Raw genomic sequence first — 135,460 nt, forward strand, 5'->3', positions numbered from 1 at the left:
TATAAAGCGTGCATACGCACAGATTTGATCTCAGAGTGTGTGTACGCTTAAATCCATGGCAACGCTCATATTTATAAAAACGGTCTTTGACGTGGAAAAGTCAGGGTCTGAGCAGACGTACACACTTTTCCTGGTCAGATTACTGAAGGTATTTTGGAAATCTAAGCTATTCTTGCTGCTCGCTAAGGATTTGGACGATGACTGGTGATCTTTTTATATGTAAATGACATTAATTAGGTGTCGTTTACAATGCAAAGAACGGAAATTATTCAGCTGTGCGCAAGTTCAAGATCATTTGCGATTTATAGATTTCACATCAAGAGAGGCGTACGCTTGTTTTCTGTGCGTACGTTCATTCTATGAATCACATGTACGCACATCTGAGAAATGATCGTAAGATCAAACTTAGGACGGTTTCTGCGCAACATTTTATAAATGAGGCCCCTGGTGTTTAAGAATAATAGTATCTTTCCTAATAATGTGACTGGGCGGGCCAAGTTTCCAGACATCAAAGTTGACGTGGAATTGTGGACAATTGTATGTTAATGTCTTTTAATGGGTTTCTGACATCAGAAATAAATGAATTGAGTTGATTGTGCAGTTTACACTATAACTGGTATTTTTAGACTTAAAGGCCATGTACACCAAGTAGGATAAATCTGGAAGTTCACACCACAGCTATAACTATAACGGCACAGAGAAACGATCTCATTGGAGTCACTTTCAGATCGATTGTTTTCCAGCTAATGCATTAAAGGTGCAATGTGTAAAATTTGGGAGGATCTATTGACAGAAATACAATGTAATATACATAACTATGTTTTCAGTGATACATAAAGACCTTACATAATGAACCGTTAAATGTTTTTATTACCTTACAATGAGCCATTTCTATCTCATACACCGCGGGTCCCCCCTCCATGTCAAGTCGTCATTATGCGCCGGCATGTTTCTACAGTAACCCTAAATGGACAAACTCCTCTACAGAGTGCGTTTAATCACTATGTTGTTCTTCTACTGTAAATCGTTTGTGTTTTTAGAGGCAGCTTGCATCGTCACTACGTTGAATACGCACAAAGTAGTAGTAGTAGTAGTAGTCGTCTGGTTTATTAGAAGTAGAGACCGTTCTTTGTTAGAAGAAGAAACCTCATTGCTTCACACAGGCTACTCTCTGCTCTCTGACGACAACATCTTTGTCTTGTGTCGGCCAGACGACCACCGTAGCTTCTCCAAAATGGAGGGGTGCGAGGGGTATGCGCCGTTAGTTGCAGTTTGCAACCTCACTGCTAGATGCCGCTAAAATTTGCACCTTTAAAACACTGACAGCTAATCAGAAGCCACCTGACTTTAAAGAGCTCAAGCGTTTAAAGTGGCAGGAGACATAATTGCAGCGCTTATAATAAACAATGTTATCGTCTGTTGGTTTGGATGCAAATATAGTTATCTTTATAGTTATTGTTTTTGGTGTGAATTGGCCTTTACGATGAAGCTTTGAGTTAATAAAATTGCTGTATGCATGCTTTTTTTTACCGTAAGTGTGGATCGACGGATTTGGCACATGCACAGTGAGCCTTTCTTTTCAAGTGCTTAAATACTTACAAAAAATGAAAATTGAGCTGTACACTGATAGTTTGCACTGACATTGGTGGACTATGCTGATGATAAAAAAGGACTTCATGTGTACTGTTCGCGAGCTGACGAGGAATGCGGCAAGTATACTTTAGGCTTAACTTAAATAAAGAAAACAGGTAGTTGGACAAGCCCACTGTTTCTAATTTAATATTTTTTACACAGCCTGCTGAGAAGGCATGCCTTGTAAGAAAAATGGAAACAGATTGCAACTTGGCGACGACAACAACAGCAGCAGCAGGCATCAATGTAGCCTGGGGCCTCATCTGTCCAACTAAATACTTTTGCTTTTTATTCATCCTTCTGCTGTCTCCCGTTTCTTCTCCTCTGCCACCTCACCTTTCAGCCCTTCGTGTCACAGAACTCCCCCTGACTGACGTCTCTCCTCAGGACGACTGACACCAAACAGGAGCTAGATTCTCTTCCTGAGGCAGTCAAGAGGAGCTTGGCTCATCCTGCTGTGGCACATCTCTAGTTATATTACAGCTGGAGTTTAGAGAAAGGCTTTGTGAAAGAGTTCACACACTAAGAATACCGAGCAAACAACCATTTACACAATTTCTTCACTACAGAATGCAGCCATTAGCAACCATAGCTATCTGGGGAGGAAAAAAGAAAAAGATGAAACTTGAAAATGGTAAAGTTTGATGTTTATTTATTCTTTTTTCACAAATAAAAAGAAAGTACTCATGCTGAATCATCACAGGAAAGAAAATAAAGGCTCAGTCCATATACCAGTACCAATCTTGCTCTTCTCAGAACATTAGATGAATAATAGCACTCTATGAATTTTGGAATGCAGTAAAAAAGTCTAAGCTTTAGTCATGTCCTCCTCCACATACATGTTTTGTAGATGTGTGTGATTTGTGTGGGCATATCAGTGTGTGTATATTTGTGTATGAGCAAATGTGTTTTTAAGGTCTGCATGACCTAGTCCTCAGCGGTTTTGATGACCTGGAACAATGTGACGTTGTAGAGGACTTGATGTCCGTTGTTCCAAGTGTAGAGCACTCGTTCTCGGGGGTTGTAGTCCATCATGGAGATGTGGGAGTATTGGTTATGGAAGGGGATGTCTGTGTACTCATAGGTTGAGGTGTTGGTGTAATATGCGAAGTAGATCTTAGCACCAGCCAGATGGGAATTGGTGACGTAGAGTGTGCCACAGATCATGAACGACTCGCCGGCGCTCCGTTTGGGGAAGCCTGTGTCCCACGTCTGAAGCACTTCCAGGCTTTGTGGCTCCAGACGGCTAATGACGATGTTTCCAGCGTTGGGAATGGTGGTGTAGACGGCCCACAGCCCGTTCTCATCGGCCATGAGGTCTATGTCGGATGATCCGCCCCAGGAGTAGGGGAAGGTGTTGTTATAGCCTGCGCCGCTAAGACTGCGCTGCACCAGGACGCTTCGGGATCGGAAGTGGTACTTGATGAGGATGTTACTCTGGTATTTGTTGTAGTAGAGGGAGCCGTTGTAGACCACGTGGCCCGTACCAGCCCAAGGGTGGGGCAGGAGATGCTGGACAAAATTCTGGCCCTTCATGAAGTCATTCATTGTGCGGTACTCCAGCACACGACGTCCCTTAAAGTAACCGTCCATTGACCACACCTGAGACAGAATAAGATACAGAAATGTAAAATGCATGATGGTTAAAATGTATATACCGCAGTGTTAAAACAAATTAAGTTATTTTTGTTAACTGAAATAAAAATTAAAACTAAACTAAAATACATTTTAATGACTCCAAAACTACTGTAAAATAAAATAAAAATGGCCACAATTTTTTTGATACATGGTATACAGTCAAACCAAAAATTATTCAGATATTTTTTATACATTTTTACTAGTGGGTGCAGGACACTATAGTTAATTTATGTAAGTGAGGATAGCAAAATAAAGTAAACTGTGACATATTATATCCAAAAATTCTTCATACAGTGGACTACCAGTAAAATTGATAAAAATTTGGATCCAAAAATTATTCAGACACTTTGACCTGACCATGTTTTGTTTAAGTGTTATCTGACATAATTAAGATTAATTTTTTCTGACACAGTTTAACTCTGAGATCTTGTCATATTTTATTACCATTTTTTTAAACTATAGTGAATAAACTGTATTAATGAATGAAATGTTCAAGGTGTCCGAATAAATTTTGGTTTGACTGTATTATAAAACTTGAAACATTTTAAACCCGCTTGAATTAAACATGAAAGTGCCACTAAATTACACACTAGACTGTGCTAAGAAATGTAATACCCTAAAATACTAAAACAGAAATTAAAAGCAGAAACTGAAAAAAGCTAAATCTAAAATAAAACTAACAAGTTTTATAAAACTACATAAAAATGAACAAATCTTTACCCAAACTCTTAATTTGTAAGACATTTCTTAGTCACTAATCCATACTCCATGACCAAATGAACTCCTTTGTACAAAAGCACTGATGTTCTTGTTTTCATTTAAGCACAAGATGCTCTTTGGATTATTTTGCAAATTATGCTGAAGGATCATCAGGTTTTACATAAACTTGTGGCGTTCATGCAGCTTGAGTGCTGGTGATATTAAAGCTAAATGGGGATATATACGAGATATTAAGACAATTGAATTACAAATAAACATTGAAATTGAAAAAGAATGCAAAACGGAAGCATTTTCAGTAGTGGTCCCAGACTTTTGGTCCCCTCTGTATATATAAGAATGAACCAGGTTAGAAATGAAAGCTGAGATTTGTGTGCCGAGAATGGAGTAGAGAAAGCGTATACCTGGATGAAAGTACAGTACATCAAAAGAGACGCCATCTCCTGCCTTACTTTTGAGAGAGTGACAGCAGAGCCTTTCTTCCTGTGTAACCAGCAGTGACTCTCACTGTGCACAGTCAGTGTGTTTTTGTGTGTGTGTGTGTGTTGTCAAATCTATTGATCTGCTCGCTGTGTGGGAGTGGAGGTGCTGTATGTGCTCTGCGCTCAGCTGCAGCAGTTGTTCCCTGCCCTTTTCCACTCCACATTCACAGGAAATCAATCCTGTTAGCAGTTCTCCATCTCTCTCTGCCGTTCTTCTCCTTACTCGCCATCACTGTATGAGACTGAAGTATCTATCAGGCACACAATAGACATGCTGTGCCCCCATCTTTACTAAGCCATGCACTGTGCACTCTTTATTAACACATCGTAATGAAACTTCAGACAGTCAGCTTATTTAGGATGGTTATTATGTTCTTTCTCCTGCATAATGAAGCCCCTCTGAGGATTTAACGCTCCCCTGCTATCTTTTGCCTCCTCCTTCCTCCCTCCCTCCCTCCTGTATTCTCCCTCCCTGCCTCTTCCCCCATTTCTCATTCCACAGAGAGATGCGGTGCGTTTTTATTTTTAGGCTACTGTGGGGCTGCCTGATGACTGGAGAGGAGGAGAGCAGGTGACTTATGGACAGGCAGGATAATTGGAACATTAAGTATAGCATTTCCTTTGTGGGCTAAACGAGTCCCTGTAGATCGGCAAGTGGAGCTGTGGTCACACTGTGGTCGGCCCATCTCAGACTCTGTATTCTCTTCGGAAAAGAATAGCATATGTTGTGCTTTGCATGCTGGTGTCTGCATCTTGGTGAATCTATGGATGGCGAATGCTAAGATGATGCCTGACTGATTGATATGACTATTAGTTCCATTGTGGTGATGTATTTGTCCCTTTACATGATTGTTGATTGATATTGGCAAGTAATGTGATCATTAAAGTCAACGACAAAGGACTGTATCATTGGAGATAACCTTTCAGCTTACAGTATCAATTTAGATGGCCACATGGAACAGAATAAATGATGATCATTGCCTGTTGTCCTTTTCATGTCAGTCATTTTATAGTGGAAATGTAAAAAGACTGAAGGCTAAATGGACAGAGAGAATGACAGATAGAACGAATGATAGAAAGAAATAAAGAAAAAAAAGTACACTTTATTTCCCAGAATTTACTTCTGTTGAATTTTTTATATTCCTCTGCCTGTCATTCTAGTTCACAATTCCAATTCAACTTCATGGGTGGATGGGTAAAGACAAAAAGTTGTTTAATTTGTCAACCACCAACATTGTCAGGGTCGTCACCAAAACTAACATAGCCAGTGGAAAATATAGGTTTATATGGGCTGGCCCTAGTAGTCAAGATCACCTAAATTGAGACCAAGTCGAGACCGAGACCAAGACAAGACCAAGTTTTGGGGGGTTGAGACCAAGAAGAGACCAAGAAAAGACCAAGGCAAGTCGGGACCCGGTCAAGACCAAGACCAGACTAGCACTCCAGAAATTCATCTGAAAGATCCACATTTATTGCCTGAGAAATGTCTTATTTTTAATCAATAATTACAATTAGAATAATAAGACACTATATAGAGCTGTTACCAATCAATTGAAAAACTGTAATCAGTTGAAAAACTCAAAATTAATGATGTTAACAAAGAAATCAGACAATGCAACGACAATTTAGCGATATCCCCACAGTTGTGGTCTTGACCGGTCTTGAAATAAAATCCCAAGTCCTTTTAGTCTGAGACCAAGACAAGACAGAGACCAAATGTGGCCGAAACCAAGACAAGACCTTCAAAAAATGGCCTTAAGACTGGTCTCGAGACCAAGACCGGTCTGGAGTACTACAACACTAGTTGGCCCCCTCGCAACTGGACCCAATGAGGAGAGCACACCTTAAAGCTCTTCAACCCTGCTTTTGGGGACCCTGGAGAGTTTAGCTCCAACCCTAATCAAACACTCCTGAACCAGCTAATCAAGCTCTTTAGGATCGCTTGAAAATCACATTGGTGTGAAATTCAGATGTGCTGAAGCAGGTTGGATATAAACTTTCCTGGACAGTGAGTCTCCAGGAGGAGGCTCCTGCTCACTTCTGCCAAAAATATGTTAGATTTTACCCTGCTCCCACCCGAAACTTTCACGTTTTGTCCCGTTCCCTCTCGCAAAAACCCCAGGTCTAAGCTGAGATTCTGTCTCATTCTGGTGTCTGTAGGCTATTTTTTCCAATTTTCTGCACACACAACGTTTGAGATCTCCAGTTGCAAACTTATGAGTGCTGTTATTATATTTTGCGGGAGCCCATGAGTCATTTCTTTCTCCCGCTTCCTGTGCACATAGTATCTTCTCTTCCGCATCCGCACTCAGCAATTCAAAACTTGCCCCTCACCACACCCAGTTGCGTTGGGTCCTGCGGATCCCAACCTCTAGGTTGAAGACCTCTGGCTTAAAGACTTGTTTCCCAACCCTGTTCCTGCAGGCACACCGACAGTACACATTTTTGATATCTCCTTTATCTGACCCATACATTTATGGTATTGAAGTGTCCACTAACGAGTTGATCAATTGAATCACGTGTGATTGATTAGGAAGAGTTCGTAAATCATAGTGTTGGTGTGCCTCTAGGAACAGGGTTGGGAAACACTGCCTTAGAAGACCTTGTTGACGACTCTGGCTGCTAGTAATTCCTTGCAGTGATTGGCGTTTGCCTAAACAAGTTGTTAATATCCAACCCCCTGATGGAGTAATTAATATGGGGACTGTGGTTTTGACAGGAGACGTGAGGATAGAGAGAAGAATGGAGTGAGAGTATCAGCATAATAGAGAAGGAAAGAGAGGGAGGGAGGGAGAAAAATGGTGGAAGATCCATTCATCAGTGACTCAGCTCTCACTGCTGAGGAGCAGCTTCACTGTACCAAAACACTGACTCAGTCACAGTGTGTGTGTGATTGTGTGTCTACGGGGAGAGGCGGCTCATCATAGCAGTGGCAGTGATGGAGTGATATAGTGTTGCGGCACGGTCTTTCTTACCCTATTATCAGAGCTAGGGATCATTGTGTCAGTCATCCAGGAGCCGAACCTTGACCCCGAGGCGCGAACGGTGATGGGGTTACTGACGCCAGTTAGCTTCCCGCAACCTGGTGATAGAACACAGGTGGAACCATAAATGATGGCTTCAACTGAACTCAGATGAACCAGTCTGCATCAAATTGCCAAAAGCGACATTTATGGAGCAGAACGAATATCTGTTAGATCATCCTTTTTAGATTTTCTTATGAAGTCATCAGTTTCACCCTGAATAGAACATGAGCTTGTCTCATCATGCATCTGAAAGCCAATTACTCTTTCAGCCAAATGAACTTTGGACATTTCGGTACAAAGCTTGCTAGCTGGCTGTTTTTAACGTTCTAACGTTAAATTGCTTATCTAATTGGACAGCAAGCACATTTTGACTTAATTGGGTCTAATGTGGTCTCCCCAACCATCAGACATGTCTAGTTTACTTTTGCTTTTTCAATTTAAAAGTAAATTACTGCAGCTGCTCTAAAATAACCCTGCAAATAATCATGCCAAACGAGTCCTGCACTGAGAATCCAATAAGTCAAAATTCTATTTTTCTTGTTGTATCAGGTCACATACTGCTAGATAGCTCCTATTCCTGATAATTAAAATCAGCTCAAACCCACTTCTACTAGACGTCTTACCGAGTTTCTGCATGCAGGAGTGCAGGCGAGTCTCCAGTAATAGCACTCGCTGCCTGAGCTCCTCGTAGTCGTAGGCTCCCATCTCCTCTTGAATGGCCATGAGTACCAGGGACAGATTCCTCACCTCCTCCCTCAGCTGCAGGATCATTCTCGCATCCGCTTTGTACTGCTCCACCACTGGCAGCAGGGGAAGCAGCTGAGTAACCTTGTCCTTTAACTCCTGAGGGAGAAGGAAGGAGTGCAATGGTGGTTAGGAGAGAAAACAGTTAATCTCCCTCTCAAAGAGGTTTGGGAATCTACATGGGCTCTCATTAACTATTCAGCATGTTCATCTCCAACCTTTCATCTCGCATGACCGGTCTCCTGCCCCTGGGTCCGAATGCATCCTCACATGAGAACCGAGTATTGATTCTACGCATCTGCAATCTCTGACAATCTTCCACCCATCCGACACAGGCCCACTCATTCCCAGTTCTTCCAGGAAGACTCTAATGTCACGTCATTCATTCATGACTATTAGGTCTGGCCAATCACTGCTTGACACTTGGAGTATATAAGTACCGAACCCTCTGTTTTACATTCGCAGTTGATGGTGCTCATGTTCCTCTCTATCCTCCCCACCACCACCACTAGGTTGGTCCCCATCTATCTGTTGAGGGTAGGCTTCGCCCCTGCCTTCATCTTCATGCAGGATCAGCAAAATCTGCATCCCCCAGGATTTGAACTAAGGATCTTAAAGAACTTTTCCTATACAACTAGACATGAATCATTGTAGCTCACTACCATCTGTTAATACGTTATGAAATAAATACCATGTAAATGTTCACCTGCCCTCTGAGTCTTTCTGGTAGAACCTCGTTGCGACCAAGCGGCTATGAAAGAGCTAAAACTTGTGGGCTGATCTCAGCTCAGCTCAGCAATCATTTACCGCACCCAGGCGAACTGGCCGGCCTGTCATAGGCTGAGGTATATCAATAAAGGGGGTCTGAACAGCAGGTGTATCAATAAAGCATGCTCACCACAGGAGGGGCTGTTTCCTCCTTGTTAAAGTTTATCGTAAATCTAGTGATGGAGCTGCTCTCAGCCCTGCGGCGCCACATCATAAATCTCATTTTCCTGTTCCGAGACACAAAAATTTAGTCTCGTTAATCTCCCGCCCTGCCATAGGCGACTTTGAGCTCTCCACATTCATCAGCAGCCTCGCTGAAATAAAGCCTGGCTTTGAGACTCCCACTCTTTGAAATAGTGCTTTTAACACTGGCACATCTTGCAAATTTTTCACAGCTCCAGCAGAGAAGAAGGAAGGAAAAAAGGATTATGGTGCTTTGAACATGTATTGATAGATGAGGAATGATTTCTGGAAAATTTCGGAATCATATTCTATGCAGCGTTTGGTGAGATGAGTCAGACCGCAGCAGAGCGGGGTGGATGGGTAAGTGGTGGTAGTGCATTTTGAATGATAGTGATACCCCTGGGAAGAGTGTCTGTGGCTTCCATCCCACTCTTTTCAGCAGACGGCTACATGTTACTCATCTTAAAGCGTGCTCTTCCATTTAGTCCTCTGTATATCGGTACAGAGTCCTTCAACTATTCTGAGATCGTACAGAGCTACAAGCACACTATCCGATTCAAAAGATAAGAATAAAGCGGTCTGAATCTTAGCGTTTAGGAAAGCACCTGCTAGCTAAAAAGAACAGAAAAACATAACCTTTTAAGAACATTCTGGGAAAATTCCTTTTTACAACCAAAAGGCCATTTTGGGAACCAAAAATTGTTAGCTGGGATTTGCTTAGTGTTATAGACATTTCACACAGTTTTGACATTGAGAACCAGTATGAAGCCAGTTTTACATTTCAGACACTTTTTAATATTTATTAATTAATATATTCAGTGTGTGTCTGTACAGTTCAAGTATCAAGTTTGAATAGAATTATTCCAAATATCATCTACACAATTAAAACTGTCTTGACCTTTTCCGATTGACCTTTTCTCTACATAAATCTAAGCTTACTCTCCAGAAGTTTTTCTTTTTCGACTCAATTTGCAACATATTTTAATATCACTGACGAGGATCTGAACTAAACATGGGGGGTGTGAGTGTAGACACTGTGAGAAGAAAGGCACCTGAAAACTCTTGGGGTTGAGGCTGCGTGGATTTTCAGAGGCGGTCTTCAGTTTGCCGTCCACTGTTTTCATGAGATTCTCTGTGTCTCTCACATACTGCAGGTCTCTGAACGTCCTCAGATCTAGCACCTCCATGGATTGAGTTATATTCTGAACCTGTTACATACCACAAAACACAAAGTCAAAACAGTGTGATGCATCAGGGAATGTTTTTTGAGGGCACAACAGCGTGACGCCTTCAATTTGTTGTAGTTCAAATCAGCCTTCCTACATATTCAGACCTCCCACTGAGCGTCTTGCCCACATCAACACACGGATGACGGGAGCCTGTCTGTTGATCAGCACACACACCTAACTAGCTCCTATAAACTCCTACATACTCCCAGATGCCACATACATACACAGAAAGATTCACACACCCTGCTCTTGGCTGCACTTAAGAGAATCAAACAGGACATAGATTGTATGCTGGTATTCTCCTCATGTCCACACTGATGTGCATGAGGGCCCTTGTCTAATGAGCTGATCTGCATAGCTGTCAGACCCAATGGTCACACTTAGCGCTGAGGATTGTAGATGTTTGGACTTGGGCAAGGGTTAGGTGGGATCACATATTCACTGTGCATTCAGTTATTGTTTGTCATGCATGTCGCTGAATGCTTAGGAGGACTGAGCATACACACTCTCTCACACACACACACACACACACAAGAGGCTGGGTGGTGGTAGTTTAATTCTGAACACATCTCTTTCAGAGAGGGACTGACCCAGGTGTCCTCATTAGTCTGCGTTTTATTAAGCAGGAGCATTAGTACCTCGCAGCTGCTGGCATAGCCACACACACATTTTATTGTCTGACTGGTTGAGTTATGTTGGAGTATGGCTGTAGATAAGGTGTTTAGACCCTGACAGCGGGGCAAGGCAGGATTTAAGGTAGAGTTTGTGGCAGAATTTATAGAGATATAGTTCACCCAAAAATTACTGCCTCTTATGTCGTTGCAACTTTTTTATGACTTCCTTTCTTCTGCAGAGCACAAAAGAAGATATTTTGAAGATATTTTTGCCCATACAGTATTATAAAAAGTCAATGAAGGGATTGTGATTACTTTGGTGAACAGAGTGATCCTTAATTCACTCTCGAATCAAATCAAAACTACAAGAGACTACATTGAATATGATGACACAAACCTCAAATATCATGATGGTTGGTCACATGGCATTGAGAACCAACGAGGCTTGATGTTAAATGACTTTGAGATTCATTTTTGATGTATTTTGTGTATGTTTGTGTTAATCAATGATTTGATTTGATAGTGAATAAAGGCTATTCATCTGTTCATCATACAAAGAGATTGTATCACTTTAGGAGACTTACAATATACCAGCCAAGCCGTATGGATTAATTTCATGCTACCTTTATGTCCTTTTTGTAGCTTAAAGGTAGGGTAGGCAATTTTTTTATAAACACTTTTTGTTTTACTGGCTGAAACTTTCTTCACATCCTGACAGCAATCAATAATATAAGTGGTCTAAATGTTAAAAAAAATTACATATATCTTCTGTGGAAGTCTTAGGACCAAAAAATGTTCATCCAATTACGATGTCCTACCTGCCTGTCAACATATGCATTTCCATACCTGCGCACACCTGCTCACGCAGACATCACTCATCATCATCACTCCTCCAGAACCAAAACAACGAGCGTATGCCGCGTTCACGCCATGTTGTAACCGTAATTACGAGATGGCAACCCGTGACATTCTACCTGGAGCTGTTCACGTCCTCAGACATGGTTTTTTGCATTACTGTGTCAACACTATCAACACCGAAATTAATCTGCAGCAGTCAGGTGGTACAAGTAAGAGCTCTGTAAGTTGTTTATGTTTTTGTAATGTTATGTGCTTTGAGACATGAGGTAATTTAACGCCGTCTCTCGTGACGCTTTGCAGACTCTGCTGTGCATGTTTCATGTGGTTCGGAGGAGGCATAGGGAGGGTGGGATTTTATGCTTTCAAAGCTAGCTTGCTATTGCTAGCCTCTCTGAAATTGCCTACCCTACCTTTAAAAGATTTGGACCCCAGCGAGTCTCAAAATATAGAAACGTTCGCTGAAATATTCGTCAAACTATCTTTTTTTTCCAGGAAAACACAATCTTAAAGAGACTGGAATGACATGACAGGGTGAATAAATGATGACAGATTTTTACTTTTTAGGTAATCTATTCCTTTAAGGTAGAGTTTGTGGTAGAATTTGAGGCAGAGTTATATTGAGATAGATTGGCATGGGTGTGTGTCATGTGCCACACTGACTCACTCTGTCTGGAGTCCCAAATTTGCCTCCTCAGGAATCCCTTTCCAAACTGTTTCAATTTGGACCTCTATTCCTCTCTATCTGCTTCTCTCTTCATCTCTGCCTCCATCAGCTGTGCTCATTAACTAGTCAAACAGCTGCTTCCTATTGTAGTGTGATTCCAAAGCTCTCTCTGATTCAGTGAGCATGATGTTGATGGGGACGTGTGGTTCTTAATGGGCTGCTGTTCGCAGATGAGGCTGGAAACCACTGAGGGGTTGGTGAGGAAGAGGAAATGAGAGCCGGTCAACTGGCTGAGAATCCAACACTCTATTTATGCCTACACTCTGCATTTAACTGCCAATCGATTGAACCGTGCATATCAGCAGACTTAATATCCAACCTTTTCTCTGTAGCAAAACATCTCTCTCTCTCTCTCTCTCTCTTTGATTTCTTTTTTTTATATTTTAATTTCTCTACCTCACAGCACGCCCTGATTTTGCTGAGTTAGACATGCTCCTGGGTCAACATATTTTGTTGATCCAGAAACAACATTCCTGTTCACAAATTTAGTCCTAACCCCATCATTACCCCCAAACCTAACACTACCTATAACTTATCCCTAAAATCAGAGGGAAAGGGTAGGTGAATAACACTGATGTAGAAGCACCAAACCCTGATTGTAAGCCTAAACTTGACAAAAAATCTGAACTTGTCCCTCAAATCTGATTGGTTGATTGGAATGTTGATCCAGGTACATGTTGTACTTGGTAAAAACTGGTTGACCAGCCTCACCAGCTAAGTTTTGCTATTTAACAGTCTGGCTATTGGGTTCCACCAAATAGACCAGCCCAAAAAAAAAAAACACTAGCCAAGGTAAACCAGTCTGAACCAGCATGGAAATTCATGCTGATCCTAGATGGTCTTTTTTGGAGGGCTTTCCGTTTTCCCATCTCTTTCCTTATACTGTATTTATCTTTTACTGCACACCAGGTCAGTCAAGCATAGTTAGATGGTATTTTTCTCTCAACTCCATATTGCTACAATGTTAAAGGGATGGTTCCATTAAAAAAGGTGAAATTCTTTCATCATTTACTCACCCTCATGTCCTTTCAAACCTTTAAGACTTTATTTCTTATGTAAAACAGAAAATTAGATGTTTAGTAGAATGTTTGAGCTGTTTTGGATGGGGACCAAAGGATGTCAAGCACCAAAAAGAAGTAAAATGCCTCATAAGTGAAATCTATATGACTCATGCGTTCTGAGTCTGATATAGCTATATGACGGCTTTATGTTGTATCTTATGAATAGTTCAAGGGATAGTTCACCCAAAAATGAAAATTCTGTCATCATTTACTCACCCTAAATATGTTCCAAACCTGTATAAATTTCTTTGTTCTTTTGAACACAAAGGAAGATATTTTGAAGAACGTTTGCAACCAGGCTGCTTTGGGGCACCACTGACTTCCATAGGAGAAAAATAAAGAAATAAATAAATAAATACTATGGAAGTCAATGGTGCCCCAGAACTGTTCAGTTTCCCACATTCTTCAAAATATCTTCCTTTGTGTTCAACAGAACAAAGAAAATTATACAGGTTTGGAACAACCTGAGGGTGAATAAATGATGACAGAATTTTCATTTTTGGGTGAACTATCCCTTTAAGATGACCCTAACATTACCATGAACCACAGGGGTGTCCAATCCTGCTCCTGAAGGGCCACTGTCCTGCACAGTTTAGCTGCAACCCCAATTAAACAGACCCAAGCCAGCTAAAATCAAGGTCAAGGCATACTAGAAAATTCCAGTCAGTTGTGTTGAGACAAGCTGGAGCTAAACTCTCCAGGACTGACTTTGGACAACCCTGATGTACAATATAACCCCACTTGATATCTAGAACACATGTAAAATTTAGATGGGCTTAGATGGGATTTAGATGGGTCTTTTGTGTTCAATAGATGAAAGAAATATATGATATATTCAAAATACATTCTTTCATCATTTACTCGCCGATGATGAGAGGATTTTTCTGCTTCTTTAAACAGGGTCTCTGTGTGTGAATCTCAGGCTTTTAGTAAAGCCCTGTGCATTGAGTGCTCCATTTCCTGATTTAGGAGGTACTTTATACTTTTTTTCCCAGCCGTTCTTTGCCTGGTCTTAGTCTAATGAGTATGATTAGGAAAAAAATAAAAACATCCTAACGGCTCAGCAGAATGAATCCAATTTCACAGCAGTATTTAGGACACGTCCTCTTTTAGGCGGTTATTTGCAATATGTATTTTCACAAACTTTCTCTAATGGAGAACAGTATTATGTAATATTTGGGATCCATGTTTAATGACTGCACAATATGTACAAAACATTACTCTGCTAGGATTTGCTCTTGTCATTTAGGTTATTGTGCATTAACAGGCGAATGTCACCTTCTCCATAAGTTGACGGAGCTGTCTGCTGCGCGGGTCTCGATTACACATGTTCTGTGCCGGAGCCACAACGGTGCAGATACATTTCCCATCTGCGTCCTGTGCCGAGCTGTAGATCTGCCAGCCCTCCTCTGGGCTTGGATACAGGGCCTGCATAGAGAAAGAGATGGAGAGATGAAAAAAAAGATAGAGAAGGATGCATGGAGAGACAGAGTAAAATGCATGAGCAAAATAGAATGTGGCATCTGTGAGAGGAGGAGGTTTTGATCAGCTTAGACACTCTGAGGAAATAGAGTGGCTTTGGATCGATAAAGCTGCTTTTTCATAGGGGGCAGAGTCAGGAGATGGATGTCTTGAAACAATGTACATGCTCAAACGTGCTCACACACATGTTGGGTTTTCATGTTTTATGGGGACATATAGACTTAAGATTTTTATACTGTACAAACAGTACATTCTATCCCCTAACCCATCACAAAAAAATAAATAAAAACATAGCTTAATATGATTTATAAGCTGTTTTCCTCATGGGGACCAAAAAATGTTCCCACAAGGGCAAGGAGTTCAGAAATTGCCATTAGGGAGGCACCGGTCATCATTTTTCATGGCAGATTCCAGTTTTTTGTTTTTTGTTTTTACAAGCAAATTGGCCAATTCCTTTATGGTTGCAGACTGTTTTTCTTTAAGTAAATTTATTTGTAGTCTATTTGCTCTATTAGAGGCCAAAAAATATCTGCAGCCATTTGAAATTAGAGGCAACCACTGCATTTTAATCACACTCCAATCAAGGATGCTATATGTAGCATGAACAGTTGTTTTCAATATTCAGTATTTACATTTTTCTTACTGTATTCCGCACATCGTAAACAGTGAGCTTGCTGTGCCTGGTACAGTTTTTGCTCTGCTTTGCTATCTTATTTGCATCCGTCTTTCAGCGTTTCCCATCTCTGGCTTGTGTTAATGTCCTGTTTACAGACTTCTTAATAATTACACACAAATTACAATTTGGGAAATGACTGCAATGCAGTTTGTGTGCAAGTCCGGAAAAGAGATTGGCTGAAATAAAACTAAAATCCGGCCGGTTGCTGATTGTGTGTTTGGAGAAAATATCGTCCGTTCTGATTTATGGCTGGTTGACCGATTGCTATCTTTTTAGGGACATTTTGTTCCCATAACATAGGGAATACCTGAACCACACACATACACAGACACAGATATTTGCTTTTTATTATAGTGAAGACATTTCATTGACTCATATTGTTTTTATACAGAGTTATTTTGATATTTGATATGTTCTACCCCTACTGCTAAATCAAAAGTCACACAGACCTTTCTATGGTATGCAATATGATATCAGTGAGGAAAAATTATTTGTGTTGTTTTTCCTGCTTAAAATTGGACACTTTAACAAAATCAATAAACATTTTCATTAATTTTTAATTTATTTATTTTTCATAAGTTTGTTGCCTCGAGACAACATTGTACCATAATGGAAAAATTGAGACATTTGATATTTTCATGTAGAAAAAAAGAAATATATTTATTGAAAACATCAATTTCTTTAACTAGACACAAACAAATTTATCCAGTTTTTAATGTATTAAAAGTTTCATATTTAATAAAAAGTAACATTTTGTTGCCCTCAGGCAACATTGTACCATAGTGGAACACACGTATTACCAAACCATCATATTATTATGTCATTATATCAAGTTATCATATCCATCTTTATCCTCATCTCCATCTTCTCTCTCACCCTCACTCTCTCCCTGACGGACTGTCACTATGATTTCATATTCCTCATCACCAGTGTTGGGTAAGTTACTTCAAAAAAGTAATTAATTACTAATTACATCATCAATATTGTATTTAAAATACTTGTCTAATTACTCTGTCTGAAAAGTAATTTAATTACTCAGTAAGTAACTTACTAATTACTTCTTAAAATCCCTATAAACCTTGACCGGATAGACAATAGAAAGGAAACTCTTTTAATAATTTAGTCAAACATGGAATAGTTTAGCCTTTTATAGCTTTTTAAAACATTTTAACTTTATTAAAACATATACTATAATACTTTTATTTACTTTATAATACTTAAATTTTTTTAGTAACAAATAGGGATGTCACTATACCAAAAATCTAGTAGTCGGTACCGATACCACCAAAAGTGCACAATACTCTATACCACGGTAAAAATATATAAAAATACAAATAAAACAATGCTATATTTTTTTCCCGGTAGGTCTAGTAGTAGTAAGTAAAAATACCACAGAAATTGAATAATCAAATATAAAATAACTCTGCATAGTCATAACTGTATAAATTAAATATAGATTAATCCTTATTAAAGCTTTTCTTTTGTTGTTTAATTATCATTTATAATACAGACAGCCAATAGTTGACAGTAGCATGTTTTAAAGACTGCTGTCACTAAGACCTAATGGACGGAGACAATATGCTGTTACACACGCTGTTCACATCCACATAACCAACGCGAATATACACCAAAACGGGCATTTTGGCATAACTGTGTGTGTATTTGAACGTTTATGTGTAATAAACCGCGAAAATTGACACTGGCAAGAAGCGGCTATGTGTGTGCGCTTTGGCTGACTGAAGACCGTCTCTCAGAGAGTGCGCACAGTTTTTTCTCCCTAGGACATTTTACCGTAATGTTCTTGCCTACCTGTGTCAAAAAAGTGAAGAAACTGGAATATTTCCATTCTGCAAAACAGTACTCGCTTCTGCCGACATCTTCAGACAGCGACTACACAGCCAACTGGTGCGAAGTTGCGAACTCACGCTCAACTGCACTACAGCTAACGATTTTAAAGAGGCAGCGTTCACTTTTACCTTTAGACGACAAATTTATATTTTAAAATTCAATATTGATTTATACAGAACTATTGAACTAATTTACAGTATGTAACGCAAGTACATTATAAGTAACTGTAATTAAATTACCTAAAAATGAACAGTAATCCCTTACTTTACTTTTTCAGTGGATAAGTAATTTAATTACTAAGTAACGCGTTACACCCAACACTGCTCATCACAGTATGACCCCTCATCCTCACCCTCATCAACTGCCAGTGCTACGTGTGTTTTATACCTTTTTGAAGTGCTATAGAAAATGTGCAGATCATAATATAGGCCTATGCAGATATAGTATGTGAATTGCTATTCTTATAAGTGCATTACAAAATCATGTGAAAATGCAAATAAAAACTCTTTTCCTTACAAATGTAATACATTTGTATTTAAACCTATTATGCCTGTATGGCCTTATGCGATTCCATTATGGTACAATGTTGCCTTGAGGCAACACACAGTTTTTTGTTATTTTCTCTAAAACATTTGATGATATATAATGTAAAGTTCTTAAAATACTTCTTTACTTGCCAGTGAAGGTGACTCATGTTTTTGTGGGTGATTAAATGGATACAAACAAGTGAAAAAAGCACTTTTCATTGGAGAAAATATGGAGCCATGTGACATGTGCTGAAACAGGACACAAAATGGACCCCTGTTGGTCAGGTTTTTTTTTTTTTTTGCACTTTCATTGATTAGTATTTGAGTTATTCTGTCCTGAGATATGTTTGATCAATCAATTGGTGCCTTATTTTATTAAAAACAAATTTAAATAGACCATGTTGCCTGGAGGCAACACCGTACCATAGAGGGTTAAAGAAATTGTTAATGAAATTAGCTAATGAATTTTAAAAAGGCACTTACATTAGTTCTTCTGTTAAAAATTGTGTATTATTTGAGCTGTAAAGTGGCTTTAATACTTATGGTTTATGGTGTTGTGTTAACTTGTCAACAAAATTGTAAAATTAAATACACACAATTAGCAAGCAATTTTTTAAACTAAAATCATGTTAACAGACATTGTTCTCTTGTGGCTATAGTATTGAAATATTTTATTCTTAACTGGTTGGTCCTATTTACTTCCATATTAAATGCCTCACTGTAGCTCAGATTTTTAAGTAGAGTACAAGTGGAAATTAATTGTTGTGGTAATCAACATTATACTTAACTTGACTGAACCAGGAATATTCTTTTAAGACACCATTTGGTATGCTGGTGATTTCAGGTTTTATTATCCTTAAAGACTAAAAGAAGAATAAAGCCAGATTGGAAAAGAACAATTGATGTCATTAAAGACAGATAGCATTTACAAGAAAAAGGAGTGGCAATAAAATGTCTCCTTCTGCTCTAACCTTCCTGTTTTCATTCTTTCGTACCCTCTACGGTGTTCTTCACTCTCACGCTTCGCTCTCTCTCTCTACCCACACTTCCCCGATCAGATTAAATGACCGAGTGGACAGAGAGACTATGTGATTGGAGAGTAAAGCAGCAGCCGCCCCATGAGCTCACTGTCACATCCTGTCACTCCTGCCAATCCCTGCCACTCTCTGCTCTCTTTCTGTCTCCTTCATTTTTTCACTCCTTTTCTTCCACACTCTGTCCTCTCCTCACCTTCCCATTGTTCTCATCTGTCCCTTTTTCCTGCGTCTTCGGCTCTATTCATCCCTGAGCAATTTCTCCCTCTCGCTCACTCAATTTAATTCAAATTACGGCAATTCAACTCAATAATGCTTTATTAGACTGCCAGGCAAATGTAATTTCACAAAATCAAAAGGAATTGATTTGTAAATTTAGGTGTGGAGGCAATAAAAAAATACAGGTTCCACAAATGCAAATAATCACAATAAGTGTTATTCATTCAAGTCAAAATTATCTGTATATCTCCTTTCCCAATACATACTGTTTTAAAGCAACTTTACAGATGGTCATACTGCTTTGTCTTAATAATGCCTTAGTGCTTTTCCATAGAGAAATTAGGGCTAGGCATTTTAGGGCTATGCGATATGATGATATTTGAGGTGTGACGAGATCTTGTGCCACGAAATCTCGCAAGATTAAAATGTGACGAGATTTCTTGTCAAGGGGAAAAGCTGTCTTGCGATATTGCCATGACAGAGTGTGAGGGTGAAATTAGGATAGAATATGCCACCGCTAAGTTTACATTACGCATCCTTTGTCGTTTCGCTTTTTATAGAAATAAAATCCATTTAATTCAGTTGGATAACAGTCGCTTCAATCCCATCCAGCTCATCCAACACAAGCTGCAGAATCGTACGTAGTGCAGCAGGAATCAGAGTTCACTGATCAAATGACGAGAGCAAGTGACGAGATGACTGACAAGACCATGGCGGAGAATTCGTTCCACAACAGAGCCTTGTGTCTGACAAAATGTCTTATCTTGTAGAATACGCGCTCAGCACCATCGCTCCCTATTTACAGAGTATGCACAATCACGAAATAGAAAGTGAAAGTAAAACGCGAGCGAGAATTCAAGCGCGATTTAAATACCCTGCATTTTGAAAGCAGCTCCCTGATGCATGCAAATATCTCCCAATATGAAAGCTATCTTACGCCGGTCTGTGTAGTTGTAACCATCTCTCAGCTCCGTATCAAGCTTGAAGAAAAATTTGGTCTCTATTTGCACTTTGAATATTAAGAGAGTACTTTGATTATGGTTGCACTTATTATTTGCACTTAATAAGACTAAGAGAAAACTGTTATTGATTTTTATTTATGCTGTTTTTATTTATTTGATCAATTTGTGGAAAAGAGTTCAGTTAGGAGGTCAAAACTTCTCATATGAAATCATACAGAAGAGAAGCCAGTCAGTTTGTGGCAAAACCTTTTATAGTGCTTGAGTACTGTTGTCTTTTACAGCATATGATAATTCATACTCAGAAAGTAGAACTGAAATGACATTCATTACAAGATAATTAGTTAACACATTTCAAAAGCACCTGCAGACCATTTTTCTGGCTTTGTATTTTTATTGTCATTGAGGATTTCTTAAAAATACTGTGTAAAAATCTTGTCTCGCTCTCGTGAATTCAATCTAGTCTCTCGTCTCGTCTCATGAGTTAACTGTCTCGTCACACCCCTAGATGATATAAATCGATAATACGAGTGATCCTTCAGATTTAGAGCTTATGTTGTATAACATTTATTTATAGTGTTGTCTAATATATCAGTGCCTTGGCACACGTATGAGCGTTTAAAGGCAATTAAGAGATTTAAATACTGGTCGTTATTGTTCTATAAAGAAATTTAAATGTTGGTCAGCTTTGTTCTAAGTAAGAGTAAGCCATTCTCAAAAAGCTTTAATGAAAATACGGTTATCGCAGGTGAAAGTCTGAAAAAGTCCTGAAGTAAAAAAGTAGGCACTCCATGCGCTCAGCTCCCTTGACAAACAACTCTGATTATATCAAGCCTTCTCCATTTCTGTGTTTTGACTGTCAGTTTTGTTTCATTTGACAATTTCTTTGACTTCTTTACTAGTCAAGTAACGTGCAAATTTTTGATCCCTTTGAAGGTCTTTGTTCATTCATTGTGGAGTTGCAATTCATTTGAACTGTCTAATGATGCTTGTCTTTTCAATTTTATCAGTTTGTTGAGTCTGGAGATGCAGGCAAAAAATTGATTGTTGTTTTGATTAATTCTGGCTTGAGAACATTTCTCTCGGTGTATCTGTTTCCCTGATTTATTCTCCATCTCTGTCTCTCCCCTTGAGCATATTTTCGTTTAGGTAGCATGGGCTCCCTATTTTCAGTAACAACCTCTCTTTCTTTCTCTCTCTCAAAAGAAAAAAAATGCATACAAAAAAAAAAAAAAAAAAAAAAGAAATATACAAAACACACAAACACGATGACATGACATTAAATATTAAAGGTCTAAAAATACACCAAACTGCTTTTTTTGACTTAGTAGATTAGGACACGCATAAAATCTCCCATCTCATTCTGGTAAAGGTGCTTGCAAAGCCTGAAGGCATGAGAGACAGACACACATGCGAGTGCCTGACACACACACTGTTCCTAATGGTTCAGACTCACACTCAGATTTGATAAGGTTGGTCTCGGTTCAGTCATTAGCCTCGTTCCTTCTGTTCATCTAACCTCTTGCTTGTACAGTACATATAGATTTGCATAAGAATGCCACATACTGTTATAAATGCTGTCTAAGGGAACAGTGCTATTTTCCCGTCCAGTCTGGCTTTCAGCAGCTGTCAAATCTAGCAAGGTCTTCACTTCCATTAGCAGTGATTTTCTGTGCCTCGTGTCACTGTCATAAAACACTTGCTGAAACTGCTCTGCCATCCTGGATGGAATTTTCCCAGGTGAGCTGATGCAGAAATCCAACCTTCTCTGCGAGATCAGCACGGACGGGTCTGCCGCTTCGGCTCCATGCGTTGGCGGTCCGCTCTGCTAAACACTCATAGCCGATATGAGACCAGCCCAAGCGTATCTCGCCCTGGCCTGAAAGAATGCGCTATTGCTTGGGTCTTCGATTCCCAGCCGAGTGTATTACCACCCTAACATTTCATCATCAGTCTCATTCCCATCCCGATGGACCTATGGCTTAGTGTCTGAGCACGCCAGATACGGTTAGCGTCGAGCTTCGGCTCAATCTATACGCCAATCTGCCACCCGCAGCCCCTCAAGAGCATAAAACTGTCGCATCAATCATCAGTGCGGTACATGCACCTCACATGTTAAACATCAGCGTGGCACGTGTGCCCATCCGACGGCTGGGGGGCCAATGGGGAGCAGCGCTTTCTCATAACTATGCTTTCTGTTCATTAATGTTGCATAAATGTTGAGTTTTAATTTAAGAACTGATTAGAATCACCCCTGGACTCATTACCACCCACCAATTCATTCTGCTGTAATTTCCTCTCATCTACTGCTAATGGCAGAATAGAGAACGGGGGGTACACACACACCATATCACTCACAAATGTGTGAAGCATCTCGCCCTTATTCTGATCTTCCCTTCCCATCTATATTGTATGTGGGTGCATGTTATGGAATAGGCCAGTTATTTATGAACAAACAGGTCAGATTAAATGAGCCACGGTTTAATTAGTAATGGTTGAGCTGTCATCCGTAAACGTCAGGGTGAGTGTATCCGCATCCATCTGTTATTTTACCTCCCATTTGCATTTAACACTCTGCAAACGATCAAATTACTCTGTCAGTAGTGCGCAGTCTATTTGCCGGCATTTAAGCTGACGAGCGAGTGAATTAATTATCAGTGAAGTTGCTGATTATACGTTTCTAATACTGTATCTTAACCAGTTGCGACATGATAAAGCAGAAAGCAATGAATGGTACGTCTTCTATGTTCGTTTTAGTTGTTGTCCTAAATTGCTGTGATCATGGTAGGTGATGAATAAGACATTTTGTCAGATGCTTGGTTTCTATTTCTGCTGCATTGAGCAGGGTAAACCTGTCTGCAGTGAATTCACATCTACACATAATTAGCCATTTTCACACTTCCGGAATGGCCCACGCCGGGTAAAAGTTTTTCCGGTAACAGTGATAGATAGCTGAGCCTAAGAACCAAGTCTTTTTACGAATTAAATGTCATGAAAATGTTTGAACAGTCTTGGTGATTTATTGGTGAGACAGAGCTCTCATTAAGAGCTAAATTTAAGAACTAATTCGAAGTGATGGCGGTTAAATTGGTTATATTCTCCATGTCTGTTTGGCGTGGCTGTGCATTATCGCACTCCGTGTGCTGTAAAGACAGTGCCCCCGTCTCATTGTGCATACTATACATCCTAAATAGTATGTGACGTTAGTAATATTCAATACTTTTTATGGCGGATAAGGTGGATAGTATGCACATTGGGATGCAGGGAGTGTTTTTCGCAAAGTGCTGGGGAAATGATCGGCTGGCAGCTCCCTTATCACGCAGACCTGATCCTCTGATTCATAATGAGAAGCTCGCACCCTGGATGTTTCTGGATATAAACACTTCTGTAGTCCCTCAATGATATTTCATCTCATTCCATCATATTTTCCTGTCGTCATCATCTTAAAGTCTGTAATATGCACAGTATTACAAACACATTACACTGTAAGTGCAATCAACTTGGATGTTTAAGTCATATTAACTTAAATTACATTAAACTGACTTAAATTAGTTGAATCTTGTATAACTTATAAAAATAAGTTGAAAATTGCTTAACTTATTTTGATGAGTTGAAGCAATGTAAAAACATATGTTGTCATAACTATCATTTTTTACAGTGTAGTAGTATTGTTGCTGTTGCAAAATTAATGTAAAGACTGATAGCTGTGTACAGTGTGGTGTTAGAAATTAATTATGTCTTAGTTTAATCATTTTAATCGGTCAGGATTAGTTATAACATATGCTTGAATGCGGGATGAGATTAATACATGCTATATATTTTTAAAATGTATGAAACTCATGACAATATTATGTATCTCTCACGACTTTATACCCCGCATTGAAGCACATATTGGGAGTTTAGTTTTTTACATGAATAAATTGTATAAATAAATGTTCGTCATATGGCGATACGAGCAGGGGAATTGCTGAATGAGTAGCTGCATAGCCTATACTGTATGACTGCTGGTGAAATAAAACCGCCCGCCGGTAAATTCGAGCAACAGTCTGAGTGGACGTATAAGCTACAAACAAGTAGAAAATAATTTCTTTGTAGATTATACAATAGCAACTTGAAAAACAGACAAAACAGAAAAGAAGCAATTTTTAAGAAAAGAGCATATTATATATTATCTAATAGAGCATATTATATATTATCTAATAGCCGCAGACCCATAGCGGAACTAACTTTACCCTGCGTCACGTAATCTCCGATTCTTGTAAAAAGGGCTAATTGTATATAAAAGATGCACTCAGTCATTTGTTTTCCAGGTTTCAAACACAGATTATAAATAGCTGTTTTGAAAAATGTACAATTTTATGAGATGAAGATGCCTGTTATATTTGCAGCCTAATAAAAGCCATTTTATTCTACGTTGAGTGGGTCGCCTCAAGGAGGCAGCCATGTTGAATCACATGACTCACTGGCTGCATCTCAATCAGCTCCCTAGCTTCCTAGGTAGTGAATATGTATATTGTGTACAAGAATTTGGGCACTGGTAACATTAATGACCCTGGCTCACTACACATTGGGACACTGATGACTGTAATTCTGGCAACATGACAATGTCCTCATTGTACAACATCACTACTTACATATCCCTTTGACATATCAGCTGTAAATTAATTATAAATGTTAGCTAGATTATGTTCACTACCTGTCTATCACTGTATGTTTATGCTGAAATTAGGGCTGTTGACTTAATTTGATTAAAATTATTAATGCATTTAATGCACCTGTCCCGCCCCAGACCTACAGGTCATCTTACATTTCATGAAGTTGATTGGTGACAAACTTGAAGCAGGGCAACAACTCACTGCATGATGAAGCCTATATATAGAATGCCGTTAGAATGCCCCTAAAATTCAAGATGTATGAGTTTTCCCTGTATGAGTTTTCTTCTCATATATTTCTTCTCAATAACACAAGTAACAAGCACAATATCACGACTGCTGATATTACAAGCACAATATCACGACTTTTTGTCCCTGATAGCACAAGTGCTATGATTTTATCCAACAGTTCAATAATTAAGAAGTCAGTATTGTTTTATTTTAGACACAAACTTGTCTGCTTTTGTCAATTTTGCCAATGAAAATATTACCTATAAATCCAGAAGCAAACTGTTGTGCGTCTCCGAGCAACACATCAGTGTTTCTAAATGAATTTGAGAGAATCAGTCGGGTGAACCAATGATTCAATGGCCTATTCATAAAGAGAGCCATTTACTTCATTCCTGAATGAATCAGCCATTTGAACAAATCAAATGAATGAATGACTCAATGACTTACTAATTTAGACATTTACCACCACCTACTGGCAGTTTAATTTCTTATTTAGAGTATCATTTCATAAAAAATAAAAAAAATCATATAAATCATATAAATTAATCGCATATCCTCAATAATATCAAAATCATTTCCAGTGACTCCTGAAATATGTGCTTTGGGGTTAATTCCTGTAAGTTTATCATACTAAAAATGACTGACATTTGTCTAGTTCTTGCAAGACGATTAGTAGCATTTTATTGTGGTTAGAATATATATATATATATATATATATATATATATATATATATATATATATATAAAAGAGTTTGGTTCTAAAACGCTATAAATCCATTTTGATTAATTTGAGTAAAAATGTATTTTCTTTACCAAGAAAGCGGCAAGATGAAAACCACTATTTTCAGTTTCAAACTTTCACATGGCATCTTTTGGTTATAAAAACATTAAAAATTCAAATCAAGATTTTGATTTTCAAAGGTTTATTATAAAAACAGATTATTTTTTTCCCCAAAATGCAATAAATCCGTCAATATAAATGTTATTTTTCATATTGATAATACACAACAAAGTAAGTTGATTCACATATATGACAGCCTCTGAACTTTGTCAATACTAATCTTATATACAGGCATTTGACTAAAAATACATTCAGTCGTCGCTCCCAAAATGAATTCAACGAGTCATCTTGTTAATGTTATAAATGAATTATGTCTCCGTTTGTCATTACCGATTAAAGAGTATCTGGCGCCACCGCACGATTACAATAAACACATTTGCCAAGTACACTGGTATTAAAAACGGCTTTTAAAAACTGTTCATGATTCAGTTTTGGGGACCGTGACAGAAGTTTGATGCTGTCGTGGAACAAGCAACAGCGGGCATTTTTCCTCCTCCCGACTCGAGTGCCTCATCTTCTTAATCTCCTCACGTAAATTATTACATTTCGATGACTTACGTTTCTTCCCCACCGCAGAAACCACCACAGGTTCATCAATGCCGTCAAAATTATTCATTTTTCATTTTGTTGATCACAAAGTACAAAGCAGACAAGGAAAACTAGGATGCCGGGTGTATTCAGAGCGCCGCCATTACTGTTTACAGCGCGTGGAATGGTGCGCTGTGATTGGTTGAGCGGATATATTGCATTCTGCAGATAAGGGAGACTGGCGTTTGTCAAGTTTTGGAAAGAAAGGGAGAAAACATGACAGAATAACACGACGGAAATCGCATTTTGTGCAAAATTAATAAATGACTTTTCAATACCAACCAGATACAATACTGATTTTGGCGGAAACAAAAAAAAAAAAAAAGAAAAAAAAAAAAAAAAGGCGTTTATCGCGTTTTGGCACTCTTCATATATTTTTAAAAAGTATTTTCTTGGGATGTTTTCTTGTCATCTTACATGTTTAATGTTCAATAAAAATGTTTAAAAAAATGTAATCGCTTGACAGCCCTAGCTGAAGTATAATTAAATAACTGTTTTGTTTTTTTAAATATCTGTCGTGTCATGATATGTTGGCTCTTGTGATTTATGTTCCACACTTTAGAGGAACATAGTGAGCATTGATGCTCCCTGGATTTGACAATGCATTGTGGGACTTTTTAGGGAGCAAACGTTTCATTGCACTGGAAAAATTTTGAATCTGAGACAGCCCTTAAAACGGCTGATTCCCTGATCAGTGCCCTGACTAATGAACTAGGGAGCCGATTGAGACACACCCACTTACACCCCTATTATTGGATGCTTTCCAAATAATCATGGCTGACAGCAACAATTTGCCCATCAAGTGGAGTCTGAAATTTCATAATTACAATTTTTGTTCACATGAATGACTGAGCGAAGTCATATTTATAAGTGGAGAAACACGAGTTGCGATGTTGGAAGGGGCGTATCGATTTGAAACATAGAGGAAACACTGATCTATAATATTCATAATTCATATATATAAATATCATATTATCTATAAACAGATCAGTGAGTGGAAAGCTTTAATGAATTACAATGAATGATTCTGCAGGGTTTTTTTTTTATATATATTACAAGCTGTATTTCAATTATTTTAATGATGTGATGAATGGAGCAACTGATGTAGAGTTAATCACTTGACTTTCACAGGCTGTTTTGTCATACAAACGTTTAGTTTTGATGTATAAATAAGTGATAGAAATTAGTATTTTCATATTTTTTTAATACAGGTAGTTGGGTTTAATGTTCATAATATAATCTTTTATAATGTAATGTTTTTATTAGGCTACTTTTATGTTTTTTTTCCGACTTGAATGCATAATGTCATAATAATGAAGTTTCTCAGGCGCCCTTGAAGGTAGCATTGCTACAATGGCATCAGTAATGAAAACATTTTCTTTCGCATAATAAATCAGCACAACATAAAGCACAACATAAAAATGATCATCAGATATGTTCTGAGTTTTGGTTACTTTCTCACCTCAACATTTGTACTATTAATGTGGACTGAAAGATTACTGGAAAGCTGTTGTATTGCACCTGGTCACGACAGTATGCGAGAGCCTAAATCAGAAATCAGTGTGGCACATTTCACTCAATAGAGTTGACATCATGGCTGAATAGTGTATTAAGCAGGAAAATTTTGAGAGCCTAAATTGTTGAGAGCCAAGTTGAGAGCCTAAATTGATGTCCCACAGGCCCAGGCTTGCTTAACACACACACACATTTGACAGCAAATTTTGCAGTAGATTTAGCAAATCTACAGTACATTTAGCCGACTAAAATCTAATGGGTTTAGTTAAATTGTAATGCATCAATAAAGCATTTCTCTAAAATTTCTAAACTCATTATGTGCTCCTGGAGAAAACATCTATTAACCTGTTAATATGAATGATATTAAGGTTTGAACATGCAATTACAGAGAACAGATTTAACTGCTGTGACATATAACATATCTTTATTCATCTTAAAATTAAGTAAAACCACTTCTCATGAAGAAACAAGAACATGGACTTCTTTTCAATTAATGATATACTGTATGCATTTTTTATAACAACCTTAGTACAACATTCTTCATTCTTTCAAGCAGATATATGTATTTGTATAAATTAAATATGGATTACTCCTTACTAAAGCTATTAAAGTTATTCCGTTTATCAGTGAGTGATTTTCTCTTATTCTTTTGTTGTTTGATTAACATTAATGATGGACAGCAGCAGATTTATTAGACTGCTGTCACTTTAAGGCCGAATGCAATGATCCAAGTGATTAATTTCACTTAAAGGGTTAGTTCACCCAAAAATGAAAATTCTGTCATTAATTATTCACCCTCATGTAGTTTCACACCCGTAAGACCTTCGTTCATCTTCAGAACACAAATTGAGATATTTTTGATAAAATCCGATGGCTCAGTGAGGCCTCCATTGCCAGCAAGATAATTAACACTTTCAGATGCCCAGAAAGCTACTAAAGACATATTTAAAACAGTTCATGTGACTACAGTGGTTCAACCCTAATGTTATAAAGTGACGAGAATACTTTTTGTGCACCAAGAAAAAAACAAAATAACGACTTTATTCAACAATATCTAGTGATGGGCGATTTCAAAACACTGCTTCATGAAGCTTCAAAGCTTTACGAATCTTTTGTTTCAAATCAGTGGTTCAGAGTATGTATCAAACTGCCAAAGTCACGCCCCCCAGTGGTGAACCATTGAAATTTCGAAACACTTATCACGTAACGAAGCCACATTTACTGAAATCACCTGACTTTGGCAGTTTGATACACGCTCCGAACCACTAGGTGCGTTTACATGGAGCATTGTAATCGGTTTAAAAGTGCAATCCAAATGAAAATACTCCATATAAACACCCCAGTCGGAATAAAAATGCCCAAACCAAATGAAATTGTAATCGGTTTGAGAGGGGGTGGGATAAACCTTTCTATAAACTGAACAAAATAAAAATTCTGCCACGTAAACACGTTAAAACAATTACTTTGCGTCTACGTCATCATGTCAAGAATGGTCGTCAGAATTCACAATTGTGGCGGCAAAATTAAACTGGAGTAAAACTGAAACAACACATTTATTAAATACATGAAGGAACTCATTGTATCATTACTACGGACCTTCATCCACATGCTTCTGCTTTTCATCGGAGGGAGGGGTAGTACTGAGATGCTCCGAGATGCACAGCCACCAAAAAGGTCAGCTTCCTGCGCCCGTCTTTTCCTCATACCTTCCTGCAGTAATATGCTACAAATTCACACTGTTGCTTGATTAAGAGCAACACTTTACATAAAAATAGCGCACATAAGAAATAAATCTATGTTGACAGGAATAAAAGGCGGCAAGGACAGGACATAAGTCATTCCGATTGAAAGCGCCACATGTAAACATCATATCGGATTAGATAACGTCTCATGTAAACAGTCCACTGAATCTTTTAATCGGAATGATTTTAATTGGAATGACAAAAAAGTTTACATGTAAACGTGGCTACTGATTCGAAAAAAAGATTCGTAAAACTTCGAAGCCTCACGAAGCAGTGTTTTGAAATCGCCCATCACTAGATATTGTTGAATAAAGTCGTTATTTTGTTTTTTGGCGCACAAAAAGTATTCGCGTCCCTTCGTAACATTAAGGTAGAACCACTGTAGTCACATGAACTGTTTTAAATATATCTTTAGTAGCTTTCTGGGCATCTGAAAGTGTTAATTATCTTGCTGGCAATGGAGGCCTCACTTAACCATCGGATTTTATCAAAAATATCTTAATTTGTGTTCTGAAGATGAACGAAGGTCTCACGGGTGTGGAACGACATGAGGGTGAGTAATTAATGACTGAATTTTCATTTTTGCGTGAACTAACCCTTTAAGACATTACTGACTGTGTTGACATGAAAACTCTTCAAAATTGATATTTTGACATAATTTTGCGTGTATTTGTCCATTCAAGCACGGAAAGACATGAAAGAGAGCTCTGAGCTCTCATGCGCTGACATCTGAGAGGCGGTTTTCTGTGCGTACACAGAAAACCGGACCGAATTGAGGTCTCTTTCACATCGTCACACTTTTTCAGTTCTATCCTGCTCCGCTCTTTCTCCCAGATGTTTTCATTTTTGAATGTTTTATGAGACATGGAGCAAGTTTATGCCAACTTATGTTCCGCCGGGTTGATAAGCATGTTACAATTCAAATGTGCACATCTACCAAACAGGACATCAGTTCTGACTGAACCTCTTCCCAAATCATCCCTTCCTAACATTTTCATCTCAATTTTATTAATTGATGAAAACATCAAAAGATTTTCATCATAGTTTTTGTCATTCAAAACTGATTTTTATTTAGTTATCGTCTTGTTTTCATCAGTGAACAAATGTAGTTGATGAAAATTACAATGAAAATTATTTGTCAACGAAATTAATGTTAGGTTTCGGTATCTTTGTGGGGACTCTCCATAAACATAATAATTTTATATAGTACAAACTGTATATTCTATCCCCCTACACTAACCCTATCCCTAAACCTACCCATCACAGAAGACTTTCTGCATTTTTAGCATCATTTGTCTATTATATGTTTATTAATCCATTTCCTTCGTCCCCACAATGTAGGTTATCTCAGGTTTTACTATCCTTGTGAGGACATTTTGTCCTCACAGTGTAGGTTAAACAAGTACACACACACACACACACACCACCTTTATCCTCCAACACACAGAAATGTCAAGTGAAAGGCATGGAAAAGAGCAAACTGATAGCTTCACCCAGAGATCCTGAACAACAGACCAAAGGAGGATAGAACCTGATGTGAGGGCAATAGATAACGAGATACTGCAGCTACTGTTTGTGTGAGCGGAAGGGAAAGTAACACAGAAAAAAACAGAGAATGAGAGAGAAAGAACGACAGCAGCGAGCGAAAGCAGAGAGCAGCTGAGGGGGAAGATGCCGAGGTCTAATTTCAGACTGAGAGTGGCACTTTCTTTATTCAGCTGAACCGCTGCCAAAGCCTGACACCAGCTCCATTACATGCCCAGCCCACACCTTGAGCCCCACAAGCTTTCACGCACCGCTCGACCTTTACAAGCCTCGATCCCGCAGTATGATCTTTAGCCCCGGCTTGGTTGGAAACCGTCACACACACCCCACACATTCCCTACTGAGGAGAAGTTACCCAGGTATCGACGTCCAATTGAGAAAACGGAAGGTGATCAATAGGCACTGAGAGCGGGATGTTAGGGTCAACTCCCCTCTGCGGGTTTCCTCTCACTCCGCCGCCACTTCTGCTTGTGCACTCCAGCTGGCCTTTACTTTGAGGCCGCTATTAACACACTACGGAAAGGATTAACCAATTACAGTGGCACGCTTGGTCCCCGTGGTGTCTGTGGGATTGAACCTAGGGCGGTTTTCATTAGACTGATCTCTGAGCCCGGCACTGTAAAGTCTGGACATAAATGAGATCGTAAATCTGTAGGCTCTATTTCATTGAAAGTGACAGGAAGTCCATTACAACTTTCATAAGAAGTGTGTGGGAGATGACCACGAGTTGTTTTCAACAGAAAGACCTTTATTGGTGCTCTGTGAACCCAAGTTTCCACAGTAACAAGGAGAGAGAAAATTGCCTTATTTTTCTCTTTAGATGTCCTTTGGTGTGTTTTTGTTTTCCTGACCCTTCTTTTTTCATCTTTCTCTCTCTTTTTCATCAACATAAGGCTTTGCATTCAGCTTTGTGATTACATATTGCCCTGAAGCCCAAAATTGGCATCTGTCTCCACTCTAAACATGGGTGTGAGCTTCTGCCATGGCTCCGAGTGCTGCTTCTATCATAACATACTGCCATAACACTCATGAACAACTTTAAAGGGTTAGTTCACCCAAAAATGAAATTTCTGTCATTAATTACTCACCCTCATGTCGTTCCACACCCGTAAGACCTTCGTTCATCTTCAGAACACAAATTAAGATATTTTTGATGAAATCCGATGGCTCAGTGAGGCCTCCATTACCAGCAAGATAATTAACACTTTCAGATGCCCAGAAAGCTACTAAAGACATGTTTAAAACAGTTCATGTGACTACAGTGGTTCAACCTTAATGTTATGAAGCGACAAGAATACTTTTTGTGCGGCAAAAAACAAAAACAAAGTAATGACTTTATTCAACAATTTCTAGTGATGGGCTTCATGAAGCTTCGAAGCTTTACAAATCTTTTGTTTCAGATCAGTGGTTCAGAGCGTGTATCGAATCAGTGGTTTGGGCGATGGGCGAATAGTGATGGGCAGAGCAAGGCTTCGTGAACTCTGAAACAGTTGAAGCAAATGAGTCGAATTGTGTCAAGGCTTCGAAACAATCCGATACCTGTCTCCATGTTGACACTTATTGGTCACTTGCACGTGTTGAGCTGAAATAACCTTGACAACGATTCAGACAAGCGTTGACGAATTATAACATACATGTTGTTTGTGCCAAACAAGAAAGTGTGTGGGGGAGTGGATAGTGTTCTCGACTGGGTTTGAATCCGGGTCAGAACAGTGTTTTGCTATAAAAAAACTCATGCAAATAAACACCTTTTGCAAACCCATTGCCGATGTTTTATTGAAAGTAAAATCTATAAATCATATAATAAGATTGAATATCAAGTGTATGTAGCCTATAAAATGCCTTCTTTTATCAATTTTCAGAGCTTGTTTTGTTTGCTCCATGGATGGCTCAGCTAAACAGGCCAATAAGAGACTATTAACTACTATTATTCTTTTTAATGTCTAATTAAAACATCTACAAATGTATAAAACTGATCAGAGATCAGGTAAAACCTAAAGACTTGATTCATGGGTTCAGAGATCATCGTCCCCCAGTGGTGAACCATTGAAATTTCAAAACACTTACTGTATGACGTAATGAAGCCTTGTTTACTGAAATCACGTGACTTTGGCAGTTTGATATATGCTCCGAACCCCTGATTCGATACAAAAGATTCGTAAAGCTTCGAAGCTTCATGAAGCAGTGTTTTGAAATCGCCCATCGCTAGATATTGTTGAATAAAGTCGTTATTTTGTTATTTTTGGCGCACAAAAAGTATTCTCGTCGCTTCATAACATTAAGGTTGAACCACTGTAGTCACATGAACTGTTTTAAATATGTCTTTAGTAGCTTTCTGGGCACCTGAAAGTGTTCATTATCTTGCTGGCAATAGAGGCCTCACTGAGCCATCGGATTTCAACAAAAATATCTTAATTTGTGTTTCGAAGATGAACGAAGGTCTTACGGGTGTGGAACAACATGAGGATGAGTAATTAATGACTGAATTTTCATTTTGGGTGAACTAACCCTTTAAAGATCCAGCATCCTTGTAAAGCACAGATGCTGATGCACATGAACATGAATGTCCTGCATGCACACAGTTGCCAATGTTCCCTCACTAAGACACAAAAATAGAGCAATATAAAACTAGTGAACAAGATATTATTCTGTTTGTCCTCTGAGAGCATTTAGATGCTCAATTTCCTACAGGCACTCTTAGAGAGTGCCCTGCTTTTGACTCCGAAAATAAAGGATTCAGCTAGCAATTTTGAGCATGGTATTGATAATCTGACAGAGAAGTTTGAAGTGCTTCCACTCCTACTTCTTCAGATCTGCAAAGGTGCCAGTCAAGGGACTGACAGGATCTTGCTTTACTATGATTACAGTTTCTTAACTACAGGAATATTAATATTCATGTGAAGGTTGCTCACAGTCTTCCAGCTTGTCGAGAGTCATCAAGAATGTTCTCCTGTTAAACATCACCTTTCTGGGGTGGAACTATGACGTTTATATTACATGGAGAGAGCTACACTGCAAAAAAAGTCTTGTTTCCAGTCAAAATATCTAAAAATTCTTAAATCAAGATGCATTTTCTAGACTATTTCTAAATTATTGTCCTGTTTTCAGAAGTCAAAATTATGTGGGTTTTTGCTTAAAAGAAGCAAAATAATCTTGTTTTTGGTTTGAAATAAGATTATTTTGCTTACCCCATTGGCAGATTATTTTGCTTGTTTTAAGCAAAAAGCTTTTTTTTTTTTTTTTTTTTTTTTTTTTTTAGCAATTCCCATTAATCTAAATGGTAGTTGCTGGGCTGCCATCTTAGCTTATGGGATCACAGATCTTTTTAAGAAACTTCTTAAACTGAGCTGTATACCACGTAAATGATCACTCTGGGGCTGCAGCAAAATTATGTCATGACTGCACTGATTGACTAATGCACCACAACAACACACACAGCCCCAAAACATTCACTAGCAGCTATCCTGAGCTGTGACTAAAAGGCAGCAGACTGAAAAAAAATAAATTAGAAAACAAAAACCTGTTTAAGGTCTGTTTTATGCTTTTAAGAGCACTCAAAATCCAAAACTATATTAAAATGAAACATTAGCAAAAAATGCTTGTAAAAAATATTAAAAACATAATTTTAAAAAATGTAGAAAAATATATGGCTAATTTTGAATGACTGTGGATGGAGAAACATGCTTTTTTCACAGTCAAATAGAATCTACCAGCGGGAGTGAAAGAGGGTAATCAGCAACATGTTGATCCTTTGTAAAAGCCCAGAAAGAGTAAACAAAGCTGAAGACTAATGCTGCGTCGCCTACTTATACTACGCCCTAAAAAGTATATACTCTTTTTGTGAAGAGAAAGTACATTTTATTTCATTTAATTTCCTTCCGTATCAGAGAGAAATGCAGTAGCACGTTGATCTGCGGTTTGGCTCTTTCATACGGAGACTCATATTAATGCATAATGATGCATTTCAAAGTTAATGAGCAAATGGATCTTTATAAAAGTCCACATTGTTATTGCAAATGAAATATAACACTGATAACAATAAATAAATATTTTTATCAGGTAAAACTTTGATTATTAGTCACTTAAACCTTTATCTAAACCTCTCACCGTCGGTTGCGTATATCCGCCATGTTTTGTAGTTTTTTAACACTTTTTGCTCGTGTTTGTAGCTCTGAACCGAGTCCTCCTCCAAAGCGCAATAGTTTGTGGGCAATAATAGCCATTTATAGTGTGCACCACAGATCCACACTTCGAAAATCTACCGGAAATAGTAGACCATCCGGAGACTTTTTTGCATAGTATGCTTTGGGACACACTTATTGTGATCTCACATACTATTTAGGATGGATAGTATGGACATAGGAACGTACGTTTACACAATGATGAAAAAAAAAACAGAAAAGTTTTTTCTATGCATAGATGACAATGCTGTCAAAATGATCCCCGTTCACACGGATCTGAGAAAACGACTAAAAACACTGTAATATGCATGCCAGGTCAGTAGTCACCGACGTCACCATTTTCACAGATCCGTGTTTTTGTAGTTTACACAGAGATGATAAACGATATTGTTTTCAAAAAAATTGCACTTTGAAACCCCCAATAACAGGCCCCCAAAATGCTGTTGTCATGTAAATGAACGGCCAAAATGCATTAAATTTTTTTCGTTTTTAGTTGAAAAAGGTGTCGTTTAAACAGCCCCCAAGGTGAGTCTAATTGGACGTCTCTTCTAAGGCTGTAAATCTCAACATTGTCATCTGTGGGTGTGTGTGTGTGTGTGTTTTGGTGATAGCAGCCAAAGTGACTCAACCTCACTTTCTCATTTAGAGATCCCTGGTGGGCAGCAGCAGCTGGCCAGAGCTGTGTTTTGGTGCTTTCATAACAGACAGACCTGAGCCGCTCCACAAAATAATTCCAATGCTCCATGTTTCCAATTTCCACAGTCAGTAGAGTTTGGTAGAACGTTGTTTCTGTTGCTCATTTACGCATATCGGTTTCCATGACGTTCCTTTGATATTTTGGTCCCATGAAAACAAGAAACGGCGGCTGATATCAGCCACATGGGCATGTAGCTTTGTTAAGTGTTTGTGTTCATTACACGTTTGTTGCAGATTGTCCTACGGCTTTTCACTTGCCTCTCATTTATTTATCATAATCGAGGAGACAGTGTCAGACTCACCCCTGAACCAGCGGTATTTACCACACACATTCGCCCACATACGCACATGCAACCACATTTTTATCCATCATTCATTGCTGTACTGAGACATTCCTGTATACTTGCTCCTATGCAGCTTTGCACTTTGCTGTGTATGTGTAATGGTTGTTTCCTTACTTACAGTACATGACATTAAACTTCCTGACTATCTATTGTCACTATCAGAAATACTTTTTCTCCTTAAAGGTGAAGTGTAACTTTTTTTTTTCAATGTTAAAATACTTCTTCTTAGGTAAACTGTGTCACACTTTAGATTAGGGTCCAATTCTCACTATTAACTAATTATTAACTACGACTTTTACCTCAATAAACTCCTAATTACTGCCTATTAAATAGATGTTAAGTTTAGGTATTGCGTAGGTGTAGGTATAGGTATTACTTTTTTAGGTATAGGCATTACTCACCCTCATGTCGTTCCACACCCGTAAGACCTTCATTCATCTTCAGAACACAAATTAAGATATTGTTGATGAAATCCGATGGCTTCGAAGCTTTACGAATCTTTTGTTTCGAATCAGTGGTTCGGAGCGTGAATCAAACTGCCAAAGTCACGTGAACTATTGAAATTTCGAAACAGTTATGATGTAACAAAGCCTCGTTTACTAAAATCACGTAATTTTGGCAGTTTGATACACGCTCCGAACCACTAATTCGAAACAAAAGATTTGTAAAGCTTCAAAGCTTCATGAAGCAGTGTTTTGAAATCACCCATCACCAGATATTGTTGAATAAAGTGGTTATTTTGTTTTTTTGGCGCACAAAAAGTATTCTGGTCACTTCATAACATTAAGGTTGAACCACTGTAGTCACATGAACTGTTTTAAATATGTTTTTAGTAGCTTTCTGGGAACTGAAAGTGATAATTATCTTGCTGGCAATAGAGGTAGAACAAAAATATCTTAATTTGTGTTCTGAAGAGGAACGAAGGTCTTAGGGGTGTGGAACGACATGAGGGTGAGTAATTCATGACAGAAATTTCATTTTTGGGTGAATTAACCCTTTAATATGTGCTTTACTGAAAAGTACTGATAAACAGCCAATATCTTAGTAATATGCATGCTAATAAGCAACTAGTTAATAGTAAGAATTGGACCCTAAACTAAACTGTTACCATAAACTGCAAGTCATTTGTAGAACTTTCTAAAAATTGTGCTTTCAACATTTTTGGCTGTCTTTACATATAAGCTGCATATTTAACCAATGGAGTGAGCTTGGGGTGAGTTTACCTGTTTGAATAATGGGACAGAATCAGAGTAGGGCAGAAGAGGGAGTACAGGAAAAGTATTTGGAAGTATCTTTGTTTGGTATTACTATAAGCGCAGAAATTACACACTCCACCTTTAAGTGTAGTGTTGATCTTTACACAAGACGAGTTTACTTTAATTAGCAGTTGAGCTGAGAAGGGCAAAAAGAGCAAGTGAAGCGCAGTGTGATTGTTGCTCAGAGCCGATGGAATACGGCACACTTAACATGTGTAACAGTGACATGACGGTGGACTGGACAGCCATGCGGTCAGATGATCATGGCAGAAGGCAAGACAAGTTGCTTTGAAGAGAAGAAAGGACATCCCTACGGCCTGATACGAGTACATCAGTCACTCTGCTTCACGGGCCACACCTCCCTTCTGCAGCTCATTTCACACGATCATCACCTCATCTCAAGAACAGAGGGATGCATCTTTCTTTCTGACTGAGAGCAAGCTGCTTTTGAGATTAAATTTGGAGTCTTTGCAAAGCCAGACCGCTTTGGATGGGATCACACTTATCACCGAGAATAAATTAGTCCCCGGCATGAGAGTAACATCTGTCTAATGCCTCAAATCTAAAAACGAAGGCCTTTGCTCCCGGGGGGGATTGGGGAAGATTGTTTTTACGTATGCTAATTTCCCCTTGGTTTTTCCTTGAGGTGAAGTGAGGCAATGTTTTAGAGTGATTGCTTGAAATGAGATACGTGGGAGTTCACGAATGCTGATGTGTTTTGGGTAATGATGACTACCGATAGCGGAACTTCAATGGGTGCCACTTTAGCTAAATAAATAAATTTCCTGAATAATTCTGGCTCATTTCCCAACAGTTTCCAATTTGCAGCTATTATATAGGCGCTGAAGATATAGGCGTTATCAAATTTCTGGAGCTTGCGCCCAACCTCAGCTTCAGATTTTCAGTATTGAATTGAGAATGTTGAGAATACAAGAAAGTATAAATTAAAATAAATTGAAATTCCAAGAAGTTCATATGATTGTAACTTTTAGCTTGGTAAAAAGTTTACTTTATCTTGACAAAGTTTGTCAAGATAAACTTTGAATGCTGGCTTGATAGAGCTGGGTTGAAAAAAATTTGAAAAAAGTTGACCTTTGAAGGTAGAACAATAGATAGATAAATAGTGGAAGAACACTTCATTTACCGGAATTGCAGTTCAGTAAATTCCTCTTCCTGTCATTCTAGTTCAATTAAAGGGTCATTTACACAACGTGGTTTTCAACCAAAAACTGAAAACTTTCTGTGCGTTTTGGCCGCTTATTTACATGACAATGACATTTTAGGGACCTGAAAACTAGAGATGCACCGATGTATCGGCTAACAATTGCTATCAGCCAATAAAAGCTATTATTAGCTATCTCTATCGGCCAGCGGCCGATTGTTTAAAAACTGCCGATGGTCAGGGCTGATTATATTCTGTCAATCAAAAGGGTGCGGAAAGACGTGTTCAGACTGCAACTCATACTGTGTGTGAAGAAAATCACTCTTGTGTTGAATTTTAACGCATTAACAGTTTAAAAATAGTGACGTTAAAGCAGGCTCTTTTTGACCCTATGAATCACCCGTAGTTCAAGCCAGGGTTGCCAGGTCTGCGGTTTTTTTTTCCTACATCCAAATATTATTTGTAGCGCCTTCCATCCAATAATCGCAAAAAGATTTGTGCTTTATTACTTCTGATAAGAATTAAAGTTTCAGTTTTCAAATTCTGCCCATTTTATCATGAAATCCAAACAATAAATGGCGTTTTGACGCTCTTAAATGTGACGCGTCAGATCGCTGTAATGATCAGTTCAGGCAGCAGCTCGGAGCGCGAGACTTTTCTTCCTCTTCAATACAAGTTATATCTCGAAAAACATGAATGAACATCAAAGGTATATTGAAATATATTGTACAACTTACCGGAATGTATCATGTCTCATGTAATCACTTTATTTGTGTTTCAACCGCGGAAAGACGTCAATAAAACAGCTTGTGAACAATGTCACATCATGTCACTTTTACCTTAGGAATGTTTTCCAATGTTCACAGTTCCTTAGCTATCTAAACACTAGAGATGAGCTTATTTACTGTTAATTATATTTTTGTGCAAATTTGCCATGAAGACAAGTGCTTATGAAAACTACCATATGTGATACTAAGTTTTATACATTTCAGTTTGTAATTATGATACTAAGTTTTATATATTTGAGTGTAATTATTATATCTGAAAATAAACAGCAGCTGAATATAATACCTCTGTTGTTAATTGTAACCTCTAATATTGTAGTGTATCAAATGAGAGGGTTCCCTGTATAGTTTGCAACATTATTTGGGAGAGATTTTTTTTTTCCTTAAGAAAAACCAAACTATCGGTATCGGCCGATATCATTCTGAATAATTGTATATTGGTATCGGCAGAGAAATTTAGTATTGGTGCATCTCTACTGAAAACGCAAACTTTTGAAAACGAGTTTTAAAGTGTTAAGTTTTTGAAAACGATACCGCTATTGTCTCTCGTGAAAACTACAAAAACACGAATTTGTGAAAACGGCGACATTATGCGAATGCGTATTGCGTGTTCAGTCTATGGGCGCATAGAGGACATTGCCAACTGCCTTTGTTTTCATGGATCCATACGAACAGGTATCATTTTGACAATGCGAAAAACGTGAAGGAAAAACTTTTGCATTTTTAGTACACCGTTGTCAAGTACAGTAGCCTTAAATTTATGCTCATGAATTGAAAGGGAGCCAGTTCTTTAATTCTGAATTTCACTTAACCCTGATAGGCTTCCTCTCATTTACCCACATACCTAAACCCTGGTGACTATGTCTATGACCTGTCTTATGGTGTGACCATTGGGCAGACATAAGCACATGACTAGATGAATAATCAGACTTGATATAAAGCAGAGTTGGCGCGTTAGAGCTCTGTACTTGGTAAACATCTCTGCAGAAAAGCAGCTTCCATCCCCACAGCTTTTAGCTTGTGATGAGTAGTAACAGTCTTCCAAAGCGAGTGTGAATGTGTTAGACAAAGCTGTGATAGACAGTTTCTGCAGACTCCTCTTCTAGACAGATGGAAATCAGCGTAGGCACCCTGACCGACCCAAACGACCCCTACAGCGCCTCCTCTCTCATCCAGATGGAGTGTCATCCCTGGACATAAGCTATGCCGAGTAGAGCTTTTATTGAGGGGCAGATGCTCAGATATTACACAGCAAATACCCCAGGCAGTCTCTCAACATTAATGATCCAGAAAACATTACAGGGATCACATCGCACTCACCATCCACCTACTCACACCTGGTCCCATTTTTCAAAACCCAACATTTGGAAAACACATAAGCATACACACTCACACACGCAAGATAATTACTCGCACCCTGACGGAATTGTGAAAGTTTAAATTTCAGCCAGCGCTCACTTAACAACCTTAGGATATAACAAGGTGCTTAGCTCTAGAGTCTTACTTAGATTTTGATCTTCTCTTTCTGTGTTCATACTTTAAATGTGGCAGCCTTGATGCTGCCAAAGGCCCGGACTCTTTCCCACAAGGCACTTAATTCATTTATGGATATAGACAAAGTGCACACAAAGAAGTACAGTGGATTTGATTAAAAAACAGTGAGCGAGGGGGTGGGAAAAAGAGAACTGTTCCTCTTCAGAAGAAAAGAGTTGGCTCAGAAGCTATAAAAGTCTAACCTCATGTCTCAATACCATTCAGCTCCAAAAGACAAGCTACTGCCTCACAGAAACAATCCTGCCTCCCTTTCTCAATTTGATCTGAACATCAGTCATGAGGCACTTAACTCTTCTCTCACTGCCAAGTGAGGATATCCTCGCAGGAGTCATGAATCTCGCCGGGTATAACTTCCTCGTCTATAATCTCCCACTGAGAATCACTCACCCACAGCAGCCATCAATTCCTCTGTAACCAACCCCCAAAGCCAGACACGCATTCAATTTACCTGCCTCTCACCCTGAAAATCCCTCTAAAAGCCTGTCTGGCAAATCTCTGAGGACTGTAACCACAGAGGAGTGTATCTGCTCTTTAACACCAAGGTCCTGACTTATTGGCTTATTCGGATGAGCAAACAGACACACCGAGAGATAAACAGACAGTAGAGTAGAAAAGTGGAGGGTTACGCACACTGACGATCCTTTCCGAGGTGCCTGCGCGGGAGATGGTGGTTCCGTTAAGCCCCACCAGCGAGGGTAGTGTCTGGGACATCCAATTGGTGACCATGGCCATGGTGCTGAGCACCGCGCCAATCTTCAGGAGCGGAACGCTCATGTCGTCCCCCCGGCCGGCCGCCTGGCCCTAGTGCCCCCCCACGCTCCCTGGAGCCGGGGTCCAGATGCAGCGCGAGAACGGACACGAACCTGATGCGTCCTCCTCCTCCTCCCTCTTCCTCCAGCCAAGGGACGGGTAGCCGCACGTGTACACGAGGGTCTCAGACAAAACCAACTCACACGCACCAGCTGCTCAGATCCGACAGCATCACAGCGATGCACGACACACGTTATTCTTCAGCTGGAGAGCGACTGCCAGTGCCTGATTCGCACTCCTCTGCTCGCTCCCTCCCTGCCGCCTTCTCTCTCTCTCCTCTCGCTCTTTCAAGATGCCGCGCTGCGCATTGGCTGCATCTATCTCTCTCTTTCTCTCCCTTCCTCTTCCCTCCCCTCCCCTGCCGCTCTCCAGCCTTGTTCCACATCCATCCCTCTGTCTTCCTCCTCTCCTTTTGGCTCCTCTGCGCCTCTTGATCCCTCTTTTTTGTGAGCACAAAAAATCAGAGAGGCAGGGGAGATGCACACCCCCAGATCTTTGTGCAACAATCAGCCATTTGAAGCCGTCGCCCGTTTGAAGGGTTCGTCTTCCCTCACAACTGCACAGAGGCGGCTCACAGCTCGAGCTAAATTAGGATCTCTCTCCATGAGTGCATTGTTTATATGTGCGTGAAGAAGAGGAGCTACACTCCCGGAGTGTTTAATGAGGAAGAGGATGAGGCGTTCCAGTCGGCGGCTTTCCCCTGACAGCTCATCAATCACATGTGCGGTCTGACACTCCCTTAATCAAAGAGTAATGGGAAATCTGAATGTGGTGCTGGTGCTTAGCACTAACCAGAGCTGACTGCAGTCCATCAGCAGCCCAGCCATGCAGGCCAGCCTCACTCTCTATCTCCCATCATCCCCAGCCTTGAGCCTGAAGCCACATAAGTCACATAATTAAACAGATGAGCCACGTGGAGGCTGTTTAACCTTGAGCGATGGACTGTTGGAGCACTGTGTCATTTAAGCCTTAAGTAGCAGCCCTACTAAGTTTGCACAGTGCCTCACTCGTTTCTGACAAAACAAACAAACAAACTGTTCTATAATACCTAAATGGCTTGTTTTATCTTCATTAGTTATGTACCTCAGGTGTTTTCTCTCAGACATGTTGAGAGTGACTTCTGAATTGCAGCAGTGTAACAACAATGAAAAGTGACAGCTGCCTGAGACTCCGTGTGGTCTTAACTCACCTGATGCATCGGTACATTTTCCTGAGTTGAAACAGCTCAACACTGCCATCATGTGTTTGTATATGAGTACTGCAACTACAGCCCATTACCGTGCGATTTTCAGTGTTAAAATACCTTTTTTTTTGAGCACCTCTGTGCCATGTGTTTGGAGTGGGAGTACCCACTTGGCAAACTTGGCAAACCTGGCTGAAAACAGTTACAAGTTTTGCAATTCTGTTTGGCACAGTAATTACACACAGCTTTAAGGTTTGCCTGAGCGGGTTTAATGCAACATAACTTAGATACACATGTATCTTACGCCCTCTGTGGAATATACAATTATAACTAGTCACAGCCTGTTGGCTGCTAGGCTTCCAGAGCTATCTGTTTTGTTTGTTTTTGTGTCACATCAATAGAAATCCAAAGGTTATACACTGAATAGCATGACCTGGTTTCTCAGTAAAACAAACCACACTAAAAGAAGATTCAGTTTAAATTCAGTTACAGTTATGTTTTGCAATAGCAACAAGCCACTTGATACATAATATTACAAATAATTGTGTACCCCAAATGACTGTCTATCTTCTGAGGAGGGACATGAGTAAGGTTAGGGACCGGTTTGGTTAGGTTTAAGAGGTAAAGGAAAGGTACATAGTAGTTAAAGACACTTAAAGGGTTAGTTCACCCAAAAATGAAAATTTCTGCCATTATTTACTCGCCCTCATGCCGTCCCAAGACAGCATTCCGTTTATCTTCGGAACACAAGATATTTTTGATGAAATATGAGTGCTTTCTGAACTCTGATAGACTGCAACACAATTACCACTCTCAAGGCCCAGAAAGGTACTAAAGACATCGTTAAAATAGTCCATGTGAGTACAGTAGTTCAACCTTAATGTTATGAAGCGACAAGAATACTTTTTGTGCGCAAAAACAAAACAAAAATAATGACTTTATTCAACAATTTCTTCTTTACTTTTTTGCGCACAAAAAGTATTCTTGTCGCTTCATAACATTAAGGTTGAACCATTGTAGTCACATGGACTATTTTAACGATGTCTTTAGTACCTTTCTGAGCCTTGAAAGTGGTAATTGTGTTGCAGTCTATCAGAGGTCAGAAAGCACTCAGATTTCATCAAAAATATCTTAGTTTGTGTTCAGAAGATGAACAAAGGTTGTATGGGTTTGAAAAGACATGAGGGTGAGTAATTAATGACAGCATTTTCATTTTTGAGCAAACTAACCCTTTAACATAAAATGGGACCTACTCTATATAAATCGGGAACTAGTAGAGCATGGTGCTATAGCAATGCCAAGGTCATGGGTTTTATTGTCGCAGGAAACACATACTGATAAAATATACAGCCTGAAAGCACAGAACATTTCTTTGGACAAAAGCATCTGCCAAATGCATTAATGTAAAAATCAGTAAAATTGATCTGCAACTGTTATGACACAAATCCAACACCTCACCCACAGCTTTCACAAGCTTTACAATCACGCAAAGAGAGAGCAAGCAACACTTTCATTTAAATGACCCCAAAAACAATGTTTCTCTGTGTAGGTTTTTTAAGTAGGACGAATCATTTTCACCCACCTAAATACGCTAACCTCACAAACTGGAGGTTTTCACCAAGGCTACATTAGCCTTCTGTACGAGTGAAAACACACTTTGAAAAAGACAGTGACGCTGACAGCTCATCTGAGGCTATTTAGATATGGAAATAAATTGAGTAACCAAATACTGTCAGATGTACTTAGCACTTGCTTTATTCTCCATTGCCACAGTATATTACTCTGGGCCTGAATTTGATAGCCTCATAAAAGTGTATCAGAGTGAGAACTGAAAGAGGGGACAAACAACCTTCTGATTCTTCGAATCATTAAAGTAAACACAAAATTGTCAGTAGCAAATACATTTTAATGAGTCCATTTGTGTTAATGAGTTTATCACGTTATAAAGTAGCTTGTTCTGTGCTAATGTCCACTAGAGGATGCTGTTGTTCAACAGATGGCCACTTCAACAGGTAAAGCCCCATGTCTCTTGTAAATGTAGAAGACTAAATGCTTTTGTTCAGACCAATCAGGATCACGACTTTGCCTAAATGAGATCAAAGTGACACTCAACAAGGGCTACGCTCACAAAATGGCTTTCAGTCCCGTTTAGAGTGCTAAATATGATAAATGAGACAAATATACGTTGTTTAACTGTGTTGCAGTTGCAACCCAAATTTGAGAGAGAGTTTGGTATGTGCTGAGTGAATAGAACTAATGTTGACAACTAGTCATAACTGGTTTATGTGGAAAAGCCAAGGGAATAAAACAAACAATAAAAGAAACAAACAAACCCTGAACTGGACAAAAATGAAATCAGAATGTTTTTGACAGATCTGAGAGGATAAAAGCATTGGGAGTGTCTCAAAATGGCCAGTCATTTAGAATAAGTAATAAAACATTAAATGCACAATACAAAGTCTTAATAATCCTCAAAAACAAAATCAGTCAATATATATCAACCATATTATAATGAATTTCTAGCTATATATATATATTTTGTGTCATAATACTTGTCTACTTTCTAAATAGCCGTCCGTTGAGAAATGTTTTTACATACTAGGTGTTTTAATTGGAAATGTATCCAGCAAGGCTAAACACAGAACAATTGTTTTACATACAAATATTATTCAATCTGCTCCTGTTTGCTGTTGTATGTACAGAACAATTTGAGAGTCACACCTGTATACTGTAGTAATGAATCAACCTGTACTGTCAATCCCAAGATATGACTGTGAACCGCACAGGTCGTGTATTCTGTGCTGCAGTCATGAGCTGCTGTTGAGTTATTTCCCTTCTTGCCCTGCAGGCCTCTCAGTCTGCTATTTCTGTCCACAGCGCTCACATCCTCATTAATGATCTTACTCATATTCTCACACACCAACACGGTCTCTCACACACACGTCTTAAGAACGCATTTGCACAACAACACAAGCAGACACACACATATCTGTTCAAACGTAGGCTGTCGTGTTTATCGAGCACTCAATGCTAAACATCCATTTAAAATCTGATTGTGCTGCTTGCCTTCAGGGCTTCTGGTTTAAAGGGCATTTTTAATCAGTTCACACAATTTAAATTAACTTCAGCTGCAGAGTGCAGTGCTTCTGGCGGCCTGCAGGTGGCAGTAAAGAACTAGAGTTTTTCAAATGGCCTCAGAACCTCTCCAAGGACACTGATTTACTATTCAAGAACCTGTACTATAATAAATGTGTCTGCTCGGCGTGTCCAAGACCATAGTCACTGTCTTGTAAGCGTTTTCCTACACCTGCACATGCACACTGAATTCAGCAAACAACATCAAATATTCACCACTCTCAGATTGCAGGCAACAAACTACTCAAGGCATTGTTTTCTACATCAACAAGCCAGCCCTGAACTCTTTTTAAAGGGATAGTGAACCCCAAAATGAATATTCTGCCATCATTTACTCACCCTCATGTCATTAAAACCTGTATAACATTCTTCCTTCTAGGTTATTTTATGTTTTCAGAAGACAATGATTGTTTCATGGTGCTTGCTTGACAACTACAGTCCTCATTCACTTCCATTATATAGAAAAGTATATTCTTTAAAAATGTATCCTTTCAGGTTTGAAACTACATGAGGGTGACAAAATTTTTACTGTCCCTAATAATCACAGTAGATTTCACTTCACACAATCACAATGCATCTAAATGCAGCTCAGGTTTGTACTGCAGCTGTCGCATACAGATCAGTACGGATAGTAAATGCTTTGTGCGTGTGGGATTTTACAGCAGAGATCCCTGTACAGCGGCCGCTCGAGAGACCACCACACACGCAACATGCAACATGCAACGTCCATCTCACTTTCCCTCTGCCAGCACTAAACTCCTGCCCAAAGCCCGCTAAATAATGCAGCCCGCCACCGCCAGCACTGGCTCCTGCAGCGTCACAGCACCCTGAACACATCAAGTCCCATTATGTGTTCTGAGAAATATTAGTGCTGTGATGTAGGCCTCTTACGCATTTATCCATGTGCTACAAACAGACAGTGACAGTGCTGAATGAGGGATGACTGAGGCCACTGGCTGGTTAAACTTGTCTCCCTGTTTTATGCCAACGTTACCTTTCCCATGATAAATATGTCTAAAATGGCAGCATTATTGAGCTGGTGCTCAGCAGGGAACAGGATGTTCTTTGAGATGAAGCACTTTGGTTACAGAAGAGGTTTTGAGAGCTAAGGCTGTAGGGATGCAAGTGTGTAATTTCCTTTCATGAGTGATGGGTGAGAGTATAAGCTTAAAGCTGAAGTGTATAATTTATTTGAAGTTAAAATAGTTTATCCTATTGCAGGTTAATGTACAGAGTCAACTATAAGTATTTCAGTTTCAGCTTGTTTTTTTTTTTAAAGTCCCCCTGTAGTCAATTATTTTATCCCCTAAAACTCACTAAAATGACATATTTAAATGTTTTTTTCCTGTGAAAAAAATTTCTTCATGCCTTAAAATAGCTTGAATGTAACCCTTACCTCATTTAATATACGTGGATCAACAAATATGCAAATTAGCCCCGCCTCCACTCGCTCAAGTGCACTTGGGGTGTGTACGAATCCACTTTTGCTAGTTTAACGACGGGAAAAATTGTCTGCGTGCCCGGTGCATGGTCTAAAAGGGTCGTCCCTGTTCTCTTAATGAGTAATGAGTGTGTTTTGGGCGTAACGTGCAATAAACCAATTAGAGTCTCGTCTCCCATTCCCTTCAAAAGCCAGTTGTGCTCATGCCATAGCGGATTCGCTATTTACAGGGTGGAATTTGCAAGCGGAAAAACTGAAAGATTCTCTAGCGTGGAAATGTATCTGCTCGTGTGCGAGGTTAAAGCGTGCGAGCAGAACATCTAGGGGAAAAGCCAGATTCCACCAAAGCATTTTTATCTTCATGCACACAATAATAATCTTTTACATTGTAATCCTTTCATTTTTAATATTTGGCATGTACATGTGCTTCTGCGCGTCCCTGTGTGTGTAATAAGCAGAGTGTACGCGCGGTGTGCACCCGCCTATGGGCGCATATTACTAACACGCTCTTTAAATAACAAAAAAAAAAAGAAAAGAAATTTGCGCAATTGACTTTAGACCAGGTTTTTGTTGGTCTATTTCAGTTGACGTGCGATGCCACACTGATTGACATGTGCATGAATCACGGTCACAGGCACACATTCAGAGCAATATTGTAAGTTATTGCAAAATACATTTTTAACAAGCAGAATAAACGATACACACAGTCTCACTTTTAGCTAGTTTTATAGTATTATAGCATTTCGAAGGACAAAAACATGAACTTTAACTATTGGCTTTACTTCATCAGGTCAGCTGTCACTTTACTTTGGCGCGAGGCCCTATGCGGTCGCACACTTGGTACAGGCCTTGCGACGGTTTTGTCGGACACATAACGGTAATTAATATGATTAGCCTTCTGCCTGACTATGTTATCAAACAGCTAATAATGTGTTGTTAATGTTACACAAACCATGTTCCCGTTCTTCATCTCAGAGTCAGACAGCTGCCTTCTAACAATCAGTATCCTTACAAACGCTTTGAACAACTCAGAACGTCAGTGGAGAAAGGCATATAGTTCATCATAACATCGTAATATACATCATATACCCGCCATATTGCTACATCTACACGATTTTTCATATCCATAGAAAAATATACCGGGATAACCTGGCTTCTCTCGAGACTCCCCTGCTAGTTCGCTGTTAATGATATGCTAAAGCCCGCTGGCACGTTGACGTGATTGGTTACAAGGTAGTTTGTGACGTCACAGACACCTGCGATTTCAAACCGCGGGTCTTTTTTTCACTGCAGTTTTAAGGAGAAAATACTCAGCAATGGTGTTGACATATGAATTTGCACATAGACATATAAACAACATTAAAAACTTGATTTTCACCACAGGGGGACTTAAATACTGTAATTGTATTTGTTATATTTTGATATATATGCATGAAGTAGGGTATGGTTGTAACACTTTTTGCTTCAGCATCTGTAACTCTTCCATACAAACAACAGAAAAAAGTTTTCATTGTCTGAGGTCTCAGAAACATTACCACTGGCTTTCAACATTTTCTTCCCAACTGATCTGACTGTCCTGTCCTTCTTTAAAACCTTGTCAGTTTCTTTTCTTTCTTTTTTTTTTAACATTGGCAGACTTATCTATCTATCTATCTATCTATCTATCTATCTATCTATCTATCTTTTCATTATCTAGGCATTCTGTAAAATTATTAAAAAGAAACTGTTCTTACTTGTATGTAAGGGGGTTGTTTTAACACTTTTTAAACCCGTATTAGCATAATGGTTTGAAATTAGCAGGTTAAAAATGCATCACATTTTGCTTGAGAAACTACAATTTAATCTAATATAAGTTAAATTATTCTATCTACAAAGTTTAAGTACTAAAAATAAAATTTTGGTCAAATCACTTTCTTAGCTCAAAATCAGTTTTTTTCTTTTCTTTTCTTTATAAAATCTGCATGTGCCTGTCTCCAACCTTGACAACTATTCGTACGGAGGAAGTGGGTAAACACTGAAATGATCATAGGTCTCTTAGGACCGAAATGGAATGTTTTTAACTTTATTGTGTTATCCTTAACAAAAGGATATTGACGTATTGACAGCACTAAAACGTAAATTTACATTTTGACAGCACTAATGTATCAATCAAATTATTTATTTCTAATTTATTAAATATTAAGTAAAATATGTAAAAATGTTTAGTTTAAATGTTGTCAGTACGTCCATATTGTTACATATTAATACCTACGTATTGACAACGAGACCAGACTGTTATTAACATACAGTATGAAAAGAGATATTCATTAAATATTCCATTTAACAGTGTTTCTTTAAAAAGCTGAGTGAGCTTTAGATGACAGCAAGGGAAATTAAACAGTTAAATATCAAATATCTGCTGATTGTTACGGAACACAGACTCACAACAACATAGAAATGAATATGAGGCTTTATTGATCGTAGCAGGGATTGTAAACAAGCAGGTGAGTAATATAGTATAAGCAGGATGGTAATATTGAATGAGAATACTGACAATTATTTGTTTTGTAGATGGTTGGAGGAGATCATGGACCTGAGCAGTATATTGGAGTGGGATGGGAATACGCTAAACAAAATTAATAATCTGCAATATAAAAAAACCTGAAATATTACGCATCCATAGCTAATTTGCATTTTTAGTATGATTATATTATCTAATTAGAAAAAAATGTCTTTAAAGTTAAAAAAAAAAAGGTCACATCTCAAATGAATTCTGGTTCATTTGTCTACTGGAAACGCATGGTCAAGTTGAATGCATTGCATTGTAGGACACAGCTTTCCCCGCAGTGTGCTCTGTGGGAGACTGCAAATGCAGTAGGTCATCTAAGTATACTATGCATACAGAAAATTTGCATAGTTTGCACAATATACATACTGTATACACGGCAAAATAACATGATAGCATGGTAGCATGCTGTTCCGAATATAGCCTATCATTATTTTTGCAATTTCCCTTGGTGCCACGAATGGCAGAGAAATTATTTTACCTTTAAAGAGTATAAAAACAGCACTGTTATTCATCTAAGATGCTTTTTTTCCAACCTTACATACATGCACGCACCAGCTCACACATGCACACAGCGGCAGAACATGACCGTAAATAGAGTCGAGCAGTCTCCTCTCCTCACATCCTTTGCCAATATGGCTCAACACTGCTGTTGTGAGGGGACACAAAGCCACAGCAATAGTATCCTGGCCTGTTCTATTCATGACCGGTCCTTCTGTATGCCATGATGAGTCACTAGACACAGAGAGAAAGAGATTTTTAAACCGGAGCAGTGGCATGCTAGCCGAATGCTTCGCTTTCTCTCTAGGTAAGAATAAGACTGCTTTGCCTCCCTATTGAGTTAATGATGCCATGCACATTCATCTCACAACCGATTACAATGATCACCGTTCGCATTTTCCGCGCCTCGATGACCCAATTACACCCACAGCCACGGAGATTAATTCTGTGAATAACATTCCCCGTGAACACTGACTCGACATGTTGACCCTTCCCGCTGATCAGAACTAATCAAACATTCGTTCTGTGGTGGGAAATGAAAAAAATCCCCTCCGCTCTTGTAATTTGACTAATTACTGACAGAAAATTGGGTGTCTTAAGCCTGAGTGAGAGGAAGCTGAGGCCACGAGAAGGCCTGTTAATTGAGGTTACCCCACACAGTTATGCGTGTCGTCTAAATGCCTGTCTGCCTGCTTCTGGGTTTGGCCTTGACGCTGTCTTTGAGAATAATTGGCTTTTCAATTTGAAGCTGAATGAAAGCTACTCCCCATTTGAGCTGGTCTTATTCTCTTTATATGGAGCTATATTTTAAAATGGAAGTAAACCCTTAACCTGTAAATGGTTGAGAATATCACAGTGCTGAGGCTTTCCAAGCTACAGTATCTCACAGAAGTGAGTACACCCCTCACATTTTTGTAAATATTTTATTATATCTTTTCATGTAACAACACTGAAGAAATGACACTTTGCTACAATGTAAAGTAGTGAGTGTACAGCTTGTATAACAGTGTAAATTTGCTGTCCCCTCAAAATAACTCAACACACAGCCATTAATGTCTAAACCGCTGGCCATAAAAGTGAGTACACCCCTAAGTGAAAATGTCCAGATTGGGCCCAAAGTGTCAATATTTTGTGTGGCCACCATTATTTTCCTGCACTGCCTTAACCCTCTTGGGCATGGAGTTCACCAGAGCTTCACAGGTTGCCACTGGAGTCCTCTTCCACTCCTCCATGACGACATCACGGAGCTGGTGGATGTTAGAGACCTTGCGCTCCTCCACCTTCTGTTTGAGGATGCCCCACAGATGCTCAATAGGGTTTAAGTCTGGAGACATTCTTTAGCAAGGCAGTGGTCGTCTTGGAGGTGTGTTTGGGGTCGTTATCATGTTGGAATATTGCCCTGCAGCCCAGTCTCCGAAGGGAGGGGATCATGCTCTGCTCATTCATGGTTCCCTCAATGAACTGTAGCTCCCCAGTGCCGGCAGCACTCATGCAGCCCCAGACCATGACACTCCCACCACCATGCTTGACTGTAGGCAAGACACACTTGTCTTTGTACTCCTCACCTGGTTGCCGCCACACACGCTTGACACCATCTGAACCAAATAAGTTTATCTTGGTCTCATCAGACCACAGGACATGGTTCCAGTAATCCATGTCCTTAGTCTGCTTTTCTTCAGCAAACTGTTTGTAGGCTTTCTTGTGCATCATCTTTCTAAGAGGCTTCCTTCTGGGACGACAGCCATGCAGACCAATTTGATGCGGTGTGCGGCGTATGGTCTGAGCACTGACAGGCTGACCCCCCACCCCTTCAACCTCTGCAGCAATGCTGGCAGCACTCATACGTCTATTTCCCAAACACAACCTCTGGATATGACGCTGAGCACGTGCACTCAACTTCTTCGGTCGACCATGGCGAGGCCTGTTCTGAGTGAAACCTGTCCTGTTAAACCGCTGTATGGTCTTGGCCACCGTGCTGCAGCTCAGTTTCAGGGTCTTGGCAATCTTCTTATAGCCTACGCCATCTTTATGTAGAGCAACAATTCTTTTTTTCAGATCCTTAGAGAGGTCTTTGCCATGAGGTGCCATGTTAAACTTCCAGTGAACAGTATGAGAGAGTGAGAGCGGTAACACCAAATTTAACACACCTGCTTCCCATTCACACCTGAGACCTTGTAACACACGAGTCACATGACACTGGGGAGAGAAAATGGCTAATTGGGCCCAATTTGGACATTTTTACCTAGGGGTGTACTCACTTTTGTGGCCAGCGGTTTAGACATTAATGGCTGTGTGTTGAGTTATTTTGAGGTGACAGCAAATTTACACTGTTATACAAGCTGTACACTCACTACTTTACATTGAAGCAAAGTGTCATTTCTTCAGTGTTGTCACATGAAAAGATATAATAAAATATTTACAAAAATGTGAGGGGTGTACTCACTTCTGTGAGATACTGTAGGTATACTGTAGCTCACTGAAACATAAGGGGATTGTATTGTACTAACAGCAGATTGGTACTTTTAATGGTCTAACTCAAAACCAGGGGGAAAACACAGAGGGTGAGTGTCTTTGTAAATAAGAAATGCAAGCTTCTTTGGGGTTAATTTGTGCCTAAATATGCCAGATCTAACACATATCAAGTGGATCCCCTTATATACCTGTGAAAGAAATGCATGACCTATATAAGTTTCATCAAAAATCAAAGTCAAGTATAATTATCTAAATAATAATGGTGTCAATAACCCAAAACATCCCTGTAGAAACTATACAACAATAGGTAGCAATGCCGTTTTCTGTTAACAACCGTTTTTGTATCTTATGATGGCATATATTTTCACATTAGCACAAACTGTTTGCTGAGTCCTTCTCACCAGGGATTTATAAATTTAGGGATGACAGAATGTTCCAAGCTAGCAAACTAACCTTTACACATTCATGTCTCATAATTTACAAACACCTTTGTGATAAGGGAACTGAGATCTTCCTGAATGCTTATCACAAACTAAACACCATATGTCGTAATTCCTCTGTATTCAAACTGTGTGACTATGAACCATTAGACCAAGGATAAAGCTCTGGCAAGCTATTACAAATATGTAATATGTGGCACCTGTACTAATAAGATTCTGGATATACAGTATATTATGACTCAGTGGGGTTTTTAGTCAATGCCTATGCTCATATTTTTTCAGGTAATCGCTCAAACTAAGCACATGTGCAGCATTAGCCAAGGATTTATCGCTAATGGGGCTTAAAAGGTTCTTTTTTAGTAGCTGCGTTTACATGGACGCTTACAATAAGATTATTAGTCCAGTCTGAATTTAAAAAACAAAACAAAAACTCTCATATAACCATGTCAATTGGAATAAACTGGGCAAATATGTCAATGTCAGCTTCCAGAAAGATAAATTGCTTGAGGGGATTGCTTCCAGCAATACAGAGGAAAATGTTTCTAGTAAGTTGTCATGCGAGTTATCATCCTTAAAGCCAACATCTACCACATGACCTGCAAAGTTTGCCAGTGGCTGTCCTCCCATTGTTTCATCCATAATTCAGATTACTTAAGTGTTCATTTAAACAGTACATCCATAATCAATCGAAATGATACATTAGTTAACATGAACTAACCATTGAACAATACTTTTTACAGCATTTATTAATCTTAGTTAATGTTAAATACATAGTTCTGTCATGAAACTCTAGATGGCACAGGCTGATATGTCCTTTACTCAATCTGCTTGCAAATCACATCATTCTCTTTAGGACACAGCTGATTGGTTCCTGCTGTATCAGTAGTTAAAGGGCTCGCTGCTCAACTGGGTCAGCATTTGCTGTAGCAGTTGCAGTGTGCTTTCAGAAACCCTCCACCTCCCCCAGCTCCACCTGTATAGAACTGCTACGGTTAAATCATGTATGCTGTATTGTACAGCAACAGCATATCTTACTTGCTCACAGCAGCGTGTCGTGTATGTATTGGCAGTAGCAAGTCCCGTACTTGCTCTGCAGCAGCAGCGTAGCAGATTTATTCCACCAAGACCAAATATATCAACGTTGTCATACCTATTACCATGCCAAACACTCAGAGAGTTGTCATAACAAAATAAAAAATTAATAATACATTTTCAAAATCAAAAGTTGTATTTGTTAACATTAGTTCAGTCAGGACAACTCTCAGAGGGTTTGGCATAGTGATGGATATGATACTGTTGATATATTTGGTCTTGGCGGAATAGAGCTGCTACTCTGCTGCTGCTGCAGAGCAAGTACAGAGACTTGCTACTGCCAATACATCCACAGACATGCTGCTGTGAACATGAAAGACATGCTGCAGCTGCTGCACATATAACATACATTAAATTACCTGTAGCAGATCTATACAGGTGGAGGGTTTCTTATACCGTAATGCAAGACTGCTTACAGCAAACAAAGACAACCAAACCATTTAAAAGTAAAGCAGCAAGCTCACTGGCTGCAGAATCAGCAGAGTCCAGTCAGCTCGGGCCATGTTAAATGAAGTCATTGTTTACAGATTTCATTAAGAAGCATTAATCAGCCAGCGCCATCTAGAGTTTTGTGACTGAACTATATATTTAATGCGTTGTGAACTAAGTGAACAACTGTATTTTTATTAAATAACATTAACAAAGATTAATAAATGCTGTAAAATATATACTGCTCATAGTAAGTTCATGTTTTACTAATGCATTATCTAATGTTAACAAATGAGACCTTATTCTAAAGTATTACTAGGTGTCAATGTAAAAGCAGGTAGTTATAACAGAACTGACACCAATATGTGATTATGTACTGTTAAAAACGTGCTCATTTATTAAAACATAACTTCATCATGTAGCAGATCTACCAAAATAAGCACACTTAGTGACAAGACATTACTGTAAACACAGGGTTAAACTTGTGTAATAAAAGCATGTTGTCCTTGATTCAGTAGATCTTAACACAGAACTGTATTATTCTGTTCACTATCTGTATTATTCAGTACTATTCTGTTTACACACCAAGAGTAAAGCAATTTTTTTTTCACTTGAAATACATCTTTCTGATATTTCTGAGTGAAATGTAATTATGTTGCCCCAAAAATAAAACCTGGGTTATTGTTCACGCATGACTAAAAAGGAGATAAAAACAGAAACTTAAATATTTAAAGGTGAATAAAATGGATGCCATGATTTTGCATTGAAGCAAAAGATGGCATGTAACACTCAAGAGACTGAAGATGATTTCTTTCTGACCAGTGAACTCAATTCTCTACACCTGCTATGGTGGCCATGACCCACCTTCTGACACGGAAACATTCAGACTCTTACGCCCAACCGCACTACTTGATTGACCCACTCAACATCCTTTTTTGGACATGGAACAACATTACTAGCAACCAATCATTGTCCTAACCCTTTTCATAACCCTAACTGACACATGCAGGGTTCCTGTGGGGTATTAAAAAGTCTGAAATTAAAATCTCCTGATTTAAGCCCATTAAAACATCTTAAATATTGGTATTTTTTTCTGCTAGGCATTACATTGTAAGACAAGATCTTAAATCTGATTGAAAATATATGCTTTTAGGCTTTAGGTCTTGAAAAGGTCTTAAAAAGGTCTTATATTTGATTTTTTAAAATGTGCAGCAACCCTGAACTGAAATAATAATAATTATTGGCTGATAAGAATGAATATTCAAGCTCCTAACTGCAGTTCTAAGCATAACCATAAAATGAATGGTTTTTATAGGAATGTTGATCCAAAAACAGCAAACATGTTGACACATCTTACCTTGTTAATCACATTAAACTGGCACCCCCCAGTAAATGCAGTTTGCATTTATATTTTAGCAGATGCTTTCTTACTGAAGCGGCATACAGTTAAACGAACCAGTAACGTTAATGGCAATTAGCATGAAAGGTAACTAAAATTACACAAAGCTTGTAAGCTCTGTTCAAACCTTCAGATGTGTTATCCACAAAGCAGCTGGAATCCACAAAGCCTCAGGATCAGATGGTGTATGCAGCAGAAATCCTTGTGCTGAACTTACTTACTCTTGCTGTGCCAGTCCTCACTGGACCAAAAGGCCCCACTGCTGTAGAAAACCTCCTGTATCACTCTCAAACAAGAACAAGCCTCACAATCCCACTGACTACCTACAGCTCTAACCTTTCTAATCAGGTTCTGGAAAAGGTAAAGGCTTATATTCTATCAACCATTCATTTAATATCCAAAGATCGTCCTCACAACTTGCCATAGACGCAGCATTGTTTGTTTCCCTTTGAATCTCGTTCCTATCCATTTCTGCCAAGAACTGCATCCAAACAATTCCATAGCCAAGAAATACGCCAGAATCCCTGATGTGCCCTTCCAAAACCACCTCACATACAGTATATTGAGCAAGAAGCAGATACAAAGACTTACAGCATTATTGGTTACACTGTTGTGAAGAGTTAGTTCCCTGCATAGTGCTGTCTCCATCAAAAAAAAAAAAAAAAAATTCCTTGATTTCCCTGTCATAGAAAGTCAGTCCATTTGCCAGCTATACATGTATTTGCAACGCCTCCAGGTAAATATTTCGACAAGACCAACTCTATCTGAATGGGGAAGCACTGAAATCTCAAACACTGCTGGCCACACTCACATTTAATTATCATATTTCAAATCAACAATAAATCTGACATGAAATGTCCGAAAGCATATATTTGAGGTTGGTCCCGGCAATGTTCAGGTGCAGTCATAAGTGCGAATCTAGGGTTACTATGGGAACTGGAGCTTTTAACGGCAGTGGCGTGATGACTTGACCAATTGGCGATTGTCTCTTTTATTTAGAAGTTGGGACTTGCATTACTAGAGCTGCCCTGGAGCGACCATATTGTGCGTTGCGGTTTCACCCATTCATAGTGATACCAGTGCACCATCTTGGTATATACAGTTTTTTCTAATACCTATTAAAGGGGTCATATAATGCCACTTTTACAAGTAAAATAAGTCTCTGGTGTCCCCAGAGTGTGTATGTGAAGTTTTAGCTGAAAATACCCCACAGAACATTTTTTATAGCATGTTAAATTTGTCACTTTTTGAGGGTGAGCAAAAACGCTCGTTTTTGTGTGTGTCCCTGTCCTACGAAGAGGGTGGAGTTTCAAGAGCTGGTGTTAGCAGCGCTGATTACCTCATGCAGACTCACTGAAAATGTCAGAAACTGTTCAGCCTTTTATGTTCAAACCAGAACAATGATGGAGAGACTCAAGAAAAAATGACAACATGTAGAATGCAACAGGACGTTTCTGAATGGTTAGTTGATGAATTTATGTAGCTGATTCTGAGTTAACTATCTTAAAGTCATTGATTAGCATATTCTGTCATGATAATCTATAAATCGCTCGTGTGGGAACTGTCGTAAGATGCCTACAGAGCCTGAGAATATATGCTGCATGAAGATAGAACAGGTATAGTTTAGCTTAATTACGGTTATAACTTGTCATGTTGCACTTGTGTTAAGTACTGTATTGCAATAACATGGCCTCACCCCCTTTGTTGCATGTTCCCGGGGGCAGGGTTTATGTAAATTTCAGGGTTTGTGATATCACTAACCCGGGAAGAAGCTCGTTGTAGTCCCTACCAGCTGTTTGTTGTAGTCCTCAAACAGAGAATTCTTTAAAAGAAAATATCTTGCTTTGCTTTGAACTTTGAGCGTCGTAACTTTGCATATGTTGTTTATGCTCAGACAGCAGCATTACACACTAACTAAAGTTAAAAAAGTAAATTCGCAATGAATCACCCCTTTAAATGTACTTTAACATCATTACATGATGAAAACAGAGTATAGACAAAGCTAGCAGGCTAATTGGCTAACAGTATGCTAAGCTAACTACACAAAGAACGAAAAGTGTTTAATTTCACACAATTTTCATCTACAACTTTGGTTAAAGGGTTAGTTCACCCAAAAATGAAAATTCTGTCATTAATTACACACCCTCATGCCGTTCCACACCCGTAATACCTTCGTTCATCTTCGGAACACAAATTAAGATATTTTGGATGAAATCCGATGGCTCAGTGAGGCCTGCATTGAGAGCAAAGCCATTGAAACTCTCAAGATCCATAAAGCTACTAAAAACATATTTAAAACAGTTCATGTGAGTTCAGTGGTTCTATCTTAATATTATAAAGCGACAAGAATACTTTTTGTGCACCAAAAAAACAAAATAACGACAATATAGTGATGGGCCGATTTCAAAACAATGCTTCAGAGCTTTATGAATCGAATCAGTGGATTAGAGCGCCAAAGTCACGTGATTTCAGCAGTTTATCCATTTAATAGGAGATCCAAATCACTAATTCGAAACAAAAGATTCATAAAGCTCAGAAGCTTCATGAAGCAGTGTTGTGAAATCGGCCCATCACTAGATATTGTTGAAAAGTTGTTATTTTGGCCCAAAAAAAAGGTATCCTTGTCGCTTCATAATATTAAGGTAGAACCACTGTAGTCACATGAACTGTTTTAAATATGTTTTTAGTACCTTTATGGATCTTGAGAGTTTGAATGGCTTTGCTCTCAATGCAGGCCTCACTGAGCCATCGGATTTCATCAACAATATCTTAATTTGTGTTCTGAAGATGAATGAAGGACTTACGGGTGTGGAACGACATAAGGGTGAGTAATTCATGACAGAATTTTCATTTTTGGGTGAACTAACCCTTTAATATTAATAATATACTATTATGTAACAGTTTAAAAGACATTATTGGTCATACTAAATTTCAGGCCATGAATAAAGTAACAAATTTAGTAATATACAAATAAAGTAATAAAGTTGTATGCATCATGAAGTATTATACAGGCTCATCTACAAGTCGATGTATCAGAATGGTAATGTGTTTTATGTATTGCTCTCTACATCAGACACCTAACGGTAATTGATATGATTAGCCTTTGGCTTGACTACGTTAACAAACAGCTAATAATGTGTTGATGATGTTACACAAACCATGTTCCTGTTGGCCATCTCAGAGTCAGACAGCTGATTTCTAAAAATCAGCATCCTTAGAAATACTTTGAACTACTCAGAAAGTCAGTGGCGAAAGACATACTGTATAGTTCACCACAGTTAATGATATGCTAAAGTCCGCCCCACATGTTGACGGGATTTGTTACAACATGTTTGTAATGTAGAGAACAGGGGTGATTTCAAACCATGTTTTTGAGACCGTCTTTGGTAAGCTGGGGTTTTAAGGAGAAAATACTCAGCAATGGCATTGACTGATGAATTTGCACATGGTTTTCCTTAAAAACACCATACAGACATATAAACAACACACCACAGGGGGTCTTAAATAGTTATAGTAAATAGATAATACATTTTGTTCACAGGTAAACAGTTTTTAAGCCTTTATAGCAGAGTGGGAAAAAAATGCATCTATATGTTCTATTTTTCTAAAAACATGTCTGGATAAGTGTGAGTGGTTTAGAAAAATGGGTCAGTGGCCTTTAGCATTCTATAGATGGAATAAATGTTCACTCCAGGACATCAAACATGAGGACATCAATGGGCCATAAAGATTGTGTGCCAATCCCTGTCTCTCGGGAACCATTTTTTCCTCAGACCGTGGGGCGGGCTACAGTACATGTATTCACTCTCAAGTGCTCAGAGTGTGAAAGACTAGTGACATTTCAGGAATCAGCCATAAACTGCCACCATTTTCTGTGGTAAATGATAATAAAAGTGCTCGTATTACAATAATTAGTAATTAGATTACCATTGTTTTAGAACTAAAAGGAGGCGAGAGGCTGGCACAGAAAGACCGTACTGGACCCCAGCAGACAAAAGCAAATTCTTTGAGTGCTCATTAAAGCAAAGCAAAAGAAATAGATAAATCCCACTAATTAAACCGTCGTTGTTTATATGATGCTACTGTGAGAGTGCAAATGGCTATTAAGAGACCGAAAGGTGTTAGGAAGCGAGGGTCAATGCAGATTCAGAGATGCCTCTGGTGTGAAACACATGAGCAAACTTTCTTCCAGAGATTGCTTCTCTGCAGGTTATGAATGTGAATGTAGACTGTATAATTTAATGAGGAGGCTGCTGTAATTACTTGAACAGCTACGGACATATAAATCACAACACATCCCCAGACCAGCGCCTTAATGGGAAATGTTCTTGAAGGGGGGAAAAAAGCATACCAAATTTAATGCAGTGTAGAGTAAACTTCTATAATTTCAAAATGAATAATGTGTTCAGAGGCTGCGGTTTCAACACAGATTTGTGTGTTTAGTTTGGCATTTAGAGACGTGTTTATTGCTACACAAGGCTTCCTTTCCGAGAAATAATTCCCGTTACCTTTAGACTAGCATGTTTTGCCGGACAGAAAATTATGGTGACTAATGAGAACATGAGTGAAATACATTAGCATGCCAGTTTTTCAGTTGTGGGCGGGAAAAAAAAAGGTGATAAAGTGATCATTTAGATAAGATGAATTTTTACAGGCAGACAGGGAGGTTACTGTCTCCATTCACTCCAGTTGTCCTACTAATTCCCATGGGTACTGTAGGACTCTTTCGGTCCATGTCCCACCGGTGGCATTCAGTAATTGCGTATACAGCCCATTGATCCGTTTTGTGATTGCACAAACAAAAGGAAGAAGGGGAAAGTACAGAAAAAAACTATGCAGGCAAACAAGAGGGTTGATTTTTAATGTAACGAAGATAGTTTGCATAGTCATCAAAATGTGACATGCAGGAACTTTGTTTGTCCTTTCTTGCTCAGTGACTTTGTGCATGTTCATATACATTATTTGCTTGTGGGCCAATGACGTGGGACAAAGAGTAAAGGAAAAATCTTTTAAAATACATGTAGTTATAAATGTACTCTTTCATGTTGTTTCATGTTCATGTAGGTTGACTGAAAAACATTTATACCATTTTTAAGAAAACATGCTATATTATAGTCATTATTTTAAAAATAATAAAGTTTTTAAATATATTTAAGGTATTTAAGTAAAGATAATTGACGACAGGCAGTTGAATTATTAGAAAATAATGCACACCCAAGGTGGTAATGCAGCAATAGCGCATTATTTTCTAATAATTCAATGGAGCAAAGTCACACCTGTTTTTGCACACCTCAAGACATTGTTCAGATGTTGTATTTCAAGAAAATTGTCAGGTTTTTGTCCTTAAAACGCTCTTGTGTGTAGGACTTGCAATATGGCTCAGGGCAGCAGTGTCTACTAATAGAGAAACTATAAGTTTTCCATACATTATAAAGTGTAATTTTGTGGCAAAAAACATGGAAATAATTTGTTGTTTTTATCCTATTGTTTACTATATTTATTTGCTTGCTCAGTGTCTTTGTGGGTTTTGGTTCTTTTGCTGTTGTAGGCTGTAAGGACTTTTTGAAATAACTGAAATCATTTGGCGAAGTGGAACTGTAATGCAGTCAAGACCTGCCTGAAACTACTTTAAAGGGTTAGTTCACCCAAAAATGTAAATAATGTCATTTATTACTCACCCTCATGCCGTTCCAAGATTCGACACACTGATTCATAACGCTCTGAATCTTCCTGAAGCAGTGTTTTGAAATCGGCCATCACTATATGTCGTTATTTTGTATTTTTGGCGCACCAAAAATATTCTCGTTGCTTTATAATATTAATATTGAACCACTGTACTCACATGAACTAACTTAACCTGCAAAAGTCCCTCATAAAAACAATTCAACAGTAAAGTTTTATACTACTGTGTGCTGTTCACCAGCATAAACCAGTCTGATCCGGCATGGGAACTCAAGCTAGTCTAAGCTGGTCTTTTCTGCAGGGTTTTAAGCAGCAATTTCAGATTTCTCAAATGCCAGGCAAACACTCCTGTAGCTTTTCATTCTATTCAGTGTATTAGCAGTGCACTTAGGTGAAGAGCCATGGCCCATAACAATGAGATCCTGGATTTGCTACCATAGCATGCTATCACATTGCTAATCCATTCAGAATAACGCTGGGAATGTGAAATGAGTCCTCTCTAAAGACAAATTTCTCATTATTAATATGTTACACTTCATTCCATTTTTCCTTATTAAGAGATGCCTGTTTGCAAAACCTCTCAGAGTCGGATGGTAATTTGAAGCGTCAAGTAAACTGGAAGCACTGGCATGGTACATTCGTTAACTATGTTAGTCTAATGACAAACCTGAGTCAAAACTGCATGGGGTTTGCTTCTGGGAATCTGTGAGAGGATTATGAAGTGCAATATCTGTTCAGTTTATTCCAAAAACAGCTTTTATTGGGGCAGTCGTGGCCAAATGGTTAAAGAGTCAGACTGGTAACCTGAAGGTTGTGGATTCGATTCTCAGTCATTTTCTGCCGGTATTGAGGTGCCCTTGAGTAAGGCACCTAACCCCCAATCGCTCCCTGGGCGCCACAGCAAAATGGCTGCCCACTGCTCCGGGTGTGTGTGTGTTCACTACTCACTACTCCTAATGTGTGTGCACTAACTTGATGGGTTAAATGCAGAGAACAAATTCTGAGTATGGGTTGCCATTTTTGGCCTTCACATGTCACTTTTATTGAAACCAACTTGTTTCAGATTTTGTCACATTATTAGGTCATAGTGTGACGAAAGACCACCTTTGCAGAAAATCAATGCCTACTTTTACATCATTGCCTCTTTAGCCCCGCCCACCGATTCACACACGTCATGTAGGCTAGAAGTAAAATACGAGACAGACGCAAACACACGATTACTCAACAGCAACAAAACGATAGAGATGCCTCTGAGGTTTAAAAGACGTTTTGAAGTGCTAAGTTGTGGAAAAACAGTCTTTGCATTGCAATACTTGTGATCCTAACATTAGGAAAGCACTGAAGAACTATTTTTAACAAAGTTCCAGTCAGGGCAAGTCAGTAAGACTGTTCGTTTGTTCGCTTCATTTTACTGAAGATTCATTTTTAAACAAGACACAGTTCGACACAGGCTTTTCAGATAATAAAAATAAAAATAAAAGATGATGCAATGCCGACTATATTGGATCCAACAGTAATGTCGCTTGAAACGCCTACATGCTACTTGACCTCAGCTCTACCTTCGATACCGTCTCCCATGAATTACTTCTTTCTCGTCTCTCAGATTTGGGTATTTCTGGTACTGCTCTTTCTTGGTTTTCTTCCTATCTCTCTGACAGACAATTCTACATCTCAGTTAAGGATTTTCGATCACCTACTGTCCCCCTGAAGCGAGGTGTTCCCCAGGGATCCGTTCTCGGGCCTTTATTATTCATAATTTACATAACACCACTTGGTCAGATTTTACAACGTCATGGTCTTAACTATCATTTTTACGCAGATGACATTCAATTATACTCTATCTGCACACCTGCTCTACCTGCCCAAACTGACAAAATCTCTGCCTGTGTGAAAGACATAAAAGATTGGCTTAATTCAAATTTTCTGAAACTCAACATGGACAAAACTGAGATTATTTTCATTGGAACTCCCTCACTTACCAGCAATATTTCTACCAATTTCACCTGTGAGATTGCTGGTTCCCACATCAAAACATCTAATACTGTTAAAAATTTAGGTGTAATCTTCGACTCCACCCTCACATTTCAGGCTCATATTACCTCTATCACCAAATCTGAATTCTTTCATCTACTTCGCATTGCCCAACTCCGTCCCTTCATCAGTACCAAAGACGCTGAAACTGTCATCCATGCATTTGTATCATCACGCCTTGATTACTGTAATGCCCTTTTCATTGGTCTACCTGCCAGCTCCATCTCCAGATTACAATACATCCAAAACTCTGCTGCTAGAATACTCACCCATACCAAACGCTCTGCTCATATCACCCCAATTTTGTATGATCTCCACTGGCTTCCAGTTGCCTACCGTATTAAATTCAAAATTCTCCTGCTCGCTTTTAAATCTTTGAATGGCTTGGCTCCCCCTTATCTTTGTAACATGCTCTTCCCCTACACCCCGACTCGCTCACTACGTTCCTCTGACTCTGGTCTTCTTGTTGTCCCTCGGCATCGCCTCTCTTCAATGGGGGGCAGATCATTCAGTGTTATCGCGCCCAAACTCTGGAATTCTCTCCCCCGCTCACTCTGTTGTGTTAATAATATCTCTGAATTTAAATCATTACTCAAAACTCACTTGTTTTCTGAATGTTATACCTCTGATTTGATGGATTGATTGCTCTGCTTAGTTAACTAATAGTTCTCTGAATGTTATGGTATGTCCTGTTTTGTATTTTATTGTGCTTGACTCTATTCTTCTGTATGCTTCCCTGTCCATATAATGTTCTTTTACTGTATCTTCAAACTATTGTTTTTCATCATTGTCTACTCGTATTATCTCTTACTTGTTAAATGTACATTGTAAAGCGTCCTTGAGCCCTGGAAAGGCGCTATATAAATAAAACTTATTATTATTATTATTATTATTATTCTGTCGCCAATGATCACTGTCAATCGTGTTGGCAGAAGTCGTCAGCCCTCCATTGAAAATGAAAGGGATCATGTTGCTTTGTCGCTGTGTGTCACTGGGGGTATGAACGGGGCTTGAGGAGGGGAAGATTTTTAGTAAATACCAACATATTCTCCAACACAAAGCTATTGTATGGCCTTAGAAGACTGAAAGGACCACTTCTATGATATTTTTATGGTAATTTTTGTCATTTCGCCAGCCCCAGTGTCCATTCATTTGTTTTGTATGGAAAAGAGCACTTGGACATTCTGCAAGCCCTGTGTATAAAGAGAGAGAAAGTCTTACAGGTTTTGCACGATATGAGTCTGAGTAAATGACATTTTTTTAGGTACAAGGTTCCTTTAGCTATAACTAAAATCCAGACATTTATAGTCCCCGCACGTGAAACTAGCATTTCAAGAGGACAACGGCAATATAAACTTGTACATCCGACTACGTCTTCCTAATGCCGTGGATGGAAGACAAGCTAAAGAAATAAAGACAGGCAGAGGATCTGTTCTGTCACTCATTTTTAATAAAGCTTTCTAGAGAGCTCGAGCACCAGCTAAGGTATCAGCCCAACTGCAACCATCGATTCCAGGCGATCCTAACGAGAAAAATGTCAGGCTGCTCAGGGAGCTCTCTGTCTCTGTTCCTGTCAAACTCTACTTCTCCTTTCTCCTCTACCATGGCTGCACAAGGCAGATTGCAGGAGAGAGATGGAGAAGCGAGAGAAGAATTCTGAGGGCGTCTGAGTGGCCAGGGGGGCCTCCTCCTGCGGCAGACATATTCGCCTCCCCCCCCCAGTCTGGCAGAGTGCTGACATATCTGTCCTTGCTCGCTACAAGCTCAGAATTAAGATGGCAGCAGTATGTGAGGCAGAGAGCGCTATCCCAGATCAGGCATGCTGCATGTGCTAGCGGTTTCCAGCGTCTTGTGCTGTTTTGCAAGAATTAATCTGTGTTTTTCTCGTCCGTCATACAGTGTAATGGCTCAGATGCTGTCATTCTTTAAATCTAATCTCTCCCTTTGTCTCTCTGTGTCAGTATTTTCTCTCCTCCACTGCTCTTCTTGCACCTCTGGATCGTAGTGAAGCCATATCGCTCAGAGAACAAGGCAATCAGCTGGAGACAAAGCTCAGAAGCTCGATCTCAGAGAAATGTCACATGCATCACAGTCACCTCATTCATCAAATCAGAGGATTCCTATCATACTCGATTTCACTCTCTATCCCTCCTCCATGGGCGGTTTCTTTAAGAGGCAAGAGTCTCCTCAGAAAAAAAAAGTGTATGGGAAAAATAACTGATCGAATTAATATAAAAATATCCAACATTGACACTAATATGGGTGAACGGGAATACAGGATAAAGCCCACCTATAAGGTTAACAGTTGGCCCAGAAATTAGCTTGAATAGATAAAACTGGTGGAAATGCATGGACTAATTACTAAGTAAACAACTCACCCAGACATCAGCACTTTCACTCTTCTTCAAACAGGAATGAACTTGAAATGTCTTAAAATAATGATCTGTGAGGTGGGTGTTAGTGGCACTTAGCTCACTTAAATTAAAGATGCATGGGACCTCTATGACACCTGCATGTTTACAGAGGATTTGTTGACTAATTAACCGAAATGAAGGTGACTATAAAGCAGGGCTGTAACCACCATAGACATTGAGGAGGACAAGTCCCCCCAATAATTAGAAATGGCCAAATTGACCCCTTCTACTGAATAGTGCTCATCAATGTCAAAATGATTGAGATGGCCAATCAAATCAAAGAAGGCAAGCTTACACAGAAGACGAGTGCGAAAGTGTGTGGTAAGATGTAAGTAGCTAAACATTTAACATTTGACAACTGTTTTACGGTACAAATGTTCAGCGACCGACAGTAGTATCCACCATTGATGCAAACTGCTCAACTTTTTTATGTAATTTTACCGATTTGAATTGAAATGCTATTATTTACATGATTCATGTAATTCATAATTGAATGTGAAGAGACAAAAAATGGTTAGCATTTTTTTTTAGACATACAAATAAGAGTGAATGTATGTCCCACACACACACACTTTCGTCCCCCCCAATGTTTAAGACATGGTTATAAAATAAATAAAAATTAGCTAATCAACAGTTAAGATAAAAAAATACCTGAAATATTGTTGTTACTGTATCATTGTAGTTATTATTTTTGAAGCAATGTAAAAATAAATAATAAAAATTAATTAATTAAAAAAAAAAAAATCATCATAATTAAGACTTTGATGTTGCTTGGTTTAAATAGGTTTTATATCAATATAATAAAATAACAAGTTTTTAAAAATTAAAAGTATCCTATAGCTATTGTAGAATTGGTTAATTGTTGATAGTTTAAGATAGAGATGTGCCCGAATACCTTAAGCCTCGTACACACCAGGACAATTACCACGCACGCTTATCATCTAGCGGTTTTTTGTGTTCATACCCAAGCGATTTTCACTGGCGATGTGCCGAGTGAACGTGCAAATTCACTCCCTGACAGTATATGGCACTTATGAATGAATATTTGCACATGTGATCTGAAATTCAAATCTGATGTCTCCTTTAATTGTGCACCAGGGTTGCCAGGTCTGCGTAACAAAACCAGCCCTAAGGCCAATCAAAAACAGCTCAAAACAAGCCAAATGACCCTATCCAAATATCAAAACTCAACATATGCCACTCCCATAGCTACAATACATATTTTACAGTCACTGTTATGCTATACACAATGTCAACTTGAAAATCACTAGTAATAATCATAAACAGTCTGTTTTCATAAAGGCCCCTCCCTCACAAAACTCATCATCTAGCACAGTTTTATCGCTGGTAATGTAAAATATTTCAATACAATCATTTCCGTCAAATACAGTTTATACAATGTGCCAAACCTTTTGTTCCCTGAGGCCAAGTAACCCAAGTCCAAAGGAAAACTGCAAACTTGGCAACCATGTCATGCATGTCTCAGAAATCAGAACATGTCAAGAATAATATTGAACTTAGATATTTTTCCCCCACTTTTTGATATGGCTATGTTTGTTTTTAAAGCTTCCGAGTGTCTCAAGCAGACTCAAGACACATTCTCTTGCTATTGTTAAGCCATTGTGGTGCATGTATTGATTTAATGATATAATTCTAATTAAACTCAATCTGTAAGGAGTGCCAGTGCTTTTCAGCAGGAGAAAATCAAAGTGACAGAGTGATAGGGGTCTAATTATTGCTCTGTTCTTTATAAGGATGTTTAAGATAATAACCCCAGAGGCACTTTCTTTCCAACTTCCTCCATTATTTTTCTCTCTCTCTCTTTCTTTTCACTCACATATTCCTTCAGCAGGATTATGGATTCAGCACGTCTACACACTCCTCCACTGCTCAACACTGAAATGAACTGATTTGTCTTGCATTCCAACATTGTGTGTAAAACAGAACAAAATAATACTGTATGTGCAGGAGAGAAGCAGGAGAAATTAGAGCTTGTGTTGTAATTTAAGGACGTATTGCTATAAATTGAACAGACTTCTAAAATATGTCAATTTAAGGCACTTGAACTTTATTAATTTTAACTGGATTAATTACATTATGGCAAAAAAATCGACAGGATATCAAGAGCTAAAGTTAGCCATTAGCTATCCCATCCTAATCTGCTCTGATTGGTCAGATGGCCCAATCTTTTGTGATTGGTCGACCTTTTACAGTGCGTGTCAGAAAGGAAACGCCTATTACCATATCTGAAGTCAGCTCCGGAGGCCAGTGTTGCCAAGAATTGGGCTACTTTAACAGTGTTGCAGCGGGTTGAAGCGACCCCAATAACATGATATTTAGCCCCTGGAATGCTAATTTTACCGGGGGAACCCTGCCAAAAAACGCGGATTTTACACCACGGGACATAATTTTTACCGTGGGACCTCCCCCTGAAATGTGATTGGACTAGTTTTGAGTAGCAATTGGGCTGGTTTTGTTGTGAAAACCTGGCAACCCTGCTGGAGGCTTCCTCAGCACTTGATACACAGAGAGCTCATCCTTTGGAAGTGCAGCAAAGTGGATTCGCAGTGCAGAAAACAGGTTCTTCTCGACATGTCGACAACACAAATCAAACAGTCTCAGCTACAACTACTTTGTTTGAGGGTCAAAATAGATGTTTGTGGGCAGCTGATGAAGACCAAAGGCGGACATTATGCAACTTTGTTACATTGTTATGTAGGTTTGTAACAGGAAGTGAGACTGGAATTGCTAAAGACTTGTTTTGGCAGTTCAGAATCGATTCTTTCTTTTAGGAGGCAATAACTTTTTGTTGTTGTGCACTTTGATCTTTAAAACTTTCCAGACCTTTTACATTCACAAACAGCTTTATTACACTCTGCATGAAAGGTAATATCTGAAAAGCATAATAGGGGCACTTTAAAATTCACCCAATATTCACTCACTGTGATACTATAATAAAAGTAACTAATATGATTTCTGTTACAGATTTCTATATCTACAAATTATATAGCCATTAGACACGGCTGGTCAGAAGTCTGACTGCCTGAAGGAAGAAACTGTCCTTGAGTCTGGCGTTCTGCTCTAAATACTTCTTAATATTGTGTTGCTATTTTGGGCCACTATCTATTAGTTGCTATCTCTAAGTTTAGCATTGACTTGATGTGGAATGTATGCATTTCAAATTATTATTGTGAGTTTAATGTACTATTTTTGTTTGTTTTCCTTGGGTTGTTTACTCTCATCTCAATATGGATACAATATGTGCAAGTTTTGTAAAATGCTTTGGCATGAAAGTGTCTGTTAAGAACACACAGTATCTCACAGAAGTGAGTACACCCCTCACATTTTTGTAAATATTTTTATATCTTTTAATGTGACAACACTGAAGAAATGACACTTTGCTACAATGTAAAGTAGTGAGTGTACAGGTTGTATAACAGTGTAAATTTACTGTCCCTTCAAAATAACTCAACACACAGCCATTAATGTCTAAACCGCTGGCCACAAAAGTGAGTACACCCCTAAGTGAAAATGTCCAAATTGGGCCCAATTAGCCATTTTCTCTACCCTAGTGTCATGTGACTCGTTAGTGTTACAAGGTCTCAGGTGTGAATGGGGAGCAGGTGTGTTAAATTTGGTGTTACCGCTCTCACTCTCTCATACTGTTCACTGGAAGTTCAACATGGCACCTCATGGCAAAGAACTCTCTGAGGATCTGAAAAAAAGAATTGTTGCTCTACATAAAGATGGCGTAGGCTATAAGAAGATTGCCAAGACCCTGAAACTGAGCTGCAGCACGGTGGCCAAGACCATACAGCGGTTTAACAGGACAGGTTCCACTCAGAACAGGCCTCGCCATGGTCGACCGAAGAAGTTGAGTGCACGTGCTCAGCGTCATATCCAGAGGTTGTGTTTGGGAAATAGACGTATGAGTGCTGCCAGCATTGCTGCAGAGATTGAAAGGGTGCTCAGACCATACGCCGCACACTGCATCAAATTGGTCTGCATGGCTGTCGTCCCAGAAGGAAGCTTCTTCTAAAGATGATGCACAAGAAAGCCTGCAAACAGTTTGCTGAAGACAAGCAGACTAAGGACATGGATTACTGGAACCATGTCCTGTGGTCTGATGAGACCAAGATAAACTTATTTGGTTCAGATGGTGTCAAGCGTGTGTGGCGGCAACCAGGTGAGGAGTTCAAAGACAAGTGTGTCTTGCCTACAGTCAAGCATGGTGGTGGGAGTGTCATGGTCTGGGGCTGCATGAGTGCTGTTGGCACTGGGGAGCTACAGTTCATTGAGGGAACCATGAATGAGCAGAGCATGATCCCCTCCCTTCGGAGACTGGGCCACAGGGCAATATTCCAACATGATAATGACCCCAAACACATCTCCAAGATGACCACTGCCTTGCTAAAGAAGCTGAGGGTAAAGGTGATGGACTGGCCAAGCATGTCTCCAGACCTAAACCCTATTGAGCATCTGTGGGGCATCCTCAAGCGGAAGGTGGAGGAGCACAAGGTCTCTAACATCAGCCATGATGTTAGAGTCCTCCACAAGACGACTCCAGTGGCAACCTGTGAAGCTCTGGTGAACTCCATGCCCAAGAGGGTTAAGGCAGTGCTGGAAAATAATGGTGGCCACACAAAATATTGACAATTTAGGCCCAATTTGGACATTTTTCGGTTTAGACATTAATGGCTGTGTGTTGAGTTATTTTGAGGGGACAGCAAATTTACACTGTTATACAAGCTGTACACTCACTACTTTACATTGTAGCAAAGTGTCATTTCTTCAGTGTTGTCACATGAAAAGATATAATAAAATATTTACAAAAATGTGAGGGGTGTACTCACTTCTGTGAGATACTGTACATAAGGTAATACATTCTTCCCATGCAGAGTGACGTATAAAACTGACTTCACCCCTTTAATTCAGTGATCACCCTATGGCAACAGTTCACTTAAAGCTCACCAATTCATCACAGGTACTACAGACTCAACTATTACAGACTTTCAGTCCAAGAACTGGTTTGCAGTGCACCGTTTTCTTCCCTGTGTTGATGTATTTCCTCTATAAATGTCATTGTGTTTATTATTTACATATTTACAAAAATGGTGAACCACCAATTATCTCTACCTCAATCTTTATTTGAGAAAATATATGTATTTTTCAATAGATTAAGATCTAGGGATCACACTTATAATTGATTAATTTGTTATTGTCCAAACTTATATTACAACCCTAAATTCAGAGTGTCCACTATAATGGACAAATGTAATAATAATCAAATAAATAAATAAATACAAATAAAAAATGTTTAAAAAGTTTTAATGTTAAAAGAAATGTATTGTGCCTTTGTGATTTAATAATTCATTCATCAGATGATTCAATAAGCAGCACATTAGCATTTAGATGGCCTCTCCAATTTTGATATCATATGATGATTTCATTTTGATTTAAAGTTACTTATGATAGTGTCATTCTATTAAAAATGTATATCTGACAGCAGTGCAGGAAGATGTTTAGGGTTTGAGGTTCTGAAATATTCGGATGTGGACGGGTGGGTGTCTTTCCTTAATTTATTCTCCTAAAGAGCATAAAGAGAAGGATGTGCAACTGAAAAGAAATTATGCAACCGCAGCTTTCTAAAAACGGACCAGTTAATTTGATGAAAGAATTATCTCTTACATAAATGAAAGACATCATCTCTGACATTAAATTAATATATATTCCTTCCAGACTGAAGGACAAACATTTCTTGAAAATATTACAAAAAAATCAAACAGACCACAGAGCCATCGAGAATATTTTTACTTTGAACCAAATCACCATATCTTAAAGATGATAAACAATCAAAAGACAGAACAGAAAAAAGACCTTAATCTCAGTTCCTCTCATGCCACTAACAGATTTTTTTATTTTATTAAATCAAAAGACATGAATCTATTTTGACAGAATGTTATCGTGGAACAGCTAGCAATCATGGATCAAATAATTTGGATCAAATATAAAAAAAAAAAGAATAATTTCAAAAATTTTACTTTTGAGATAAAATTAATAGTGTTCTGCCTGTGTTTTGATCAGGAGATTCTGCACTCTTTCAGAAGATGCGTAATAGCGTCCCCTGCTGTATAACAGTGAAAACATGGATTGCCAGAAATTTCCGTCAAAGGCGGGGAAGCGTTGGGTCATAAATAAGGGAAATTTCCGTCAGTGGCAGGGAAAGAAAAAAGAGGTCTGCGCGAGTGCACATTCAGAGAACATTCAACATTTGTGATCTGATTTTGAAGGAGAGACGTTCTGAAACGGTCGTCAGTCAGCGTCATTCTGTTCTTGCGTGGATGTTAAAAAATATTTCATTTTGCAGTTTAGCTAGTAAGCCAACAGTTTTCGTTTATGTAATTTTGGCATAGCCTATAGTTTTGAGGGACATGTTGTAGGCTATTTAATTTAGCCTATTTTTCGCTGTGATATTTAGCCTATTATTCTTTGTGACATTTTTTCTCTGACATTTTTTAGGGTGTTGACAGCATCATAGACAAATAACAAATACAAATCTTGTATATGCAACATTTTATATTTGTTATCCCCAATCACTCTCTTTCTTTAGGGGAAGTTTAAACGCGAGATTCTGGAAACGATCTTTAGCAGGACCCGTCGGGTAGGGAAGAAAATCACTATATGCGGATAGCGGGTGAACACAGAGTGAATTTCAGGCGGGAGCAGGTGCGTGCGGAATAGAACCATTGCGGGAGCGGGACGAAAAAACACCGTCCCGCGCAGACCTCTACCAGAAATTTCCGTCAAAGGCAGGGAAGCGTTGGGTCATAAATAAAGGAAATTTCCGTCAATGGCAGGGAAAGAGTTAAAGTTAAAGAATAAAATAAAGACTTCTCCAAGCTGATATTTGATGGGAAAATGAATGAGTTCAGAAAAAGGCAGATTTGAGCTTGGGTCCCCCTGTAGTCAATAATTTTATCCTTTAGAACTCATCTTTGATCACCAAAATTACATATTTAAACGTTTTTTCCTGTGAAAAAAAAAAAAAAAACCTTAATGCCTTAAAATAGCTTGAATGTAACCCTACACCCTTGCCTCATTTAATATACACGGATCTATGAATATGCTAATTAGCCCCACCTCCACTTGCTCACTCCAGCTCAGAGATCCACTCGGTCAACTTACTGAGGTAAACGCTGCACAATGGTATCGCTTTTTACAACGTCGGACACATAACGGTAATTAATATGATTAGCCTTTTGCTTGACTACGTTATCAAACAGCTAATAATGTGTTGCTAATGTTTCACAAACCATGTTCACATTCATGAGTCAGATAGCTGTCTTCTAACAATCAGTATCCTTAGAAACGCTTTGAACAACTCAGAACGTCAGTGGAGAAAGACATATAGTTCAAATATATTCATCATATACCCGCCATATTGCTAAATCTGCATGATTTTTCATATCAACAGAAAAATATACCGGGATAACCTTCTTTTGAGACTCCATTGCGCGGTCAGTTAATGATATGCTAAAGCCCACCGGCACGTTGACCTGATTGGTTACAAGGTAGTTTGTGACATTAGAAACACCAACGAATTCAAACCGCGGGATTGAGACTGTCTTTGGTTTACTGCAGTTTTAAAGAGAAAATACATAGCAATGGTGTTGACATGAATTTGCACATGGTTTGTCTTAAAGCATGTTAAAAACACATATGAACAACAATAAAAACTTGATTTTCACCACAGGGGGTCTTTAAGCTCCACAGCATTTTTTTATATAGGGGTGGCCGGGCAGTGGCCAGCAAATCTTCATTATTTACTTCATTATTTATAGTTTGACTATAATGTACTGGACTGTTTTAGTGCCTACAACACAGATGAATACAGTTAATTTGTACTTAAACTGTAATTGAGATAGTAGTGAATTAGATCAGGGAAAACTGAGTGAATTTGACCTTTTTTTTTTTTTTTTTTTATTCCTCACCTCCAGGCATATAAAGGGGCTCACACTATGGCCGAATTTCAACTTGCTCAGCTTTCAACCAGCTTGTTTCTGGTTCTCCAAAGTCCTAAGAGCTTGTTCTCCATTGTTGCATCTTCATGGATGAGACATGCAGATAATTACATACTATAGTTCAAAGATTATTCAACCTTCATTAAATTTTATATAATCAATTAACTCTTCAACAATTCTGAGTCTGTCTGTTTCAAAAACTTGCAAACGAAAAAGTAAACACTGAATATTTAACTTAGTTGTCAAAATAAATAATTGCAACAGTTCTAGCATACCTAAATTAAACTCAGTACAAAGGGAAAAAATGTGTTCTCTTTTGAATCCCCGTGTGCAAGAATGTGAATAAGGGCGGAAGTCAACAGCACATAAATGCCAGAATGTAAAATTAGTTATTTTATGCATTTAAATATGTTCCATTTTTGTTTGTACTTTACAAATGAATGCAAAATTAGCACCTATTTTCTAGTACAAATGCATAGCGCTCACATTTATTTGTGCAATAAAAAATTACATATCAGCTTGTGCCTTATATTGTGATCTCACATAGCAGAATATTTTAGTCCAGAGACATCTAACAGTATCTAACAAATATATACATGCATGCACAGTTTTAACGCAGCTATTTCATGACTTAATTTACGACGTTGTATGCTCTGCTCATAGTATCTTTTGCGCTTTATTTGAAATGATATACAGCGCACAGATATTAAAAAGTGCGCGCCGCGAGAACAATACAACATCTGACACGACAGGAAAGTTCATTTTTCTGAGTTTTAATGATATATAGGTCTGACAACATCTCATCTGACTGCAAATAGCCTACTGAATAAAGACAATGCGTTTTTCTCAGTATCTGATAGAAGTGCCACCAGCTTTCACACACGTATTTCAAAATAAAAGTGTCATCAGAAAAACAGAGAATTACTTTTGATGTTGTTTTTTTCTTTGATTGCACACAATGCGACTCACTTGCCACCCACAAGTTGAGAAACACTGACGTAGGCTACGTATACTGTTCGCCATTCACTGTTCTGCTGAAGTTCATTCGGCACCTGTACCCTTTCCGCGCTCGTTTGACTTGCGCCTGGTGCTAAGGTGAAATTGGAGTACGTGCCTGAAAAGTCTCCCATTTTTTGTGGTCTTAAAGAGACAGTTCTGCGTTTAAATAAATGCAATTCTTGCCACCCCCTAGTTCCACCCCTGCAACACTGATCCTGTTATCAGCAGGATTTCTTTTGTAATTTCTTCTGGCTCAATCAGATAATAAGGGGGCGGAGCTAGTGTAAATAGCCTCTGCCAAAAGGCGGGCTTTTTGCACATAGTGTAAATAGACACTCAGTTTAAAAAATGAGTTGAAATGACTTGTACAGCCAGTTTGATCATACTTAAAAATTTAAGGCAGCAACTTAAATTTTTAAGCTAAATTAAGTGTAAATTTTTTACAGTGTGGTCAAACTTTTTTCCTGCTGCTGCTCACGTGTGCTGGCATCAGAGACTTGATTCTCAAACATATAACGTCTGTGCACGTCATGTGGTCTACGTCAGTCCCAAGGGTAAGTATCAGAGCGAGCAGGTTGAGCTGCTGTGTGGAAACAGGAGAGGCTTGTTATCTTTGAGAATATCAAATGAGGACTGACAGTGCTTCTCTTTCTTGTTTTTTGAAAAAACATTCCCCCAGTACAGGGCCTGGCTTAGATATAGTCACAGTTGTGTATCTTTTTCCACTTCTGTGTCCGCTTTCAAGCACCGCCACAGAGAGTCGGGGAAAGGGAGGAACATTTCCTCATCAATGCCCCGTCTAAGAGTTTGCCACAGCTCCGGCACCCGGAGTGGCCAGCGTATCTCTTTGGCTGTCTGTCTTACAGACGAACAAACATGTGGATAAAAAAGAGTCTTCTCTCTCTACCTCTGCCTCTTTGGCATTTGCATCTCTTGCTTTCAAATCTCTCTCTACTGTATCTCGCTCTCTCTCTCTCTTTGACAGGTTATCTTTCTGCAGGAGATGCTGCACTGTCACACCTGAGGGTGTCGAGAGGGAAAATATGCTCTGAAAAATAACAAACAGGGACAGGGGGAGACTAAAAAGAGAGAAATCAAAAAAGAAAAGACAGAGAATGGGTTGAAAATGACAAATAAAATAAAAACAAATAAAATCAAAAGCCGTATTTTGTGAAGCATAAGCAAAATGAATTTCTGTGTAAAACACTTATAAATCCATTCTCACATAAATTTTCCCATTGAACTGACACTTTTACGTATGAATGGTTTTGCATATGATTTACATAAAATTATTCTGCTTTGTGAATAATCCCATTGAGATTAAATGGAGAGCATTTTTTTTTCTATACAAAAAGGCACAGGTAATGCCAAGTAAGATATGTTCCTATTTTGTTGATCCTGGAACAACATTCCTGTCTGAAAATATAGCACTAACTCATCCCTACCCCTAAACCTAACCCATCCCTACCCCTAAACCTAACCCTACCCATAAGTTATCCCTAAAAAGCAGAGAGAAATGGTGAACATGAATGGTTTAGAAACCCCTAACCCTTTTTGTAAGCCTAAACTGTAAACTTATCCTTTAAATCTGATTTTGGGACAAAATGTGTTTCAGAAGATCTCAACAACGTCTCCAAACTGTGCTCAGGTTTCTTGTGAAATTCTTCCTACACCAAATTATCTGAACTATGATATCCAAAATAAAGCAATAGTTCATCCAGAAATTTAAATTCTGACATCATTTACTCTCATTCTTTCTTCCTTTTGAGTAATGGACTGTTTTCTTTTCTGTTGTAATTATGATGAATGACAACTGGAGCCTTCAAGCTTCAAACAGGTCACAAAATTACCATAAAAGTATCATAAAAGTGATCCATACAACCGTACACTGCCTTCAGAAGCCTTATTATCTGCATTCATTTTATAGCTTTCTACTCTTAATGCAAGTCAATAACTGCCTCTGTTTCTGTTTTCATTTCTCCACTAGAATTTTAGAAGAAACATCCAAGACATAGTTGATATTGCATGAAACATAAGTGAGCAATAACATTTTCTTCTGAGAACAAATTTAGGCTGCATTTTCCCTGCAAGAACTAATGCACATATGTGATATTTTGATACATAGCCTATCCAGTATTTTGTCCTGTCTGTTTACATTAACGCAACATATAACAGTAGCTCAAAGAGTAGAGCATAGCATTTACAATGCAAAGGTCATGGGTTTGATTCTCAGGGAATGAATAAACGGTTAAAGTGTATACCTTCAATGCAATGTACGTTGGATAAAGGTGTCAGCCAAAAGCATAAATGTAAATATAACCAACTGTGTTTACATTAAAGGGGACCTATTATGCCCCTTTTACAAGATGTAATATAAGTCTCTGGTGTCCCCAGAATGTGCCTGTGAAGTTTCAGCTCAAAATACCCCACAGATCATTTATTATAGCTTGTCAAATTTGCCACTATTTGGGTGTGAGCAAAAACACACCCTTTGGGTGTGTCCCTTTAAATGCAAAAGAGCTTCTTCTCCCGGCCACTTTCCAGAAGAGGGCTGAGCTTTAACAGCTTGCACTTCAGTTGCTCAACAACAACAAAGCTGGAGAATCTCACACAGCCAAAATGAGGATTGTCAGTAACGGTGTTCAGCCTTACATTGTTCAAACCGGAGTCGGACACTGATGGAGAGACTCAGGAAGAAGTTACAACTTTTAGAATGAGACTGGACGTTTCTGAACGGTTAGTGTTAGAGTTGATTCAACTCATTGACTGCATGTGCCGTCATGTTAATCTTTTGTGTAAATCCAGCGTTGAATTGACCCTCGTTTGTGAAGCAGTCCGGTGTAAAATAACGGCATGTCAACAACACTCTACTACAACAACTCTTCCTCTTCTCTAAAGCAGCCCAACATGACCTCGTCCCCTTTGTCCCGGGGGCAGGGATTATGTAGATTTTAGGATTAGTGATGTCACTAACCCGGGAAGAAGCTCGTTGTAGTCCCTACCAGCCGATTGTTGTAGTCCTTAAAAAGTGATTTCTGTAAAAGAAAATATCTCCCTTTGCATTGAACTTTGAGCGTCGTAAATTTGCAGATGTTGTTTTTGCTCAAACAGCAACATTACACACTAACTAAAGTTAAAAAAGTGAAATCCTAATCAAGGACCCCTTTAGCACTGCCAAAATTAATCAATGGGTTGCAGAAGTCCACCTTTCAAAAGTTTTCGTTTTGAAAGAAATGAATACTATTTTAATAATAATCACAAGGACACATTAAATTGATGAAAAGTGGAAGGATTTATAATGTTACAAAAGGTTTGTTTTTAAAATAATGCTGTTTTTTTAAACTTTCTATTTATCAAAGAATCCTGCAATAATTACACAAAAATATGAAGCAGCACAACTGTTTTCAACATTGATAATAATAAATGTTTAATGAGCATCAAATCATCATATTAGAATGATTTCTGAAGGATCATGTGACACTGAAGACTGGAATAATGATGCTGAAAATTCAGCTTTGATCACAGGAATAAATTACATTTTAAAGTCTATTCTGTAACATTTTACTTAAAGCCTTTATGTATAATGCATTAGATATATAAGATATTCATAATGTCTGTTATAATGCGTTATATCTCTTCATAAATAATTGTAATCAAAGTTAAAATGCATTATGATATTTGGAGATTTCTCTACTTTCTAAAGGTGTAACAGTGAATAGATAAGTATTATCTGTGGTTACAATTATTCATGAGACAATGAATTATGAGGTGCATTACAAGGCACAATTAATGCATTAAAATATATGCATTATGTATAAAAGTTTTAAAGAAAGTGTTACAGTATATTTAAATGAAAAAAAAACTTTTGAATTGTAATAAAATTTCTGTTTTTACCATATTATTGACCAAATAAATGCAGCTTTGGTGAGCATAAGAGACTTTTTTTAAAAAACAATTAAAAATCTTACTGATCCCAAACACTTTGATCTAATCTGTCACATAAAATTTGTATCCGATTTTAAAAGTAGCCCAAATGCCATGTGAAAATAATGAGATCTCATATGCGTTTTTGCTCTTTAGACAAATAAAAGCAGAATTGGTTGACAGTGTCAATTTGACCTTTGCATTCAGAGTTCACTTTTAAATAGCTTTGTACCCTTTCAACATGTCACATTAGCAATCGATGGCTCTATATATAACATTTTAATTTACTGTGAGCAGATGGCCACATTTATTTGCAGAAAGGAACATAATGCAGACCGACACAAATGAGACACCAAAGAGACTGTCGATTCAAAACACAGTGTCAATATATTTAGTACTGTCATGCCTTGTTGCTAAGAGTTTTGAGAGCAAATTATAGTGTGTATTGTTCTGTTACCAAATTGATGAGCAGATTGCTTTATTTTAAGATGAAACCGTTGCATAGATACCACTGCGATCGATCGTGAGATTGTGAAATCTTTCCACCACAATAAAGCAGCCTTTTACATCAAAATAAGTATGTATATGTATCACACCTCACGTATATGTGAAACGTAGTCAAGTGACACACACCATGCCAATTCCCAGCATAAAGAGTTTAATATCACACACAGAGGCTTGAGGCTCTGTGTGCAACTGCCATATTTATATTCCAATCTTCTACACCGAAAACCCACATCGCAGAGCTCATAAAAGATTCATTCGGTGGTGGAAAGCAAGGTCGCAGAGGAAACCGGTCAGGAGGTAGTTACTACAACACACCAACATCAGACAAAGGCAAAGCGACCGTGCGATCACACCGGCAGACAGCCCCACCGTCCCATTATTGCGATAACCTCCTGCCCGGAGACTTTTGACTGACCCGGCCCCCGGCTGATGTGTGTCGTCTCGTTAGGGTGTGTTTGTGTACACGTTTTATTAGGTCACGATGTGCGGTGGCATTAGTGTGTGCGGCTGCGTACAGTATTAGTAGGGCAGAGCAGGGGAGGACGGGCCTCTTACGGGCTGCTCTCGCGGCTGTCAGAAAAATGTCACATTCGCTTAGAGTCAAGGCCACAGAGCCAGGGGAGCCCGGCAGACCTGATACCGCATGCCTGATATTCACGCCACCAAGCAGACAGAGCAGTAGCCCAACACAAAGACAGGCAGAAAACGATGACACGCTGCTTGAACAAGATGCTCTGTTAATCTGCCGCTTGGGTGACGGAACAGATTCAGCAGAACTAAAAGAAGAATTTCATGTACCAGCTGTACTAAATGTAATTTAATAATGTCAACCCGACCATGCTGTGTTTTTTTCTTGCACACAGTCCCGTGGCTTTTTATTTTGGCCGTTAAAGGAAAGTGACAGATATTTGGGATCGGATTGAGTTGTACCGCTTTAATGTTACAGCCTTCTGCTGCAGAGATGAGCCTTGGGGTCTCGCCTGGGGAACGACATGCAAACAGACCCTGCGCTCAAGCTGTCATCTAAGGACGCGAAGTCTGGTTCTCCATTAGGCCGCGAGACAGTCGAACACGCACATCTGCACTTTTTGAAATTCACAATGGCACCTAGAGGCCTATAAAAGCTCAGCCAAGACACCTGGTGTGGTCAGCTTAGGCCACTGTTCCCCCGAGCCATGCTGAAGTGTGGTGTCACACCAGGACAAACATGCTTTCAGGTAGAAACATTTGGAACATTTTTACTGTTTAGTCCTTTGGTTTGGACTGAGCCAGCGCTTAGAGGCTGACTGTTCACAAATTACGCCAAACACACTGCTGCAATGCCGCTACACCTGTAAAGGAAACATCAAGCAGATGTTCAAATGTTCATATAAACATGACTAACAGCTTCTGAGTGTCTTTTACTTTTTAGGTTTGCCACTTCTTACCGCAAAAGGTACAATCACACACAAATGGAAACATCATGACGGAAAACTCTGTAATTAACCATAATTAGTAAGGGAAAAATACTGAATCCATTAGTTAAATGGTTGCAATATTTTACACAGAATGGAAAGTTTTAATCTGATTAGCTGGCTTTATGTTTTTTCCCCCTAATGTTTTTATTTGTCCACCAGCAAACAAAACTGTGTTGTCAGTTCTGAGGAAAAACTAAACACTAACCCCCGGTTTCACAGACAAGGCTTAAGCTAGTCCTAGACTAAAATGCATGTTTGAGCTGTTTTAACTGAATGTAACTCGCACTGACATTTCTTAAAATATGTCATCGACATTGTTTTGTATCAAGATGCACACCAGTAATGTTTTTTTCTAGTGAACATTTATAAAAGCTACTTTGAACTAAGGCCTGATCCTGGCTTAGGCTAAGCCCTGTCTGTGAAACCGGGCCTGAATTTGCCAGATCTTGTAAGGTTCACTGCATTAAATCTAGGCGTTACAGCATTTTAGTTATTTTTATTTTTGGGAGACACTTTGTAGCAAGTAGGGCTGCAACAATAATAGATAAAACTGAAATGCAAACAGATTGATTAATTGTTTATATATTGGAGTGAATTCAGGTTGATTGGGACATTTTTTCCCGGTCATCTGAATGGTAAAAAGTGTCCCAATCAACATGAATTCACCCTATACACCGATCAGGCATAACATTATGACCACCTTCCTAGTTCCTAATATTGTGTTGGTCCACCTTTTGCTGCCAAAACAGCCCTGACCCATCGAGGCATGGACTCCACTAGACCCCTGAAGGTGCGCTGTGGTATCTGGTACCACAAAATGTTAGCAGCAGATCCTTTAAGTCCTGTAAGTTGCGAGGTGGGGCCTCCATGGATCGCACTTGTTTGTTCAGCACATCCCACAGATGCTCGATTGAATTGAGATCTGGGGAATTTGGAGGCCAAGTCAACACCTCAAACTCGTTGTTGTGCTCCTCAAACCATTCCTGAACCATTTTTGCTTTGTGGCAGGGTGCATTATCCTGCTGAAAGAGGCCACAGCCACCAGGGAATACCGTTTCCATGAAAGGGTGTACATGGTCTGCAACAATGCTTAGGTAGGTGGTACGTGTCAAAGTAACATCCACATGGATGGCAGGACCCAAGGTTTCCCAGCAGAACATTTCCCAAAGCATCACACTGCCTCTGCCGGCTTGCCTTCTTCCCATAGTGCATCCTGGTGCCATGTGTTCCCCAGGTAAGCGATGAACACGCCATCCACGTGATGTAAAAGAAAACATGATTCATCAGACCAGGCCACCTTCTTCCATTGCTCCATGGTCTAGTTCTGATGGTCACGTGCCCACTGTTGGCGCTTTCGTCGGTGGACAGGGGTCAGCATGGGCACCCTGACTGGTCTGCAGTTATGCAGCCCCATACGCAACAAACTGTGATGCACTGTGTATTCTGACACCTTTCTATCAGAACCAGCATTAACTTCTTGAGCAATTTGAGCTACAGTAGCTCGTCTGTTGGATCGGATCACAAGGGCCACCACACGCTCCCCATGTGCATCAATGAGCCTTGGCCACCCATGACCCTGCTGCCGGTTCACCACTGTTCCTTCCTTGGACCACTTTTGATAGATACTGACCACTGCAGACCGGGAACACCCCACAAGAGCTGCAGTTTTGGAGATGCTCTGACCCAATCGTCTAGCCATCACAATTTGGCCCTTGTCAAACTCACTCAAATCCTTGCGCTTGCCCATTTTTCCTGCTTCTAACACATCAACTTTGAGGACAAAATGTTCACTTGCTGCCGAAAAATATCCCACCCACTAACAGGTGCCGTGATGAAGAGATAATCAGTGTTATTCACTTCACCTCTCAGTGGTCATAATGTTATGCCTGATTGGTGTATAATGTTTGAAACCTTTTAATGCACAAAATGTAGAGCTTTTTTGTGCTAAAAATGCTAACATTATGTAGTTTTACAGCTACAAACTTAACAGCTCTGTGCCGATAGTCAAGACCTGTGTGTTTGTGAGGACCCACAGAAGTGTCAACACATATTGTGAGCTTCCTCTTATGTGGATAAATAAATAAATATTGATAGCAGCAGGTATTCGCACGACTGTCATGTGAGGGACAAAACCTAGAATCTAATCTCACACTTCTCTTGTTCCTCTTTCCAGCAGACAACACACAAACACCACAACGGACACAGAGCAGTAGCATCTCTGCTCACACCGGACATGCAAACACATGGACTACTGCGCATGCATGCACGCTTTCTGCCCACATTCGACCCCTCCGCTGTGCCACACACAATACAGGCTCATCAGTGGGTCCTAATCAGCCACCTCTCACAGTGTAGGCTGTGCTATTCAATCGCCTCATCTAGCCCTGCATTCGCGCACACTCCCTGATTGTAATGCATTACAATTGAATGTTAATGGGAACACTTGAAGGTGGGCGATGGGAGGAGGCTTATTCATTTCTCATTGCTTGTTAGTGCCGCTCATACGCTGCCCGTGACATTATTATGATGTCAACTATAGTATCATTATAAGCAGACGCCCCCGCATGTGTCGCATATGAAAATATTAACATAATTTTCTCTGTCCACCTGCCATTGTGATTGTTGCGTGGCTAAGGTGTGCCCTCACATACATAAGGAAAAACGCACACACTCACAAGACAAAGGAAACGTCATGTTAGTAGTTTTTTATATTTATATAGTAAATGTGAATAAGTTGAATATCATTTTCAGAAATGGAAACCTTTGGCATTACTAACTCAGTAGTCATCTGATTATGAATTACAAGGGGTTGTGTGTAGGGCTGTGCAACAAGGCCAAAAATATTAACACAATATTTTTTGCTTGCATATTATTCGATATTGATATTTATCACAATATTCATTTACCATTAAAGGGGGAGGAAATGCTTTCCACATAATTATTAGACCTTGAGAATGAATGTAAACAGGGTTTGCTTGACTTTTTTGCTCACCAGCCACTGAGGCTAGTGGTTTTGTAAAGTTACTAGCCACTCAGCCTTTTCACTATCCACAATTTTGACATTTACACAATTTGGGAAAACTGCCATATAGATATTTATAATATCATCTATTAATTAGGCAGCAGGTATATTAGGCTGCTGTCACTTTAAGACCTGACACACGGATCCATTACACTGGATCTGTTTACGTTCACTTAAAACATAACTGACTATGTTTACATGAATACTCACCAAGACCAGCATTTTGACATTTTGTGTGTATTTGACTGTTTGAGCTCAGTAAGCAGTGAAAAAGTACTCAATTTAGTACTGAGAGGCAGCTTTATGTGTGCGCACTTTGGGCATGAGCACAAAATCCGTGGGGTTGAGTAAAATTATGTGCAATACACGCAAGCCTACGAAATTCAAGCCCTGTAACACCAACAATATTCATCTGGACCAAATGAAACAAGTAAATGAGGGGAGGCGGGTTTGGGTGTCAACTCATTCTCAGAGATACTCCTGAGATACTTTCATCTGATCGATTTTTGTAGGCAGCAAATATGTATCCTTCGCTGCCTTTGATATCCCACAATCCAATCCTAAAAAGAAAGATAGCATCTGAAAGTTGCGGTTTCTGGTCAGTTTGTGTGTAAATGAACATTTTTGACCAACGTTTTCCACTTCTGATGTCATTTCTAGAGAGAAATTACTACTGTAGTAATTAAATATTTGTTTGGTTCTCACCTGAGCTCGTTCTATTTTGCTGTAGATCATTAAACTGTCCGAAATCAGTTTCGTGAAGTGCCTTCATGCACAAACGCTGCCTGCAGAGTCAATGCCTATAAGGCAGTGATTCAGCTGACTACGTTTTCGGATGCAGCCAATAACTCTCCATACTAGTAGGTGGCAGTATTCTGTATTTGTTATTCAAGCATGGAAACCAGAAGAGCTAGGACTGTGGATATACAAACCATTTTCACACGAATCGCGCTTAACTTTCTTCATTCCAGATTGCCATGAAAATATGATTGCTCAGATAAAAAATGAGAACAGCCTTCTGCGTGCGCCCTCTTGACTTTGTTGTTTGCTTGCTGTTGTTATTTGTGTTTTTCTTTTCATGCACAGGTTTGTTAAACAGCCAATCAGAGTGATCTCTCTCAGCAATGAAAAGCTGCTGATGAGGGTCTAACTAGTGCCAACGGTGAGGGAAACACCACAAAAACTAGGCTGACAGACACTTGACGGCCTAATACTGGCCGCCTGCCGACCGCCAGACTTAATGAAACTGAAATAATTCGAATAACAAATGAATAAATTAATTTATCATGAAAATTATGTATTGCATTGTTCTAATGCAGTCAACTACAGAGAAGCTGACACTGGTAAGTAATAATTATGAGGTCTTTTTTAACAATTTATATATCATCTTACTGTATGTCCTTGCTGTGCCCCTGTTAGTATAGCATCTTGACAGGGCGCTAATGGCCTGGTTGATAGTTTTTAATTGCCTTCTGTTTTTCATTCTTTTTTCTAAAACTGAAACATTTCACACTGTACGTGTTTCAGTTTGTGGGCTGTTTTGCACACACAGTAAAAAACCAGGGACATTTCCAGGGACAGCTCAACAATAACGGGAACTGGACATCTGGTCAACCTTTGATAGAGGACAATGGGCAAATTTAACCAGGATTACACCCCTAGAAACGCCCTGGGATGTTTAATGACCACAGCGAGTCATGACAGGTTAACATTTCATATGAAGGGCAGTGCCTTTTATAGTATGATGTCCCCATCATCATTTTGGGGCATTAAGGCTCAGGTACAGTATACTTCATTTTCCACGTTCCACTCCATCTCGCACACAATTAGCATGCAAGCCTTTCGAAGTACACTCCTTTGACCGTGGATAGGCACATTTGCTGTGTGTATGCTATCTTTTCAAGTGCTCAAATCACTCGCAAATGAGTTGCTGTCTGCATGAACAAAAAAACTGGCTGCACGTGGATAGTGTGTGCGGACATTAGCAGATTGTACTGATGATGAGAATTACATCACAGACAGGAAGATGGAGTGGAACGCAAACAAGGGAATTATACCTTAAAGGGTTAATTCACCCAGTAATGAAAATTCTGTCATTAATTACTCACCCTCATGTCATTCCACACCTGTAAGACCTTCGTTCATCTTCCGAACACAAATTAAGATATTTTTGATGAAATCCGACAGCTCTCTGATTCGTCCATAGACGGCAATTTAACCGCCACTTTCAAGGTCCAGAAAGGTACTAAAGTCATTGTTAAATGACGTTAAATGACAGTGGTTCAACCTTAATGTTATGAAGCAACGAGAATACTTTTTGTGCGCAAAAACAAAATAATGACTTTATGACAATATCTAGTGATGGGCGATTTCAAAACACTGCTTCATGAAGCTTTACGAATCTTTTGTTTCGAATCAGGGATTCGGAGCGCCAAAGTCACGTGATTTCAGTAAACGAGGCTTTGTTATGTGTTTCGAAATTTCAATGGTTCACCACTGGGGGGCGAGACTTTGGCAGTTTGATACAAGTGCCGAACCACTGATTCGAAACAAAAGATTTGTAAAGCTTCGAAGCTTCATGAAGCAGTGTTTTGAAATCGCCCATCACTAGATATTGTTGAATAAAGTCGTTATTTTGTTTTTTTTGGTGCACAAAATGTATTCTCGTTGCTTCATAACATTAAGGTTGAACCACTGTAGTCACATGAACTGTTTTAAATACGTCTTTAGTAGCTTTCTGGGCATTTGAAAGTGTTCATTATCTTGCTGTCAATGGAGGCCTCACTGAGCCATTGGATTTTATCAAAAATATCTTCATTTGTGTTCTAAAGATGAATGAAGGTCTTACGGATGTGGAACAACATGAGGGTGAGTAATTAATGACAGAATTTTCATTTTTGGGTGAACTAACCCTTTAAGACTAACACAGACCACCAGGTACCACCAGCACCTCTTCCACCAGCAATCTTTTCCCCAAGAGGTCTCCCATCCGGGTAGACGCCAGACTTAATTCTGCTTAGCTTCAGTGGGAAACCATGCAGGAGCCTGAGGATGACAGCCTCTGGTGTTAGTGAAATGGAGAGCAGCTGTGGGTCTGCTGGCCGCTTTTGTTCGTGCTCGGAGTTCTGGTGGAGAGATTTATGCCGCTGGTCCTGGGCCTTTTCATTTATCTAATTCCCCATTTGGAAGTCGGACCAATGGCTGGCAGAGCACATCCTGTCCGACCTGCCTAAATGTCCTTGATCTCAAAGGCGACTGATGCTTTGTGCACATCACTGCCCCCTTTTGACCGCCGTCCAAAAGCACCGTCACCGCTTCGGATATTTATTAGTCTCTCAACAGCCAAAATCCACTATGAGGCCATTTTCATTGCCAAGCTAACTTTAGAAAGGAGGCCTAATAGGTTCACACACATTATCTCACATCTGATCAAATGGGTGTATAATAGGCCTTTTAGCTGGTGGGCAAGATGAACTGACTTGGACTGCACCATTCATAATTCAGAGAATGGGCTTTCACTGCAAAGCTTTCTTTAGCCTGGATGTGCACCGAAAGTAGTGATACTCTCCGGGCAGCTGCTCGCATCCAGGCCGCTCTGGTCCAGTGCCACGCAAACACTCCATCCTGACCAAATCTGGCTGGATCATGCTACCACCAGTTGCTTATTCGAATAGATCCTGCTTGGACGCTATTTCACAAGCCCACAACATAGGCCAATATAAAAATTCATGATTTTACCAGCTGTAAATTAAAAGACACCTATTCAGGGGAAGCTTCGCTTGACCCCGCGTGACTAATAACTCTTACAAGAAGTGCAGAAATTCCATCTGGCTTCCAGCTTAACTGACATTATTCATTTTATCTCATATTTCCCTCTTTATAAAATCTCAAGACTGCGGCAGCCGGTTTCTACTGAGCTTATTATTAAACGACTGCATTTGAACGACTGAATTCCAAAGTACAACCGAGAGTTTCTAGCGAACAGCAGGTCTAAAGCACATTATTTCACTTCACTCCAGCTGGGAGGCTTTCCACTGCGGGCAGCTTCTCTATTTCTCAAAGGCCTGTGCGTTTAAACATTCTTATTAAACAATTGCAGCCATTTGCTATTGATGCACGTCTCCAGTGTATTTACAAATCGAAGGGAAAAAACGGGCTGCAAACAGATTTTGATCAACTTTGAGGGTTTTGTCTCACAGTTGCAACCAATTAGCACCTCTCCCCCGCAGAGGTTTGATATAATAGGGCTAAATAGTGAGTAAACAGACAACCCTCTCATTTCACATGCTAAAAGTGGCGGCTCCGCATCTCAGCGTCTCTGGGGGCTAGAAAAGTGTGGTCACCAAGCCTCCCATATAGTTCCTTTTTTAAAAATAAAAATGATAACTTCATTGATGGACGGCTTCAAATGGAAGCACTCTGCCTTCCAGCTGGAAGGAGATATCCGATGCTCTCCTGACAGCTCTGTGATGCCATTAAAGCAAGGAATGATCAGACACATCCAGTGGGGCCCTTGAGCTGCATATCTGAGCTAGCGTGTTTGCCTCTAAAGAACTGGCTAATTACATTTGATGAAGATGTTGATTGCGAGCAGATTTGTGGCTAATGTCTGTCATTGTGCGGCTGCGGCGCTCGTTGCTGTCATCGTATACAGTATGTAATTTATACTTGAATGCATAGATTTAATAAACTAATCAAAGTTTCTTTAAAGGGATAGAAAATTATCCCATAATTTACTCACCCTCAAGCCATCCTAGGTGTATATGACTTTCTTCTTTCAGCCAAACACTATCGGAAATACATTAAAAATATCCTGGCTCTTCCAAGCTTTATAAGGGGAGTGAATGGTACCCGAGATTTTGAAGCCCAAAAAAGCGCATCCATCCATCATAAAAGTAATCCTACATCCTTCGTCATAAGCTGGAACTCGACTCTCTCGTGAATGCAAGAACGGATGTTACCAGAAGCTAGTGATTACAGTTTATAAAGTTATAATTATGGATATTTTTCTAACAAAAATCCATCACTTCACTTCAGAAGGACTTTATTAACCCCCTGGAGCCGTATGGAGTACTTTTATGATGGATGGATGTGCTTTTTTGGGCTTCAATAAAAAATGGCACCATTCACTCCCATTATAAAGCTTGGAAGAGGCAGGATATTTTTTAATATAACTCCGATTGCATTTGGCTGAAAGAAAAAAGCCATATCCTCCTAACTACCAGAAAAAAAAAGGTTTGTGAATTTAGTATTTTTTTCATTACATTGTTTTGAATTTTTTGATATGTTATGCTATGTCCTCTGTAGAGGACACCAAGACTCTAAAATAAGACATGAATAAACATGAAAAGGTAATTTTTTTTTTTTTAATTCGCCAATACATTTTTAGGTTTCAGGATTTTTTCATACCAAACTTTGTATAAGGATGATTCTCAACTATGTTATGAAAGATATAACAGAATGATTTGATATACCATTTTGCTTTATCCATAAAATGGCCATAAATGTGTTTTCCTATTATATACAATGTATCTATACACTGTATCTAATTTGCATATTCATGTTTTTTGGGGCAATATGTAATGAAAAAAGAAGTGTAATAACTGGAGTAATAATTGGCAAGATTTTTATAATATCTAATATTTCATAGGAATATTGATATATAATTTCTTTCCCTATTCACTTGTTGTGTCTCCCAAAATGCATAATAAACATGCTTTAAATCCTGGTGTCCTCTACAGAGGACATGTATGAAATCAATGTCCTGTTTCGTAACAGAAAGTCATATTGTTTTATTTGAAACCCCATAACATTTTCCTGAGATGTTGACTTATGACAAACAATTTAAAAATTAGACAGATTTAAATGATAATTAAAATTTTAATTTGATCAGTAAATTAATGTCAGACATTTTTAAAGACCAAGGAAAGGGAATAGTCATGGTGAAACTTCCAAAGATTTGGTATCTCTGAAAAGCCCTGGAAGTGCTCTTTACAAGACATCCAGACTTAAAACTGACATGTAAGGTCTCAGAGAAATTTGCTAAAATATAATGTCCTCTACAGAGGACCAAACTCCATAGCTGGGTGTCAACTAGGATGGCTTGAGGGTGACTAAATTATGGAATAATTTAAATTTTTGGGTGAACTATCCCTTTAAGATTCATGCTTTCTTCTGTATCTTAGCACCTAGCAGTAGCTCCCGCTTTGAACTGCGCTAATGATAGCAGTCAATAGATGTCCAAACCCAACTGCGAGCAGCCACTCAAAACTAATTAAGAAGATGAGACCCTAATAAACGTACATCTGTTGATACAGACATAAACTGTTTACCACACAGTGCCTATAAATAATACAATGTACTACATGCTTGGGAAATAAAAACAAAAATGTCATTTACATCCAGTGTAACAATAAAGGTGTGCGCACAGATTCGAGATAATGATTATTGAGAGAATCAGCGCAGAGAGCTGAGAACAAAACGAGCTTTTAATTCGTTAAACTGTTATTGTTGCTAATTTGCATTCTGCTTTAAACTCGACATTTTCCCAGAGCCTAATTAAACCCGGTTTCATCCAGTTTTATGGCCTAAATAGAATTTCATCCTCTGTTTGTCCTTATTTAAGGACACAATGGACACAGTACGCATACATATGGACATTCACACAAATGCACAGACGTACACACAGTTTGAAAGCGTGTGAAGTGTTTTAAGTATGCAAGCGATGCAACCCCATCATAAAAAGGGAATTGCCAAGGTCAAGCAGGCGTCCATCTGTATCACTAGTTGTCATGGCCCCAGGGCATTATGGGTACTTAACAAACACACGTCGTGAGCGAACGAGTGCATCTGTCTCATTAAAACATGTTGCATATTTCACGGTTTGTGTGTTCAGTGTTCACATTTTTTTGTGAGTCCATGCATGTGGATGTTTCTTTGCATCCCATGTGAAGTATTCCTAGCAGGATAGAGACACACTAAAAGAATTCATCAATTTTTTATGTCTACATTGCTACATCAGGGAGATGGGTGTTGCCATTTTTTCTCTTCTCTATTTAATATTTAATGCAAACACTTACAACAAATTGTCCCCTAGGGCCAATTATGGAAGGTTTGTGGTGAAGAAACGGAAATATACATTCCTACGCATGCCTACAGGACTCTCATATCTTTCACTGATGCATTCTCATTTACATATCCTAATGTATGTCTGGGACAGCAGCACTGGCAAATTTGCAAACTGTGCACACATCTTGCACCGTATCATTTCCTTTCCTCTAATATTAAAATCATTCGCAGACTGCTTAACATACTGTTTTATAGAGCACACAGGTTACATCTAATCAAATGCATAATCTCCAGTCTGTAATTATGCCACATAGCGGGAAGTCACAAGCTCTTGGGTTTTATTCGAATTCATCTTTAATCACAAAAACGTTAACATGTTATCATAATAGCATGCAATTTTGAAATAACTTTCTTAAATTATAAAATTTTCTAAATGTTTTTTAATAAAATAAAATAAAATACAAGGAAATAAAAACATGACAGCTGTTTTTTTCGCCTCAAACTTTAGTAGAATTATTCTCAAATTCATTCTTCTACAGCTTAGTGTCTTCTAAATTCTATAAGATAATAATAATATATGTAAACCGGTGTCAAGTACAAAGAGTGCCGATATTACATCCTACCTCAGTACCTAGGCGGGTTGCATCAACATTTTAAATTTGGTGCTTTAACATATTGTGGTAATCAAATTTACTTGTTCTGAATAATTATTACCTAACCCCTAACCCATTCATCTCACCACCTTAATTTCATTTGAAACAATCTAATTCAAAATGGTAAACATACAGGAAACATGTAAGGCCAAAGTAGCAAATAAAATGAAATAAAAACACAGGCTACCATCATAACATACAGTGTGTGTGTGTGTGTGTGTGTGTGTTAGTCACTCTCACAATTGTGGCAAATGCAGCAGGAGTACACTGGAAATTTTTACAGTACTACCACCCAGTCTGTTCAGTCAGATGAGACATGTTCTGTCATTTAACATCCATTTGCATGATTTCAAAGCAAATTATAACAAGAAATCTTACTTTCTCACATCAAAATGGGTTTTGTCCTGGAAATACTTCATATTTTTACACATACAGTAATTGTAGCCTACAGCATCTCCAGTCTTCGCTAAAGAGTCGTGTATTTTATTGATGTCACCCCTGTATCTAATGCTGCCTTCACGTGCTATCGGAAATTTGATAATTCCCACTTCTGAAGTCGTGATTACGAGCTCATTGCATTCAAGTTTCGAAATGGGAGGGCGTTCGTGTGCAATTTTTACCTAGGAAACTATTTACGATAATTCAGAGAGCACGTGAAGGCAGCATAATTTCCAGTTGGTTAAACTGATGGCGTTATAACTCTTCCCGTTTCCAGTCTCCCCTCCTTTTGCGCTTTATTGCAAAATAAAACCTCAAATTAAATATTGACTAATTTAACTGCTATTTAAATCAGCTTTTATAAAGTTGTCTCATGCTGTGGCACACGTAATAATTCACCTAAAAACAAAGTGCATCTGCGAAAATTTCCGAGGCTATTTCAGCCAATCACAAACGTCTTTGGCTGATCGCTGTCCATGGTTCTGACCAATAAGGCCCTAGTTTACAGTTGCGTTAATAAACGCGTCTTTTAAACAAATTATAAGTGTTCAAATTGGCTATTGATAGCTGACATTTAAAGAACACCGACTAAAAGAATAGTAGTTTTGGCGAGTCTATGAAAAATTTACACTCAAGTACCGTGTGAAATTTTCGCATGTCTGATTTTTTTGCCTGAATATTTCCGGGTCAGGTAATGTGCAGTCCTTCTCTTCAATTCACATCTGTCACTTCAGTTCTCATCATCCAGCGCGAGGAAATCTTACACTCGAGGGGAACAAACGAAAACAGCTCTTACAAGTGCTTCTGTAACAATATGAACTGCGCTTCAACAGTCACAAGTCTGGTTGTGAAATATACAGGGTTGAGGACAGTGATTCATTGCGCAACTTTTCAGTCCTCAAGCTGTCGTCTCCTAATATAGAGTTCCCAGATTCTTAGAAAATGTTCCCTGCGTGCCGAGAGGCTCAGTTGAGATTTATTCAAGCAATTCAACAGTGATTCAGCCATTAACCTCCAATGAGCTAATTAGAGTGCTCAGCACTTGTTTAGAAACTGATAATCAAAGAAGCCACTGTGCATCTCGCAACAATGCGTATTTACAACACATGTTGTGACGATGAAAACGCGCAGTATTTCGCATGCTACGAAGGCATCTTACCTCGCAGGGTATAGTGGATAACATTAGCAGCAGGAACATGGCACTGAAGAGATGCATTCCTCTCGAAATGACAGCGTTCCGACCACCACCAGCACTTGGACACTTTCGTTTTCAGAGCTCGCTTGCTTTCCTTACAGTCCGCGCAGGATTCTGTCAACGTTCTGTCGAGCGCGCGACGATCCACATCACAGGCGGCACGCGCTGGGGTTTATTCCACTCACGGAGGCAGATTACCCCCACTGTGCCACGGCACAACGAGCCGCCTTGTGTTTTATGATTAGTACCCTGTCTTTCGCTTGTGACCGCCACCAAGAGGTCAGCGTTGTAAACGGGCACGGGAAATGAAGTATAGCAGAATAGTTTCCCTCTCAGCAGGGTTTTTGAAGTGGGATCGACTGACCGAGCTCCAGTTGCAGAGGTTGGAAGGTGACTAATGTGCTTGCGATGCTCCAACGCTAGGAGCAGCACACTTTGACGCTCTGGGAGCGGATTCAAAGAAATGCCCTGCTCAAGATGCAGCCCAGTCGCTCCAGTCCAGTGTGTGTGTGTGTGTGTGTGTGTGTGAGTGTGTAAGAGAGAGAGAGAGAGTGGAGGGTGAAAGAGGAGGCTTTGTGTTGACAGCTCAGTCTGTTGCACAAACAATGGATTTTTGAGATGGGGATAAATGACATGCATGTCCCCAGGAGAGCTGTGACATTATGATACGGGCGGTTTGATGATTGGATTAGACTTTGAGCAGCGTATTAGTGGCTCTTTGCATGTGAAAGAGAGTTGCTGACAGTTACCAGCGTCTCTAAGTAAGGGATAATGTACGTAGTCTGACGGTCATTATAGCAAAATAAACCCCGAGTCTTGTATCACCCTGAAGGAGTTTATTTTGTGCTAATGACCAGCTTACTGCACATTATCCAACTTATTACATGGCTACTTAACAACTAAATAAATAAATAGACATAGAAATTTAATTTGAGGTGAAATTGCTTTGTTTACTTGTAGAGGCCATGGAGAGACAACTAAAATATTTAGGATATGTAGGTTTCCTGGATGAGCATTCAGTTATACAGTGTTGCCATGGGCAATAGCATATTTCAGAAATAGCTGACTATTATTTTTAATCAATTTTATGTAAAGCACTTGGAATTACCATTGTTTATAAAATGTGCTATGCAATTAAATGTGACATTATTATTATTATTATTATTATTAATGGGCAGAAATCAGGAGATACACATACACTACTGTTCAAAAGTTGTTTTTTTGAAAAAAAAGACTAATACTTTTATTCAGCAAAGATGTATTAAAATTATCAAAAGTGACAGTAAAGACCTTATAATGTTACAAAAGATTTCTATTTTGAATCAGTGCTGTTATTTTGAACTTTCTGTTTATCAAAGAATCCTGAAAAAAAAAAGTATCACGGTTTCCACTAGTGTTGTAGTAGGCTACTCGAGATCGATCTCAAGACTATTTTTTGAAAGTTTTGTTTTTTTCTCGGTCTCGACCGCATTTGTACTCTGTCTTGTCTCGGGTTCAGACTAAGAGGATTCTGGATTTTATTTAAGACATGAAATAAAAGGGAGTGAAAATGTAAAGTCGATGTCCCTAAAATAACAGACCGGCATGCATCTAATAAATTATTAAGTCAAGAATGTTGTGCAAGTTTACTGCAATAATGGAGCCATGAACTTCACATACTTTTGAAAATCCAGTGTTTATTTGATCCTGGAAAACACTCATTGTCACAGCTGTAAACACGGACGCTTTCCTCTTCCACAAGAGGGTTTGGTGTGACGGCATTTGTTTCCAGACAGACCGTTAAAGAACGTGACACAACACGTCTCCCGGACATCCTGTAGAATTCAACCAACCAGATGACGACTTCAAAAATCCTGAAGTGTTTCCAGATAAGTGTACCATATGCATCAGACATTCAGCCAACGGTCCGTGGGTGTGACATCTGAAGCTGAGAATAGGGGGTGACTAGTTACATGTAACGTAGTTACGTAATTTAATTACAAAATAAATGCATTACACTTTATTTTAAGGTGTCTTTGTTACACTGTAATTATACATTTAAGTACTGAGTAATACTAAGTAACTTCATGTAAATTACTGTAGGGTTAGGATTAGGGTTTGGTTTTGTTTAGGGTTAGTTGCATGTAATTATGCATAATTTATAATTACTGCTATAGTAACTACATGTTACATATGTAACAATGACACTGTAAAATAAAGTGTTACCAATAAATGTAGATTAATTGTACTGAAAGCAACTTCTTGAATGTAATTTCAAGAACAGTATCATAGCTATTAAACTATTTCTTGTTATGATTTCAAATCTGTATTTAACCTCAGAATGATCTCTGAGTAAAAAGAGGCGCTAAAGTCTGATTTTGTGGTGGCTGTGCTTTAAAATTAAATTATTATAATCTTAATTCAAGTGATGAAGGATTTTGAAACTGTAAGGTTAACCTTGCCTAGTTTAAATGTTTGAAAATGGTTAACACTTGAGACTATTAGTTAGAAATTTAGAAAAGTAATCAGTTACATTATTTTAATAAAGTAATTGAAATAGTTACACTACTTATTACATTTTAAATAGGGTAACTTGTAATCTGTAACCCATTACATTTCCAAAGTAACCTTCCCAACTCTGGTTACTGCAGTACCGGGTCAGAAATCAGCAGGAATGTGTCAAAATGCCACCAAAATTAATGTCATGATTTCTGTCCTGTGTTCCCTTGATCTTGTGTGGACTTTCGTTATTTCCTGTTTCACGCCATGTTTTGTAGTCCTTTGTAGTTTTTCTTGTTGATTAGTTCTTTGATTGTTCCCAGGTGTGTCTTGTTTGCCTATTACACTATGGCTTAGGCTTAGGCCAGACAGGGCTTTAGGCTAAGCCAGGATTAGGCCTTAGTTCAATTAAGATATTTAAGTAGCTTTTATAAACGTACCCTAGAAAAAAACATTACTGGTGTGCATCTTGATTTTTATATTATAACATGTTGTATAATTAGGCAATATCACAAGAGCAAGAAAGCTTCTTTCACAAATATGAGCAGGACTGTAAATGATTAATTAATTTTATACAAATGTTCAATATTTTTGAATCATTAAAGGGATAGTTCACCCAAAAATAAAAATTCTGTCATCATTTACTCACCCTCAAGTTATTCCAAAACTATATGAGTTTCTTTCTTCTGTTGAACACAAAAGAATATATTTTAAAGAATGCTGGTAACCTGACAGTTGATAGCACCCGTTGACTTCCATAGTAGGGACTTTAAGCAGCAGCTGCTGATACAACGGCAACGGCATTCTGGCGTTCTGTTGCGCATGCGCAAACTTAACTGCTATTTCTTGACGTTCTACTGTAACCGTCTACTATGGGAGAATAGCCGATTTGCCGTAGTCGATAATACGTGACAGATTAGGTAAGTAAATATTATGTTCTATGGTTATGTGGTATTTTAGTTGTATCTGTATGTCATTTAATGCCAAAAGCAACCATTCTCTTGCTTTTATTTACATGTAATGTATTATTTACTATGTCAAATGATTAAATGATCCACGCTGTCCTCTTTGTTGTTGCTTAGCGATTTTTGCGTTCTTTAGCTACGGCAGTTGACAGTTTACTTCCGGTCGTCGTTGCCGTTCCATCAACAGCTGTTGCTTAAAGTCCCTAGTATTTCAATGGCTACTGTCAACTGTTTGATTACCAACTTTCTTTAAAATATCTTCTTTTGTGTTCAACAGTAGAAAGAAACTCATATAGGTTTGGAACAACTTGAGGGTGAGTAAATGATTTACAGTTCGTTTTTAGGTGAACTGTCCCTTTAATCTAAACATTAATTATTAATTATAACAGTTGTAATTTTACCAATTCAGATGCAACTTCTGTGCCACCTCTGCAGTGTAAAGATGAAGCAGCACAACTGTTGTCAACATTGATAATACCATGAAATGTTTCTTAAGCATCAAATCAGCATATTAATGATTTTTGAAGGATCATGTGACACTGAAGACTACAACAGAAAACAAGTCTTGGTAAACACAAGAAACTTCTTTCAAAAACATTTAAAAATCTTACCAAATATAGCAATTTTCTTTGGTGGTGCAGAATTTAGTGAAGCAGCTTTGACATACATTGTATACTTTCACTTCAGTTGCACAAATGTTACACACTGCAGTGTTCTTACAGTTTCACCGCAGTAACAGTTCCCTTTTGAATATAAAATAAATAAATGAGAATAAAAAATGTTGAGAGACAGACGAGCAGAACCTCTAGATGTTGTTGGAGTTTGTGGTAGGATTTTGATTGTCCTGGGTTTTGACAGGGTGGATTATGTTTTTTGCCCTCAAGCAATATGAATGTGCATTAATAAACAAAGATGCCTGAACACACACTCCTGAATCAAACTCTAGTGCAAATGCCTGCCACTCCTATGCATTATTTATGAATTATGAAGAAATATGATAAACATATAATGGCCATAGTAGGCCTACTTGTTGACCACTAATGTGAAGGTCACAGACCTTTATGATGGATCATTTACTTATGTACATTTATTTACTGTTGCAATAGGAAATGCCAGAATAGTCTCTTTATTGCTGTTGAGTAGTGATTTAAGCGCATATTATTTAAGAAGCTGCAGAAAGTGTTGCTCTTTTTTCTTGTTTTTCAGTGCCAGTTTTCATTGATGCATATCAGATAACACTAATTAGCTTGCTATATCTATCTGCATTCTTAAATATGCATGACAAAAGCAACTTTATTTTAGACACACACACACACACACACACACACACACACACACACACACACACACACACACACACACACACACACACAGAGAAGTGGGCAGAAAAGTTAGAAAAAGTTCTGTGATTTCTGAGGCATAGAGCCAAATCAAGAGTTCATTCTCTCTCTCTCTCTCGCTCTTTCTCTCTCTGTTTTTGCACACTTGGCTGCACACTATGAAGAGGACATGAAGCTAAAGTGTCTATATTTTCCCCACTATCTCTCTGTCTCCTTGACGGTGGCAAATAGTCCCTTTGTATACTGAAGGCTGCAGGACACAATGTCTAGAGTTTAGTGTGTGTTTGTGTGTGTGTGTCTATTCAGGAGGAAGCTGTATTAAGCAGTTATTGTTCCTAACAGCAAACTAACAACCACTGAAAGGCAAAAGCTTAATTCTTTTCTAAATGACGTACATGAAGTGGAAAATGGTGAGAACTAGTTATCCAACAACAGGCTGCCTTCAGAGGGTAATGCAGTGGGTTTTAAGGAGGACTGAACAGTGGAAACAGGAACAGATCGATACCTGTTCATTTCAAAGACTGTGCATTGATTTTGGGCCCATCCTGATATGGTAGAAAAGATGCATTGGAGTCTGAAAGATGTCTGAGCTGCTGTGTACCCCTCGTGTGAGAGCAGCTTAACTGTGTCTCAGCACCATCAGCATTCTTCCGGTCACTTCCACTTTCCCAAGCAAATGTCAAACACTGTCAGTGAAGCACAGCATGTGGTTATACTTCAGCATACTAAGGACATTTCACATTTATGGAAGGCCACTTCTGCCACATAAGAAAAAAATCAGGCTTTGGTAAATCAGAATTATGACATATAGGCCCGGTTTCACAGGCAGGGCTTAGATTAAGCCAGGATTAGGTTTTAGTTCAGTTAGGATATTTAAGTAGCTTTTGAGACAAAACAATGGCTCTGACATGTTTTAAGATACGTCAGTGCAAGTTGCTTTCAGTTCAAAAAGCTCAAACATGCATTTTAGTCGGGGATTAGGCTTAAGCCTTGTCAGTGAAACCGGGGGATAATATTAAATAGAGATACTAAGTCATATTTATGAGATGACGAGTCAAATCTGTTACATAAAAACTCATAATTTCAATAAAACATAAAAAGTCATAATTTTGACAAAAAGTCAAAATTATGAGATACTAAGTCCTATAATTATGATAAAAAGTCAATATTATTACACAAAAAGTCATAATTGGGATTTACCTAAGCATGTTACATAAACAGATAATCATAAGTTAATGTATGACTTATGAAGAAACAAACCATTCATTAATGATTACCACTTCAGCAACTAATAAAGAACTGTATGAACCGTATGTGCCTGAAATGGACTTCCATAGAGTATTAGAAAATAACCAGAGAAGTTTTCTTTTGTACAATTATACAAAAGACTTATCAGAACATTTGTACAGTATATAAATTGCAATGTTGAGCCAGTGTTATTTTAGTATTATTTTTAAAATTCATATTGTATAATTATATCTTTATTTGAGCTTTTGTCTTTTTTTTTTTTTTTTTTTTAAATATTACTATTTAGGTTTAATATATTTTTATTCCAGTTCAAGTTCCAGTTAGTAATTTTAATTGCTTCAACTTATTTCAGTTGCAAATGCAACATTTCAAACAATTTTTTTTTTAGATTTTTATTTTATTTTAATAACCCTGTGTTGAGCTAGAAGCAAGTGTCCACATATAGAAACTTTGATGGAAATTTTATAGAAAAAAAAAGGAAAAAAAAAGACATTATTAATACGTAATAACTTTATAAAAATATAGTAAAAAGTAATTATATTTAATAATAAAAAGTATTAATAAACAAAATCATCACTGATTAAATGTCACTGTAAAACTGGACAGTGAAATTAATTAAATGAAATGAGTTTGTTTCACTCAAATAATGAGTTCATTTAATAGAATAAAGTTGCATGAACTCAAAATTTGATTGTAGTAAGCTGAACTCAATATGATTGAGTAGAGTTGCAGAAGATTTCTAATTCCCAGCATGCTTTGCGTCAGACTGTATAAGGAAAATAAATGTTGTTTTGTGTGTTTTTGCACAAGATTAACATAGGGAGACATAAGTTAGTGTTTAATGTTGTGTTATGTTGGAATTTACAGTGGTCTGTTGTGTTAGTTTTGTAGGGTTATGTGGTGAAGAGTATAGCATGTGTTATTTGCAATCTATCATTTAACCATGAAGATCTGAATATGTTTATGTAAATGAACTATATATAATTAACATTATGATGAGTGGGGCGAGGCTGAGAATGATGCCGGTGACGTGATTGTTAATGAGAGACACCTGTGCACCACACTGGCCTTGCTCTCGGCCCCGCCCCACTTGTCACAAAAGTTAAGTTCTACTAATAAAATGAGTTATTTTACTTCAATGTTTTGAGTATTCTGAACTTATTGAGTCTTACAGTGCTCCTGTTCTGTCATCATTTTGTGCCAATGTTAGGTTTTGCTTAGTATTATGTAACTTTATTACTTTGAGTTTGATGAACTTAAACCATTTACGCCATTTAAGTCATGATATAGTTGTTAAGACTTATTTAGATTTGTTACCGGAATTCAAACTGAATGAATAAAATAAACTTAAAATCTTTAAGTTGAGTTTACTGATTGACTAAACCAACACTAAAATATAAGTGAATTTAACTCAATGTACTCATACTTATTGTTTTTAAAACTTAAATGGTTTACGGCAATCGGTTTCCTCAAATGGTTTGAGTTACCGTAACTTTTTAAAAAAATTATTATTATTATTATTTTTTTATATTACTATTTAATATATTTTTATTCCAGTTCAAGTTCCATTTAGTAATTTTAATTGCTTCAACTTATTTCAGTTGCAAATGCAACATTTCATATCAGGTTTTACAGTGTAGAATATAAAATAATAAAACTTGTTTGGCAAACATTTGCTTAAAAAAGATTTGTAAAAACTCTGTTGATAACGGTACACTTACAAAACAAATGATAGTGTTGCTTTTTTTATACATCATCTTCCCAGCATCAGAAAACAGAAGGCTATAAGGCCAGAAGCCAGAATCATCAGGATTCAGAAGCCAGAAAGGTCAGAATCATCAGGATTATCAAACATCCAACTCTGAGTGGAATCAATCCAGCACAACTCACAGTTATTTCTCTTTCAGCGTCACTCTCTTGCTGACATTGAGACAACTGGTCAGTCCCATCTGCAAACCACAGCAATACTTTTCTGGGTCATAAAAAGCCCAGATCTGGTCACACCGTTCAGCCACTGCCCTCCTATGGGGCAAGAGGTATAAGAAATGGTTTGTTGCCATAGCAATGTCCATTACAGTCCCAGTAGGAGAAGGTGTGAGAGGCAGATTGCTCGTCGGCCGGCGGCAGACAGAAGCAAACATGGCGTTTCACACCCTCCCATGGGCGGTTGCACATTTAGTACCTGCTCGTAACCAAGGCAACTGGGGCAAGGGCGAACAAAGTTCAGAAGTATTGAGATGCAGTGCACCGATGCGTTGTTTGTATGTGTCCATGAACTTAGATGAGTAAACAACACGTATCTGCACTTAGATAAGGCTTGTTGTGGGTTCACTGCTGCTTGCTGATTGATTCTTTGAAGAAAGACATTCACACACTGAACTCCACAAGATTGTTTTAATCACATTCATCAGTAAAATCAGTGCTTCAATCTAGACCCATGATTTCTGAACACCACAGGCACATTTTCAGTCTTGTTGGGGTGTGTATTTGTAAGCCGGTATTTGTGTCTAATTGGATGCAGAAAGAAACATAATGGGATACGAGAAAATGCATAACTCCCTGTTTTTCGCTGCCAACCGAAACCTGCAGTTATTTGCTGTCGGCAATTCTCTCTGTCGTTTTTTTCTGCTCCATTGAAACAGAAGACATTTCATGTTTTGTTTTTTTTCCCCATGAATTTTAATTTCAAAATAGGCTTCCTGTGTTTTCAACAACCCAGAGAATGTCATTTTAATGCGCGCTGATGTCAAAATCTGACTGGAGGTCTTTTGACAGTCGCCCCCCCATGTCAAAGTTACGTTGGTGGTGATTGCACCCCTCGTTTCTCAAACCTGGGGTAACAGTAATAGCCATCTGAAGACGTATGGTCATAAAGGGCATTCTGCTGTGAAATTACATGCTTTTATTTCTTCTTTAAGGGAATTGTTCATGCAAATATGACAACTGATTCTGTAAAGGGCTATTAGGGTTGGCATGGCAACGGCATTTGTAAACCAAGGGCCGTAGCGCCATTAACACACTCTCCAGATTATGACATCACTCGCTCTCTGGCGTCGCAAGAACTGATTCATAGGCACACGGGGTAAACAACAGAACTGTGAAAGAGAGACTAAATTTCCTTGCTTCTTCATTCAGCTTTGCCCGGAAGTGAAGCCGTGTCCTTAGAGGTTAGTCGGAATCGGGCATGTTTTTCCATGGCTGTTCCCACTGAGTCTGTGTGTATGAGCAGACCGAGAGAAAGGGGCTGGGGGATAAAAGAATGGTTTTACATAATTAAGCAGATAGTAGCGATTACAGGAGCTTAGCCGCAGAGCACTGAACTCCACGCACTTGGGCTCATTATGAAGTTAAATACTCCAAACTGTCACTGATGGTTTAATTACAGCTCTGCTATGGAACAATCGCTTCAAACCCGTCGGCACAATCCGCAAACCTTCCCCGAAACTCACAGCATCAGCCCGGAAAGAAGCCGAATTTCCCTCTTTTCCTGCATTTCTTATACCCCAGAGATAAAGGGAGAGTAATTAAACAGTCATTATGATGCACTTCCCCTGCTGGCTGACAGCGCTGCACTCTGATGGAGGAATTCCTCTGCTCTCACTTTCAGCTGTTCTGCAGACGCGGGGAGTAATGGAACACTTAAGGCCGTTACAAAATCAGGATGCAAAAAAGGCAACGGAGAGTGGGGTAAACTGTGCCACTTTTCACTCTAGTCTAGAAAATGAGAAATGAGATGGGTAAAATAATAGGTTACACTTTGTTTTAATGTGCCGTTGTTACAGTGTAATTAAACAAATAAGCAGTGTTGGGGGTAACGTGAGTAACGTAATCAGAGTACTTTTTTCAAGTAATAGTAGTAACGCGTCTCTTTTAAATTTACAACAAAATATCTGAGTTACTTTTTCAAATAAGTAATGCAAGTTACTTTGTCTTCCCATTTATTGACTGACAGATCTCCTGACCCCATGTTGAGAGATTTCAGGAGTCCAGAGTTATTGTGTGTGCTGTGTAAACATGATGGTTATTGTAGTTCTAGACTAAATGTGAACAGACATTTACTCATCTCACTTGCACAAAAACCTGCAATTATTTAATATGTTAAATAACACAAATATACTTTATGTATTTAATGTCACTTTATTAACCAATGTCTTTGCTGCCGACCTTCAATGATCCAATTCAACCATACTAATAAGCAAAAATGACTTTAGATAAACATCATAATTGTGTTTCTTTTTCTTTTTTTCTTTTTTTTTTAAAGAAAAATACATATATTTATGTGGCGTGAAGTCTGATGTTTGAGAAAATATAAGCGGTCACTAACTTGATTGATTCTTTCGAAATCGTTATGTGTCCTATGGTGTGACATAGCAAAAATTAAGAAAAAACTCTTAATAACATACAAATAGCATAAGAGATGTTTATCTTTATTGTTAGACGCTTATTTTCATATAGTGCTATTTATTTCAAATTATAAAACGGTTAGTTCCTGTCCTTGATTCTGATTGGTCAATAGCTGTGTTTTATTCACGATGAAGCACGGCTATGACCGCTTCACCCAACGGTTCTGTGTATGACTACACAACACCCTTAGCAACCACTCTTAGCAACGTAAACTGTATTTGTTCTCAATTTATTCATTGAAGTTTACTGTATTATGTAGAAGAGTATTGTGAGAGAGAAATCGATTGAGCGAGTTTATTACCTGCATTCGGATTTAGCATTTTCCTTCAGGTCAGTCCTATGTTCATAATAAAAAATCTGTTTAAATGTCCGATGTATTATCTTGTCCTTTTAACAGTTAAGGGGTTTTCCCGTGACTGACAGCGCTAGTCAAAGCATTTGTCAGTTGCGTCTTGTTCCGTGTTCACAACAATTCAGTCTTTTCAATGTAAAAGTCTTCGCTACTGACTGACACACTAATAAAGACAGTCTTTGCTGCCATCTAATGGCGTAATAATGTAACTTCTGTCGCTGTTCACGGTCAGGGACTATTTTTTCCGGTGGAAGGAAGGGTTTTATTGAAAGTTTACTTCATGAAAGTTGCATTAATACATATTTTTGGCTTTAATATTTGTATTGTGTGGTAATACAGCAATAAGGTACTCGAGGCTAGTGCTGTATCGTGAATAAGTCACAGCTGAAGGGGTTGCAGGCACTCCGCTTCCCGTTCTCCTCATGACTTGTTGGACATTTTCAATAAATATGAGAAACTTTGTTGTCATCCTTTCAAAACTGCTGAAAATTATACCATTTTAAGATGAGTGATGATTATATCTCCCCTACTGCTATACTCAACTGTTCTTTTAAGATATTTTGAGATAAAAACAAATCTGTTAAAGGACAAAAATGGTAGTTATTGCATTAAAGAGAGTGAGAGGTAGTACATTACAGTATTTTTTTATTTATCTTTGAACGCAAAGAAAAAAGAAAATTTTATTTTGATACAAACAATATCAACATGTTTTTTTTTTTTTTTTTTGTAAATCAACAAAATTAACTGTGAATCCTTGACAGAGCAAATATTTTTGAAACTTTAATTATTATTTTTTAAAAATCTAATAACAAAGCAGTTTTTATAATAACAGGTCTATGTAAGACAAAGAAATTATTATAAGAAATTCCCGTAATAAAAGCTGCACTTGGATCTTACTCAAAGTCTCAGAGCATCCCGTGACACTTATAGTCAGTACAATGTCTGTTGGGGACCATCAAAATAAAGTGCAAGCAGATATTAAGCAGTTAGTCTACTAATACTCTAATGAGAGTTAGTGCACATGTACAGTATTTGCAAAGTTACTTATAGTTAGTAGAATGTCTAAAACATTGAAACAAAGTGTTACCAAATATTTAATATGAATTTAATACTTGGAAAATTTGTAATCATAATGTCAAGCTCTAAGCAGTTGCAACTTCAAAACCATAAAATGAACAGATGCTCCCTGTAGAACACTGCCATAAAATAATTGGCAAACCTAGTCTTTTATCTGCTATTACACAACAACTTCTGTTTCTGTGTTTCTTTAGGGTTAATCACTTCATTCCTGTAGTTTACTAATTGAATAAGTTTGAATATAAATTTACATTTATAAATGTAATCCCACCATACGTAATCAGCAGCCCTGCACACAATCTCTCACCGTCATTCTCACTTCTGTTTTTCTTTTTTTCATTCTATCATCCTCTATATATTTAAGAGTGAATACTCGACAGTCACCTCTGGCCAAGAAGCAACACCACAGTGGTCTGATTGAACCATTGGCTCTGGCATAATCTCTCTCTCTCTCTCACTTTCTCTTTCTCGCCCATCCTATCTTTCTCTCAGCAGCCCTGCAGGTATCAGTGTAGAATGAAGCGTCAGCAAATCTTAGGGCTTGTTGTCTGAAGACCAGTGCTGTCTGTTATTCCCTTGGGATTACTGAACCAGTGCAGCTGGACACATACCGGGCTGTATGTAGATCAGAGCGATCAACATATTACAGAGTACCGCTGTTATCGATACATCTCTCACTCCCACATAGACACCAATATGTTTTTCTACACAACCCGCCTCCCCTCCCCTTAAGGGCTTCATTAGATAAAAGGAAAACAGCTCTTTTTCAGTGCTGCAGTGCAATTATTCAGTGTAGTCAAGCATGTCTGGGTGTGACAAAGCAATTTGCCTTTTCAGTTTGCTGTTCCTGATACAGATACGAGTTTGAGAAATCAGCGAGAGGAAGAGAAAGAGGGAAAGAGCAAGCACATCGGTTCAGTGCCCTCTGCGCAGCAGGCTATCAGCCGTTATTTACCTTGCGTATAGAGCGCTGTGTGGTTCTGTGACTGCTGATCAACCTTCTGCTCAGGGTCATACACTGTAGGGTTAAAGGAAGGGCTCATCCAATGAAGGACGTCCTGGCTGCTTCTCCTTGAATCAAGGTTACAATTTGGGTTGTAAAAGCTCATAGCAACATGAAGCTGTAAGTGCATGAAAATAATTCTATCGCTGCCCGTGTGATCGTGAGTGAGGGGAGCGTTCATGGCCACTGACTTCATATTTATCTTCTCTTACCTGCACTCTTCCAGGGTAATCGATACTGAGAGATTTAGGCCTAGTGGAGAAGTGGAGGGCTGAGATGGAGGACCACAAGACTTATTTCCACTCACACTGTCCCTCTGTCATCAAATGCCTGAATTGAGATCAGCAGAAGGCATCAGCCGACACTCAAACATAGAGGTTGCAAAAGCAGTTTTGTAACCTGATGCCACAGGAGTTCTAACTGGTAGAAATCTACTAATGCTTCAAAGAACCCAAGTGGGCTTCAAATGATTCCTCTGTAGATGATACATATAAGAACCGCTACTTATTAATATTGGTTTATTGCAATTTTCATATACTAATACACATTTTAAAGAAATAGTTAATGTATTATGAAAAGAAAAAAATAAACATAAAAGTTAACAAAAAATGTTGTTTATTGACTCATGCAGTAAATACCTAGTTCTGGCATGAAACTCTAGATGGTGCAGGCTGATAGGTCTAACTCATTTGGTAGCGATCACTTAATTATCTACGTAGCAAATCTGATTGGTTGCTGTTGCATCAGTGGCCAATGAGCTGAACTTTTAGAAACCCTCCTCCTTCCCAAGCTCCATGCAAATTGTGCTGAATGACAGACCAGAAGCACTCTCTCGTGTGCGCGCTCTCTCTTTCTTCCGCGCGATCCCAGTTCTCTCAGACAGCGAACAATCGCCTGAATGGTCAAATGCACAAATAGACAAATACTTGTCAAAATGTCCATTGTGTGGAGTATCTCACATAAATACAGTCGGTTATGGCTTAAGTGGACGTAAACAGGTGGCTGAAAACAGGATATGTGTCAGTAGCAAGCGGCAACCTCCCCCAGTTTCTCTTGAAGCCAATACGGAAGTGAATTAAACTGCAATTCATCGACTGGCGGCTAGAGACAGGCTCCAAAAGGGAGCAGAATCTCATTGAGTCCCATATTAAAATGCCTAACTTTACAGCAGAAAGAAACATGTTTACAAGTTAGTACAAATTGTTGTTTTGGTCTATACAGCTAATTTTGCACTTCATGACAACTGTGAGGGGGGTGAATTTTTTTATAAATCATTCGTTTGAATTATATTAAGCCTTAAAGTTCTGCATAATTAAGGGCGTGGTCACTTGAGTGACAGGTAGATTGCTGCTGCTGTCTGTGAGCCGTCATGTTACCTCAGCTAATTTTTAGCTTCTGAATATGGCATCTCAGCCGTATTTGTGCTTTTTTTCTGGATTATTTTATACAATTATAAAATAATATGGCTTGCTGCGTTAATGGTCGAGACTCGAGACAAATGTGTGTCTGTGTACATATGCACGCATGCGGAAGATCAACAGAACACACGTTGGATCGTGGAATTGGCTAAAAGTTTTGTTTGTGAGATTTACTACAATGACATTGGCGGAAGGATATAAAACTCCGACAGCACTGCTTGGATATTATAACTACTGCCGCACTATTTTGAAAAATTATACTTTGGACACGGGCTCATTTGTTTGTGAGATATATACGATCATATACAGTTTTAGATCGTGGTTTCAGCAACCAGTCACCTTGGTCCAACCACGTCCCGCCTCTTTGCCCATTTTCAGTTATCCGAGAGTGAAGTGCGGTGACGTGCAGCTAAAATGGCAGCGGCCTCATTTTCACTTCAGAAATCTACGGGTGACGTCACGGACACTACGTCCATATTTTTTTACAGTCTATGGTCAGTAGATTACATTCATTGATTCGGTCTTAAAGGGAGAGTAGCCTAATTAAATATTCGTCTGTTATTAATGTTAATAAAACAACAAAAGATGTTAAATGAATGTATATATATATATATATATATATATATATATATATAGTGAAATAAAATTTCTCATGTCATGGTCATATTGCCCACTCGTCCCGTATTCCACCATGAGAAATCTGGTCACCCTAGGTTGTGTTTACATTGGTTCTCAGTGTTATGTTATATGTTCTGTAATAATAGTTTAGCACTTTTTAAAAAGCAGGTTAAAAAAGACTTAATTATTTATTATTATTATTATTATTATTATTATTATTATGACTTTGGTAATTATGCACTTTGAAGGTTATTGGACATTGTGACAAGCACATAAAAATTATTACTTTTTTCATTGGAGTAATAATAAAGAAGCTGTCCTACATTTATTAGTCTCACTGTGTTGTACTTGGAAAACTGCCACGTCACCAAAAAAGAAAAAAAATTAATAAATGTATAGGCATCGGTATCGGTATCAGCGAGTACCAGAAAAAAATTTCGGTATTCGTACTCAGTCCTTAAAAAATGCTATCGGTGCATCCCTATTTATAATATTGTCTTTAAACTTCCATTTTTGTGGTAGCTCTGTATATTTCTATGGCATCGCTGTCAAAGAATAATTTGGCAGTAGCAAGTCTCTGTACTTGCTCTGCAGCAGCAGAGTAGCAGATCTATTCCACCAAGACCAAATACACTAACATTGCATCTCTCCGAGAGTTGTCATGACAGAACTAATGTTAACGGATTAAAACTTCACTCTAAAAATGGCTGGGTTAAAAACAACCCAATTGGCAACCCAGTAGTAATGGGAAGTTCAGATCATTTTACTGACTCGGATCTTTGAATCTCATTCATCAAAATGAACAAATCTTTTTTCGAGTCATTTCATTCATTTCAGCATAATTCCCCAACACATCTACTTGCGTATCATATTTCATATCATATTTCAAATAAGAAAAAATTATAATGCAACCAAGGACAAATTATGAAAAACAGAAACGATTAATTCATTGCTCCAGGCTATGCAGTCTGTTAGAATACCTCACATCCTGATCTGTCGTTCATCGTATCTCCATAAGCTGAAGATATGCAGTCGGTACCAGAAACAGAATTGATTAGTTCTCCTCTCGAGTCTTTGGTTTTGAGTCCTTCATTCTTTTGTCACATGACCTCTTCCCGGCTCAGTATATTACAACAAACAACATGACATTACTATTACGACTGTATGTTGTTATTAGGTATCTTTGCTTTAACAAAGTGATTTTTCCCCATAATAAAGTTTAAAGTAACCAACTCTTTATTACGACATTCAGTGTTATGGAAAATAACCATCATGGCAGAAATTCACAAATGTATAAATTGTAAGAAAAAAAAAAAAAGCTACAATATGAAACAAGAAATGCATCTCATAACTGTAAGAGTAAAAAAAAAAACTGACTACCCGTAACAAAAGAACAAACAACTCGGGAGGACTCGGGAGGTAAACCAAAGACTCGGGAGGTGAACTAATCATTTCTCTTTCCGGTACAGACTGCATTATAACCTATGGGGCAGTCACGGGCTGAGCGAACGACTCAAACCCGGAGACTCGAGAGGTGAACTAATCAATTCTGTTTCCTGTACAGAAAATACAGGATGTTGCGCATGTGCGGTCAGCCCGAAATGAATGAATCCCTCAATGAGACAACTCGATGCTCCTGGATCATATTGAAGATTTGTTCAAATTGAACGAATCATTCATAAACAACACATCACTACAACCCAGTGCTGGGTAAATATTGGACAGAACACATGCTAAAGTTAAAACAACCCAACAAATTGGGTTACACATTTTTTTCTAACCCAGCAGGTTGAGTTGCACACTTAACCCAAATTGGGCTAATTTTACCTCATAAATGGTTATTATTTCCATTTCCTTGCAGCAAATATATTTATTTAATATATATAATTTATATATATATATATATATATATATATATATATATATAGTCTAGACTAGGATATATATTCTATTGGTAATTTAGGAAAAGAAAAGACATGAAACAGTCTAAATTAAATAATTTTATGTGATGGCAAGTTCATTAACATAAAACGGGAAGTGACGGGCAATAGGAGCAATCCTCTGTCAGTCTCACCTTCTGTCACACGCGTGGCAAGAGCGTCGCTCCTTTTATAATAAACAAAGATGTTCACACTGTAAGTACGGCAGTGACAGCTGCCCTGGTTAACCCTGGTTGTGTCGTAACGTGTCGCGGCCATTGGTTATCGTGACACTCGCATGGAGAAACTTCAATATGGCCACATCGTATCTCTCGCTCGGTCTGCAACGCAAGCCTAGCAGATGTAAAATAAGCAAACAACGGTAAATTGAATTAAAGTGGAACTACAGACAATTTTTGTCTGTACAGTAATTATTTATACAAATGTATACAAACCTTAAAGTTATTCAGGAAGATCACCTCAGGAAGTTTTCTCTCAGGCCAGAAGAAGACAAAATGACCATTACCGATCCAGTTTAGTCCAGTTTGGCAAACCAGCAGTTGGTAAGGCTGGGCAGTCACTGGGTTAAAATTACCCAACATTGTGAAAAATAACAACAAAAAGTACAAAATGATTAAATAATTAAAAATAATAATAATAATAACCCAGCAAATAGAGTACCTCAGGGATGACGTGTTTTTGTAGGCAAAACCCGGAAGCGAGTTAGCATTTTAGAACTTCTGGTTCCATCGCCCTGAAGTCAATGGTTTTTTTTTTGAATGGGTTTTTGCTAAATCGCCTGAAATAAGGTCTGTGGTTAACAAAGCCTCTAAATATTTTCACGTTTTGATCTATGACATAAAACACACCAGTTATAACCCGCTTGTGATTTTTTATATCTTTATTGTGTCTTAAAAACGGCGGTTGCTAACAAGTTGCTAAAAGGGACTACTACCTTTGGCAGGGACTTTAGACGTCATCATGACAAACAGGACATTTGGACAGCATTTCTCATGAAAAAGTGGATAAGTATTCATACACAGCGCAGATCATAATCAGCGAGCATGTTTTTAAATAAAGTTGTTTTTTAAATAAAGTTTGAGGAAGCTTGGTGGTGGTGACGTTGATCCGCGACCATGGTGTGCTGTAGTCTGTTTATAGCCTACTGTTAGCTTTTTATATCTGACGACTTTATTTAGGCTTCAAAATGTATAAATGTTGTGTTAACTTGTAAAGATTATCTTGATAGACAAAACGTGTAAGTGTCATAACCCTTTGTTAAACACAGAGCTTATTTTTTGCGATTTTCCAAAAGTCAATGGGAAAAATGCATAGGCTTTCGATCGAGGGAACCCCGTGCGCCGCTAACTTCCGGGTTGGCCTACAAAAAACACGTCATCCCTGAGGTACTCTATAAAAATTAATTTAAAGTGTTAGTGTTTTTTTTTTTTTTTTTTTACATTTTGCTAAGAAATAGCCTAGCTACATAAGCAAAGTCAACTTTTGTTTACAAAACTAAAGCCTTTTAAAAGATTTTACATCAAAGTGTTTTTAAGAGAAACAGTGTGTCCTACTGTAACTTTTGACTGGTGTATAAAGTAATATTGAGAACTTTTCTAATATCCAGTGAACCATAAAGACAACTGAAAAACTTCTTGATAAGAAAAAGATTCTTTGCTGCAAAGAACCGTTACAGAGCCTTTATTTATGAATTGTTTATTCAGACTTGACTGGTTCAATGGCACAAATAACCACTTTTTTAACGTTTTTGAAAAAAAGTCTCTTATGCTCACCAAGGCTGCATTTATTTGATTAAAAAATACAGTAAAACAAGTAATATTGTGAAATATTATTACAATTTAAAATAACTGTTTTCTTTTGTAACATATGTTTAAATGTAATTGTTATTCCTGTGATCAAAGCTGAATTTTCAGCTACTCCAGTCTTCAGTGTCACATGATTGTTCAGAAATCATTCAAATAAGCTGATTTGCTGCTCAAGAAAAATTTCTTCTTATTATTAATTTTGAAAACTGTTGTGCTGCTTAATATTTTTGTGGAAACCTATACATTTCTTTGAGTATTCTTTGATGAATCAAAAATTCAAAATAACAGCATTTTTTGAAATAGAAATCTTTTGTTGCAATATAAATGTCTTTACTGTCATGATTGATCAATTTAATCCATCCTTGGTAAACGAAAATATGAATAAAAATAAATAAATCTTATACCGACCCCAAACTTTTGACAGGTATTGTACATTCATAAACATTCTGAGGAAAAATAGTGTCCGTAAAATGGTTATTTGTTCCAGAGATTGTAACCCCTCGAGTGGGCATATGCTAAATAGGTGGGGTTTTATTCTCACAGGTAGAACCAACAAGAATCTGCATCTGAAATGCTGTTGTCATGGAGACTAGTTACTGTCATGTGGACAGGCCAGTGGGGACTGCTGTTGGGATCAATAGGCGATCTGAAGACAGAATGTTTTCTTTCATTCCAGACCGTGTGCCAGCGTGGGGCTCTCTCTACCCTTCAATTGTGATGGAGGAACTCGGAAGAGACCATTTTAGCTCTCACAACAGCTGAACTAGGGGAGGGCAGATATGTGAGTGAGTGAGCTCTCCTGTTTTAGCAAAATTGGTTAAAATTGGTCCCCTTGAAGAGCAAGTCAAAGAGATATGTGAAGCATGCACTAAAGTGCCTTTTCTTTTTTTTTCTTCTTTTTTTTTCTTTTTTGGTGCAGGGCGGTCTTCTGCCTATTCCTCAGAGTGATATGTATTCACTGTAGGCTGTTTCATAAACTGCTCATGGGAGCTTCAAAAGCCAACTGATTTATGCCTGTCAGCGTGTGTAGAATGTGCTATCTTCTGCTGCGTGTGATTGCGTGTGTGTGTGAGAAAGAGACAGAAGTGTTCCAGTCTGGGGAAAGTACTGACCACTCTAATTATCCTCTATTTTCTTCAAACATGGCGGAGCTTTTGTGCGCTTGTCTCCTGAGATTCGCTCCCCCTTCTCATTTTCTTTGAGATTCAATTCCACTTCATCCCTCTCTGTCTTCTACATATAAAACACCTTCTTCAATTATTCCGCTGACGTTCATATCTGTATTATTTGACGGCCAGGTCCGGTCAAAGGGGCCGTTCGCCTCACTATCCTGTCAGTGACTACAATCAATCTGAGAAAAAGGCCCATTTTCTCAGCATCTGTGTGTGACAGAGAGAGAGATAGCAAGAGTTATCATAAGTACAAACTGAAAAGGTAAGAGAGAGCAAAGGAAAAGAGAGTCCCCCCCCCTCCCCAAAGTTGTTAGGCGGCACCCCTGAATAAACGTCCATCTTTACGCACTATGAATCTTGGCGGCTCATCTTGTGTTGTGCTGCAGAGAAGCAGGGTCATGTGATTTCACCCTGACAGAGTTTATATAATGAAATACAGAACTATACAAAAACTGAAAGGTTTGTTTGTTACTAAATTTATATTTCTTTCAAAAGTAACAATAAATCATGAAATGGTTATATGGGAGTGGGACATAATATATATACAACAATGACAACAATTCTGAAATGATTCAAATGGTCATTGAGAATTATTATATATATATATATATATATATATATATAATACACATACACACACTCATTCATTTAATTTTATTTTACTTTACTTTTACTTTAATTAATTTTATTTCATTTCATCATGTTACTTTATTTTACAACAATTACCATAAATAACAAAATGGTTATATGGACATCAGGATATATTTCCCAACAATGACAAATTGTTAAAGTGTTCTAATGGTCATTGAAAATGAAAAAAATATATTAATTTAATTTAATAGTTATATCTAAATTATAAAATGGTTATGGGAGTGGTAATTGGGAATTTATTTATTTATTAGTTTATTGATTTATTTAATCAATTATTGATTTATTTTCTTTCTTTGTTCCTTCCTACCTTTTGTTTTGTTTTCACACTATAAAAAATTACCGTGATTTTAACGGTAAAAGACTGTAAAAATGCTACGGTGAAAAACAGTTAATTGGTTTACAGAAAGTTTTCGTACTTTATACGGTGAATAACTGCAATAGATCTAACAGTACATTTAATGTAATTTTACGGTAAAATACCGGTAAATTTACAGTTTTTGTAAGTGAAAAATAACAAGTCATTATATAATTTACAGTGGAAAACCATAAATTGACATTCCCACAATTCCTTGTGTGATACTTCACAGTTGATGTATTTTCGTTGAAATAACTCTGTTTCTTCTTAGTTTTTTCTTATCAGTTATGTACATTAGGGTTTTATGTTACATCTAATGTTAAATTAATGTTTATTGCATTTTTTTAAATTTCATGTGTTACCATGATGGTGTTTAGTGTTTCTGTGAATGACACTGTGTGCACCTTCTATATACAGTCAAACCAAAAATTATTCAGACATTTTTCATATTTTTGACATATTTTTACTAGTGGGTGCAGGACACTATAGTTCATTTATGTAAGTGAGGATAGCAAAATAAAGTAAACTATGACATATCATACCCAAAAAAAATTCTTCATACAGTGGACTACCAGTAAAATTGATAAAAATTTGGAACCAAAAATTATTCAGACACTTTGACCTGACCATGTTTTGCTTAAGTGTTATCTTATTATTTTTTTCCTACACAGTTTAACTCTGAGATCTTGTCATATTTTATTACCATTTTTTTTAAACTATAGTGAATAAACTCTATCAATGAATGAAATTTTCAAGGTGTCTGAATAAATTTTGGTTTGACTGTATTAGTATTGTCCTTCTCAGCTTTTAGAAAAGCTGCTTGTGATGAGCTTTGATTCATCATGTGACTCTCATCACCACTGTTTAGTGGTTGTCAGTGTATTACACAGGTACAAAACAGATATTAAAGCTGCAATAGGTTGGTAAATTAACATTATATCAGGTTATGAAATACATTTTGTACTGTAAATTTAACAGAATTTTTTTACAGTGTTGTAAAATAAACAGTTATGAACCAAAATATTACAACATAAACCTTTAAATTATACAGTTAAAATAGACAGTAAACTAAGTGCTGTCCCGTAAAACCTAAAACGTTGCTACCGTATTTTTTTACGGTAAAATTCTGGCACCGACATCTGCCGTTTTTTTACCGTAAATTTTACTGGGATTTTTTTTTACAGTGCACGATAATGACCACAAATTATTAAATGGTTAAATTGGAGTAATCCTTTGAGAAATTTTTACCATTTTACAAGCTCAGTTGTTGCGAAATCTAATTAACAACCGAATTAATTTGGTTATTATGGTAATTAACACAACAGAGCCCAAAATTCAACAATAAACTGCTCAATAGTCTGGATTCAGATTTACTGAATAGAAAATGTTGTTTGTGTGCATGTTATTACTTGAGGTCAGTGGCTCGCTCCATTATTTTATAGTGCAGATCATTTTTCAAAAGATTGTGCAGCTAGAGTTAAGTGTGCTGCATATGGCAAAACACTGGGCTCAGCACTGATACTCTGTTTACTGTACACCTATGCTTCTTCTATACAACACTGCTCACATAAGCAGCAGATATAGGCTCCAAAATAAATATGCACGCTTACGTGTGCGGTGTGAAAAAGGCCCTAGGGATCAAATTGAGCTGTAATTATGCTGTGGTTGTCTCAGTCAATAAACCAACAATAGAACATTTCTGTCAGCACCGTTCATGCGAGGTTCTTTCTTCATGCCTGAGGTCTAAGTGTGTGTGCTGTTCTCTAACACTCAGACATGTGGGTTTGGGCATGAATAAATGAACACTTAAGTCTCAGAGAGCATTTTTCCAGAGTGAGGGGTACTGCACACTAGACTGAGGTGAGTAGATGCCAATCGCTGAGAATGAAGGCTGAAGGCTGAGTCGATCTCATTCCGGGGTCAGTTCAGAGTCAAGGAGCCTGGATCCATCTCAGGAGATGCTACAGGTTAGGGAGATGAAGGGATTGCGAACAGATTGTGTGTGTGTTTTTTGTGGGAGCGTGTGTGTTGGCAGTTCCAGTCTGTTGGCTGACAGGCTTCCTGTTAATGAGCAGCTGTCTAGCATCACTATTCATGAGACCTGGCTGTCACACCTCGCACTCGGAGCAGCAACATATGAACCCCCCTGGCTCTTATTACTGGAGCGCTTCACCAACACACACACACACCTCTATTCTACGGCAGTGAGTACCCCATTAGCCTCATACTTCTGCTACCCTTCATAAGATCCAGTTACTCACCTGAAGGATCAAGAATTCTACATGATCAAAATAGAGCGAATATTTGGAACAACTTGAGGGTGGGTAAATGATGACAGAATTTTCATTTTTGGGTGAACTATCCCTTTAAGTGCTTCCAGAGCACTAAGTGTGCTCTTAAAGGCCCACTGAAGTGCCTTGAAACACACAGAATTATTTAATGTGTTGACATAGTTTCCACTGAAACAGAAAGACAGGACATATTGAACAGCTCCTCCCCTTTTAAAAATCAGCCATTAGCGTTTCATTTATATCAGCTTGGTTGAGCTTAGTAAAGCCACAGTTTCCTCCTAATCTCCTGTTTCTCCTCCCAATCTCCTCCATATCGCTTTAAAATATAGCACTCTGTGCAGAATTCAAATGGGTCTGATACATTTTCTAGTCTGTGCCAACCAGTTTTCGAACTATACCGTGGACTTTGGGACTTTTTTGCAAGCACTATATAGGATAAAACACTATACAGGATTTACCCTATTATACTTTATCAACGCGAATTGATAGGTGAAACAATAAACAGCCACCCACAAATAGTCTATAAACAAAGCATCAGGCTGTCTTTCAGTTCACATGAACAACAGTTAAAGTTACTCGTCACGCTACAGAAGAATACCATAATTCCTCTGTCAACTAAGACATCGAGAGTCACACAGACCTATAAGGTCTGTGTGAAGGGTTTTTGCATCCATACAAGCGACGCACCCCAAGTTTCCATCCTTAACAAAAAGCCATGTATATCGGCTCTTCCAGTCTCTCCAGTGCTGGCTGTTCCAGTTTAACAGGAGAGAGGAGCAAGAGGGGTTAGGATTGTGACCAGCCTCTGACGAGCTGTTACCACCACCATCTTCAGCCAGAGAGGACTTTATTTCTTCAGCTTCTTCTTGGGTTGTCACCCCGGCGGGAGGTGTGCTAACAGGGCTTGCAGCAGGTGAATCTGTCATGCTATTAAGGTCATCACTACACAATTTCTTTGTAAAACCAAAATTAATTAAACTGCCTTGTGTTCTTTTTGCCATGGTGGCTATATGATGCTAACTGCAGAATGGATTTCAAGGGCTTCACGTGCAGATCAACGGCCTCCAACGTTTATATCTTTCAACGAATCTTTGAGTTAACCTGTACTAAACATGAGTGAAATTTGCACAGCAGTGCCCCCACACCTTGATGCTCATGACAAGAATAGCATGTATAGTTATCTTTATTTAAGTGAATTACGTTTAAATCGCCATCATGCATGAATGAATGAATGATATTTTTGCAGTTTTACACATAATAATCCACGATGATCACATTACACAAAACTGAAATTGCACGTCAAAATAACTCATTGTCAATATTTTTTGAGACCCCCCAAAATTTCACAAATCACGTTTTCAGGGGAGCCCATGTCTTATTAAGGGGAGCCGATCTCCCCCTAGCATATGATCCACTCTGTGCTAACGCTAACCGGAGCAGACTGTTTGCGCACTGCAGCAGTTCACATGACACTAACGTGAAACCAGACTTCATTCGCCCCAAAGGAAAGCATATTTACACTGTCTGAATTGTTCCCTATTCACTATAGTGCACTATGTGCCATTCACCATGAAGAAAACTGTAAATATGTGAACAAGTGACCGATTTCAGCCACAGCTTCAGTGTCTATAATTTATAATGTAGGGGGCGGGATGCTTTAGATGCTACAAAGCAACTGATTTTATCAAAATCAAGATAAAATGAAGTTACGTTTTTGACCAGTGAATGTGGTGTTTTTACTGTCATTAGAACGGCCGCATCTGAGGCAGTAAGTGCATCATTACGTTTTCATCAACTTACAGGTTAAGTTTATTGTAGCTATGTGGGAGCTCAGTTTTTTTCTGTCATTTGGCCAGAATGTCATGTTAGTTGAAGTGCTACGCACAGCCTTTAAGACAATGTTGGCTATGACTCAACAACAAACGCTTAGACTAAGACATTCTTCTCCGTTCCTCAAATACATCCCAGCTAACAATTATTGGTTCTCAGAACATTAGTTTTTGGCTCCCAGAATGTTCTTCTTTAAGGTTTGTTTTTGTAACGTTCTTGTAATGTTAATCTAACGTTATTTTAATGTTCCTATAATGTTATTCTAACGTTCTTCTAACGTTAGTTTTTTCCTCCCAGAACATTAGTTTTTGGTTCCCAGAACGTTCTTATTTAAGGTTTGTTTTTGGTTAGCCAGGAAAGTTTTCTAAACGGAAATAAAACGTTAGTTTTTGGTTTGTAGAACGTTATTCTAACATTCCTCTAATGTTATTCTAACATTCCTCTAATGTTATTTTATCATTCCTATAACATTATTTTATCATTCCTATAACATTATTTTAACGTTCGTATAACGTTAATTTAACGTTCTTGTAACTATATTCTAACGTTCATCTAATGTTATTTTAACGGTCCTGTAATGTTATTTTAACGTTCCTATAACATTATTCTAACGTTCTCCCAAAATTATTATAATGTTCTCCCAACATTATTCTAACGTTAGTTTTTGTTTCCCAGAAAGGGGGTTTAAGGTTTGTTTTTGGTTAGCCAGGAAAGTTTTCTAAACGGAAATAAAACGTTAGTTTTTGGTTTGTAGAACGTTATTCTAACATTCCTCTAATGTTATTTTATCATTCCTATAACATTATTTTATCATTCCTATAACATTATTTTAACGTTCGTATAACGTTAATTTAACGTTCTTGTAACTTTATTCTAACGTTCATCTAATGTTATTTTAACGGTCCTGTAATGTTATTTTAACGTTCCTATAACATTATTCTAACGTTCTCCCAAAATTATTATAATGTTCTCCCAACATTATTCTAACGTTAGTTTTTGGTTCCCAGAAAGGGGGTTTAAGGTTTGTTTTTGGTTAGCCAGGAAAGTTTTCTTAACAGAAATAGAACGTTAGTTTTTGGTTTGTAGAACGCTATTCTAATGTTCCCTTAATGTTAAGTTTTGAATAATTATATATCTTCTAATTGCGAATTTTGTCATTGTTTTGGAGCACACTAGCTTATACATAACAGTAAGGCTAACATATTCATACTAAAAGCCAAAAAACTTCAATTTTGATTTCATGGGGACTTTAAAGGTAAGCATAGCTTTGTTGTCTTCTAAGATGGCTTCTTTTGATTAAACCCCAAATACACTGCAGTGAGATTAGATGGGGGAAAATCATTCAGGAAGTTGAGTCGCTGCCTATGTAGTGTTTTTCGAATCAATCATTTATGTGGTACAACAGTTAGGATGCTGCCTGATAAGTCAGTTGCCAATGTAGGCTGTAGACGGCAGGTTTTGTAGCAAAGCGATTATGTTATTTTTTTTTACACTATTAAAATGCAAATGGCCCGGCTACAAAATCTTGTTGTGATAACAACTCCATGGTTTAACATAAGGTACCAGTGTGAATTAGCACATATTGCATATTTTATGCCTGTGACAAGCATCTAATTTATGTTGGTTAAGGATGCATCGCCCACGAACGCTGCAAAGTTGTATAATTATAATTATATTCCAGGTATTGCGAGTATATACAAAACTTTTATAGCTTTTTTCAGCTTGTATGTTACATCGTCATTTCATCATTCATGCCTTGAAACTAAGGACAGTTTTACACATTCTACACACTACTTGATAGGCCTATACACAGTTATGCAAACAAACTTTATGTTGATGACCTCATGGAGATCTCTGGTTTTGGGTTTTGCACGCCACGGTATAATTATTAATGGGGTCAGTTATGCCATGTTGACCCCCCTCAAATAACATGACATCCAACACACTGAGAGCATTGCACATACTGATGCTGATAAAAACCAGCACTGCGTCTGACGTTCCTCTCAGGAGCTCTGCGCTTTCATCTTAAGAAGCAGAAGAGCTCTAGGGACTTCACTAAAGCAATCTTTTCTGATGTCCATGAGGGGACAGATGCAAGTCTGCGTCACACCCCACAGGACAACCAGTGTGTATCTGTGTCTGTGTGTGCGAGAGATGTGTGGCAAGATGAAATGAGAGAGTGCTGTGTTAATGGGCTGAATGCAGGCTCGGCTAGACAGACTGATTTATGCAGGCTCATATTCAACTCTAACTGTGTTTGTCCAAAAACCTTTAGCGTATATTACAGCAAAATGCAAACTATTCCACACACACAAAAAAACTCTACTTTAAAAAGCATTCTAATACAATCAGTTTGACAAAATAATTGAATCTTTCCCATATTGATGAAACAAGAAGTTTGGGTGGGACATTACAAAAGTCTCGTGCCTCTTTTTAAGTAGCAGTTATGTCGCGGCCATGAACATGATTTGCTACTTGCTAGTCAGCTGCTAGTCTCCTGATGGTTCACTGTGATTTTGCGAAGTAAGACATGTTCCTGAGTCAACATATTTTGTTGATCCTGGAACAACATTCCTGCCTGAAAATTTAGTCCTAACCATATCCCTACCCTTAAACTTAACCGTACCCATAACTTATCCCTAAAATCAGAAGGAAATTACAGGTGAATAACACTGATGTAGAATCACCTAACCCTGGTTGTAAACCTAAACTTGACATAAACCTAAAACTTGTCCCTCAGATTTGATTGGTTGATTGGAATGTTGTTCCAGGATCAACAAAGATGTTCTACATGGTGAAATCACATTTGCCCATGTAAAGCAACTGATCACAGTTCGTTTTGTTCAGCATCATGTTTAGAGGAGTGGAAATGTAAAGTTGATGTTCTTACAAAAACAGACTGGTGTGTAAAACTCTTAAAGTTACTTCATATACTTTTATCAGGATAAACTAAATGCTGGTCTGTCAACCGCTCATTGTCACAGTTGTAAACAACAGCTTTTTCATTTGTGAGGGGATCATTTGGCGTCACAACAGCTTTGTTTCCAGACAGACCATTAAAGAACATGACACACACGTTTCCAAGAAATTCTGTACAATTCAACCAATCAGATGACGACTTTGAAACTCCTGAAGTCTTTCCAATTTTGTGTGCAGTATGCATCAGATGTTCAACCAACGCTCCATGGGCGTGACGTCTGAGGCTGAGACTAGTCACCTGCAGGTGGTATTAAGGGGCGGGGCATTCTTATTCTAGAGCGCATCTGATTGGACAAAAATCTGTGTAGTGCAGGATGAGTCATCAATATTTTTGGTCTGTTTTCCCAGAAGATAAAGCCGAAGATATAAAGCTAACACTCTGAATGTATGTAATCAAAAAAAAAAAAAAAAAAAAAGGCAAGAAAAGAAAAAAAAGAGAAAAATATGGAATGCCAAACATGGCACATGGGGAAAAAACAAGGTATAGATGTAGCCCCACCCCTTTTCAGCGCTGCACTCGTTCTTTTGACTTCCGGTTTGTATTTCCACAGCGATCTTACATATTTATGAATGAACTGCTCGTTTTAAAATCTTCCCGGTCTACTGACATTTGTTAAGACATCTGCTTTACACATAACAATGCTCATGATAACTTTCATTAACTCTACAAAAAGTAAATCCCCTTAACCAGCTAATTATTCTTTGACAGCGATGCCATAGAAATATACAGAGCTACCGCAAAAACGGAAGTTCAAAGACAATTTTATAAAGATGGCGGCGCGCTTGTTTCTCTGGCGCATAAGGTCTATAGTGGTCATGAATTCACATGGAGACGCGTTTAGATGTATACGTAAAAGTTTTGTATCGTCCAGATGGATCCGCCGTTTTGGGAGCCTGAAACCAATATTTTTTGCGTTTTCGTGTGTACAGCCAATCCGTATATTTTGTGAAACGATGATGTCATCACCCCACATCTCAACCCTAGTCAGATACCGTTACCTTACGTAACAGCAACAACAACAACGACGGACTACATGCTTGTGTTCGTACTGCAGAAGCCACTGAGCCTATTAGCTTTACTAAAGTTCGTATACAGCACACAAGGTTTATGCGCATGCTCCAAGTCTTATTCTCCATTCTTAGTGTATCTCTGTGGCAGAATTACAGCGCCACATACTGATCTGACATGAATACTACATTGTTTTGAGTCAGTTTCAGTGGTTTCGTGTGTATGCAGATATTTCTTGAGACGAGGAAAAAAAAAAATATTGGATAGGGAAAGCTCGTGTGGATGTGGCATAAGAATCCATTCCCTCATTTAGTTAAATCGTAGCCAAAACAAGGAAACTATTTAGTACAACATGGCCACAAATTCATACGTTATGGGGATGACAACACCCCCTCCCCCACCCCCTAGAGTTTATTGGGCTCCATAAAAAAAAGAAAAGAAATCAAAAGCCTACAGAAAGTGATAGAAAAAATATTTTGCATTGCACATATGAAAACAAGTGATTTCAAATTATTTTCTGTTTTTCCAATAATAACAAAATTCTGCAATATTGGCAAATAAATTTACCAGTGTTTTTTTTCCCTGACTGCTTTTGACACTCCATCACCACTGAAATAAGTTGCTTCCGAATCAATGTACTGAATAGACACATATAAGTGCTTTAAAGACAGAATGAGAGCAATACAGAAAGGGATAAAGACAAAGTGGTCCATCATGCTTTCTTAGGAGCAGTCACAGCTATACTACAGCATGAACAATTTATTATATTGTGGGGCAACATTTAATGAATTCTCATTATATATAGATTTCTAGTAACTGGATTTTTTTATTTTGTTTTGTTTTTTTTCAGTGTGAGTACTGCTTGCCTGCGCAAAAATTGCCACAGCAGTACTTGAGTATTGTTGTTGGTTGCTAAGGTGTTGCTAAGACGCCCAAGTTACAAGATCCCACCCAAGTGTCTATAATGTTTTGATCCCTAGATCCCTTCTTATCTATTAGATTTTCAGGTGAACACCATGTCCAGTTTCTTGGAACAGTAAAAGCACATCTGTCCTCAACAAACCGCATGATTTGAGATACCATTTGCGCATGAAGGATATGGGATGGGTTACGTGCTGAAGCAACTTCAAATCCCTAGCCATAAATATCAACAGGTATAATTGAGTTTAGAACAGTGAGTGAAATGAACCATTCCCACTATATTTCACACTAATCCAGCTAAATTCATGTAGATTTTTCAATATGCATTCTTTTCCCAAACAAAGTTGGGGTAAAATTAGATTTCACATTCAATCTACCGCTCACTGCTGCCTGGTAATAATGATGCATTACCGTAGTCATTTAGGCCAGTGTCTCTTAAGGGCCTCACAGGAATAATCCTACAAATTACATTTTCAACTTGCTCTTTTGCTCGAGCAGTTAGTGGCTGCTGCAGCACTCAGTTGCATACAAAAAATATCTGTTTAGAGCTCTACATTTGCAGTAATTAGTGCCAAAAATCCTTCATGTTTCCGTGGTTAAAACATAGCTGCTTTTCTGCTCTGTCTTAACATACCAATACGTCCAGAAATAATTTTCTTGCCTCAGGGGGAACATTCTGCAGTAGAGGGTTAACGTTATGAATTGTATTTTTGATTAAGTCCTTGCTCTACGTGCCGCATTTCTGTATTTGACGTTACAATTAACACGATCAGTGGAAGTGACATCAACATGCTGTTGAGCAGTGAGTCCTAACAGAAGCAAAAGAAATTCACAGATTTGGATTGATTTATGGCCTGTTTTATAGCAAATTCTGTCTGTCTTGTTCTGCTGTAGTGGCGATTACAGCACAGATCTCTCTGATTACGAGACTTAGTGCATGTAAAATGAAAATCAAAGGGAGGACTGTGGGTAGTTTAAATTCTATTCTCAAGATCAGAGGTAGCCTAGCTTTGCTAAGACATAATCAAGCCACAAAGTCTCTCTCTCTCTTTCTGTTTAAAGATTTATGGCGAGTGTCCCTATACTCTCCTAAAAAACTACTGTGTCTGATTCTTTCCGATAGAGAACCAACCATGTCAGCATTCATTCTGGGCTAAATTGCTGGGTTTGATGCAAGATGGAGGTAAATTTGAAGGTACTCTGAGGCAAAAGAAATATGCGGAGCTATTTTGAACTCTGAAGAAAATGGCTTTTCGATGTATCTATGACATATATGTTCACTTCTGTTAAATATACGAAGTAAAGTGTCAGCTTGAAGGCCAAAGCTGTTTCCAAGGCGGCTAATCGTCTGACAGCAAGAGCGCTGTCCGAGGTACAGAACACAGCTACAGTTCATTATGGCAATTGCTGTAATCATTAAATATTCTGCAGATGCTGACAGAAAAGCTGTCAGTTTGTATTTTCATTAATGTTCCTGTCAGAAACATTTATTTTCCTCTAACATGCGTGCTTACCCATCTTCCAAAGTGGAGTCCTGTAGAAATCTAAAAAAAAGCACTATAAGCAGTTAACCATTGTTCATTTTTATTTTACAAAAATAGATGTGTCCAATAATAAGGATGTTACTAAGATACAGGGATTCAAACTCATTAGGGGTGAAAAAGGTAACTCTATGGCTAACAAAGATGGGACACCACCAAAGGGGAAGAAAAAAATACAGTCAATTTTAGCTTATAAATGTAGGGAAAAAGTCAACTTAGGCTTTTTTCTTTTCTTTTCTTTTCTATTCTTTTCTTTTCGAGCTTTGTCTCATGCCACATTCACTCTGTTGTTTTTATGGAATCCATCCAATATGACTAAATAATATTAATAATAATAATAATATATATATATATATTTTTAAATTATAAAAATACTCACATGCTCTCTGAGTAGGTACATTTTGAACAAGTAATTACTTCGCGACCACTAAATAATATGTTCTATATAGTATGCATGTGTGTAGTATGAATAAAATCCGGTCGTACTACATTCGCCATGTTGTCACTGTCATGTGACCTACAAGCGTCAGTTGTGTTGCTTCACTGCCATTCAAAAAAACCTCTCCCGTGGCCTCATGGGATAGTAAAGTGTCCATCATATGCACACTTCAGAAACTTGCCGGAAGTAGATCATCATCAAGGTACTTTTTGTTTTATGAGTACTGTGAATTAGTGTTCGTAAAACCTCTGATTGGCCATTGTGTTGACGCACTCATGTCTGTGATTGGCTACAATGATCAACACACTGGAGCGTTTGAAAGCACACGGAAGTGTTTGAATTTGAAAGTGGGAGCATTTGAAAGCAGGCGTCTATCAGCGGACAGTGTGTATCTGTGTAAACACTCGGTGAAGAGCGTCATTGATGTCTATTTACAACTTGCTCTTGAAGCGTTAATCATTGTAACCAATCACAGACATATCTGATGAGCGCGTGAACACAGTGGCCAATCAGAGGTGTTTACGAATCCGCTCAACAGCACTCAAAGCGTCATATTTTTAAAATTTCAGTACTGACTTGGTATTGCAGTCGGTAATTTTGACAACAATTTTGAAATTGTTGAAAAGTGATTTTGCAAAGTGCTACGGCAAGTTTTTGTGCCATCTAGTGGTTTCGTGAAAAATAAAATAAAAGTTGCCTTTTATCTTGGGGCGCCTTTAGTCGCGTTGTATCCTTTTTTTTTTTCAAGATCCATAATTAACTTTCTAACATGCAGTTTTGAAATTTGCATAACACACTTAAATTGGGCGGTTTTTGATGCTGCCACTCAAAAAAGATGGTTCCATCTTCGTGCTGAAGACTAGATTAAGTGAAAATGACATGGCGACACCACACTGTGAAATCTCAAACAGAAGAGGGGGAGTCAGACAAACAGCCAGGCCTTTCCGTCTCAGAGATAATAATCTGACACTGTCTCTGTCAGCGGCCTGTCCACTGAGTTTACTACAGCGCTGCTAATTCCAGCTCCACCTTCCTTCCTCTGTTCGGCTCAGTCAATGTTTGTTATATTGATAATCACTTCAGATGGCCCAAAGTCAGAGAAATAATTTCTCTCCCCCATAGACAAGAGAATAGAGAATAACGAACAACGGCTTGAGCACCAGTCTGCGCACACAAATGAGCAAACATGCATGTTTTTGTTCTCAGTTTGACTACCAAGAATCAAGTATGGAAATGACTTGTGGAATAGCGTGTTTGCGTCATTTTGACAGATGGGTTGAGGCCTTCCACAGCAGCAACAGTAGCTCTGAATATAAATAAGCATTGCTCTTCAGTGTCAGGAATATAATGTATACGGGTCTCACACAATTGTGTGAAACAACAGTGAAATCTCTTCTATTATTGATGGTGACGCTAGAGTCTGTGGTTCTGGGAAGGAATGTTTTACAAAAAGTTCTCTGTTGTGTCTGGGATCACACACACAATTGTCCCTCGCTCGCAAAGACCCCCCCCCCTTAGTTACTGTTGCTATGTCTGACAAGCCATGGCGCTCTCATGCCACACATCATGTTCTCACACAGTGAAAAAAATACATTGCGGAGCAAAGAGGAGACTGAGCAGGTTACTTTTGGTATGAAACAAAGTCTCAGCTTTCAAATTTTTTAAGAAATTCAAACAATAAATACTGTTTTGTGGCTCTTTAATGTGTCGTGACAGATCACTGTAGCACCTCAGTTTTAAGTGGTATGTGAACCGATCATCTGTTTACTACTAGTTATAACACAAAATAAACATGAATGAACATCAGAAGGTATAGTGTTTCAACCGCAGAAAGACATCAATACACACCATTTTTTAAGTTCAAGTCCACCAACGTTAATCTATTAACTCTCCTGTCTGGTTTGTTTGTTGGACAAAATGGCGGATTCTGCATTATGATTGGTCAGATCGCCTGTCAATCAAACTCCCGCTGAAGGGTGAATTCAGGACTCAACAATAAGGATTTTTTAGTTTGCCTTGCCAATATTTTTAACAAAAAATTTTGGTTACACTTTATTTCGATAGTCCACTTCAGACATTGTGGCTGCATCTGAAAACTTGTTGCTGACTTGTTGCCTCACTGCCCTGTTAAGGCTGATTTATACTTCTGCGTCGAGTGTACGCCATAGCTACGGCGTAGGCTGTGTGTACCTCTTCAAAAATGTAACAATAGGTCAATTCTATGCGGACCGCAAGTGCTGTGATTGGTCTGCTAGAACTCCTCCCTCAGGTCAAAAAACTGGAGCAGAACACTCGGAGAAGAGCGAGCGTTTTTAACTTCCATAGGAATGAAAAAATGCTCTGTTTCAGAGGACACGTGCAGTGATACTGCAACAAAAGTCGTTACCTATTTGCCGCTTTCTGTCGCTTCTATTTGTAAACTTCTCTGACAACGTACATGACAAGCTGCTTCTTCTTTGGCTTTTGCCTTGATACACAACATGACCGCGGACACTGCCTACTAGTGGTCTGCATGCACGTCGACACGGACAACGACGCAGAAGTATAAATGAATAGCCTACGCTGCAGAGGCTCCGGCGTAGGTCCGACCCAGAAGTATAAATCAGCCTTTAGGCAGTGACTTTGCGCACAAAGGCACCTCACGAAAGTGATTTCGGACACATTTTTGGAGGCAGTTACGGTTTAATGATCTACAGCAAAATAGCGCAAGCTTTGGTGATAACTATGCGAATATTTAATTACTACAATAGTCATTTCTCGCTAGAAATGACATAAAAAGTGGAAAACAATTGTCAAATTTGTACACACATTTACACACAAACTGACCACCAACCACAACTTTCAGATGCCATCTTTATTTTTTAGCTCAACTGTTACTGAATGTAACACAGAGGATTGTGGGATATCAAAGGCAGTGAAGGATACATCTATGCTGCCTTCAAAAATCAATCAGATGAAGGCATCTCATGAGCATCTCAGGACAAGCGAAGCTAACTTTGGATTCGGATGTGCCTTGATGCCTTCCTACCTTAGAATGCATCTTTCAGTTTTTGGATGCAGCCACTAACTATGTAACTAAGTAACTTTGCAACTAGTGTACATGTCAACTAACTCTCATTAATTTGCAACTACATGTCAACTAACTCTCATTAGAGTATTAGTAGACTGGTAGAGTTAGTGTTAGTAAGTTGACATGTACTTGCAAAGTTACTTAGAGTCAGTAAAATATCTGTTGGGGAGCAGTTAGTCTACTAATGACCGTTAGTTGACATGTAGCTACTTATAAGGGGCTTTCGCACTGAGGAACCTTTTCATAGTTCCTAGAACTATTGGCTGAAGTACCCGAATTTTGCCATGTTTGCACCACAGGAACTAGGAACGATTTTAGTTCTAGGAACTCCTTTTGGGGGAACTAAATTAGCTCCTACTTCAGAGTAGGGTCTAAACCAGCACTATAGGAACTATCAGTGACGCAAGTGTACATTAAACACCGACACCCAGCATTTTTAAAAAGCCTTGTAAACATATTTTCTTCACGAACATGGAAAACAGTGATAACAGCATTTACCTGTTGTCTGCAGGGTTGTGTTCTTTTCTCCGCCTCGATGATATGCAATACTTAAGGTTGTCATAGGAGATTTCGTCTCTTAGCCCCACTTTTTGCTCTTTCAGTCGTGTAGATTTTGCGTTTACATTCCATCTCTGTTATCACGAAACCTACGACACAAAACAAACACAGTGGTCCATCCACCGGTTTTTAGCGTTTGTAAATGCCGCGCTTAAAGACGCCGCTGACGGCCGCTTCACAGTTCCTATTCCCGGTGCGAACACAACCAGGAACATGGCCCGGGGGAGAAATTAGTTCTCGGGGAACTAGTGGCTAGTTCCTAGAACTAAGTTCCAAGAACTATTTGGTTCCTATAGTTAGTAGAATGTCTAAAGTGGACTATTAAAATAAAGTGTTAACCAAAAATTCGGTAACATTTTATTTTGATGGTCCCTTTTGAACATCCTGTTGACTACAAGTAACTTTGCAACTACATGTCAACTGACTCTTATTAGAATATTAGTAGACTGTCTGCTTTATCTGCTAACTATTTATTGTGATTGTCACCCAACAGGCATTCTACTGATTATAAGTAACTTTGCAAGTACATGTCAACTAACCCTAACCCTCCCTACAAGTCTACTAATACTCTACTAACACTGTAATGACAGTTAGCAGACATTTAGGTGCAACGTTACTTATAGTCAACAGAATGTGTTAAAGGGACCATCAAAATAAAGTGAAACCAAAAATGCATTAAAATCTCATGGAAAAAATAAATAAAATAAAAATGCTTTTTATTTGATCATGTATATCTGTATAATTTTATAGCAATTTTTTTTATTTACATTGTGTTTTGTGTGTGTCCTGCATGCCATTAATTGTCTTGCCCAATTCGCCAAAATGCTGGTCATCCTTATTGTTGAGCCCTGTAAATGCAGAAGTCTTCCCTCACTCCATCTCTCTCATTAACCTGAATGTCTGTTTAATTCATTCATTTTCTCTGTGCAATGACGACACGTTCAGCCCTATTAGAATCAATGTCAGGCTGAAATGTATAAGCAGGGGACTGAGAAATTGAGTGAACATAAAGCAAGAGAAAGCGTAAAATGTGTGCAAGGAGAGGGTGGGGGTGAAGAAAAGGATGAGGAGAGGCTCATTACTGCTCCAGAAGAGCTGTGGAGGCTGAAGCACATTAGCTGAGCTGGTATAAGAGGAATCTCCATTCACCCTCCCTCTGCATCTATCAGATCACAGCACATCACAGAGAGGCCAGAGGATAAAAGCACACCTCAGATGTAGAGATATAGGTAAGAGATGCTGAATATCCTGATGCCTCTGAGTGCCACTGAGGTCTCTGAACATCAGCAATGTCGAAATCTCATGCCACCCACTGATAAGAGATCAGTGTAAGGCACTGGCCAGCTATCAGCCTGTGTGGAAACACGTCGTGCTGCTCGTACGTGTGTGGCTGGAACAAGCTGCATGCGGAGATCCTCCTCCACTTCATCGCTATTCTCCGGCAGCCGCGGGGAGTGACCTTTGCAGGCAGAGAGCTTAAGATAGTTAAAATTTGATTGGATTGAGGGAAGCTAAAAGAGGAGAAAATAGAGCCTTTTTCTTTCATTGATGCTAACCTTGAGGAGTGTCCCAGTGAGGATGACTGCACTTTTTCCCAAAGAGACAAAGAGGAAGGGAGACCAGGGGCCTCATTTATAAAATGTTGAGTTGAAAAACTGATCATTTATTAAATGTGCATACATGTGATTCAGAGAAAAAACATCCGCACAAAAAGTGTATATGCCTCTTTCAGAAATGTATAAATCACAGATGATCATGAAATTGCGCACAACTGAATGGTTTCAGATCTCCACCTTGTAAATGCCACCTAATTAAATGTCATCAACATATAAAAGAGCACCAGTCGACATCCAAATGGCGAGAGGAAAGAATTGTTTAGATTTCCAATACCTGCAGTACCCCGACTCTGCCATATGGAAAAGTGCATACGTCTGCTCAGACCCTGATGTGGCGCTAAGCACTTTTCCACTTCAAAGACTGTTTTTATAAATATGAATGTTGGTGTTGACCTGGGGCTTCATTTATAAAACGTGCATATACGCACGCTCTAAGTTTAAAATCTGCGCACACGTTTTAGAAATGAGGCCCCAGAAGTTGTTGTGCTGCATATGAATGATTTATAAATAAATGTGAGCTTATTAGGTTGGTAAATCACATAAAAAATGTCCATTTCACCTCAAAATAAAAAAATAAATAAAACATGATAGTTTTTTCATAAATTAAGCATAATTTTAGTATTAATATTTTTCACATTGTGAAATAATTTTCATGAAAATGAAGCACATTTATCATGTGTGTCAGGGATTTTATTTTTTGTGTTTCTCTAGTTCTCATAATTCTTCTTCCCCTTAGATTCATTAACGTGCTACGTTGATTTTGTAAACTAAAATTACAGTACAACAGCATGTCATAATGTACAGTATAAATTGTATAACTACTAAAATTTAAATTAGTTTTGTTGTTTTTTTACACTACAGCAATAATCTTATCCAAAATGAATAAATAGCTAAATTAATGTAAATTAATGTAATATTTATCTAAAATAAATGTAATATAATTTCTAATAATTTGTAATTACGTCACAAAAAGGAAGAAAAAGTCTAAGAAAAGACTAAAACTTACGTTTCATGTCAACTTTAAATGGCATTTAAACAGATGTGTTGTTTTAGCTAGCAAGTAGCTAGCTACAAACCTGTGGACTTGGTCTGCGTCCAAAATCGCGTACTCTTCGGCTGAATTCCAAATGGTGACGTAATGCCGCTTTGACTGCCGGGTAAAGTCCTCTGCGTAGTTCGCAGACTTGCGGGCTCGAGGGCACACTCGCGAGCACCCTTCTGAAACCTAAAATGATGAATGGGACACCCTACGGTCTCGTGGACTTAACGGACACGTGCACACGGCAGCCATTGTAAGTCCACAGGGATTCAGCCTTCATTTGAATAAGTAGCCTACTTACTTCGTGACAGTTATAAAAAAGTAGGCGGAACGTAGGGATGAGAGGTATGCTGTGTTCGAAATCGCCCCCTATACCCTCATTCACTATTCCCTACATTACTCCACTAATATAGTCCACTTGAAGAAGTGAATGAAACGAGTGAATGAATTCGGACACTGAGTGCACCGGAAGGGCTGCCGATCTCGCATAGTTTGTGCTTGCTATTTAATAATCATTTGAAATGTAGCAAACTGGCAGCTCCAGTAGTAATGAATATTTATGTTAAACTCTGCCATGAAAACTAGCATGTACAAACCTTAATTAAACGATTTAATGATCAATTAAAAAGGAAATTATACCTGGATGATATTATACTGGACCAGCGCGGTCTGAAAAATAAATGGACGATTGATTCAGCTGCGGGCTGAGACGCGGGAATTCATTCAGCACGCGACTCTCCCAGTGCATTATGGGTATTCTCTATCCTTTGAGCGTGCATCGGTTGTACACTCGTTATTGCAGTGCATTGTGGGATTGAATGAGTGCACTCAACATCGTTCACTATAGTTTCGGACACCACTACAAATGGCTGTCCCCTCAAATAGTGCCCTATTTAAGGGTATAGGGGGCGATTTCGGACACAGCCAAAATTTGCTGAAATATGATCCACATTATCTAATTTATGCAAGAACTTCACATTATCACATTATATCACATTAAAAAAACACTGGATGGAAATGCCAAGATGTGCATAAATTCTAAAATTGTGCACAAAAAACGTATGTGCTCATTTGAGGCGAATAATTTTTTATCCGATAAGAAGACATAATGATGGAAACATATTTACCACATAAATCCCTCAATGTGCAACAAAATCCTCACATGACTTTGCCTCAGCAGAGGATGTGATTGATAACTGGACTGGACCATTGGAATCATCAAGGGGTTGGATGTAACATTTTTAATGAACTGAATCATAATGACGACTTGACATGGAGGGGGGACCCGTGGTCTATGTGATAGAAATGGCTCATTCTAAGGTAATAAATACATTTCTGTCAGGACCACTGTCGTCAAATATGATTGATAATTGCATAGAGTTTGGCGGTATGGTTCTGTTCTAGGCAAGAACTCCCTGCTCATCCATGCAGCCTAGCATGGATAAGAGCAGGGAGAGCAGCAATAACCCCCCTAGGGTAAACAGAACAGAACCAACATATGCAGATATAATTAATGTCAAAAATTTAACATGTATACATATTTCAAAAATTTTATTCTGATTCAGGGGATCATAAGGCCAATCCTGACTGAAGAGAGGAGGAGCTGGGGATGGAGGAGGGTAATTAGCTCCTGAGAAATGCAATAGCTGCTGATAATACTGAGGAGATTATATATATGGATGCTGTGATAGGCGTCGTATTCCTATAGGTAGACATGAGTCACCTGGGAGTCAGCTGATGCGAGCTTGACTGACGTGACCTGCCAGAACTGACGCTAACGCTGGATACTTGTTCATTATGTAAGGTCTTCATGCACCACTGAAAACATAGTTATGTTTATTATATTGCATTTCTGTCAATAGATCCTCCCAAATTTTACACACTGCACCTTTAAGCATTTATTTTTTCAGCACTTTATCTATTTGTGTCTAAAGATTTCAATTACAATACATATTTTTATATACATAAATTGCATATTTAAACATAACATTTTAGAAAACTTTTAATACAAAAAAATGTTATTGTAATCAATCCACTGGGGAAGTATGGTGATAACTAGTTAATTTTTTTTTACCCTATTCACCTGCAGTGTCTGTCCTTAATGATGCCAATCTCATTTAGTAATTATTGGTTACCTAATAAGGAACTATATTACTTATATTATGTTTCTATGTTAGTTAATAGTAGTAGCTGAAGTAATACTACTCACTAGTCCTGCATTACTTCCTGCATAGTTGCTTAATAATGATGGCCCATTATTCTAGGGTGACCATATGTGCCATTTTCCCAGGACGCGTCCTGTCCAGGATTTCTGAAGTTGCATAAAATGTCCCAGTTTTGGTTTTGTTTTCATATTTGCGGAAGGTAATGACTGAAAAATAATTGGACCAATAGCGTGCATTATACATAATCGACCAATAGTGGCTTGCGAGAAGGCTGGATCTACAGAGAACGGTAAATACGACAACATTTTAATGCATTGCATGAAGACTGTCAATAAGAACAGTGGCTTGCACAGACCTCCGTGTAGAAATCGCGTTCCTAAATCGCGTTCCGGGGGCACATCGATATGACCACTTTCACGATTAAAGAGGCAAGGGCTCAAGCCATTTTAGGCAATTTAGAAATCCTGGACAGGATGCGTCCTGGGAAAATGGCACATATGGTCACCCTACATTATTCTAAAGTGTTACCATGTAAATTAATCACTTAACACTAAACTGCCAATAATTTAAGCCACTGGCAGACCACAGACGTTTGTCATTCACTGTATTGCATTAACAGATAGACAGTTAATAGAAAGATTTTTCATACGAAGTATAAGAGACATCAGATCCGGTATTTCTAGGAGAGAAAAAGCATCTCACATGTGTTATTTGCAATCAGAGGTGAGAGATTGCATTTCACTTCTGAATAACTGTTGTAGTTCAAATGCGATAATAAGGTGCTCTAGGAGATGCGCTTGTTGTG

At 38.5% G+C, this 135,460-nt stretch overlaps 1 protein-coding gene and 1 long non-coding RNA gene across 3 annotated transcripts; one reads left to right on the forward strand and one right to left on the reverse strand.

Annotated features, from left to right (window-relative positions):
- Positions 1–2,262: 2,262 nt before the first annotated feature.
- Positions 2,263–94,748, reverse strand: olfm2a (olfactomedin 2a). Of its 2 annotated transcripts, none has more exons than XM_051888274.1 (6): positions 94,336–94,748; positions 14,955–15,104; positions 10,243–10,398; positions 8,119–8,338; positions 7,445–7,551; positions 2,263–3,234 (listed from the first exon to the last, which is right to left on the reverse strand). In XM_051888274.1, exons 1-6 carry the CDS (start codon positions 94,390–94,392, stop codon positions 2,560–2,562), a joined length of 1,365 nt encoding a protein of 454 aa, XP_051744234.1. In that variant the 5' UTR covers positions 94,393–94,748; the 3' UTR covers positions 2,263–2,559. The 2 variants fall into 2 exon arrangements, with proteins under 2 accessions (XP_051744234.1, XP_051744233.1); XM_051888273.1 differs by lacking the exon at positions 94,336–94,748 and adding an exon at positions 42,144–42,568.
- A 271-nt stretch (positions 94,749–95,019) lies between these two features.
- Positions 95,020–114,622, forward strand: LOC127509497 (uncharacterized). The gene is made up of 3 exons (XR_007929255.1): positions 95,020–97,769; positions 98,092–98,128; positions 113,563–114,622. It is a non-coding gene; the product is annotated as an uncharacterized LOC127509497 (long non-coding RNA).
- The last annotated feature ends 20,838 nt before the right edge of the window (positions 114,623–135,460 follow it).

Source organism: Ctenopharyngodon idella, chromosome 3, assembly GCF_019924925.1.
Source record: "Ctenopharyngodon idella isolate HZGC_01 chromosome 3, HZGC01, whole genome shotgun sequence".
NCBI lineage: Eukaryota > Metazoa > Chordata > Actinopteri > Cypriniformes > Xenocyprididae > Ctenopharyngodon > Ctenopharyngodon idella.

What these genes read in the sequence shown, in the direction of transcription:
- olfm2a (XM_051888273.1), bottom strand. Translation starts at nt 42,287, where the DNA reads ATGAGCGTTCCGCTCCTGAAGATTGGCGCGGTGCTCAGCACCATGGCC. An exon ending in TCAACCCCAAGAGTTTTCAG is followed by an intron (nt 8,339 to 10,242) that starts GTGCCTTTCTTC and finishes CTTCTCCCTCAG; the next exon opens with GAGTTAAAGGACAAGGTTAC. An exon ending in CTCCTGCATGCAGAAACTCG is followed by an intron (nt 7,552 to 8,118) that starts GTAAGACGTCTA and finishes TTCTATCACCAG; the next exon opens with GTTGCGGGAAGCTAACTGGC.